Source organism: Muscardinus avellanarius, assembly GCF_963383645.1.
Source record: "Muscardinus avellanarius genome assembly, chromosome: X".
NCBI lineage: Eukaryota > Metazoa > Chordata > Mammalia > Rodentia > Gliridae > Muscardinus > Muscardinus avellanarius.
Window position 1 is genome coordinate 48,693,175 of NC_137792.1, and position 144,179 is coordinate 48,837,353.

Here is a 144,179-nt window from a genome sequence, read left to right on the forward strand (position 1 = left end):
GCAATTAATGAAGTAAAGGCCTCAATTCAAAGCACAAACAACCGATTAGAACACATGGAGAACAGAATCTTGCTCATAGAAGATGAGCAATCCAAAAATGAACGCATAGTTTCTAATCTAGAAAAAAAATCCGACAGCAGGAATCTGATATTGAAGAAATATGGGCCCATTTTAAGAGAGCTAACCTAAGAATAATTGGAATAGAGGAGGGAAAAGAAAGTGAAACCAAAGGGATCAACAATCTCTTCAAGGAAGTAATAGCAGAAAATTTTCCAGACACAGAGCAAGAGGTCGATACACAGGTCCAGGAAACTTATAGAACTCCCTTTAGACAGGATTGGAGAAGAGGATCCCCACGCCACATAATTGTCAAAATGACCAATGTGGAAGCCAAGCAGAGAATCTTAAAGGCAACAAAAGCAAAGGGCCAAGTGACATTCAGGGGCAAACCAATTAGAATCACTCCAGACTTCCCAAACCAAGTCATGAGAGCCAGAAGGGCTTGGAGTAACATATTCCAAACTCTGAAAGAAAACAACTTCCAGCCAAAAATTTCCTACCCAGCAAAACTTTCTATCAAATTAGATGGAGAAATAAGAAGCTTCCATGACAAACAGAAACTGAAGGAATTTATGTCTTCAAAACCAGCACTAGAGAAAATACTCAAAGATATTCACTACAAAGAAGAAATAGGTAACACACACCAGAACTAGAGAAACAAGATTTTCCATCCAACAGACAACTAAGATTGGTTATCTGTGGAGATTCATTATTTATGTTAGTCTTTTACCTATCTCTAAAGGGTATTGTTTACCTTTATTGTTGTTAATTTTTAGGATTTCTAGTTGGAATATTAATATACCTTCAGATATAGCAATTGGAAATATTTTATCCCATTCTATTAGTAACTGTTAACTCTGTTTACATTGTCTTTGGATATACAATATTTTTTTATTTTTTAGGGAGTTTGTATACTCCTCTGTTGCCTGTGCCATTGAAATCATATCCAAGAAATCACTGCCAATTTCAATGTTGTGAGGTTTAATGACCCAGATTTTCTCCTAAAAGTTTATAGTCTTAAGATTTATATTTAGGTCTATTATCTATTTTGAGTTAATATTTGTATATGGGATTAGGTAAGGGTCAAATTTTATTCTTTTCCATGTAATTATTATTTTTTAACAATATTTAGTTAAAAGATTAATATTTCCACCACCAAATGTTCATGGAAAACTTGTCAAAAATAACTTGACAATATAGGGAAGAATTTAGCTCTAGGCTTTTATTTAACTCCAATGGTTTATATATCTGCCTTTAGACTAGTACTACACTGTTTCAATTATTGTAGCTTTATATGGTTTGAAATCAGAAAATATATATCTTCTAGCTTTGTTCTTTTTCAAGATCGTTTTGGGTACCTAGAGTCCATATTCCATATTAGGATAGATTTTTTTCTGAAAAATAAATATATAAATATATGATAGTTTCACCTAAAAAATAGAAAAAAAATATTCTCTGGTAAGAAAGAAAGCAAAAAGAAATATTGAACTGTTATCTCTTAGTCATCAAAAGCTTGGTATCAGACAAATGAAACTGTTATGTGAGATTATCATTTTTAATTTTAGATAAATTGCCATAATACTAGATGTCAACTACTAAGCCAAGCATGGAAGGGAGGGATAGGGAGATAATGGGGTGGGGATTGGGTGGGGGCTGACTGGGCGATGTGTGCATGTATGTCTACAAAAGTATGTATCCTACTATGATGTATTAATACAGTGCACCAATTAAAAAAATAAAATAAAATATTATTTTTGTGTCTAAGGAATATTTACTCTTTTGACTAATTAACTCAACTACTGTGAGAGAGATATGTCAAATTTTCCCAGTATCATTGTATTGGGGTCTCAATCTTAATATCAAGTAGTGGTTTTTTTTATCTAAGTAGATGCACTGATGTGGGGCATGAATATTTACTTCCATTATATCTCTTGTTGTTTTGTTCACTTTAAATATACAAAGGACCCACTTTTTCATTTCTGATAAGTGTTGGCTTGATATTTGATTTATTGGATTTTAAAGTAGATACTCCTGATTGACTTTTGTGTATTTTTAACTTTAATCTTCTTATCCATTATTTTACCTTTAGTCTATGAATATCTTTATAAGGGAAAGCTCTTGTGAATATCATAAATTTGGATCTTGTTTTTTAATCCACTTTACTTTAAGTGTTATTATAAAGAGGCATTTCTTATTTCCTCACATTTTGATTTGTATCTACTGTTTAATTCATTTTAGTTCTCCTTAGAGATTCTTCTAATGGGATTCTTCTCTTCTAGGGCTCTGTAGTTTTATTTTTAAATTTAGTCTGTGTAATATTTCTTGAAATGTTTTCTGTTATTGCTTAGTAGTAATAAATTATTTTAGTTTGTGCTTATCTTAAAATATTTTAATTTCTCCTTCAATGCTTTGCTGGACATTATAATCTTGGTTTGTTGTTGTTTGCTTTCCAAGCCCTCCTTGATTTTAGAGTTCATGCTAATGAATCAAAAGTAATTCTGATTGTTTTATATGTGATCCATTAGGTTTTTTCAGGATTTAAGTACTATCCTTGTTTTGTATATTATGTATTTTAATTATACTCTGTTGTGGATAGGTTCTTTTTTATCTGAATTTTCATCTTATTCCAGAGCTTTGAAGAATTTTCTGTTACTATATTCTGTAAAGTTAACTATACTATTAGTCAGTATCTCAGATGTCTCTTTGATTTAAATGATATTTAAATTTAATCCATGAATTATTTCCCAGAGATTTTGTGTATTCTGATTATAGTTGATAATTTCTTTTTTTAATTAGTGCATTGTGGTGATACATCATGATGAAGTTGAGAATGATAGAAGCATACATGCACATAGCACTTGGTGAGCTTTACTTCATCTACCTCACTCTCTCCTGTTCTCCATATTCGATATTGAAATTGGCATTGATAATTTTGTATATGTATATTGTGTCAATTAAAGTGTTTATTTCATCAATCTCCCTCCTCCATGTACCTCCTATCCCTATACTCCATCACTCCACTGTGTTTTTCCTCCTTTGTCTAGAGTCCTTTTAGTATCCCAATTTCTCATATATATATATATATATATATATATATATATATATATATATATATATATATATATATAATTTTTTTCTGGGTTTGGGAATGGAACCCAGGGGCATTCGACCTCTAAGCTACACTCCCTGCCCTATTTTTTATTCTTTTTTTTTTAAACAAGATCTCGCTAAATTGTGGAGGGCCTCACTAAATAGCTGAGGCTGTCCACGAACTGGGATCCTCTAGTCTCAGCCTCCTGAATGCTGGGATTACAAGCGTGCGCCACCACACCTGGCTCCTAGCTTCCATATATGAGTGAAAACATATGACCCTTTATATTTTGAGATTATGTGATCTCACTTAAAGTAATAATTCCATCCATTTTTCTTCAAGTGACACAATTTTGTTCTTTTTACTGCTGTGTAGAATTTCATTTTAGTTATATCCCATAATTTCATAGCCTATTAATCTGTTGATGGACATCTAATCTGGTTCCAGAATTTGGCTGTTTTGAATTGTGCTGCTATAAACATAGATATGCATGCATCACTATAATATTCTGGCTTCAATCCCTTTAGAAAGATACCCAGGAGCAGCATATTCGAATCATATCATATCTGTAGTATATTCCCAGTTTTCTGAGGAACTTTCACAATGATCTCCAAAGCTTCGCAGTTCTGTTTTTTTGTTTGTTTTTGGTTAGGAGATTTTTATTGCTGTTTCACTCCCTTTGTCAGTTATTAGTCTAGTTCGGTTTTTTAATATTTTCTTTTTTATTGGTGCATTGTAGTCATACATCTTAATGGTGTACAAGATGAGAGAAGGATACATGCACACATCGCTCATTTAACTCTTCCCCAATCCCTATCCCATTCCCTTCCCTCTCCCTTGTTCTCATGTTTGTCTTGGTGATGGACTTTGATATTTTTATGAATGTACATGATGCACATTAGGGAATTTCCCTCTCCTTTAAATTCCCATCAGTTAGGTCGCTTATTTGCTCATATATGATTTCTTCTCTTTCTTCATCTAGAGATTTTCCTCCTATGACCCTTTTTCACCCTAGCTTCCACATACTAGAGAAAACAAACATTTTTTTTTATTTTTGGTGACTGATTAATCTCACTTAGCATGATGTTCTCCAGTTCCATCCATTTTCCCAAAATGACCTAATTTTGTTCTTCTTTATGGCTGAGTAAAATTTCATTGTGCACATATTGCATATTTTTGTAATCCATTTATCTGTTGATAGACATCTTGGCTAGTTTCATAATTTGACAATTATGCAACTATGAACATAAATATGTGTAGAAATTTGTTGATTTCTTCTTGATTTTCTAGGTGTTTTTGAGTGCAGTTTTTAATGTTCCTCTGGACTTCCATGCTGACTTTGATAATATTTCCTTTTTCATATCTTAACAGTTAGAGCTAATTCTCTTTTGGTTAGGTTGTCTAAGGATTTGTATTTTTTTTTCTTCTTTTTTTTAAGGTGGAACAGTTTATTTAATCTTTCCAAATATTTGTGCATAAAAACATGGAATTATGGTAAAGTTTTAAGCTATGAAGCAACAGTGAAACATTTCTAGAAATTTGGCTTCTTAAAGAGTTCAAATTAGATAAATTCTATTTTTCATTCTGAATTGGCTTGCTAATTCCTTTTTTATTTTACATTATTGGCTATATATTTAGTCATAAAGTAAATACACTGCTAATGAACATTTTTAAGTATCTTTAGAATGAAACCTGAACAGTGCTTTAGAATACAAAGTACAACAATATAATTCCACATTGAAGAGATCAGATTAAGTCCCTATTTAAGCCACTTGAGTCTAATCTGGGATCATGGGATTTTTTTCTTAAATTCATATTTTTATGAACTTTATAAAAATTATTTGTACATTATATTCATACATCATAATGAGATAAAAAAACTTGTGTAGACATACATACACACAGTGCCCAGTTAGCCCCTACCCAACCCCCATCCCATTCCCTCCCCATTCCTCCTTCCCATGCTTGGCTTAGTGGTTGACCTCTGTATGTTTAAGCACACCCTGTGCTTTAGAGGATTTCCTTCTTCCCCCCTCCCATCCCCTCAATTAGGTTTCTTTATTTGCTCCTCTATAGGATCTCCTTTTTATCTAGAGTTCCTCCTATGACCCATTTCTCTTTAGCTTTCACATATTAGGGAAATCATCCGACATCTTATATTTTGTGACTGACTAATCTGACTTAGATAATGTCCTCCAATTCCATCCATTTCCTGAGAATGGCTAAGTAAAATTCCATCATGTACATATCCCACAGTTTTGTAATCCATTCATCTGTTGATGGACATCTTGGTTGTTTCCGTAGTTTGGTTATGGTGAATTGTGCAGCTATGAACACAGATGCACATTCATTAGTTTGGTAGATTGGTTTACTTTCTTTTGGGTAGATACCCAAAAGAATTACATGGATTGATTTTCATATGTTGAACCAGCATTGTATCTCTGGGATGAATCCTACATGGTCATGGTGTATATTCTTGCTGTGGTTTGAATGTGTGTTGCTACTATTTTGTTTAGTAGTTTTGCATCCAGGTTCATCAAAGATATAGGCCTGTAGTTTTCCTTCCTTGAAGTGTCTTTATTTGGTTTTTGTATTAGTGTGATGTTGGCTTCATAGAATGTATTTGAGAGAGTCCTGTTTCTTTCTATTTCACTAAATAGATTGAGGAGTATCAGGATTAGCTCTTCTATAAAGGTTTTGTAAAATTCACTTGGGAAGCCATCCAGACCTGGGCTTTTCTTTGGTGGTAAGGTCTTTATTGCTGTTTCAGTCTCTTTGATGGCTATTGGTTGTTTTAAGTTTTCTATGTCTTCTTGAATTAGTTTAGGAAGGTTGTATTTATCTAGAAAGTTGTCAGTTTCCTCCAGTTTTCCATTTTGTTGGAGTATAGGTTTTCAAAGTAGTTTCTGATAATCCTCTGGAATTCTGCACTGTCAGTACTGATATCTACTTTTTCATCTCTTATCTTCATAATGTGGGTCAATTCTTTTTTAGTTAAGTTGGTTAGTGGTTTATTTATCTTGTTAATTTTTTCTAAGAACCAGCTTTTGGTTTTGTTGATTTTTTGTATTTTTTTATTCTCTATTTCATTTATTTCTGCTCTGATTTTAACAACTTCCTGTTTTCTACTCGCATTGGGGTTAGATTGTTTCTGTTTTTCAGGGGCTTTGAGGTGTGTCATTAAGTTATTTATTTGATGATTTTCTGTTTTTCTTATGTGAGCACTCAGTGCTAAAATTTTCCTCTTAATATTGCCTTCAATGTGTCCCAGAGGTTTTGATATGTTGTATCTCTTTTTTTGTTTGTTTCTAGAAATTTCTTGATTTCACCCCTTCTTCTTTGACCCATTCTTCATTTAGAAGTGTGGTGTTCAGTCTCCACATGTTTATGTGGTGTCTCTGGGTCTTCTTATAGTTGATTTCTAATTTCCTTCCATTATGGTCTGAAAAGACACATGGAGGTATGTCACATTTTTTGAATTCATTAGTTCTCACTTTGTGGCCCAGGATGTGATCTATTTTGGAGAATGCTCTTTGTGCAGCTGAGAAAAATGTGAATTCTGCTGTAGTTGGGTGAAATATTCTATATGTGTCTAACACGTCCATTTGATTAATGGTGTTCTTTAGGTCTTAGGTATCTTTACTGACCTTTTGTCTCAAAGATCGATCTAATGGTGTGAGAAGTATATAGAAGTCTCCCAGTATTATTGTATTGGGATTTACATGTGACTTAATGTCACAAAGAGTTTGTTTTATATAAGTAGCTGCACCTAAGTTTGGGGCATAAATGTTGATTATTGTTATTTCCTCATGTTGGATTGTTCCTTTTACCAGTAAAAATGACCTTCTTTGTCTCTTCTAATAAACTTGGGCTTGAAGTCTAACTTATCTGACATCATAGTTCAACTCCTGCTTGTCTTCGAGATCCATTGGAATGGATTGCCTTGTTACAGCCCTTTACCTTAAGTTTGTTGATATCTTTACTTGTAAGGTGTGTTTCTTTAAAGCAGTATATAGATGGGTTCTGATTTTTAATCCATTTTGCCACTTTGTATCTTTTTATTGGGGAGTTGTGACAATTTTCATTCAGTGTGATTATTGAGAGATGATTTTTAATTCCTAACATGTTGAGATTTTACTTCTGTTTGAAATACTGTTTGTTTTTCTTTGCTAGTTTTCAGCTGGATGGAAATTCTTGTTTCTCTGGTTATGGCATGTATTACTTGTTCTTTCCTTGTAAATCTCTTTGAGTGTTTTCTCTAGTGCTGACTTTGAAGACATATACTCCTTCAGCTTCTGTTTGTCATGGAAGATTTTTATTATCCCATCTAATTTGAGGGATAGTTTTGCTGGGTAGGAAATTTTGGGCTGCAAATTGTTTTCTTTCAGAGTTTGGAATATGTTACTCCAGGCCTTTCTGCCTTTCATAAATTGGTTTTGGAAGTCTGAAGTGATTCTAATTGGTTTGCCTCTGATTGTCAGTTTGTCTTTTTTTTGTTGTTGCCTTTAAGATTCTCCCCTTGACTTCTACAATGGTCATTTTGACTATTATGTGGGACGCAGAACCTTTTCTCTGATCTTGTCTAAAGGGGGTTCTATAAGTTTCCTGTACCTGTGTGTGGATCTCTTGCTGTATATTTGAAAATTTTTCTGTTATTACTTCTTTGAAAAGATTGTTGAACCCTTGGTTTCACCTTCTTTTTCCTCCTCAATGCCAGTCATTCTTAGGTTAGCTCTTTTAAGATGGGCCCAAATTTCTTCAATGTCCAATTCCTGCTGTCATTGCTTTTTCTGTTATATGCTATGTGTTCATTTTTGGAACGATCACATTCTAGGAGCAAGATTCTTTTTCCCATGCGGTCTGATTATTTATAGTTTGAATAGATGCCTCTCCTTCAATGATTGCATCTTTTATTTCTTTCAGACTCTAAATTCTTTTCAAAATACCTGTACTATTTCTACAGTTACATTTCTGATTTGACCTTCTGGAGATCTATGCAATTCTGTGTTATCAGGTTCTGTAGTGGTGGAGTTGTGGGAGCTCATTGCTCCCTTGTTGTTCCTCCTTTTCATGATTTCAGAAGTTTACTTCTGTTGCTTTTTGATGCAATAGAGAACAAGTGTTAGCAGGACCCAGGAGTGCTGCTTCCCTTGTTCACCATCTCCCCCTCCTCTGTTTGTCTTCTTGAAAATGATTTTTGTATTATTTATTTGTCATATTTATTTTATATGCTATTTCAATAATTCTGTTCTGTTTTTAATGTATTATTGGTGCATTGTAGTCATACATCATAATGTAGTACAAGATGATGGAGGCATACATGCAACATCACTCAACTAGACCTTATAAAATTCCTGCTCCATTCCCTCCTCCTCCTTCCTTCTCATGTTTGGCTTAGTGATTGACTTTGAAATGTTTGTTAATGTACATCATGAAATTTAGAGAATTTTCCTCTTCCCCCTCCCATTCCCTCAGTTAGATCTTCTTATTTGCTCATCCATTGTATCTCCTTCTTCATCTAGAGTTCCTCCTATGACAAATTTTCTCCCTAGCTTTCACATACTAGGGCGATTATCCAATTTTCAATTTTCTGTGACTGATTAATCTCAGCATAATGTTCTCCAGTTTCATTCATTTCCCTATAAATGATGTAATTTTTTATGGCTTAGTAAAATTCCATTGTGTGCATATCCCATAGTTTTGTAATTTATTCATCTGTTGATGGACATCTGGTGGTTCCACAGTTTGACAATGGTGAATTGTGCAGCTTGAACATAGATATGCATGCATTAGTTGGTAGTTTTGTTGTCATTATTTTAGGTACATACTCAGAAGTGGTATTGCTGGATCATATGGTAAGTTTGTTACAATTCTGGGAGTCCTTCATACTGATTTTTAAAATGGTTGACTAATTTGAAGTCCTACAAACAATGCATTAGAGTTCCTGCTTCTCCACATCCTCACCAGTATTTGTTGTTGTTTTTTGAATGACTGCCATTCTAGTTGGAGTTAGGGGAAATCTCATTGTAGTTTTGATTTTTATCTCTCTGATTGCCAATGATGTTGAGTATTTTTCATGTATTTATTGGCCATTGGAATTTATTCTTTTGTGAAGTGTCTATTTAGTTCACTTGCCCATTTTTGATTGGGTTATTTGTTTTCTTAGTGCTGAGTTTCTTGATTTCTGTATATATTTTAGATATTAGTCCTCTATCAGAGAGGTCTTGTTGAGAAAGTTTTTACCTCTGCCTATATTTTATAGTGCTCGACCTATGCCCTCATCAAGAAGCCTCAGGGTCTCTGGTCTAATTTCTAAATCTTTGATTCCTCTTGAATTGACTCTTTTTCAGCGTGAGAAAGTGGGGTTTATTTTCATTTTTATGCATATGTTTAACCACTTTTGCTGATACAATTTGTTGAACAGACTATCTATTTTGGGTGTATGTTTCTGGCCTTTTTGTCAGAAATCAATTGATGAGTGTGTGTAGATTTGTTTCTGAGACTTCTTTTGTGATCCATTGGTTTACATATCTGTTTTTGTGTCAGTTACATGCTATTTTTATTACTATGGCTTTGTAGTATACTTTAAATTAAGGTATTATGATTCATCCTGCATGGTTTTTGTTGCTGAGAAATACTTTGGCTGTTTGGGGGTTTTGTTGATTGAAATGAATTTAAGGCCTGATTTTTCTTTGTAAGGATTGACGTTGGTAATTTAATGGGTTTTGTGTTTAATCTGTAGATCACTTTTGGAATATGGCCATTTTGATAGTATTTATTTGCCTACTCATGAGTATGGAGGATCTTTCCATCTTCTAAGATCTTCTTTAATTTCTTTTTTCAATGTTTTATCATTTTTTGTAGAGATATTTTACTTCCTTGGTTAAGTTTATTCCTAATTATTTTACTTTTGTGTATGATATCCTGAGTGGAAGTATTTTCTAAATTTAATTTTCAGTGGGTTTATGGTTGCTATACAAAAAAATTTCTGATGTTTAAGATTGATTTTGTATCCAGCCACTATGCTGAATTTTGTTGATCAGTTCTATAAGCCTTTTGGTTGAGTTTGTTGGGTCTTCTAAGTACAGTATCAATGTCATCTGCAAATAGTGAAAGTTTGAGTTCTTCTTTTCCTATTTGTTCTCCTTTGATTTCCTTTTCTTGACTTATTGCTCTGGTTAGAGTCTCAAGTACTCTATTTAAAAGAAATAGTGATAAGGGACGTCTTTGTCTTGTTCCTGTTTTTAGGGGAAATTCTCAAAGTTCTTCCCCATTTAATATGATATTGGCTGTGGGCCTATTGTAGATTGCCTTTATGATGTTGAGGTATGCTCCTTCTATTCTGATTCTCTGAAGTGCTTTTAACACAAATGGATGTTGATTTTTGTCAAATACTTTTTCACCTCCTATTGAAATGATCATGTGATTTTTGTCCTTGGTTCTGTTTGTGTGATGAATTACATGTATTGATTTTTGTATGTTGAACCAGACTTGCATCACTGCAATGAAACCTACTTGGTCATGGTACATGATTTTCTTGGATTTGAATGTGTGTTGCTAGTATTTTGTTTCACAGTTTTTCATCCAAGTTCATTGCCGGGGTCCAGCCCTAGCAAAAGTCAGGGGTCCACGAGCAGTGGGGTGAGGAATTGGTGGAGTATGGCGGAGAAACAGCACACAGACTCAATGGAGAGTGAAGCTTCTCTCTTTACTTTTCATTTTTGCTCTCACTACTTTCAGTTTTGGCAAGCATTTTATACTTTCTCTCTTGGCTACATTCTACTCTTACAATTTTTTCCAGAATTAATTCATCAGTAAATATACAAAGAACTAATACATCAAGCAAGGTGACAGGTGGCCAGTTTCTTTTATAAAGGAACATTTTCTCTTACAAGCAACCATGGAAAAGATCAGAAGTTTATAATTAATTACTAATATAATATCAAAATAATATCCTATACTACACATTATACTCTCTGATTAATATACAGCATTGTTTTTTAATCAGTAGGCACTACTAAGGAGAGGAACATTTCATACTTTCCCATGTCCCAAGGCTTTGCTTGGGTACCCATCTATTCTGCTGCTGTCCAAGTACCCATTGTACAAACAAAAGGGGGTAGGGTTATTGGAGGTCAGTAGCCATTCTACCATAGCCTACCTCTGATTAAATATGCTGGCTTTTTAGAATTCATAACAGTGGGAACAACTTGTCCTGGTTCTGTTTTAGGTGTATTAATATTTGCTTGGGGAAAACCTAGGGAGGATCAGTTGCCTTTAAGGCTTGTTCTGCTTGTTATTATTTGAGTCTTTATAGATTCTTGTTAGATCAGTCATTTGGAAATTTAGGTGCAACTCACACAAAGATGTTATGGTTTCAGGGAGTAGATCTTGAATTATTTTAAACAATTTGAAGCCATTAATAACATAAGTCTCAGGTATCTATTTGGTAACAAGGCCAATTTCAAAAAATCTCCAAATACCCGTGCCTAATACTATTCCCCAGAAGGAGGTGCTGCGGACCTATTCCAGGGAATGTCTGCCATGCAGCATTCCTGCTAAAATGAGCCTTCCTCAGTTTTAGACTGAGAAAAAGGTGTGGCAGTTCATCAACGATATAGGCCTGTAGTGTTCTTTCCTTGAGTTGTCTTTATTTGATTTTTGTATTAGTGTGATGTTGGCTTCATAGAATGTATTTGAGAGAGTCCCATTTCTTTATATTTCATAAAATAAATTGAGAAGTATCAGGATTACCTCTTCTATAAAATTTTATATAATTCACTTGGGAAACCGTCTGGTCCTGGGCTTTTCTTTGATGGTAGGCTTTTTATTGCTATTTCAATGTTTTTTTTAATTGCTATTGGTTGTTTTAACTTTTCTGTATCTTCTTGACTCAGTTTAGGAAGGCTGAATTTATCTAGAAATTTGTCAATTACTTCCATTTTGTTGGAATATAGGTTTTCACCATTCTTTCTGATAATCCTCTGGATTTCTACGCTGTTGGTGGTAATATCTCCTTTTTCATCTCTTATCTTTTTAATTTGGGTTGATTCTCCCTTTTTGTTAAGTTGGCTGTGAATTATCTTTTTAATTTTTTCAAGAAACCAGAATTTGGTTTTGTTTTGTTGATTTTCTGTATTTTTTATTCTCTACTTAATTGATTTCTCTTCTGATTTTAATAATATCCTGTCTTCTACTGAAATTGGAGTTAGACTGTTCCTGTTTTTCAAGGGTTTTGAGGTGTGTCATTAGATTGTTTATCTGGTGATTATGTGTTTTTCTTATGTGGGAATTCAGTGCTGTGAATTTTCCTCTTAATACTGCCTTCAAAGTGTCCCAGAGGTTTTTATATGTTGTATCTTTATTTTCTTTTGTTTCTAGGAATTTCTTGATTTTGTCCCTTCTTCTGTGACCTATTATTTATTCATCAGTGTGGTTTTCAGTCTCCACATGTTTATGTGGTTTCTCTGTGTCTTCTTATAATTGATTCCTAGGTGCATTACTTTTCAGACCTTAATGGTCTAAAAAAGAAACAGGGAAGTATATCACATTTTTTGAATTTGCTAGTGCTCACTTTGTGGCCCAGGATGTGATCTATTTTGGAGAAGGTTCCTTGAGCATCTGAGAAAACATGTGAACTCTGCTGTAGTTGGGTGGAATATTCTATATTTGTTTGATGGTGTTCTTTAGGTCTGAGGCATCTTTACTGACCATTTTTCCAGATGATCAATACATTAGTGCAAGAGGGGTGTTGAAGTCTCCCAGAATTACTGAATTGGGAGTTACATGTGACTTAATGTCGCAAAGAGTTTGTTTTGGAAAAGTAGCTGCACCAAAGTTTGAGGCATAAATGTTGACTATCGTTATTTCCTCTTGTGGAATTGTTTCTTTTACCAGTAAAAAAAAAAAAGACCTCTCCTCTAACAAGCTTGGGCTTGAGTCTAACTTGTCTGATATCATAGTTGCTACTCCTGCTTCTCTTTTAGTTACACTGGTAAGGATTACCTTCTCAATTCCCCTTACCTTTAGTTTCTTACTATCTTTACTTGTAAGGTGTTTTTCTTGCAGACAGCAGATAGATGGATTCTGGTTTTTAATCCATTTTGCCACATAATGTCTTTATATTGGGTATTTGGCACCATTTATGTTCAGTGTAATTACTGAAAGATAATTTTAAATTCCTAGCATAATGATATTTAACTTCTGTTTGAGGTTGTTTGTTCTTTTTTGCTTAGTTGTCTGCTGGGTGAAAATTCTTGTTTCTCTGGTTCTGGTGTGTATTGTTTATTTTTTCTTTGCAGTTAATCTCTTTGGGTATTTTTTTCTCTAGTGATGGTTTGGAAGACATAAATTACTTCAGCTTCTGTTTGTCATGGATGATTTTTATTTCCCCATCTAATTTGAGAGATAGTTTTGCTGGGTAGGAAATTTGGGGCTGCAAGTTGTTTTCTTTCAGAGTTTGGAATATGTTACTACTTGTCCCTCTGGCTTTCATGACTTGGTTTGGGAAGTCTGTATTGATTCTAATTGGTTTGCCTCTGAATATCACTTTTTTTGTTTGTTTGTTTTTGTTGCCTTTAAGATTCTTTCCTTGGCTTCTACATTGGTCAGTTTGACTATTATGTGCCATGGTGAAGCTTTTCTCTGGTCTTATCTAAAGGGGTTTTATAAGTTTCCTGTACCTGTGTATCAACCTCTTGTTCTATGTTTTTAAATTTTTCTACTATTATTTCTTTGAAAAGGTTTTTCCTTCTATTACTTCTTCTATGCTAATTATTCTTATGTTAGCTGTTTTAAAATGGGTCCATATTTCTTCAATGTCTAATTTATGTTGTCAAATTGGTTTTTCTAAGTTATATGCTATGCATTTATTTTTGGAGTGATCATCTTTTAGGAGTGAGATTCTCTTCTCCATTTGATCTAATCAATTGTTTATAGTTTGAATTCATGCCTTCACTTCAATGACTGCATTCTTTATTTTTTCAATTTCTCTCTAAATTCTTTTCAAAAGTCCTTTATTATTCATACAGTTACATTCCTGATTTGACCTTCTGGAGATCCTTGCAATTCTGTGTTATCAGGTTCTATTATTTTGTTGTTGTGTGAGCTCATTAATTCTTTGTTATTCCTCTTTCTCATAATTTCAGAAGTTTGTATCTGTTGCTTTTGATAGAATTCTCCCAGTCTCTAGGTGTCAGCTGGTATATCCAAGGGCAAGTTGTGTTGTATTCACCAGTGAAGTTTGAGTGAGACAGGAAGTAATGTTATAAATTCAAGAATAGAGTAAAGCCACAGATAGGAATGAATAAAATCAGTATTAGTTTGGTTAGGTAGTATATAATGGAGATTAGAAATAATTAATATGAAGTAGTATTCTAGTAACCAATGTAGTGGTTTTAATACATAACAAAGAAGAGAAGAGAGGAAAAAATGGATGGAGAGAAGAGAGTGGGTATTTACAGGGGAAGAAGCTTGTGAGAGTGATTGGGAAGAGAGCAAATGAACAAGCATACACATTCACACAAAAAACAATAACAACAAATTACTGCAACCCTACAAATATGTGAATATTCAGCAGGCTGTGCCTCCGCAGTTTCTCCTTGTGCAGATACTGAATGCCACTGGCATCTTTCCTGCTGCAAGCCTGCTTCTCTGAGTCTTTCTCAGTATATGTAGATGGCTAGATGGATGTAGTGTTAATCATAGGTCACCCATCATGCTTTCAACAGATGTGGAGTCTCAGTCTCTCCCTTCCTCCATACGTGGCAGATCCCTCTGAGACCAAACTCAATGTAATAGTCTCTGTTCTCCACAGCTAGGGTTGGACTGGTCTGATTTCTCTCTGTTTACCATAATTGGGTGGTCTTTGGTGATCCTGGAGATTCTACTAGTTGGATCTAGTATTGAGCGTAGGTCTCTCCCCACACTTTCCACTGATACAGAACTTGAGTCTGTCTGAGCCTCTGCTATGTCCAACAGCAGACTTTATTCCTACCTTCACAAGGTTGGACTGCAGTGTCTCAGACCGAGGAAGTTTATTGCAGTTTTGCATGTCCCCAGAGGTATAGTGTTGAGCGTTCTCCCCCAAGGACAGTGGCTTCACTTACAGTATTGTTGCATGCTGGTCTAGATCTCTGGAGGGTGTGGTGAGCTCTGCCAACACTGCTTCAAGTTGTAGCCTGTGTCTGTGCAGGAGAAACTGATGGCTTACAATCTGCAGCTGCTTACTTCAAGTACTTGGTTGCTTTTCTGTTCATCTCTGGAGTCAGATGCAGTGAGGCAAGATGGTGCGACAATGATGCTCATGGCCACAAGAAGGGTGGATTTCTTTTGTGCTCTCTGATTGATCTTCTAGCTCTTTTACCTGCTATCTTTTACTTATCATGGTTTTTTATAGTTATAATGTTTTCTGGCTTTTTATGATGTTTTGATTTTAAGGCAATGGAGATTGGGTGTCAGCAGGACTGGTATGTGGTGCTTATTACAGTTGCCATCTTCCCAGAAGTCTATTTTTTAATTATTCCTTGCTTTCTACTAACTTTGAATTTGTTTTTTGTGTGTTCATTTTGTTTTTGTGATACTGGGTATTTTCTGATTTTCTAATATGGACATTCAATGCTATACATTTTCCTCTTTTGCCTTCAAAGTGTCCCAGAGATTATAGTAAGTTGTGTTTCTATTTTCACTTGATTCTAGGAATGTTTTAAATCTTCACCTTATTTTTTCTATAATCCATTCCTTATTCAAAAGTGTATCATTTAATTTTAGGTGTTTATTTAATTTCTTTGTATCTTCCTGTTGTTAATTTCTACTTTCAGCCCTTTATGATCTGAAAAGATGCAAGGATGTCCAAGCCCAAAGTCTTTTCTGTTTGTGTTTCCTGAGAGCAAATAGTTTTACATGGGACATGCTTTGTTTCTCTACAGCTGAAGTTCACACAATGATTCTTTCAAGGGCTCCAGTATCTTCCCAGGCCAGGCTTACCCCATCTTTTTTGAGACAAATGTGTTTCCAGACTCCAGGTATGCTGTATCAATTCTGTTTTTCTTTTGTTTTTCTTTTTTGTATGATACTGGGAATTGAACCCAGGGTAATTCTATCTCTGAGCTACATCTTCAGCATGATTTTACTTTTACTTATCTTTTGTGGTACTGGGGCATGAACTCAGAACTCAGGGGCATTCTACTTCCAAACTATACCCACAGACCTTTTTTAAAATTTGAAACAGGGTCTTGCTAGGTTTCTCAGTGTCTTGCAAAGTTGCTAAGTTTAGTTTCAAATGTGTGATTCTCCTGTCCCATCTTCTAAGTATGGTACTACAGGCTTGCACCATCATGCCTGGCTTCTTTATTTTGAAACAGATTTTTCTAAATTGCTGAGCATTCTCACTAAGTTGCTGAGGCTGATCTCAAACCTGAAATTCTCCTGTTTTTCTTAAGCAAAGTGGATAAATGTATTTAGGCTTTTTTTTTTTTGGAGGGGGGAATTTCTCACCCCTCACTGAATCACTGCATAAAGATAGCTGCTCAAATGCCTAATGGTGCTGACGTAGACTATCTCTTTTATTTATTCTCCAGTTACTCTAGAAACAAAATTTATTGTTTTTTGCCTCATTGCTATTGCAAAACTTCCCATCAACTCTTCCCAAAGACTTCCTGCCTGTTTGGTGGTGCAAAACTGCTGGTTTTTGTTGTTGTTGTTGTTGTTGTTGTTGTTGTTGTTGTTGTTACTTTCAGAGAGCCATGTTGCTATGGGCTGTAGCTATACCTGCTTATTTATGATTTTCATTTGCATGGTATGTATGTTTCTCATCCTGCTATTTTTTTGTTGTGCTTCTTTACTAGTGAAGTTAAGTTTCTTGGTGACAACATATTATTTGGTCTAGTTTTTCTTTAATCTATTCCTTTAGCCTATATCTTCTGACCAAGGGATTTAATCCATTTATATACAAGGTTATTACTGATAAGTAAACATATATTGTTTTCTGTTAATTTTTTCTGTTTGCTTTGTATATCCTTTTTCTTTTTCATCTCATTTTTCATTTTTGTGGTTTGGTTATTTACTATACTGATAAAATGTGACTTTTTTCTCTTTTGTGTATCTGCTATGATGATGAGTTTTGTATTTCCTCGTGTTTTTATGATAATTACCATCTTTTTACTTCTAATATAGGACTCTGTGTTAATCAGCTACCCATTACTGTGAGAAAATATCTGAGATAAACAAAATGAAAGGAGTAGAGATGTATTTGGGGTTAATAATTTCAGAGGACTCAAGTCCATGTTTCTTTGAACTTCTTGTTTTAGGGACTATAATGAGGCAGTACATTATGGTGGAAAACATGTGGCAGAGGAAGCTTTTCACCTCATCCCATATGGGAAGCAAAGACACAGATGAAGAGGACAGGTTTCCAACATTCAAAGCCCTAATAATCTAACACCTTTACACTGATACTCCACCTCCTAAAGTTTTCACTAAATACTGATAGCACAGCATCTAGTTGTCCAGCATTTAGCACAACAAAATGTATGGAAGATAAGATCTAAATCTTAACACATCCTCTTAAGCATTATCTTCTAAGGCTTATTATTGACAAGAAACTCTCTCAGTTTTTGTTTGACTTGAAATGTTTCTATTTCTTTTTCATCTCTGAAGGATAGCTTTTCTGGATAAAATGTTTTTAGTTGGCACTTTCTTTCTGAGACTTTGAATATGTCATCCTATTCTCTTTCGGCTTTGAAACACTTAAGCTTTTATGTCTTCTCTTAGTTTGATGAGGATTAGCTTATAAGTGACTTGATATTTTTCTCCTGTTGCTATTAGAAATTTCTTTTTGTCTTGGATTTTTGACACTGTGACTAATGTGCACCAGAGAGGATCTTTTTTAGTCTAATTATGTTAGGAATGCTTTCAGCTTCTTGCATTTGGATGTCCACCTATTTTCAGATATTTAAAAGGTTTTAGTAATTATTATATTGAATTAACTTACTTTGCCTTTTCCCTTACCTTCTCCTTTCAGAGACTATGATGGGATTGTGTGATTTCTTAATGTATTGAAAACATTATTCTATCATTTTTTTTTGTACTGGGTTATTTGAAACACCTGTCTTCTAGCTCAGAAGTTGTACATTCTGCCTGATTAATTCTGCTTTTAAGGATGTCATATGAGTTAAAAATCTTCAGTTTTTACCTCCATGATATCTGATTATTTCTTTTTTCTGATTATATCACTTCAGTGAATTTCTCTTTTACAACTTATTACCCCAATTTTATTTCTTCTGCATTTCCTTGATATGACTAAATTTTTTAACTTATGGCTTTTGTGTTTCTACACTTGTATTTCTGCATCTGGGCCTCCAGTTGCCTCTAGTTATATTATAGAGTGGCTATTACAATAAAATGTTTTCTGCCAGGTGTGGTGGCGCATGACTGTATCCCTGTGCTTGGGAGGCAGAGACAGGAGTGGATCACACAGGTTTGAAGCCGTCTGGCTTAGGAAACCCTGTTTCCAAATTAAATATATATATATATATATATATATATATATATATATATATATATATATATATATATATATAAATAGGTCTGGGAGTGTAGCTTTGAGAATGGTTTCCAGGAACCCCAGTACCACCAAAAAATGTTTTCTGCTGGGGATATGTCCTAGAATGTTGTTTGGATGTGCTGCATTGTTTTTGGTACCAGAAAATACTTTGAAAACTATACCCCAACAAAATGGAAAATCTGGAGGAAACTGACAAATTTCTAGATAAATACAACCTTACTAAACTGAGTCAAGAAGATATAGAACACTTAAACCAACCAATAACAATCAAAGAGATTGAAACAGCAATAAAGAGCCTATCATCAAAGAAAAGCCCAGGACCAGATGGTTTCCCAAGTGAATTCTATAAAACCTTTATAAAAGAGCTAATACCAATACTCCTCAATAGATTTCATGAAATAGAAAAAAAAGTAATTCTCGCAAATACACTCTATGAAGCCAACATCACATTAATTCCAAAACTTAAACAAAGACACTTCAAGGAAGGAGAACTACAGGCCTATATCTTTGATGAATTTAGATGCAAAACTGCTAAACAAAATACTCGCAACATGCATTTAAAACCACATCAAGAAAATCATATATCACAGCCAGGTAGGGTTCATCCCAGGAATGCAAGGCTGGTTCAACATACAAAAATCAATCCATGTAATTCATCATATAAACAGAATCAAAGACAAAAATCATGTGATCATTTCAATAGACACTAAAAAATCATTTGATAAAATCCAACATCCATTTATGATAAAAGCATTTTAGAGAACTGGAACAGAAGGAACATATCTCAACATAATAAAGGCAATCTACAATAAGCCCACAGCCAATATCATACTAAAAGGGGAAAAACTTTAAGAATCACCCCTAAAAACAGGAACGAGACAAGGATGTCCATTATCACCACTTCTCTTCAATATAGTACTAGAGACTCTAGCCAGAGAAATAAGGCAAGAAAATGAAATCAAAGAAGTACAAATAGGGAAAGAACTCAAACTTTCACTATTTGCCAATGACATAATAGTATATTTAGAAAACCCAACAAACTCAACCAAAAGGCTTATAGAACTGATCAACAAATTCAGCAAACTGTCTGGATACAAAATCAGTCTTAAAAAACAGAAGCTTTCCTGTACACCATTCATAAATCCACTGAAAAAGAAATTCAGAAAACACTTCCACTCAAGATCACCCACAAAAAAATAAAATACTTAGGAATAAACTTAACCGAAAGATCTCTACAATGAAAATTAGAAAACACTGAAAAAAGAAATCGAATAAGATCTTAAAAGATGGAAAGATCTTTCATATCCCTGGATAGGCAGAATAAATATTATCAAAATGGCCATACTTCCAAAAGTGTTCTACAGATTCAATGCAATGTCCATTAAACTACCAAGATCAATCCTCACAGACATAGAAAAATCAGTCTTTAAATTTATTTGGAATAACAAATGGCCCAGAATAGCCAAAGTAGTTCTCAGCAACAAAAAACATGCAGGAGAATCACAATACCTGACTTTAAACTATACTACAAAGCCACTGTAATAAAAACAGCATGGTACTGGTACAAAAACAGATCCATAGACCAATGGAGGAGAATAGAAGACCCAGAAACAAGTCCACACACTTTCAACCAATTGATTTTTGATAAAGGGGCCAAAAACATACACTGGCAAAAAGATAGCCTGTTCAACAAATGGTGTTAACAAAACTGGTGAGCAGTATGCAGAAAATTGGAATTCAATCCCACTTTCTCACCCTGCACAAGAGTCAATTCAAGATCGATCAAAGATTCTGAAATTAAACCAGAGCGCTTAAGGCTCCTCGAAGAGGGCAGAGGTCCAACACTGCAACACATAGACACAGATAAACACTTTCTCAACAAGACCCCAAAGGCACAACAAACCAAAAGGCAAATCAATGAGTGGGGTGCATGAAACTGAAGAGCTTCTGTTCAGCAAAGGAAACTGTCAAGAATCTCAATCGAGACCCAACAGAATGGGAGAAGATTTTTGCCACCTACCCCTCCAATAGAGGACTAATATCGTGAATATATAGAGAACTCAAGAAACTCAACACTAAAAAGACAAATAATCCAATCAAAAAATGGGCAAGTGAAATAAACAGACATTTCATGAAAGAAGAAATTCAAATGGCCAATAAATGCATGAAGAAATGCTCAACATCATTGGCATTCCGAGAGATGCAAATCAAAACTACCCTGAGATTTCACCTATCTCCAATAAAATGGCAATCATTCAAAACACAAACAACAACAAATGCTGGCAAAGATATGGAGAATTGGGATCTTTCAAACATTGTTGGTGGAATTGCAAATTAGTGCAACCACTTTGGAAAACAGTATGGATAATCCTCAGAAGAATGGGAATAATTCTACCATTTAATCCAGCAATACCACTTCTGGGTATCTACCCAAAAGAAAGGAAACCAAACTACCAAACTAATGCATGTGTATCTATGTTCATAGCTGCACAATTCACCATAGCCAAACAGTGGAACCAGCCAAGATGTCCCTCAACAGATGAACGGATTACAAACTGTGAGATATGTACACAATGGAATTTTACTCAGCCATCAAAAATACAATTGTGGTATTTTCAGGGAAATGGATGGATCTTGAGGACATTATGCTAAGTAAGATTAGTCAGTCACAAAATGTAAGGAATCAGATGCTTTCCCTAATATGTGAAAGCTAGGGTGAATGGGGTCATAGAAGGTACTCCAGGTGAAAAAAGAGATCCTATAGAGGATCAAATAAGACAACCTAACTGTGTGGATGGGAGGTGGGGAGAAGGAAATGCTTCAAAGAGCATGATGTACTTATTCATACCAAAGTCAACCACTAAATCAAGCATGGGAGGGAGGGATGGGGAGGGAGTGAGGTAGGGACTGGGTGGGGGATGACTGGGTGATATGTGCATTTATGCCTACATAAGTTTTTTAAACCATTATGATGTATAAATACAATGCACCAATACAAAATTAAATTTAAAAAATAAAAAACCAATTTATCTTCCCACTTTTATTTTTTCTGCATTTACTTGATATCACTAAATTTTTTAATGTATGGCTTTTGTTTCTCTACACTTGTATTTCTGCATCTGGCCCTTCAGTTGTCTCTAGTTATATTATAGAGTGTCTATTATAATAAAATGTTTTCTGCTGGTGATAAGTTCTAGAATGTTGTTTGGAAATGCTGCATTGTTTGGTACCAGGTGGGTGTTTTAGTGTAATGTCTTGAAGCTTCTTCAGCTGTAATCAATGTTGATAATCACTACAGCGGCCTAGGTTGTGGGAGTTATGGATTTGTATTATCAGCTGAAAATGCAGCTACATTGTGTAGTGCAGATTTTCTTCTCTGGGCAGTGTTCCCAGCTACACATATGAGATGCTTGTCTTTTTCTGTGGATTTTGTGAGGAAAAGATAATGCCAGTGAACTCATATGGGTGTGATGTAGTGTGCTCAATAATAGGATGGGGTGCCTGTCAATATCTGAGGGCTGCATGAGTAACCTTAAGGGTTTTACAGGGCCTAACCTGCTCAGCTGTCTTTGCCAAAAGACTTACCTTTGCTGCAAGTGGGTGGGGAAGGCTAATCATCTGCTTACAGGGCCTCAGTAGTCCAAGTGTCTGAGAACAGGCTACTCAACTGCTTCTTAAGAAGATACTAGAATGGTTATGACACCCCAGTGTCCTTCTGGTGGCCTTGGTAGACCAAGCTTCTCAGAAAAGTCTCAGCTACTTCCTGGGTTAATGGGTGAATGTTCAGGACTACTCTTCTGCTTCCTTTTGGTTTGGGTGGGCCAAGACACTAAAGAGTATGTTACTTGGCTATGTTCTGGGACCTAGAGCAGGTGAATGGATGAGCAATAGCACACAGTTCTTCCCCAGAAGTTTTCACATGCTGAACTACACAGCTGCTTCCCAGGTCTGAGAGAGCATAACTTGGACCAATCAGGTGTTTCTGGGGAAGTTAATGGTGAGTGGATCTGCATGGAAGCTTCCTGTTGCAGAGAGTATTTGGGAAGAGGCACCTGGATAATTCCATGAAAGAAAAAATGTAGACAGAATATTTCAACTGTTTTCTGGGTACCTCTTCAGGCCAAGTTGCTCAGAGTGGGCCTTGGTAATTTCTGGGGTTGCTGGGAAAATGGATTGTCTTATGTCTAGTTATCAGGGCTGGATAAATGCGAGCTACCAGAGATAGTTGTCCTCCTCTTCACATTTCCCTAGGTAGAAAGTTATTAAGATGAGTCCATGCAGTTAGAGCTTGGTTGGACAGGGTGAGTCTCTTTCTCATGAGTACTCTACCAGTGTGGTAGCCTAGAAGCTCCTCAAACTGGGCTTGGGGTCTATGAGGGTTACAGGGTTTTCCAACAATAAGTACCTTGGATGGCTGTGGTGTGAGTGGGTATTGGGGGTGGGGAAAGGGCTCCTACTTACCCTAACCCCACCATTGAAGGGACTGAGCTCAAGAGAATGTAGGGGAGATGTTGAGTGTTTATTTCCCTTCCTCATAAGCCTATCATATTTCTCCAAAATCAGCAACATCTGTACATCTCTACCACATACCCACTGTTCTCTGATGCTGTGCCTCAAACTTCCAGTGAAATAACCATTTGTTTTCCTTGTTTTTTTTTCCTTCATTGTGGAGAGTAGCACATCAGACATAGCTTGTAAGCCATCTTGTTTAAAATCTCCTGCATTTCATTTTCTTCTTTTCTCTTGCAGTTTGATAGCTTGGAAGATCTGGAATTGCCCTACCACCACCACCTTCCACCAAAAACTAATGTGTTAGGCAATGCAGTAATAATCTTCAAAGGTAAAATGATTATGACATCAGTGGATTAATCTATTTGATAAATGAATAAATACACTTACTGAGAAGTAGGGAAACCATAGGAAAATTGAGCTTGGCTAGAGGAAGTAAGTAGTTAACTGGGGGCATGGCCTTGAGAACCATTCCTGTCCCTGGCCACTACCTGTTGAACTTTTTGTGTGCTTTCCAGCTACCATGAGGCATGAATATTTTGTCTGCCATGCCCTTCTGACATGATAAACCTAAACATGGCATGGCCCTAAACATCAGGGCCAGAGCAATGGAATCAGAAAAAATATATTAAGACTTCTGAAACCAAATAAACTTTGTGTTCTAAGTTCTTCTTGGCCAGTATTTTGGTCACAGTGACAAAAAGCTGACTATCATATTCTGCTTTCAAGGTCATTTTTTTCCTTTTACTCTTAACTGTTTATTATATACCTAGTGATTTCTTAAAGTACAAACGAGTGTTGATCTTTGACCATTTTGTATTTGGATATTTATGTCTTTCTTTGGGGTTGTAGAGTTTTCTACTATTATTTCTTTAAATAAACTTTTTATCTCTTTGCCTTTCTCTACTCCCTCTTGAAAGCTAATAACTTGTACATTGTTCTTTTGATGTTGTACCATAGATCCCAAAAGATTTATTCATTTCTTTTCCTTCTTTTTCTCCTCTGTGTATTTTCAAATAGATTGTCAATTCACTAATGATTCTATTTCTTCTGTTTCTGTCTCTTCCCTAAAACCAGCTTTTTCTTCAATAAGCTTTCGTTCCTTTAATTGAAAATTGTTATTTGTAAACAGATATCTGGATGCTTTGTGTACTTATTTTTACTCAGATGCCAGTTATTCTAGGCCTTATGTGAAGAAAACTATAAAAAATATTTTTTCTTTTAACACTGTAATCACTTTTTCTCTTGAGGTTTCATTGCTTCAATAACCCCCTCCAACTCCAACTAGCCTTACCAACTTACCGATGCAAAAAACACATTATGTAATCTCATGCCCTCCCTTTGTTACTATAGCTCCTTCCAACTAGAATTCCTTACTCCATAGCCTTATTAAGGAACACATATATATTCTTCAATTTAAGCTTAAGCATCACCTTCTTTATAAATTTTTTTAAGATCCTCTAAGTTGAATTATGTATTTCCCCCTTTGATCTCCCAAGACAAAATATACACCATTACAGCATATAGAATTCTTTATTGCAATTATACATTTACATGTCTACCTTATACAGTACGGTGAAAGTGGAAATCAAATATTATCATTATAGTAAGACTAAAAGTTTGTTCAGAAATTGAAAGTGGAAAGAATAAATGAAAATTTATCCATTTTTTAATATATTTTCCTGCTTGTGCTTGATTCATGTTATTACTAGAAACACATACACATACACACACCTTGACCTTGGAGAATATCCTGCTAAAGTGTTCCAGGACATACCCAGCCTCCAAAACTTTTCTCCAAGTACTGGGCCACAGCCAGGGTTAGGTGATCATTAAGGGGTCCAGCTACAACCTGAATGCCTAAGGGAAGTCCTTTGGCATTCAAACCCAGTGGGCACTGAGTCACAGGCAGACCCAGGGCATTGAAGACACCTAAAGAAAACAAACAAGAAAAAAATCTGAGAAAGTAAACTTTATTTCTTCTTAATTTACTCAATAATGAGGATAATAGTTACAAAAATAGAGTTTATTATATACTGATAATTCATCTAGGGATTTTATGTATATTCTATACTATATATTTGAATTACCATAACAAACCCATGATAGGAGTAAATAATTATCAATGTTTCGCTAATGAAATAATTGAACAGGGAAGTGGGATAACATGTCCAAAGTTATTTGGTCAGTAAAAGCTAGAATCAGCATGTGAGCACAAGAAAATGTGATACCAAACTAGTGTATGCATATCAATGTTCATATCAGCACAATTCACAATGGACAAACTATGGAACCAGCCAAGGTGTCTATCAGCAGATAAATGGATTACAAAACTATGGAATATGTACACAATGGAATTCTACTCAGCCATAAAGAAGAACAAAATGATGTCATTTGTGTGGAAATGGATTTATTTTATTATTTATTTATTTATTTATTTATTTATTTATTTTTGTGGTACTGGGGTTCCTGGAAGCCCTTCTACTTCCGGGCTACACTCCCAGAACTATTTTTTTTTACATTTTTATTTGGAAACAGGGTCTTCTAAGCCAGCGCACGTGGCTGGCTTCAAACCTGCGCGATCCTCCTGTCTCTGCCTCCCAAGCGCGGGGATGACAAGCGTGCGCCACCACACCTGGCTATGGAAATGGATTTAATTGGAGGACATTATGCTAAGTGAGATTAGTCAGCATAAAAAGTAAAAAATCAGATGTTCTTCCTAATATGTGGAAGCTAGGGAGAAAATGGGTCATAGGAGGAACTTTAGATGAAGAAGGAGTAACCATAGATGAGCAAATAAGGTGACCTAACTGAGGGGAATGGGAAGGGGGAAGAGGGACATTCTCTAATTTACAAGATATACATGGACAAACATATCAAAGTAAGTCAGTAAGCCAAACATAAGAAGAAGGAAGGGGGGAGGAAATGGGGTGGGAATTAGGGAAGGGCTAAATGAGTGATGTGTGCATATATGCCTCTACCATCTTGTACTCCATTAAAATGTACGACTACAATGCACCAATAAAAAAATGTGAGAGCCTGAGTGTCTTCTAGTATTCTCTTCCTAAATTATTCTTATAGCATTGTCAGAAAAATCAGAGTAAGTTAAGATTAAAAATGTCAGAATAGAGGAAGGCAGTGTCTTTTGGTTACTTCAATACCCTGAATATTTATTATTATTTGTATTCTTGATTATTGCCCCACTAACTGGATTGAGTTTTGATTTGCATTTCTCTGATTACTAAAATATGGAACATTTTTCATATATATATATATATATATATATATATATATATATATATATATTCCATTTCTGTTTTTTCTTTTGAGAAATGTCTAGTTCATTTTACCATTTAATCAGGTTATGTTTTCGGGTGGTACATTTTTTGAAATTTTTATATATTCTGGATATTAATCTCTATTGGAAGAGTAGCTAGTAAACATTTCCTTCCATTCTCTAGGCACTCTCTTCACAATATTGTTCTCTTTTCTGTGAAGAAGCTTATTGATTGGATTCTATCCCATTTATTAATTATTGATATTATTTTCTGAGCTTTAGGAGTCCTATTGAGGAAATTGTTGCCTGCACCTATATGTTGGAGTGTTAACTCTGTTTTCTTCTAGCAGTGACAAAAGTTTTTGTCTAGAAATGTTTAATTTTTAATGAAGTCCAAATTCTAATTTTTTCTTTTATTATCAATGCTTTTGGCTTTACACTAAAGAAATTTTTGACTAACTCAGGGCTACTAAAATTCTCTTCTAAAACTTTTTTTAGCTTTAGCTTTCATAGTTGAGTCCTTGATTCATTTTAAATCAATTTTTGTATATACTATGAGCCAGGAATCTCACTTCATTATTTTATACAAAAATATACGGCTCTTCAAGCATTATTTTCTGAAGAGACTATTATTTCCTCTTCAAATTGTCTTCAAACCTTTGCCAGACATTAATTGTGAGGATATAAAGTTAATGAAAGATGGTGAAATAGGTGTCCTCAAGTTCCAGTACTCCTAACAAAATTCCAAGTAGCAGTTATACATGGATAAGAATGCTTTTTAAATATCACTAAATTTAGGAGAGGTTGCCACACATCGTTATATTACAGAACTGAGAAAAATCACATTTGAACAGTAAGAGGAATGTTTTCATTTTAATTGCACTGAACCTCCTACAAGCTGGCACAGTATAATGTACAGAGTATTCTTCTGGTCCCACATTTCAACAGGGAAAAGGGAGAAAGTTGGAAACAACTATTCAGTTTCCCTATAATTCTGGAACACTTCACAGAAAGGTTAATTATCTTACCCCCTTGGAAGTATTTGAAGTACTGGCAGGATTAGAAAATTTGGGATTAGTAACAATCAAAGAATGGAATTGGGAAATACAGAAGCTACCATGCAAACTTGGCAGTGGCTCTGCATTATAGCTAATGGAGGAGGCACACTAGAGAAAATACCCAATTTCATCAGTCTTCAAGAGTAGTCTACAAGTCTGCTATTATCAAGACCTTAGTTAGATGATCCACCCACCCCATGTCTTGTTAAGTATCAAAAAGGCTGGGGGGCAAATGAAAATTTTCTTTGTGGAGGGGGACATCTGGCCTCATCAAATTTCAGCAGCTAAATTAAGTTCACACCTAGATATGTTCCTCTCCTTTTGCCTTTCAATAGAGGAAGCAAATGTTGGTCCTGGAATTTCTGAGGAGGGGAGCATCTGGCCATGTTTGGCTTCAGTAGCCAAGCAGTAACTTCCCTATGGCCTTATCCATACAGAGGTGTACCTGATACAGGCCAGAACCAATGGCAAAGAAATAAGCCTTGGTGTTCCCCTTAAGCCTTCTTCAGTACAGAAGGCGACTGCAGTCCATAGAATATCTACAGAGAAGAGCATTTAGCCTTTCACAATATTAGTGTCCAAGTGGAGATCCCACTCATCTTTAGTTCTTTATTTTATTTATCTCTTTAAAATTCCCCAGGAGAGTAAGCAAAGGCAGGACAAAGATAATCTATGGAGGAGAGCATTTGAAGTTATCCAACCTTCTCTTGGCTAGGCAGCAACAACACCAAGTCTCAGTTCTCTTATTTAGACTTTCTCAGGCTAGAAGGCAATTAGAAATCTGAAAATACCTAGACTATCCTATCCAACTTAGCTGAGAAACAACATCAGGGACCTTACCCATTTTTTATCCATAGTATTCAAACTTACCCCAATACTTATTTCTTTTTATTATTATTATTATTATTATTATTATTATTTTTATTATTTTTATTTTAAAATTTTTATTGGTGCACTGTATTCATACATCATAGCAGGATACAAAAAAAACTTTTGTAGACATATATGCACACATCGCCCAGTCAGCCCCCACCCAATCCCCACCCCGTTCCCTCCCCATCCCTCCTTCCCATGATTGGCTTAGTGGTTGACATCTAGTATTACAGCAATTTATCCAAAATTAAAAATGATAATCTCACATAACAGTTTTATTTGTCTGATACCAAGCTTTTGATAACTTAAAGATAACATTTCAATATTTCTGTTCGTTTTATTTCTTACCAGAGAATATTTTTTTCTTTTTTTTTAGGTGAAACTATCATATATTTATATATTTATTTTTCAGAAAAAAAATCTATCCTAATATGGAATATGGACTCTGGATACCCAAAACGATCTTGAAAAAGAACAAAGCTAGAAGATATATATTTTCTGATTTCAAACCATATAAAGCTACAATAATTGAAACAGTGTAGTACTATTCTAAAGGCAGATATATAAACCATTGGAGTTAAATAAAAGCCTAGAGATACATTCTTCCATATATTGTCAAGTTATTTTTGACAAGTTTTCCATGAACATTTGGTGGAGGAAATACTAATCTTTTAACTAAATATTGTTGAAAAATAATAATTACATGAAAAAGAATAAAATTGGACCCTTACCTAATCCCATATACAAATATTAACTCAACATAGATAAAAGACCTAAATATAAATCTTAGGACTATAAACTTTTAAAAGAAAATCTGGGTTATTAAACCTCACAACATTGAAATTGGCAGTGATTTCTTGGATATGATTTCAATGGCACAGGCAACAGAAGGGTAAAAGGCATCCTTTAATTTGGCCTGATCAGAAGAAATCACAAAGCCCAGACAATGGCTGTATTGGACCACAGATACCAGCCAGTAGTCTCACTGGAGTATGAAGCACAGCTAACCATTCCGATGAATTGCAGAATGCAAGAAGTGACACAGACCAGCTAGAGTACCTAAAACTACCCCATTCAGAAACTCATACTAGGATAAATACTGAAATATTATCACTGCTAAACAACATCTGCAAAGTTTTGAAGAGATTGTGATTTCCTTAAAATCACAGACACTAAAGAAAAGGCATAAGGTTTATAAAGAATCAAATATATCAAGAAAATAAACTAACCAAATTCCATTTATGCATCTTAAATGATCAGCCAAGTATGGTGGCTCACACTTGTAATCCCTGTGCTTGGAAGGCTGAGACAGGAGGATTGCACAGGTTCAAAGCCAACCTCAGATACTGAGTGAGGCTCTCAGCAACTTAGTGAGACCATGTTTCCAAATAAAGTATAAAGTAGGTCTGGAAGTGTAGCCCAGAGGTACCATCCCAAGTACCACAAAAGAAAAGAAAAGAAAAGAAATGACCAATAATATTGCCAAAAGTATATAGAATAATACTCTCAAAATAATATAAGGAATACAAATACAATTATAGAATGTTGAAGAAAAAACTGAAGAAAAATTAGACAATGGAAAGACATTTCATGTTCTTGAATAGAAACAAAAAGTATTGTCAAATGGCCATAATACCTAAAGATTATATATATATATATATATATATATATATATATATAATAAAATACTAATCTACTAATGTCATTATCAGAGAACTAAAAAAGTCCTAAAATGCCAGGCGTGGTGGCGCACGCTTGTAATCCCTGCACTTGGGAGGCGGAGACAGGAGGATCACGCAGATTTGAAGCCAGCCTCACTGGCTTAAGAGACCCTGTTTCCAAATAAAAATGTAAAAAAAATAGGTCTGGGAGTGTATCCTGGAGGTAGAAGGGTTTCCAGGAACCCCAGTACCACCAAAAAAAGTCCTAAAATGTGTATAAAAGAACAATGCAATTCTCAGCAGTAAAAAAAACATGCTAAAGGAACGATAAAATCTGATTTCAAATTATACTACAGAGCTAGAGTAACAAAAACAGCATAATATTGGCACAAAAAAAGCACAGGATTGGCACAAAAACAAACTCATAGGCCAATAAAATGGAATAGAAGATAAAGATAAAACTAAATAGCTGTAGCAAGCTCACTATTTTTTTTCAAAGACACTAAATACATATGTTAGAGAAAAAGCCTTTTCAAGAAATAGTGCTAGAAAAACTGGCTATCCATGTGCAGAAGAATGAAAGTAGAGCCCTATCTCTCACATACCACAGAAATCAACTCAAAATGTATCTATAAATTGGATCAAACACTTTGCAATTACTTAAAGAAAATATAGGACCAACACTCCAATATATAGGCCTTAGCAGAGATTTTGTCAATATGCCTTTTTGTGGTAAGAAGGATTGAACTCAGGGGCATCTATCTCTGAGCTACATCCCCAACCCTGTTTAAATTTTTACTCTGAAACAGGGTCTCACAAGGTGGCTGAAAATCTTGCTAATTTCTGAGGCTAGTTTTGACCCTGGTATTTATACCCTTTTCTCCTATGCCAATATTTCATAAGCCTTATGCTAATTATTGTACATACATAACCATGATCTATCCACATTTTCCATACTCTTTGAAGCAAATGAATTAGCCAAATAATATAAAAAATAGAATTTAGAGGGAATGACAGCTAAGGCAAATAAAAGTTCCATTTATTGGGGGAACTGTTTTTGTTACTAGATTCTTTTAGGGAAAAAAATGAACTTAACTTTACCAGCGTGATCAACCAAGGCAGCCTTTGATTTGGTAAGATCATATTATGTGACTAAATACCAATCGCTGAAGCTCCCTAAGGCTCACTTCTGTAAAATATGCATACTAATACCCAAGTCTAGGTTTTTCTGTAGAGACCAGACACTAGCAATTTATCTTCCATGTAAGACATTAGCAACTGTTGTTTACAAATTGTTTTCAATTATATAGTATGTGTAAACTTTGTACAACAGCAAAATAATTTTATAATTTTTCTGACATTTCTATTTTTTTAAGATTACATAATGCAAGGAGCACAATTAGGTACCTGTGTAAGCAAAGTTGAAAGGCCTGGTTAGAGGAACATGATGTTTGGGAGCCACTGTGGGATGTGAGGGATATAAGAACACACCATCATCACCAAGCATCTCCACCAGTTCTTTATGCAGGCTTTCTTCCACTGCCTTAAATTTTTTGTATTTCTCATTGTTATATTTGAGTTTTTCCTCCAACAATGCCAATCCTACAGAATGATAAAAATGATCAATTTCCAGATTTCATTTAATTTCTAGTGTTATTAATCTTTTCTTATTCAAATGCTACATATTCATTATAGGATGTTAAGCTATACCACTCCTGGGTATCTTTTCAAAGGGGTTGAAATCAGAGAACCACAGTAACATATGCATGCCCATGTTCATAGCAGCACAATTCATAATAGCCATATCTGCACTTATTCACCTTATACTTGACTGGAACAAAACTGCATGGGGAAAAATATAACAGATAGCATTTTGTTTATTATCTAGTTTTAGTCTCTTGCTTACAATACTAGAGTCAGTTACTAAAAACTTCATGGTTACTTTAATTTTAACTTATTGCTGTAATTTATTATCACAACACCCAATATCTCAGCTATATTTCCAGCTCACAGGGGGCCCTTACTTTATTTACAATGATGGAATATAGTCTGGATTAAGCTAGCAACAGACAACTCAGGAGTCAAAGACTTGTAATCAAGATACTACTTTCATAGAGTTGTCATGGCTAAACACAAAAAGAGGATGTTAGTGACTAGAATAACATCAAGACAATTTTAAATTCAACTCTAACAAATATTTTACACAAAGGTGCTATGAGTGATCTTTGTCGTTAAGGAATTTTTCTATCAGAGTACCATTTTCATCCTAGGCACAATACAGCATTTTGTGATAACAGAGACATAATAAACAGAGTTGTGTGGTAATAACACCAATAACAAACAATAACAAAAATAGCTTTCAATTATTCAGCATTTACAATGTTCTAACATGACTCTAAGTAAATTGATAAATGGGTAAACCCTAGCATATGCAGCCTTGCATTGTATCTCACATGCTTTAGATGGGCAATTTCATTTAACTAGGAAAACAATGCAGTGAAGTACATATTAATCCCCTGGATTGCGTAGGCAGTGCATACTTTTATTCATTTCATTTTATAGATAAGAAAAATAAACCAATAAGGTTATATATAACTGAATGGAAGTTAAGCAAGCAAATAGGAAAAATCACAACTAGAAATCTGAGTGAAGTAATTCAACTAATTTGTATTAGCCTCAGTTTCCCAGTATAAAAGAATAACAGTGTCTATACTATTATCAGCCTCTCTTAAATTTTCAAAAATATGAGAAATATAAGGGTGCCAAAAGTCTCAGTGAGCATTTTTCTACATTAAGAGCAACTGTCAACTGTATAACAAGTGTGCATTAACCACACTAATTTTGTGAGCTGAAGAACAAACTTGCTGTACATTAGCAGTAATTACCATTTAGGTACTGAAATATAATATATGACACATATTTAAAAATCACAGGCTTTTTAGTTTGTAATACCAGTTTCTGAAGTGTGAGCCTTAACTTGGTAGTGAAGGAACCTTGCTGCACTATGACTTCAAAACCTATAAAATGGACATCATAGTCTTACATCATAATGCAAATCATATTGACAATGATATAAATGCACATGTTTTTGGTGCCTCCCCAATTCCTTCCCTTCCAATACAGAGTACCCAGATTGACAGTGGTATATACTCACATGTATACAAATAGTCACTTCTATTAATAAACCTAAAGTCTTCCTCCACCCCTATCCTAATATCTCCCCCTGGCTACCCGAGGTTTCTCCTCATCACCTGGATGGAGTCTCTCTTGTATCCCAGTTACTACATAATGTGCCAATAAAAGCACAAAAAACTAACTGAATAAAAATAGTTTTTAAATGGTCATCATAATAGACTGCAATTGACTGGCATAAAGTGCATAGGACAGTGATTGGTACATAGTGAGAAATAAGCTGTGGTATATGCTGATTCATTTATTCATATGTTGTAGCTTCCCTCACACATGAGGACTGTTTCTCATTAGGATATTTTTGAAAGAATGCATTTCCAAATCCCATATAATATCAAAACAGCTTGGAATAATCTAATTAACATAATGTTCTCGGGGAGGAGGTTTAAGGGAAGGGGAGGAAGAAGACTGATGTTCATTAGCGAAAATACTACATACATAGTCATCAACTATGTGTATATACTATATGAATATATCAATGTCAGTCTCAGTACTCTGTATTGGGAATGGGGGAGATAGAGAGGCAGGGAGGGGTCTACCAAGTGCTGTGTGCATGTATGTCAGTGTCAACATGATTTATATTATGATGGGAGACTATAATTCACCAATAAAAGCACATTAAAAACAAATTAATTTTGAAAAAAGGATTTACATACCAATGGAAGGGATGGTGTACTCTGACAGACCCAAACACCATTTAATCAGTTCCCACAGAGGACTGACAGGCTTTCCATGGTCACCAAGAAGATCTACAAATTTCACAGGTTCCTGAGTTTGAGACAAGAAAGCACAAGAATATATATTTTAAAAGACCTAGAATAGGAAAAATAATTTTGAGCAATAAAAATAATTCTGAATATATCATGATACCTGATTTCAAATTATATTACAGAGCTTGGTAACAACAAAAGCAAGGCTTTGGCATAAAAACAGACATATAGCTAAATGATATGGAATAGAACATATATAGATAAATCCACACAGATAACAGCCAGTGATCCTTAACTGGGCTATCGAAAACCTACATTATAGAAAAGACAGACTTTTCAACAAATGGTGTTGGAAAACTGAATCACCCTCTAAAAAAGTTAACTCAAAGTGAATCAATAACCTAGGAATTAGACCAGAAAGTTTTTAAATATTACAAAAAGTTGCCAGTAAATTAGAAGAAGGAGATTGGGGATGGAGACAGGAGGAGGGAAGAAGGGTGAGAAAGTGAGGAGACTGGGGAATTAAATTGATCAAAGTATATTATGTGCATGAACAAATATAACACATTTATGTATAATTATACTAATAAAGTTTTAAATTAATGAAAATTATGGTTAATGAATAAGTGGCCAATATTATTAGATAATCTCACATACTGTTGGTTTAAATGCTAATTAGCAATCTATTATGAAGATTACTCAAAAATTAAAAATAGATCTACTGTATAAAACAATTGTCCCATTTCTAGATATATTGTCAAAGGAAATGAAAGGAGAAGCCTATATTTCCATGTACTGTGGCAGTATTCTTAGTAGCTCAGATATGGAATCAACCTGGTTTCCACCAGTGGATGAATGCAATATATATATATATATATATATATATATATATATATATATATATATATATATATTAACCTTATCAATTGCAGGAAAATGGATGAAATAGGAGGACATTATGTTAATTAAAATACAGAAAATAGAAAGAGAAGTACTGCATGTTCTCTTTTTTACGTGGTAGTTTAGAAAGGACATGAAAGTAGAGTAGTGATAATTAGAAGTTGGGGAGGGTTTACTAGTGAGGTTTACTAGTCAAAGGAGGTTGAATTTCATCAATATATACTGCATGAATATGTTGAAATATTACAATGAGGTCCATTAATATGGAAAATTAATGCACATTAGTCATAAAGAAAGGATAACTTTAAAGACATAGTTAACATAGGAACAGGTACAGCAATTTTCATAGCAGGATTATTCATGATAGTCAAATGACCTGCAACTGATAAATGGGTAAATAAAATTCTTATCAACACTATAAGAGAGTATTATGCAGACACAAATAAGAATTAAGTATTGATATATGGTACAACATTATGCTAAGTGAAAGAAGCAACTAACAAAACATTACTCAATGTGTAATTCCATTCACATGAAATGTCCATAATAAGCAAATCCATAGAGACAGAAAGTAGATTTCATCAGGTGCTTAATGCTGAAAAATCTGGGACTGGAGCATGGCTGCTCATGAGTGTGGGATTTCTTTTTTTTGGGGGGGTGATGAAAATGTTCTAAAATTATGATGACAGTTGAACAATTCTGTGACTATAATACAAACAACTGAATTATAAGCTGCAAATGGAGAAGATGTATGCTATTTGAATTACAACTCAACAGCCTGCTATTAAGATGCAGCTACATTGCTATAACTAGATTTAATTCATAAAATGTCTACATCTCTTTTCCAGCTATCAACTATATAATCTACCTGTTCTTAGGAGATGAATCATTAGTGAGAGGTTATGACTATTGGCTCTGGGTCAGGCATTATAATTTAAGAGAATAGCTTTTATCGTATTTTTAGGTTTTAAGTTTAAGAACCAAATTTAACCACCAGAGTGTGTGTGTGTGTGTGTGTGTGTGTGTGTGTGTGTGTCTGTGTGAGTGTAATTGGGGAATGAACCCAGGTGCATTCTACCTTTGAGCTATACCCTACTCTTATTTTCTTATTTTGAAACAGGATCTCACTAAGTTGCAGAGGGCCTCACTAAGTAGCTGAGGCTAGCCACAAACCTGCGATCCTCCTATCTCAGCTTTCCAAATACTGGAATTACAAGTGTGTGCCACTATGTCCAGCTTCATTTTTTTTTACTAATCTTTGCTTCATTTTTGAACCAAAACTCTGATTAAGGATCTGAATCTCAGAGCCAAACATCCCCGCTTGTGGGTTTACATGAACTTGGGACATTTTCAATATGTTTATATAAAGGAAAGAAATTATTTCTCAAAATACAGGTTATTACTGATTATTTATTCTCCATAACATAGTAAGGATAATGTGTGTTCTTATTGAAAAGTCACCATATGCCAGGCATTTTACAAGAACTATTCTTTTAAAAATTTTTTATTAGTGCATTGTTGTATCACTATTAAGTTCAGAGTGATAGACATATCTGTGCAAAGCAATTGGTGAGCTTTCCCTGAAACTCACCCCATTCTCTCCCCTTCCCCATACATGATATTGAGACTGATATTGATAATTTCACATACATACATAGTGTCAATTGAAATGTTTCCTTTATCTAGTTTCACTACTTCTTTACTTCCCTCTTCTAAACCCCCTCCATCACTCCACTGGGGTTTCCCTTGCTTGTTTATGGAGTCTCTCTTATTGCAATTATTCCCTAGATTCCTACATATGAGAAAAACCATATGACCCTTACTCTCTGTGACTCACTTAACAGAATGTTCTCCAGGTCCATCCATTTTCCTGAAAATGACATAACTTCTTTTCTTTTTTACTGTGTAGTAGAATTCCATTGTGTGTATATCCCTGAGTTTTGTAATCCACTTATCTGTTGATGGACACCTATCTCGGTTCCATAATTTGGCTATTGTGAATTGTGCTGCTAGAAACATGGCTATGCATGTATCACTATATATATTCTCATTTCAGTCACTTTGGAAAGATATCGAGGAGGGGTATATAGCTGGTCATATGGTAGATCCATCCCAATGTTCTGAGGAGTCTCCACACTGATCTACACAGTAGTTGTACTACTTGCTAATCCTACTAAGAGTGTGTAAGAATTCTATTTTCCCACATCCTACCAAGAGTGTGAAAGAGTTCTATTTTCCCACATCCTCACCAATGTTTATTGTTAGTAATCTTAATGTTTGCCATTCTAATTAGGGTTAGATGGAATCTCAGTGTAGTTTTTTGTTTTATTTTTTATTTTTTGAAGTATGGGGGATGGGCCCCAGGGGCATCCTACCTCCAAGCTACACCCCCATCCCCAGCTCTATTTTTTACTCTTTATTTTGAAATAATGTCTCACTAAGTTGTGGAGGACCCAAGTCTGCAAACCGTGATCCTTCTGTCTCAGCCTCCCAAGTACTGGGATTTAAAAGCATGTGCCACCATGCTCTGCTCTCAATGTATCTCTCTGATTGCTAATGATGTTGAACATTTTTTCATATATATATTAGCCATTTGTATTTCTTTATTGTGAAGTGCCTATTTAGTTCACTTGCCCATTATATTGGGCTATTTATTTTTAGTGTTTAGTTTTTTAAGTTCTTTGTATACCCTAAATATTAATCCTCTATCAGAGGAGTAGCTGGCAAAGATCTCTCATCCTGTTGGCTCTCTTTTAAGACTCTTAAGGGTGTCATTTGCTGCAAAGAAGTGACTTAATTTAATGACATCCCACTTATTCTCATTTAAATTTCTTGTTCTTTGGGGTCTTATGGAGAAAATGTTTAGCAGTGTCCGTATGTTGTAGCATTGGTCCTATGCTCTCCTCTAGGAATTGAAAAGTCTCTGGTCTAATTTTCAGTTCTTTGACCCATCTTGAGTTGACTCTTGGGCAGCTTGAGAGATTTGTGTTTAAATTCGTTTTCCTACAAATGGATAACCAGTTTTCCAATACCATTTGTTGAAAAGTCATTTTTTTCTCCAGTGTATGATTTTGGCATCTCTGTCAAAAATCAACTGGCTCTAAGTGTGTGGATTTATTTCTTAATCCTCTATTCTGTTCAATTGGTCTATGTGTCTGTTTTGGGGTCAATATCATGTTGATTTTGTTACTATGGTTCTGTAGTACAATTTGAAGTCAGGTACTTTGATACCTCCTGCATGGTTCTTATTGCTGAGAATTGCTTTGGCTATTCTAGGTCTTTTTGTTCTCCATATGATGTATTTAACTGATTTTTCTAGTTCTGTGAAGAATGACATTGGTATTTTAATAGGGCTTGCATTAACTCTAGATCACTTTGGTAGAACTGTCATTTTACTCATATTTATTCTGCCTGTCTAAGGGCATAGGAGGTATTTCCATCTTCTCAGATTTTTTTCTTAAGTGTTTTATAGTTTGCATTGCAGAGTTCTTTTACCTATTTAATTAGTTTTATTCCTAGGTATTTCATTGTATTTGAGACCATTGTGAATGGAATTGTTTTTCAGATTTCTATTTTAACAGATTCATTATTCTTATATAGGAAAGATATTGATTTTTATAGCTTTATTTTGTATCCTACTACTTTGCCAGATTTGTTCATCTACTTCATAAGTTTTTGGTTTAGTTTTTAGGATATACTTAGTATAGGATCATGTCATAGTTCTCTTTTGCGTATTTGCATTTCTTATAATTTCTTTTCTTGTCTTATTGTTCTTGCTAGAGTTTCAAGTACTATATTGAAAGGAGTGTTGATAGTGGGTATCCTTGTTTTATTATTGATTTTAAAGAAAGTTCTTGTTTTACCCCACTCAGGGATTTATTGTATGTTGTTTTTATGATGCTGAGGCAAGTTCCTTCCATTCTTTTTTTTTTTTTTTTTTTTTTTTTTTTTTTTGCAGGCCTAGGGATGAAACCCAGAAGCATTCTATCTCCAAGATGCACCTCCTACCCTATTTTTTTATTCTTTATTTTGAACAGAGACTCACTAAGTTACAGAGGGCCTCACTAAGTAGCTGAGGCTGTCTGTGAACTGTGATCTTCTGGTTTCAGCCTCCTGAATACTGGGATTACAAGCATGTGCCACCATGTCCGGCTAAGTTCCTTCTATTCTTATCTGCAGTGTTTTAACCCTTAATGGGTGATGGATTTTGTCAACTGTCTTTCAGCATTTATAACATGATCATGTGATTTTTTTGTTCTTACTTTGATTTATATGGTGAATTAAATTAGTTTATTTGTTTATATTGAACCAGCCTTACATTCTTGGAATGAAATCAACTTGGTCATGGGTTGGTCATGTGAGTCTTGTTAAAAAGTTACTACATGTCAGCCACTTTAGAAAAACTATTTTTATTCCACATAATAATCTTATAAGGTCAATACCTGATTGGTACTTGTTGGGGTATCATACTAAAACTAACAATTGACCTGTGATTTGAATTTGAGTCTGTCATACTCCACATATAAATTTCTATTAGCCAGTATGTGTAATAAAGTTAGAAGATTGAAAATTTTATTCCTTAAAATGTCAATTTTAACTTTTTAAAAATATTCATATTTAAAATTGTCAACAAGCCTAAAGAAAGTGTCTATAAGGAAAGCTTTCTTCACAAATACCTACCTTAGCTTCAAATCTTAGCAAATATAAGCATAAGAGGAAAATCACAAAAGAATGGCAAATAAATACATGTGTGTATCCCTCCCTTCTAGAAAACTTCAGTGGGATTGTAAAGGTGGAGATTGATTATTAGAGTTATCTAATAACTTTATATTATGTTGAAAATGAAACACTGAGTATCCAGAATGTACCATATTGAGATAAACTGTATTCCGCTTATTCTCCTTTCATCCCTGTGTCCATGTCACAATTTGCCCTTTGTCTGGAATATCCTTTATCACTTTTCTGCCTGACTATGGACTCCAACTCTATAAAGACTCAGTGTATATCAATTTCTGTGTAGGAGCCCACCCTCTAATCATATAACCATACATGCTCATACCAGTATAGCACTCCCTGTCCTAAATTCTGCTTTCCTTAATTATTTTGCTTTTCCTTATTTTTCTCATTTCTTTTCTCTATGTCTCTAATGCACAGTTCACAATAGAAGCACAATAATAGAAAAAGGAAGGAAAGAATTGAACATACCTTTCCATCAGGTCCTTTTGCTGACATCATTGCGATCCACAACTGAAAAGAATATTTCATTTGCCTCAGATTAACATGCTGAACCGAAGCTCCTAGCACAGTTTCAAGGTGAGTCACAACCTTATGAGATGAAAATATAAAAATAGACCCATATGATGAGAAAAATTCCACTGGAAAGTGATGACAGCAGACTAGATGTCTCTGAACACTCATTCCCCTTGTAGAAATAAAAAAGGTGAAATTACAACAGATAGGCCCAAATACTTGGGAACTCTAAAATAAGTTAATAAATTATAGCAATCAAGAAAATACCTACTAAAGAAAGACCACACTCAAAGTTTCAGAAAATTTTGCTGGGCCTGGTGGCGCACGATTTTAATCCCCGTACTTGGGAGGTGGAGACAGGAGGATTGCGCAGGTTCGAAGCCAGCCGCACTGGCTTAAGAGACCCTGTTTCAAAAAAAAAAGTATAAAAATTGAGCTGGGAGTGTATCCCAGGGTAGAAGGGTTTCCAGGAACCCCAGTACCACCAAAAAAAAAAAAAATGTTAATTGAGATCAGCCAAGCACAGAAGGAGAAGGTACACATGTTCCCTCTAATATGCCCAAACTAGGGAACACAGAGGATACCAATGGGACTCCATATAATGGAGGGGAAATATCATCAAAGTTGGAATGGAAAGATAGGAGAGGAGGAAGGCTGATCTTGATTAATGAGGGTCTACATCTGAACATGCGTAAAATTATGAACATGACATGGTTAACCTGGTCAACCATTGGTGGGAGAAGGGAAGGGAAAACGGGGGGGGGGGGAAGGGCACCAAATATAGTTTAAATGTATACTATTTATGTTCAATAAAAAATTGTTAAAAAATAAAAATTAAAAAAAAATTTTTTTAAAGTTTCAGAAAATCTTATAGCATTTTTGCTCACCCTAATTTCACACCCTGTCAGACAGAGCAGTCGGGAAGAAGCCAGAGTTATTGGCTTCTGCCTCAAGATGAAAGTAAGAGTCGAACTTGCTTGGAAAATTTAAACTTGTCTGGAAGCAGCTCAAGGAACTGGCTACTGTCTTGTCTGACTTGGAGTACTGATAAGCAATAATTTAGATATAAATGGTGGTACATGTTGAAATACTGTGGATTTTTAAAAGTATTTCAAAATTTGATACCGGTCTTCTTATTTTGTTATTTGGCCAGGCGTGGTGGCACACGCTTGTAATCTCAGCATATGGGAGGCTGAGACCGGAGGATTGCAGTTCAAGGACAGCTTCAGCTACTAAGTGAGGCCCTCCACAAATTAGCGAGTCCCTGTTTCAAAAACAAAGAATAAAAAGTAGGGCAGAAGGTGTAGGTTGGTGGTCAAATGCCCCTGGGTTCCATCCCCAAACCTGAAAAATAATAATAACAACAACAACAACAATAATAATAATAATAATAATAATAATAATATTTTGTTATTTGGAGTAAGCTTTTGCTTATTTAATATTTGGAGTAAGCTTTTGCTTATTTAAAAAGGACAATTTTATTTTATTCTTTTACCTGATTATGAAAGTATTCAAAATAAAAATTAGTACTATAACACACATAATGCTGTTTCAGTCTTATAAATATTCTATCTACATATTGACATAGAAGAACCACTGGATATAAATATGCTAAATGACTAATAATGAATACCTCTGAGCAATTATTTTCTTTGTTTTATCTTACTTTCAAAATACCTTTTGTTAGTACTAAAAACCAAAAAACATTAAATAGCTAAAAAAAATTTACACTGGATTACTTAATACAACTATTCTTATCACCTTAATTCTGTATCCTGACACTGAAGTAACCAACAGGCAACAAAGAAAAGGGGTAAGAATATAAACTCTTACTAAATATTAATTTTATTGAGTAAATTCTATTTACAATTACCTTTTTCTGAGCCAGAATGAGATCTTGGTCTACCTTAGACATTAAAAATGAGCCTCCATCATGTTCCATCCAGTAAAATTTCAAGTGCTTTAAATGTACTTTCGCATCAAGCTTCAATCTGTGGAGAATTATAAAGAAATTAATATCAATAAATCATTTATATATGCTTAATAGTTTAATCTTAACAACTGAGCTTCAGGTATAATGGAGTTTTCCCCTTAGAACTGTGTGATATGCCCTTTGAATGCATATTTGCATGTAAGAATATTATTTTAGCTTTAAGGGAGAGAAGAGTAATGTGTCAAGATTAGAGACAGAGGGAAAACCAGAATTTGGTGGTAGTTGTCTAGATGAGAAATGATTTTGCCTAAACTAGAATGAGAACCATAATGATTGATGAGAAATGTAAAAATGTAAAAAATAATTAGGATGTAATTTTAATAAGATTCAGCACTGACTGTATGTGAGAAGTAATAGAGATAGAAAATCAGGCTTTACTATCTGGATTGTAGTCCAGCAACTGAAATTTGGTAAGAAAATAGATAGCAGATAGAGATTTTAACTTTTGTAGAAAGAATGAGATCAATTTTAGATATGAGGAGTTTCAGGTATCTAAGATGACCATGATGCCAGTGAATACACAGTTCTGTAGATTAGGTAAATAGCATGAGATGGACATGCACATTTGAGAGTCATATGTATAGGAAACAGGTATAGATGGAGTTATCCTGGGAAGATGAATAGAAAGAATAGAGAAGTAAGCCAGGTTTCTCTAGAGTATATAAGGACACATAGAATTATAAGAACCAGAAACGGAGATAAAAATGGAAAACTATATGTATAAAAGCTATATCAGAAAAATGTGAGTCACAAAAGCCAAGAGTAGAGATTGTTTCAAGATGGAATAGTTAATAATGTTACTAGTTACAATGAGGTTATGTAAGATAAAATGTTAACTAATTTACTTAGCAAAGAAGAAAAATCAAAGACTTTGAGAAGGACAGTTTCAATGGTAAAAATCAACATATCAAGTGGATTGAGAAATTAGATGGCAATGTGAAGATTTGATTTAATTAGTATAAGTGATTAAATATGAGGAATTTTGCTAGGAAGGCAAAAGGTGACATAGATGAAGGAGAATGTAAGACTAATAAAAAGTGTTTTCTTGTTTTTAAGATGAAATAAACTAAGGCATATTTAATAATACTGAAGAGGAATGTATGTACACACACACACACACACAAAGTGTATATACAGGTTTGTTTCTTTGTGGTACTGGGGATGGAACTCAGGGGTCTTCTGCCTCCGAGCTACACTCCCAGCCCAATTTTTATTCTTTATTTTAAAACAGGGTCTCAGTAAGTTATGGAAGGCCTCACTTAGTAGCTGAGGTTGTCCATGAACAACCTCCTTCTGTTTCAGCTTCCCAAGTACCAGGATTACAAGTGTGAGCCACCACACCCAGCTGTGCACGTGTTTTTAGAAAGGTTGATGTTTTAGTGATATGAGATAATAATGGAACAAAGATCTGAGAGACTAAGAAAAAAATGAAATTCAGGACAAAGGTGAAAATATTTACATATCAAACCAAAAGAAAAGACGTGTTCACTACCGAAAGTGAAAAAAAGGAATGAATGACTGGAGATCTAGGAAATTTGATAGTAAAAAATTCATATAAATTCCACATAAATGACATTTTCTTGGGGTTTATTTAAATGAGTGTAAAGGTGATGTGGAGATCACAGGTCTGTTGGACATACTTTTAAGTCAGTGCTCTAGAGAATGTCATTAAGATCTGTCCTGGTAGAGAATGTCATTAAGATCTGTCCTGGGAAACAGATTTATAGGCAATGCTGATGGTCCAGATCAGATTGGAATATACATACATGTGACAGATGGAAGAACCAGAAAAGTACAATTTAAAGTGAGTTAAGTCATTATAATCAAATTGCCCAATGGACACAAAGATTCACTGTTTCCATCCCAAATCAAGGCTTCCCTTTGCTTATAGTTTGTTGCTAAGAAATTTTAAGCATTATCTTCCCAAATTGTGAAATATGAAATATGAAGGGGTCTCATTTAAAAATACAGTAATTCTCTGCTTGAAGACTAGAAGTTTGCCTTTCTGTCACTAATAATACAAAGGAAGAAAAATTTCAGAACAGGAAACAGAGGAAATAAGGAAAGAACTAAACATACTTTTTGATCCCAGATCCTGCCATGACTCTCAGCATGGGAATAAGATCTTCAGCATAGCGACACATTGGTCCAGTGCACTGAAAGATATCCTGGGCTTCTGCAGCTGTAGGAAACTGACCCTTGTTGGGAACTACACCTGAAAGGTTAGATACTCAGGTTAGATGCCAAAAAAAATGATCTCTGTACATTGTATTTAATCATAATATTTAATATATCTATCATTCTCCTACTTAAAATGTTTCGGAGCCTAGTTTTTGATAAATTGTTTATAATACATATATAAGACGAAACATGCATATATGTGGAGTACAATGTGGTATTTTGATGCATTTATATATTACGTAGTATTTAAATAATGTTAAACATACCTAGCTTATCAAATATTTATCATTTCTTTGTGGTAAAAGCATTCAAAATCCTTTTTAGTATTTTGCAAACTCCAAAACATTATTGTTATCTATAACAATGCTACTGGCAAGAAAACACCAAAAATTATTTTTCTTACTATAACTTTCTTATGGTTTAGGCTTAAAATGTCATTCCCAAAGATCATGGCTGAAAACATGGTCCCCAATTCAGGAAGGTTCAGAGATGGGATGTGAGTGGAGGAGGTGTGTTGCTGAGGGTGTGGTCTTGAGGACTATACAGGTCCATAGTCCCATCCTCTCATTCTCCCTGCTTCTAGCCACCATAACTTAGTGTAGCTTTTGTCACCATCATTTCTTCCTGGAAGCCAGCCAACCATGGAATAAATCTCTAAATCTGTGAGCCAAATAAACATTTCTTCCTCTAAGTTGAGTTTTTTAAGTACTTTGGTTAAAGCAATGAAAAATATGACTAAAATAAAATTAATACAAATTGATCAAATTTTCACCATCCTCTCCTCCCACCAAATCTCCCAAGAGTCATAAGTACCATGCTGTTCTCAACTTCTGAGAGATTAACATTTCTTGATTGCACAAATGAATGAGATCATGTGATACTTATATTCCTCTTCCAGGTTTATTTCATGTAAAATAATGATGACCATTTCTACCACTGTTTTTGTAAATAGAATTTCATATCTACAACCCACCCCTTAATCCCTTCTTTCTTTCCAATGCATATAATGACATCAATATTGACACCTTCATATATTAGCTTAATATTACTTGGTCTGTTTCCGAATTCTTCAAGCCTCACCTTCTCCCTACCCTGATACCCTCCCACTATTCTACTGATATCATACCATGTGTTCATGAATTCTCTTTTCTTTTCTAGTTTCTCTCTAGCTTCCACATATGAGAAAAACATGACAGTTGACTTTCTGAGAATGATTGATTTCCCTTAGCATGATATTCTCTAGCCCATCCATTTTGCTGCAAATTACATAGTTTTATTTTTCTTTATGGCTGAGTAAAATTTCATTGTGTATATACCACATTTTCTTTAACCATTCATCTGTTGACAGACACCTAGGTTAGTTTCATAATTTGGCTATTATGAATTATGCTGTTATAAGCATGAATATGCATGTATCACTGTTGAATATCAACTTTAATTCTCTTGGAAAGATGCAGAGGAGTGGTATAGCTGGCTCATATGGTGGTTCCATCCTTAGTCTTTTGAGGAATTTCTATACTGATATTTACAGTGGTTGTACTAATTCACAGTTCCACCAGTAGTATATAAGAGTTCCTATTTCCCAAACCCTCACTAGTATTTACTAATGTTTGTATTTTTTTTTGCGGGTCTGGGGATGGAACCCAGGGGCATTCGACCTCTGAGCTATACCCCAGCTCTATTTTTTATTCTTTATTTTTGAAGCAGGGTCTCACTGAGTCGCAAAGGGCCTCACTAAGTAGCTGAGGCTGTCCGCGAACCGTGATCCTCCTGTCTCAGCCTCCCAAATCCTGGGATTACAAGTGTGCGCCACCACATCCAGCTGTTGTTCGTATTCTTAAGGACTGCTATTTTAATAGGAGTTAGACGAAATCTCAGGGAAATTTTGATTTGCATTTTCCTGATTGCTAGTAATATTGAACCTTTTTTTCATATATTTGTTTTTGGATTTCTCATAAAAGCAAGTGTTCTTATATTGTTAAATCTGTGTCTCTGTGAAGAAAGGAAATATTGAGGTTTCCTATTCAGTCATTTTGCTGACCATAAGGTCATTCTTATACAGTTTTGCATATCTATTTATTGTTTTATTTTTAAATAACAACCAGATTCTCTAATATATTTATCCATGTAACATGTTATTTTCATTGAAATATGCAAATAAAATTGACCTTAGGCATTTCTGAACTTGAAGATATATCCTTTCAAATAACAAAGAGGGAACAATGAGAAGAAAAAGTAAAGACACCTGAGAAAACAAACATTCGCATGGTGGAAGTTCCAAAGCAAGAAGAAATGGAAGTGTGGTGGCACATGCTTGTAATCCCAGCATTCAGGAGGCTGAAACCAGAGGATTGCGGTTCGTGCACAGCCTCAGCTACTTAGTGAGGCCCTCTGCAACTCTGTGAGCCTAGTTTCAAAATAAAGCATAAAAAATAGGGCAGGGGCTGTCGAATGCCCCTGGGTTCCATCCCCAGACCCAAAAATAAAAAAATAAAAATAAAATAAAATAGCTGAAGCCAGGTGCAGTGGAGTATGCCAGTAATTCTAGTACTTAGGAGGCTGAGACAGGAGAAACACAGGTTCGTGGCCAGCCTCAGCCATTTAACGAGGCCCTTCATAACTTCTTGAAACCCTGTTTCAAAGTAAAAAAGTAAAATCATGCTGGGAGTGTAGCTTGGAGGTAGAATGCCCCTGGGTTCAATCACCAGTACTACATACACAGATTTAAAAAAAATATGAAAACCTCTCAAGTCTTAGGAAAGATATAGATATTCAAATACATACATTAAAGAACTCCAATAACATTTGACCCAAAAGGTCCTCTTTGAGGCATATTATAATAAAAGAGTGAAAGACAAAGTCAAAGAGAGAAGCCTAAATACAGCAAGACAAAAACATCAAGTCATGTATAAGGGCATGTTAATTAGATAATCAGCAGATTTTTTAGTAGAAAGCTTGCAGCCCAGGGAAGAGTGTGATAATATACTTTAGGTATGAGAAGAAAAAGAGTCAACCTAAAATACTACATCTGTGAAAGCTAACCTTTGGAAATGGAGAAATAAATAAAAGCAAAATCTAAGAAAAATTATTCCTACAAGAGATTTCTAAGGAAGCATTCAAACAAACAAAAGAATATCTAGAATATACAGAAAACTCAATAAACTTACCACAAAAATACAAATAACTCAATCTTAATATGTGGAAGCTAGGGAGAAAATGGGTCATTTCCCCATTTCTAGAGTTTTAGAGGAACTCTAGATGAAGGAGATTCTATACATGAGCAAATAAGGCCACCTAACTGTGGGGAATGGGAAGAGGGAAAAGGGAAACATATCAACGTCAATCACTAAACCAAACATGAGAAGAAGGGAGGTGGGAGAAAATAGGGCTGGAATTGGGTAAGGGCTAACTGGGTGAAGTGTCCATATATGCCTCTATCATCTTGTATTCCATTAAGTTGTACGACTACAATGCACCAATAAAATATTTAAAAATAAAATATTAAAAATGGGCAAGTGAAATAAATAGGCACTTCACAAAAGAAGAAATTCAAATGGCCAATAAATGTATAAAATATTCAATATTATTAAGAATTAGAGAGATGCAAATCAAAACTACCCTGAGATTTCACCTAACTCCAATTAGAATGACAATCTTTCAAAACACAAACAACAAATGGAGCGAGGATGTGGAGAAGTGGGAACTCTAACACATTGTTGGTGGGATTGAAAAATAGTGCAACCACTTTGGAAAATAGTATAGAGGATTCTCAGAAGAATAGGAACAAACCTACCATATGATCTGGCAATACCACTTATGGGCATCTACCCAAAAGAATGGAAACCAAACTACTAAACTAATGCATTTGTATCTATGTTCATAGACACACAATTCACCATTGCCAAACTATGGAACCAGCCAAGATGTCTATCAACAGATGAATGGATTACAATACTATGGGATATGTACACAACAGAATTTTACTCAGCCATAAAGAAGAACAAAATTATGTCATTTGCAGGGAAATAGATGGAACTGGAGAACATTATGCTAAATGAGTTTAGCCAGTCACAAAAAGTAAAAAAGTGGATGTTCTCCCTAATATATGTAAACTAGAGAGACAAGGGGTCAGAAGAGGAACTTTAAATGAGGAAGGAGAAACCATAGATGATATAATAAGACAACTTAACTGAGGGTGATGGGAGAGGGAAAAGGGAAATTCCCTAATGTATATGATGTACAGTCACAAACATATCAATCACTAAGCCAAACATGAGAAGGAGGGAGGGGGAGTGAATGGGGTGGGAACTCGATAAAGGCTAACTGGGTGATGTGTGCATGTATGCCTCCACCATCTTGTACTCCATTAAGATGTATGACTACAAAGCACCAATAAAAAGTTAAAAATATGGATCCTAGGCAGAATTCTACCAATTATTATTTTCATAATTACTACCAGTGCTCCTCAAATTATTCCAAGTAACAGAAATAGAGCAGTAACATACTCAAATTCATTCTATAATGCCAGATACCCTAATACCAAAGCCAGATAAGGACACATAAAGAAAAGAAAACTGTATCAATATCCTTTATGAATATAGACATAAAATTCCTAAAAATATTATCAATTAATATTCAAATACACATTAATATTGTGCATCATTAACAAGTTAGTTTTATTTCAAGGATACAAGGGTGGTTAACATATCCAAGCAATAAAGATAATTCATTACATACATAAAATAAGAAAAAAGCTATATGATCATTTCACTAAATGCAAAAAATGCCTTCAACAAAATCTAGCACCTTTCATGTTTAAAATGCTGCAGAAATTAGGGACAGAATAATTTATCTTCAAAACTACAAAAGTTATATATCATAAACACAAAACCAACACTCTATTAAATGGGAAAAAAAAAGTGAAAGCATTTTCTCTATCAGGCACAAGACGAGGATGTGCGTTCTCACCACTCCTACTTGATATACTACTTGAAATTCTGGCCAGAGAAATTAGGCAACAAAAAGGAAGTAACAATAAATACAAATAGGAAAGGAAGAAGTCAAACTATAACTATTTGCAGATGATATCCTATACTTATAATCCAAAAAAATTCCACCAAAAGATTTCTAGAGCTGATAAACAAATTCAGAAAAGTAGAAGAATAAAAAAATGCAAAAATGGATGGCTTTTTCTTACAAAAATAATAAATGCAATAAAACAGAAATGAGGAAAACAATTTCAATTACAGTAGCCTCAAGAAATAAATATGTATATATAGAGCCAACCAATTATGTAAAAGGCTTATAAAAGAAAAATGATAGGACAATGAAGAAAGAAATTGAAAAAATTACTAGAAGATGAAAATATCTATATTCTTAGATATGCAGAATTAATATTGTTAAAGTAGACATATTATCAAGTGATTTATAGATTCAATGCACTATCCATTAGCATACCAATGACATTCTTCATAGAACAAGGAAGAAAAAGTCCTAAAATTCATATGAAGATAAAAAGACCCAGAATAGCCAAAACAATTCTGAACAATAAAAACTATGTTGGAAGCATTACAATTCCTGATTTCAAATTATATTACAGAGCTGTAGTAACAAAAGCTGCATGGTACTAGCATAAAAACAGGCGTGTAATACATGATTGGTTTTAAGCCAACAAAATAGACTAGAAGTTATAGAGACAAAACCACACAAGTAGTTATCTGCTCCTTGACAAAAGTTCAAAAACTATTCATTGGAGGAAAGGCAGCCTTCTTAACCTATGGTGCTCGAAAAACTGTGTATGTATATGTAGAGAACCAAACTAGTTTTCTATTTCTTTCCCTGTATAAAAGTCAGCTTAAAGTGAATGAAATAATTAGGAATCTCAAGGCAGAAGAAATTAAAATGAGGACTCATAAGTGGGATTGAATGAAAGAGCTTCTGTACAACAAAGGAAACCATCAAGAATCTTAATAGTAAGAAAAAAAAAGAATGGGAGAGGATCTTTGCCAGCTATTCTTCTAATAGAGGACTAATAGCTAAAATACACAAAGAACTTAAGAATCTTACTCCTAAAAACCAATAAAAATGGGAGGCAGAGACAGGAGGATCGCGCAGGTTCGAAGCCAGCCGCGCTGGCTTAAGAGACTCTGTTTCCAAATAAAAAAGTACAAAAATAGGTCTGGGAGTGTAGCCCGGAAGTAGAAGGGCTTCCAGGAACCCCAGTACCACCAAAAAAAAAAAATGAAGTAAGGTATAAGTTGGCTAAAATGCTCCTCCAGTGATCATCTCTATACAGGCAATAAGTTGAATAGCTATTTATACACCAAACTATTCAGGAAACCCAATTAAGCCCTGTGAGAGAAAATACTGCCTAGTTTCAACACAATAAGGAAAGACACATTGGAGAAGGCATAAAAGATTTACCTACATGACTCCTCCCCCAGCTCCAAGCAGTATGGAGAGAGATGCTTCTGACTTGGAGAAAAGAAGAGGAATTGAGTGCTGGCCTTAGAATTGAAATCTGATACCAGGCCTACTAAGGTTAAACTCACTGCCAGGTAGAGAACAGTAACTGTTACCTCAGACCAATAACCACAATCTGAACTACAAAAACTTTGTTAGCAAGATAGACAGAGAACTGTCTCCAACACCTTTCTTCAACTGTAAGAGGCAGGGCTTTGAAATTCAGTGTTTTGCATGTTGTGGTGAGATTGTTATACATTCCATTATGAGACTTTGCACTAAGCAGAATAAAAACTCCATTTACACAGGCCAGAGAGTACAAGATGAAGTCTCTAGACCTGCCCAGGATCAGGTACATACAAAAGGTATATATGAATAACCATATGACCATCTCAATAAATATGGACAAGACATTTTATAAAATTTAACATCACTTAAAAACAACAAAATATTTCTAAATAAATTAGGTATAGTAGAAATGTACCTCAATAAAATAAAGACAACACATAAGAAGCCAGCAGCTAACATCATAGTGAATAAGTGAAAGTTGAAAACTTTCTACCTAAGATCTGAAACAAGACAAGGATCCCCACTTTCACTGTTTTTATTGTATTTAGTATGTATCTTAACCAGAGCAATTAAGCAAAGAAAAGAAATAAAGAATATCCAGAGTGGAAAAAAGGAAATCAGATTATCCCTATTTGAAGACATTATGTTTTATATAGAAAAGACCAGAGTCCACCAAAAACTATTAAAATAATTAAATTCAGCTAAGTTTCAGGATACAAAATTAATATATAAAATCAGTACTGATGTTATACAGCAATAATAAATTATCTGAAATATAAATTGAGAAAGTAATATCACTTAAAATAGTTACAAAAATAAAATATCTAGGAAAAATTTACCAAAGAGGTAGAATATTCCTATAATAAAAGCTATAAAACATTAATAGATGAAATTAGAGAACACAAAGAAATGAAAATATATCCCATGCTCAAAACTGGATAATCAACATTATTAAAAATATCCATAATACTCTTAGAAATTGCAGATTCCATTCAATTTCCATCAAAATTCAAATGACTATTCACAAAATTAGTAAACAAAAGAAAAAAAACACCCTTGACTCTCTAAAGCAAAGCTAAGCAAAATGTACAAAATAGGTGGTATTATAGTACCTGACTTAAAAAATTCTACAAAGCCACAGTAATAAAATCAACATGGTATTGGTGTAAAAACAGAAACCTAGATAATGGAACAGAGATGAAAGCCTAGAAATAAACTCATGCATTTACAGCCAACTCATTTTATACAAAGGTTTTAAGAACACATAGTATATAGATGACAGTCTCAATAAATATTGCTGGAAAAATTAGATATGTAAAAAAATTTTTTGTGGTACCCAGGGGCTTTCTATACTCCCAGACCTATTTTATTTTTTATTTGGAAACAGGGTCTCACTAAGTTGCTAAGAGCCTCACTAAGTAGCTGAGGCTGGCTTCGAACCTGTGCAATCCTCCTGTCTCAGCCTCCCAAGCGCAGGGATTACAATATAAAAGGAAAGAAAAAAACTTCACCATTCTTTACTGACCAGTTACAAAAATCAGCTTAAAAGACAAGTACAGCATAAAGTCAATCATGTGAAATCTAAAAAGGTGACCTTAAAAATAAAATAAAAAATAAAAAAGTTGATTTTGTAGAAGTTGAGAGCAAAATGGTGGTTATCAAAGTCTGAGGAGAATAGGAGTAATGGAGGAAATGTGAATCAATTTAGTACTAAGTTAAGTTAAATAGAAGTAAGAAAATCTGTTCTGCTAATGAACAATGGCGTGACAATAGATAATGGAAATATGGTATGTATTTCAAAAGGCTAGAAGAAAGATTTTTTTTAAAGTTTCCACCATAAAGAAATAATAAATATTTGAGGAGACTGATGTTTAAAAAGGTATACATACTACCCAATAAAAACATGTATTGAAGCCGAACATGCTGGCACACACTCATAATCCCAACATTTGGGAGGCTGAGACAGGAGGATCTCAGTTCTTGGACAGCCTCAGCTACTTAGTGAGGCCCTTTGCAACTCTCAGTGAGACCCTGTTTCAAAATACAGAATAAAAAATTGGGCTGAGGATGTAGCTTGGAGGTAGAATGCCCCTGGGTTCCATTCTCAGTACCGCAAGAAAAAAAAAAAACATGTATTGAAACATGTTACCCACCAATATATGTGTTTTGTACATACAAATACATATGTGCTAAATATATATACATATATACTATATTTTCTTATATATAAGTTAAACACATTTAAATTTAAAAATAAAAGCAATAATATCAAAATCTCCACAAATTTCTGTGATACTCTGATTTGCACAAATAGAACCACCCTTTCCACTATATTAACATTACCTGGAGAAGGCTTGTGTCCAAAGATGCCATTGAAGAAAGCAGGCATCCGAATGCTCCCACCAATATCAGAACCCACACCAATCACTGAGCAGGCAGCTGCCAGGCTGCAACCCTCACCACCTTTATGAAACAAAAAAAATTATTTTCAATTGAAGAATTTAGTTAGGTTACTATTTTCATAGGATACAAATATCCATCCGTTCATTTTTATTATTTGATATTTTCAGATTTAGTAGACAACATATATTTGGATCATGATTTTAATACAGTCTGCCAATCAAACTTTTGGAGAGAGTAAAATTTTTAAAGTAACTTCTTGATATGGAAAAACATGACATTTTGTTATTTAGGTATTTTTAGCTGCACAACTTTTCTGCTTTTTGATTCTAATATTGTAACCTTCCTGTTTATTTAACTAATTTTTAGTAATAGTATTATATTTTTCTCCTCATTTCCTTTTATGTATACTATATAGATATTTTCTTTGCAGGTTAAATAGGATCCATACATTCTAAATTTATAAGAATCTGTTTTAAAATTATAGCAATTTCAGTTGTATACAAAACTGAACTCACATACAGCTTTCTCCTTTGCTTTATGAAATTGATCTTTATATACTTCACACTAACAAATTTACTATACAATGGTTGTTTTTTTAAATTCTGTATAAAATAAAACTGATCTCCCTAACAAAATAACACTAATATCGGTTTTTATGCTTGTTCATGTATTCACCTTTACCAGAGCACTTTATATTTTCATATGTGTTTGTGTTACCCTCTAGCTTCCAAGTTGAAAAACTCGCTTTAACACTTTTTGTAAGGCACATTGAGAGGCAGCAAACTCCCTCTGCTTTTTTTTTTTTTTTGTATGTAAATGTCTTACTTTCTCCATCATTTCTGAAGGGCAATTTTCCCAGATACAAATTTTTCAGTTGGCAGATATTTTCTCTCTGCACATACAATATATCAAGTCACTGCCTTTATTTATTTATTTATTTATTTATTTGCTTATTGGGGATGGAACTCTGAGGCATTCTACCCCCGAGCTACACCCCCAGCCCGATTTTTTTTTATTCTTTATTTTGAAACAGGGTCATACTGAGTTGCAAAGGGCCTCACTAAGTAACTGAGGATGTCCTTAAACTGTGATCCTCCTGTCTCAGTCTGCTGAATGCTGGGATTACAAGCGTGCACCACCATGCCCGGCAACACTATCTTCTTGTCTCCAAGGTTTCTGCTTAGAAATCTCAGGATAATCTTACTGAAAACATAAATAACTTTTCTCATGTTGTAGCTCACTGAGGTTCTTAAATTTGTAGATCCGTGTTTTGCTCCATTATAGGAGTCTTCTGGCCATTATTTGTTCAAATAATTTCCTGTCTCTGTTTTTGTCATTTCTCCTTTTATGACTCCCACAATGCTTCTATTGATCTATTCAATGGTTTCCCTTAGCCTCTGTTTACTTTTCTCATTTTTTATCTTTTTGCTTTTCATGCTCAGTAATTTAAAACGAGCTGTTCTCAAGTTATCAGATTTTTTTCTTTAACTTGTTTGATTCTGCTATTGAACTTTGTGTTAGTTAATGTTCCGTTCAGATAAAACACCTGAGATAATCAACTTTTAAGGAAAACAGGTTTAAGCTCATAGTTTCAGTACACACTTGGTTGGCCCTGTTGCTTTGGGGCATGTAGTGAAGCAATAAAGCAAGATGAAAATATGTGGCAAAGGAGGCTGTGTTCCCTTTATGTTTCCAGAAAGCAAAAATAAAGATAAGAAGAGGACAGGTTCCAAATATCCTCTTCAAGAACATGCTCCCAGTTACCTAATTTTCTCCAACTAGCTCTCACCTCTTAAAGGTTCCACCACAACTCAATAAACCCACAGGCCATGAACCAAACATTTAACACATGGGTTTAGGGGGATTCCAAATCTAAGTCATAGCAAACTCCTCTTAAAATTTTCAGTTAAGTTATTGTATTTTTAAACTCCAGAATTTCAGTTTGTTTTCTTTTCATAATTTCTATTTGTACATATACATAATTTGTTCACATAACATGTTTTTATTTACTTGAGTTTTCTTTTTTGCAGTACTGAGGATGGAACCCAAGGACATTCTACCTCCAAGCTATATCTCCAGCCCGAATTTTTATTCTTTATTTTGAAACAGGGTCTCACTGAGTTGCAAAGGGCCTCACTAAGTAGCTGGGGCTGGCCACAAACTGTGATCCTCCCGTCTCAGACTCCCAAATGCTGGGATTACAAGCGTGCACCACCATGTCCGACTTTACTTAAGTTTTTTAATCAATTTTTTCCTTTAGTTTTGGAGTATACATAAGTCAGATATTTTGAATTTTTGTCATGTAAATAGAATATCTCTTTTATCATTGCTGGTTTTTATCATTTCATTTCATTCCTTTGATTGGGTTATATTTCCCATTTCTTCTTATGCCTTGGATTTTGTTGTTGTTGCTGTTGAAATTTGGACATTGAACAAAACAGCCATTTCTGGTAATCTTTATAGAATGGATCTATACCAGGGAAGATTTTATTAGCAGCACAAGTTCTGAGCTTTGAAATAAGACATGAATGAAGACATAAAGTCTTTCAAAGTCTTTTCTAAGAAGGTCCGCCTAGGCATCTGTGTGTCTGTGTTTTTCAATTCAATATCCCAAATAATCTCACTTAAGCTTTTTCTTTGTTCTTTATATGTTCTATTATATTTCTGTACATATAAACTCTTTCTGCAGAAATTTGTAGGTCTGTAGTATCCCCTTCAACTTTCAAGGTTAGTGCCCACTCATTCATGCAGATTTTACTAATATGAGGTCTGTAAGCCTTCCATTGCTCTTATAATTTGGAGCTTGAATGTCTTTCCAAAAGCTCATGTGTTGAGTGCAATAACCTCAATGCAGGAAGATTCAGAAGTGAAGCATGCCTCAAGACAGGTCACTGTGAAGACAATATTTGTCCCTGGCCATTTCTTTTTCTCTTTCTCCCTTTCTCTTCTCTCTTCTCTCTTCTCTCTCTTCTCTCTCTTCTCTCTCTTCTCTTTCTCTCTTCTCTCTTCTCTCTTCTCTTCTCTCTCTCTCTCTCTCTCTCTCTCTCTCTCTCTCTCTGTCTCTTTCTTCTTCTTCCTTCTCGCTCTTGCTCTCGCTCTCGCTCTCGCTCTCTCTCTCCTTCCTGGATGTCATGAGCTAAAAAGCTTTCCTTCACCATGCCATGGTGCTTGCTGTCTCTGCCTTAAAGGCAGCTAACTGACTGTAGACCAAATCTCTGAAACTATGAGGCAAATAACCTAGCCTTCTCTGAGCTATTCTTTTCAGACATTTTTGGCATACCAATGAAAATCTGACTAACACATTTGATCTAATGGAAATACCTGACAAGGACAACTTAGAGGAGGAAAGGTTTATTTTGCTCATGCTTTCAGAGTTCAGTCCATGAACAATTCATTCCAAGGCATGGTGGAGAAAAGTTTTTCAGCTCATGGCAGCTGGGAATCAGAGATATAAAGACAGGAATAGGCCAGTGATATAGTTCCCAAGGCCATACCTCCATTGACCTACTTCTTCCAGCCACACCGCACCTGCCTATTATTTTCACTATCTTGTAGTAAATAAATACACTCAAATTATTAATCCACCTAATAAATGTATTAATCCACTGATTATATCAGAACCCTGATAATCCAATAACTGTCTAAAAGCCCTACACCTGAACTTTTCTGTATTGATTGGGTACCATGTTTCTAAAACATAAGATTTTGGAGGGACATTCTAGATCCAGCAGGTTCTAAACTATCCTGTGTTTCCCTATCTGAGCTCTGATTAAGACAATATAGAAATCAATCCTTCAGATAGCCCCCAGACAACTTAGAATATTGCAAATAAGCTCTGCTCTGTTCTTTCTGTTTCCAGTGAAGGAATTCGAAATTAGGCTGTTGCTTCTTTCTTACTAGGGCGATCAGTGTGGAGATTCCTCAGAAAACTGGGAATGGATCCACCATATGATCCAGCTATACCACTCCTGGGTATCTTTCCAAAGGGTCTGAAACCAGAATATTACATAGTAATACATGCATACCCATGTTTATAGCAACATAATCCATAATAGCCAAAGTATGGAACCATCCTAGATCTCTACCATCAGATGTATGGATTACAAAATTATGGGATATATACACAATGTAATTCTACTCCGAAATAAAGAACAAAATTATGTCATTTGCAGAAAAATGGATGGACCTGGACAACATTCTGTTGAGTGTAGCTAGTCACAGAAAGTGAAGGGTCATATGTTTTCTCTAATAGGCAGAAGCTAGGGAGTAATTGGGATATCAGAGGGACTTCAGATAATAGAACAGAAACTGCAATGGTGCCAGGGAGGTGATCTAGTGGAAGGGATGGGAGGAAGGATCAATGAAGAAATCACTTCCATAGAAATTATGTTAATGTGTGAGGATATCAATGTCAATCTCAATATCTTGTATGAGGAAGGGAGAGTGGGAAGGGAGCCAGGGGAAAACACATCAAGTGTTCTGTACATGTATGTCACTATTGCAATGAACTTCGTTATTATTTGAGACTATAATACACCAATAAAAGTTTTAAAAATATCATTTTTAAGAAATTTTCCTAGGTCTCTTGGGTTTACATGTTTAAATCTTTGAATAGAATAATCATAACAATTGTAATAAGCACATGAATAACCAAAATAAGTACATTTATGATTTTATTCATAATTATCTTATATAAAGTATAACCATGTCACAAGAGAATCTAAATGTAATGTGCATGGTTATTTTTAGTTAATGTATTCATCAATAAATATTATTGCTAGAGTTTAAAAAATAAAATCTAAATTTTATATGGTATCCTATTTTTGGTCTTCCCTCCTACCTCTTGTTTCTCCAAACACTCCTGAATAATGCCTACAATGCACCGTTATTTCAATTTATTTCTCTGTCCTACAAGATCCCTACTTATGTGACAGTAAGTCACATGTGTGGGGTGGGGAGAAAAATTCTCTGGTCCTATGGTTAAGTATAAGTCATTTACTTGGGATCTTCCCTAGCCTGTGACCCTGACATGAGCTTCTTGTTTTGTTTTTCTGAGAAGAAACCTAGAGGGGCCAGACATCACTATTTCCTTTTCCTGAGTTCCTGTCAATTACTTTTGGCAAAATCTCAGTCAGGCTCTGATAAAACAGTTTTTCTCAGAGCATTATTACTTAGAACAGAATGTTTTAAAAGTGTTTCAAAATGGCTACTTTTCAGCTAGAAGAGGTGGTGCATGTCTGTAGTCCCAGTACTTGGAAGGCTAAGACAGGAGGATCACAGGTTGGAGACTAGCCTCAGCAGCAAAGCAAGACCCTGGTTTAGCACCCCATTAAGATGTATGACTACTATGTACTAATAAAAAGATAAAATAAAAAAAGGTTTGAGGCCAGCATCATTAACTTAGTAAGACCTTAAGCAGCATAGGGGGGCCCTGTTTCAAAATGAAAAATAAACTAAGGCTAGGGGTGTATCTCAGAGATAGAATGCTCCTTGGTTTAATCCTCAATACTAACAAAATATGCCAGGCGTGGTGGCGCACGCTTGTAATCCCCGCGCTTGGGAGGCGGAGACAGGAGGATCGCGCAGGTTCGAAGCCAGCCGCGCTGGCGTAAGAGACCCTGTTTCAAAAATATAAAATAGGTCTGGGAGTGTAGCCCGGAGGTAGAAGGGCTTCCAGGAACCCCAGTACCAAAAAAAAAAAAAATAACAAAATAGCTACATTTCTCCTCCCCTTGCTAGCAGCATGAGATAATTTTTCTCTAATCTTCTTTTCTATCAGAACCTGACAGGGCTTCTAGAAATAAAATTCATGAAACTCTGGGAGCCCTCTAAGACTAGATACCCCTGGAAATTTTACCACTCAAATTGTCCACACTGAACTACCCTCAGGTCATCATTACAGATTATATTTTCCTTTATCTGGGTATCCTTTTCTTTTCAACTTTTAGGCTTCTGCTATGTTTTTTATTTTCTCTATATTCTTGCTTTTATTTTCATTTTGGAGGGCAGTGCTCTGTCCTATGACTCAGTTCTATCATAAATATGATAGTTGATTTTCAGTTTGTTTAGCTTTTTTCTTATTGTGTAGATGAAAATGATTGCTTTTGAGCTTTTTACATGCTGCAATAGAAATCCAAAGTCATGCTTATATTTTTAGTTATCATAATACTCTTACAAAGCAGTTTTCCTTATTATGACCACTTTATAAGCTGAAGGAAACTGATCCACTGAACATCTACTTTATGTGAACAAGGTCACTTAATAAAGAAATTTCAAGAGTCTGTTTGGCTCTAGCACTCACAAAGCTTAAACATCTTATTTTAATAATCTACATACACATCCTTTGATGTTGCAAATTCTAATCTCTACTAAACTCTCTCTATCACTTACAACTCATTATTACTTTCCTTTGATAGATACTTCTGTTTACCTTCAAATTATTGGAGTTGACAAAGGAACAGTCTTGGTCTCTATTTTCTTTCAATCAACATACATACTGAGATGTTACATAAATTGTAGAGGTTACAGATTATATATGCATCATATTTATCATTATTTTTAAATAAAGAATTAGTCCTGATATTTACTTTTATGCACATGTTCAATAAGCTACTTGCTACCTTCACTGGATGTTGAACAAACAACTTAATCATGTTCAAAATGTTATTCCTAAATCATGCTGCCCATCTTTATTTCCCCATTTATCTTTATTAATCCAAATAAATACTCTATACCTCAAGTCAGAAATCCTGGAGTTATTTTTCACTTCTATTTTTACTTCTATTCCCACATACTCAAATTTACTCAATGAACATATAATCCAAAAAGTCTCTTGTATACTACCTACTTTTCTTAATCTTGACAGGCACTAGTTATATCCACTACCATTTGTCTGCTGGATGACTAGACTTCTGAATTATATATTTGCTAATTATTTTACTTCTCTATATAACCTACCTTAACATTGTGACCTTTCTTATTTCACCTCTATCTCTTCTATGTCTTAATTACTACAGGGGTCTTATGGATTTCTTTAAGTTTACTGAGCACACTAAGCATGTTCCTACTTCAGGGTTCTTCTACTTTTTGTTCCCTCTACCAAAACTGCTCTTTTCCCCAAACGACTCCTGTTTATAATGAGTGAGCTAATCTCTGTGATCCTTTGTGTTTCAACATAAATATTATCCCAACAGAGAGGCTTATCATGGCCATATCTGCTATATTTGTACATTACCACAGTTTCTAGCACAAATCTGTCAGAAGTCAATGTTCTTATGCTATTTTATTATCTTTGTCTCCAGAAGGAATAGGCCTTAAGGTCAACCAGCTTCAGTAACTTACATCCTCTTTCCTTCTCTTTTACACACACACACACACACACACACACACACACACACACACACACACATTCTTTTACACACACATACACATACACACACACACCAGGAATATGAATGTTCACTGACACAGTGCTCTTCAATGATCTTTGACACGTTTTACAAATTCCTTTACCATAAACAAATGGCAACTGCTTTCTAGAAGTTTTGTAGAATACTATAGCTACTCCTCACAAGGATTACTTAATATTGCTCAACTCACCAGAACTTCCACCTACAATATGTCGTAAATTATATGGGTTGTTGGATCGGCCATAGATCTTGTTACTGGATTCATACCACATACACAATTCACTACAGTTTGTTATGCCAAGGGGAATGGCACCAGCTTCCTTCAGTAATGCAACCACAGTAGCATCTGTTTTTGAAATGGTATCACGACGGCTCACAAGACCAGAAGAATTGGGCATTCCTATAAGGGTCATAGAAAAAGATGTTAACATGTTATTAAATAAAAACAGTGATTATTTATTGAGTACATATAAAGAACCAACCTGACTATTGCACTAGACAATTTGCTTGGTACTTAAAAGTGGTATGACTTAATGAAAAGTGCATAGGTTTGGGAGTCAGAACAGAGTTCAAATATCAATTCTGTACCAAAGTAACTCTTTATTTTTATTTTTTGGTGGTACTGGGGTTGCTGGAAGCCCTTCTATCTCCAGGCTACACTCCCAGACCTATTTTCTACTTTTTTTTATTTTTGGAAACCGGTTCTCTTAAGCCAGCGCGGCTGCCTTCGAACCTGCACGATCCTCCTGTCTCTGCCTCCCAAGCACAGGGATTACAACTGTGTGCCACCACGCCCAGCTCCCAAACTAACTCTTTCAATGTTGGGCAAGTCATATAACTTTTCTACATCTCAGATTTTATGAGGATTAAATGAGAGAATGAATGTAAAATGTCCAAACATATTTAATAAAACCATCTAGCCAGGCATTGTGGTACATACTTTTAATCCCAGTACTTGGGAGGCGGAGACAGGAGGGTCCAGGTTCTTAGCCAGCCTCAGCTACTTAGTGAGACCCTGTTTCAAAATAAAGAATACAAAATAGGGCTGGCTGTGTAGTTCAAAGGTAGAATGCCCCTAAGTTCAATACCCAGTACCACAAAAAAACAACATCTTACAACTATGAATTTTACAATCTAATAACCCAAACTGGTAAATCATTATAATAGGGAAGAATATGTTTTGAGAAGTAAAAAGATCACATTAAGGACACATAGAAACACAAGAGAGGAACAAAGTATCTACGTAGGAAATATGGTATAAAATGGAAGTGGCACTTAGATCAGTAAGGAAAGTTATGACCTTTCAATGGCACAAAGAAACTGATATTTAACATTAAATATACACATATATAGGAATATATATTCCTACATTGTATCATAAACAAAAACTGATATGGAAATAATAAACATTTAAATGTGGAAAATAAAGCTTAAATTTTTATAGTATGTAAATTATATAACAAAAAAGAATTGTTCTTCTCACCCATGAAAAGTATAATATAAATCTAATAATGAAGAAAACTGGAGAAACTCAAACCATGATTATCCTACAAGGTAACTTTCTAGAAATCTTCCAGTACTCAAAAATCTCAATACCATAAAACACAGAGAAAACATAAAAGGCTCCTTTAAATTAAAAAAAAGAATAAAGAGATTTAGCATGTAAATTCAATGAGTGATAAGATCATACAGAAAAAAAAATCCATGAAGAACAAGAGTTACAGCAGCTGTTAGTGAATTTAAAATGTAGATAATGGAGGAAAAACTTCCGTGAAGCCAGGAAGGAAGGATAGAGGAAGAAGAAGGCTGAGGTTCATTAATGGAAAAGCCACATGTGACTATGTGATGTGAATAAAGCATTGTTAACCTGGACACTCAGTATCGGGAGAGAGGGAAATGGGGAATGGGGGAGGGCAACAAGTACTGTGTGAATATATGCCACTGTCTACATGATCCACAGATCTACATTTTAATGTGAGACTATAGTACACCAATAAAAACATAAATAATTAAAAACTAAAGAGCAAAAAGGAGCCAGGTGTGGTGGTGCATGCCTGTAATTCCAGTATTTGGATGGCTGAGACAGGAGAATTGCAGATTCAAGGATAGTCTCAGCTACATAGTGAGGCTCTCTGCAACTTAGTGATACTCTGTTTTAAAATATAGAATAAAAATAGGGCTGGGGGTATAGCTTGGAGGTAGAAAGCCCCTGGGTTCAATCCCCAGTACTGCAATACATAAATAAACAAACAAACAAATAAATAAATAAATAAGAAAGAACAAATGGTTCCCATAACTCTATGGCACTAATAACTTTAAAAAAAAAACTAATCCACATGTGATTTTAAAAATTAATAAAGAAAAGCCCCCAAAATTCTAAGAAATGTTGACTGAAAATTTGACCTAAGCCCTATGTTTTAGTCTTTTTATATTTTTGAAACAGGGTCTCACTGAGTTACAAAGGGCTTCGCTAAGTAGCCGAGGCTGTCCGCAAACTGTGATCCTCTTGTCTCAGCTTCCTGAATGCTGGGATTGTAAGCATGTGCCACTAGGCCTGGCTAAAAATCAATTTTGAAGTGCTTGCACCTTGTGTCCTTGCTGAACTTGTCAATTAGTTCTAGTACTTCTTCTGTAACTAAACCAATCTTGAATTCCTTGGATAAATTCAACTTGGTTTTAATATGTAACCCTTTTTAGATGTTGGTAGCTTCATTTTGTTATTATTTTGTTGATGATTTTTGTATCTGCATTCAGGAGAAGTATTAGTCTACAATTGTCTTTTATTATCCTATCTATATTTAGGTTTAGTATCAGGTTGATACTGACCCCAAAGAATAAGTTGGAAAGTATTTCTTCTTCCTCCTTTTCCTATACTTCCTCTATATTCTAGAACAGTTTTTGAAGGATTGATAGTATTCTTAATTAAATATATGATAGAATTCAATTGTGAAGTCGTCTAAGTTTGGGTTATTCTTTATGTAGATATTTTAAGTAATAATTCAATTTCTTTGCTGGCTGTAAATTAATTATATTTTGCTTTATTTTGAATCAAGTCATTTTTTATTTTTATCTGTCTAGAAATCTTTGTATTTCATTTAAGTTGTCTAATTTGTTGGAGTGAAGTTTTTCATCACATTGTCTTGCCATTTCCTTAATAACTTTAGAAGCTATAATCATGCCCCTCTTTCTTTCATGGTTTTATTAATATATTTTTCTCCCACCCTTTTCTTAAACACTTACATGAAAATTTGTCAGGATTGTTGGTGTTAATCATTCCAAAAAACGAATTTTTACTTCACTGATTTTAACTACTGATCTAGTGCTTTCTGTCTCATTTGTTTACATTTTTTATGGTACTAGTGATAAAACTCAGGGGCATTCTAACTTAGAACTACATCCCCAGCCCTATTTTTTATTCTTTATTTTTGAAACAGGGTCTCACTGAGTTGCAAAGAGCCTCACTAATTAGCTGACGCTGTCCGCAAACCATGATCTTCAGGTCTCAGCCTCCCAAATGCTGGGATTACAAGCATGCACTACCACGAACGGTTGATTTACATTTTAATATTATTTCTTTCCTTTTTGCTCTAGGTTTAGTTTAATTTCCATCTTATAGTTTGCTAAGTTGGAAGCTTAAGTTATTGATTTGAAATTTTTTCTTTTTAAAAAAATCACTCAAATCCATACATTTCCAAGTATTGATTTAGAACATCCCATAAGTTCTGTTATTTGGGGTTTTTCAGTACAAAAGTTTGCATATGATTTATTTATTTGACACATGCATTATTTTAAAATATGTTGTTTAATTTCCCAATAACTGAGATTTTAATTTACTTTCATGGCAAGGAGGAAGTTACAAAACTTGAGTTGTATTGTAGAAAAAGGAGACTTTGATCAGAATCCCAGCATGGCTTTAGGCAAATTACTTGAAGCTTCATGACTCTTAACTTATTTTCCCCCAAAATAGATGATATTTTTAATGCAATAATAGTGGAAGGCTTTACTATGAATCCTAATGAGTATTAAACTTAGTGGCCTTACATGCAATAACACTGAATGACCATTATCATTTTCCTTGATGAATGAAATTTGATGAATATTTTTTCTCATTTCAAACCTGAAAAGAAAGCTTAGAATTGTCTTCCACTTTGATAATGTCTTTTTATCTTATATCTTCAGAAAATGGAAATCATTTGTGAATTCAACCAATGTAGCTAAAAAAAAAACTACAAAAAATGATACCTTGTAGTTGAAAAGCTTCCTTTACTGTCAAAGGAACTCCAAGGAAAGGCCATTTCTTTTCCAGGGTGGCTTCATCTTCCTGTTTCTCTGCAAGCCTTTGATCTACAGCATGTGCCTCCTTCTTAGCTTCCTCAAACCTAGAAAGAAATTAAATAGTGCAAATGGTAAAGTAACCAACTACCCAACTTTATTACAAGGAGAATGATTAACATATTTCAGTTAATGTTCTTGCTGTGACCATTTGGAGATATGCCTCCTGAGCCTTCCATTTTTGTCTGTTGGATCTGCCTGCAGTGTGAGGGACCCTCTCTCCATGCTGCTGCTGCTGCTGCTGTCTGGCCCATAGAGTTCCTGACCCACTGGTTCACAGAGCTCTTGCCCAGTCTTTGGCTGGTTGGGGGATCCAGGCACTGCCCCCACATCAGCTCCACAGGACATGCCTACTGGTCCACAGCCAGAGCCCCAGATGGACAGCCTCATGAGAAGCCAGCCATAATTCTGCCTGGGCCAAGTGGTGCAGAGCTTCCACTGTGGCTCCAAGCAGCTGGGCAACCCCACAGCTAACTTTCCTGAACAAGTAGCTGATAATCTTTCAGCTGATTTTATCCACTGGCATTTATTATGGATTGACCAGTGTTGGAAGTAGAGATGTCCATAAGATGGTGGTGAGCATAGGATGGAACCCATACTACAAGAACATGAAAAAGTCTATGGAAACTCATACCATGCATCATTTCAAAAAGGACTTCTATGAGGAGATCCTTAGTATGGACACTGTTGGCTACCTCAAACCAGAAAATAACTTCAGTTCTTTAGAGTCACTTATTTCAGCAATTCAAGAAGATACTGGAGAAACTAAAAAACAATTAGATTTACCAAAACATTTGAAACTCAAAGATGACAATTTCATCTAGGTTCTCAAAAGTAAGATAATGAATGAAGACTGAAAAATTACCTTATTTACTCATTTCACTGTTCATGACTATGGAATCTCATCTTGCTTATACTTTTAGAAATCAAACATTTTCCCACAGTTGTAAATTAGTTTAAGCCATACAATGTAATCATACTATTATGCTTAACAGTTAAAGTCATCATGCTATAGTACTAAAAAGATTCATTTTAAAATCAAGAATTTTAGGCTGGGCGTGGTGGAGCACGCTTGTAATCCCCACGCTTGGGAGGTGGAGACAGGAGGATCACGCTGGTTCGAAGCCAGCCTTGCTGGTTTAAGAGACTCTGTTTCCAAATAAAAAAAAAATACAAAATAGGTCTGGGAGTGTAGTTCCGAGGCAGAAGGGCTTCCAGGAACCCCAGTGCCACCAAAAAATCAAGAATTTTTACAGTATGTTGAATAAAATGAATCACTCAGAAGATATTAAGTGTCTTATAATGGAAATAAAATGTATACAAGTACGGGTAAAAGCAAGTTACTAATTTGAGTGAGAATTACTATTTTCATAGTGAAGCACCAGCATGTATATACCTGTATAGAAGCTTTCCTATATGCCAACCATAAATCCACTTAAAAAGAAATCCAGAAAACATTCCCACCCAAGATACTCCACAAAAAATATTTAGGAGTAAACCTAACCAAGGAGGTAAAATACCCCTACAAAGAAAATTATAAAACATTGAAAAATAGAAATGAAGAACTTAGAGGATGGAAATATTTTCCATGTTTTTGGGTAGGCAGAATAAATATCATCAAATTGGCCATTCTTCCAAAAGTGATCTACAGATTCAATGTAATACCCATTATATTACCAAGGTCATTCCTCACAAACATAGAAAAATCAGTCCTTCAATTCATTTAGAACAACAAAAACCCAGAATAGCCAAAGTAGTTCTCAGCAACAAAAAAATATACAAGAGGCATCAAAATACCTGATTTCAAACTATACTACAAAGCTTTAGTAGTAAAAACAGCATGGTACTGGCACACAAGCAGATATATAGACCAATGGAGTAGAAGACTCAGAAAAAAAATTTGCACTTATAGTCTATTGATTTTTGACAAAGGGGCCAAAATCATACACTGGAAAAAGTAGCCTCTTCAACAAATGGTGTTGGAAAAACTGATTAACCATAAGCAGAAAAATGAAAGTAAATCCCATTTTCTCACCCTGCACAAGAGTCAATTCAAGGTGACTCAAAGACTTGAAAATCAGACTAGAGACCTTGAAGAGGACATAGGACCAACACTTCAACACATAGGCACAGGTAAAAACTTTCTCAACAACACCCCAAAGTCACAAGAAACTAAAAGGAGGATCAATATGTGGGATTGCATTAAACTGAAGAGCTTCAGTACAGCAAAGGAAACTATCAAGAACCTCAAGAGAGAGCTGGCTAAAAAAATGGGAGAAAAATTTGCCATCTACTCCTAGGATAGAAGACTAATATCTAGAAAATACAGAGAATTCAAAAAACTTGCAGCCAATAAATAACTCAATCAAAAAAATGAGCAAGCAAACTAAATAAATACTTCACAAAAGATGAAATTCATACGGCCAGTAAATGTATGAAAAATAGCTCAACATCATTAGCAATCAGAGAGATGTAAATCAAAACTATCCTGAGATTTCACCTAACTCCAACTAGAATGGCAATTTTTCAAAACATAAAGAACACATGCTGGTGAGAATGTGAAGAAGTGGGAACTCTAACACACTGTTGGTGGGATTCCAAATTAGTGCAAACAATTTGGAAAATAGTGTGAAGTGAGGTGAGGGAGAAGAGGAAAACTCTCTAATGTACATTATGTACATTCTCAAACATCAAAGTCAATCACTAAGCCAAACATGGGAAGGATGGAGAGGTTAGGGAATGAGGTGGGAATTGGGTAAGGGCTAGAGTGATGTGTACACGCCGGGCGTGGTGGCGCATGCTTATAATCACAGCATTCGGAAGGCTGAGACCGGAGGATAGCGGTTCGCGGACAGCCTCAGCTTCTTAGTGAGGCCCTCTGCAATTCAGTGAGACCCTGCATCAAAATAAAGAATAAAAAATAGGGTTGGGGGTATAGTTCAGAGGTAGAATGCCCGTGGATTCTGGGTCAGAACATAAGCCTGTCCCAGGATGTCACCTATGCAATGTATCAGCCTAGAAGGAACCAGCCTGACAGAGGAAAGAGATGGTTTAAAATATTACCCTGGAAGCCGGGTGTGGTGGCCCACGCTTGTAATCTTAGCATTCGGGAGGCTGAGACTGGAGAATCGCGGTTCTTGGACAGCCTCAGCTACTTAGTGAGGCCCTCTGCAACTTAATGAGACCTGGTTTCAAAATAACGAATAAAAAATAGGGCAGGAGGTGTAGCTCTGAGGTCGAATATCCCTGGGTTCCATCCCCAAACCCACAAAAAATAAAAAAATAAAGTGATGTGTACATGTATGCCTCTAACATTTTGTACTCTATTCTTGTACAGTACGTATTAATGCACCACCACCAACAACAACAACAAAAGAATTTATGTGAAAATATAATCTGGAAAAAAATCAGTAAAAAAATGATATTATCGTGTCTCAACATTACTAGTCTATTTTTTCCATTTGAACATCCTATAACTGTAGACTTAAGAGATTGCATGAATAGTGATTAAGTGTATAACTGTTCCACAGTTTTAGAAAAAAAAAGTTTAGGATTCCTTAGGATTTAAATGAACACATAGCCATTCATGTACATGTATCAACTTCTTAAATACAAAAGATACTTCTTTTTCCCCCTAGAGAAACTATTTAAGGGCCAATTAAACTATGGAATAGAAGGTTATTTCTATTTAATGTGATTATATGTTTCAGAGCAAATTTAAACTGTTGTAGCCATGTATACACAATATAATTTAATGGTAGCCCAAAGAGTACTTATAACTTGAGGGAAAGGTATAAGTAAAGATTTAGCTAAATAATCTTCATAGTTTGAATTTTTCTTGCACCTATTATAACTTTTGACTATTTTATTTATATTAGCAGGAAGTTGAAATCTTTGGATATGTGGTAAATTAAGATACAGATAGCTTTGTACCCTCTCAGATAGTATACTATATCATTATTGCTTTAGCAACAGATTTGAGATGAAGTGGAGGTAGGGTGGGAGGGTAAATAAGGGTTAAAGTATGTAGAAGGTAATAAAGTATATAGAAAAACATCAGCCGGGTGTGGTGGCTCACACTTGTATTCCCCACGCTAGGGAGGCAGAGACAGGAGGATCGTGCAGGTTCGAAGCCAGCCGCACTGGCTTAAGTGACCTTGTTTCCAAATAAAAAATATAAAATAGGTCTGGGAGGTAAAAGGGCTTCCAGGAACCCCAGTACCACCAAAAAAAAAAAAAAAGACAAAAGAAAGAAAAACATCTAAACCTGTTGGAGAAGAGGGGATAAGGATACATGGGTAGATTCAGTTGGATTATATTCTTCTTTTTGATGTATGATTTTATGACATAAAATGCAATTTGTGGCTTTTTTATCCCTCATAAAAATATTTAAGAAAAACCTACATATTTGTGATGCTGGATATGGAACCCAGGACCTTATGCTAGGCAAGTGCTCTACTATACCCCCAACTCTGAAACACAATTTTTAATATCAAAAACCCCATACTTGAAAGAAGACTCAATTATTAGTGGCATTATGAAAAAATTTAAAAACATGAAAAATGTAAGAACAGACTTGTATTTATTTAGTCTGAATAGCGTATTGCTAATTATGTTCTCATTCACTGTGTGGAAATTATTTGATGTTTTATTTTTTGATGAATACCATCGCTTTTGAAAATTGTATAATGTATTGTTTTGGGATTAGTTAAGTGTGTCTACCTTTTTTTTTAAATTTTTTATTGGTGCACTGTATTCATACATCATAGTGGGATACAAACTTTTGTAGACATACATGCACACATCGCCCAGTCAGCCCCCACCCGATCCCCACCCCATTCACTCCCCATCCCTCCCTCCCATGCTTGGCTTAGTGGTTGACATCTAGTATTATAGCAATTTATCCAAAATTAAAAATGATAATCTCACATAACAGTTTCATTTATCTGATACCAAGCTTTTGATGTCTTAAAGATAACATTTCAATATTTCTTTTTACTTTCTTTCTTACCAGAGAATATTTTTTTTCTATTTTTAGGTGAAACTATCATATATTTATATATTTATTTTTCAGGAAAAAAAATCTATCCTAATATGGAATATGGACTCTAGATACCCAAAACGATCTTGAAAAAGAACAAAGCTAGAAGATATATATTTTCTGATTTCAAACCATATAAAGCTACAATAATTGAAACAGTGTAGTACTATTCTAAAGGCAGATATATAAACCCTTGGAGTTAAATAAAAGCCTAGAGCTAAATTCTTCCCTATATTGTCAAGTTATTTTTGACAAGGTTTCCATGAACATTTGGTGGTGGAAATAATAATCTTTTAACTAAATATTGTTGAAACATAATAATTACATGGAAAAGAATAAAGTTGGACCCTTACTTAATCCCATATACAAATATTAACTCAAAATAGATAAAAGACCTAAATATAAATCTTAAAATAGATAAAAGACCTAAATATAAATCTTAAGACTATAAACTTTTAGGAGAAAATCTGGGTCATTAAACCTCACAACATTGAAATTGGCAGTGATTTCTTGGATATGATTTCAATGGCACAGGCAACAGAAGAGTATACAAGCTCCCTAAAAAATAAAAAAGATATTGTATATCCAAAGACAATGTAAACAAAGTTAACAGTTACTAATAGAATGGGATAAAATATTTCCAAATGCTATATCTGAAAGTATATTAATATTCCAACTAGAAATCCTAAAAATTAACAACAATAAAGGCAAACAGTACCCTTTAGAGATAGGTAAAAGACTAACATAAGTAATGAATCTCCACAGATAACCAATCTTAGTTGTCTGTTGGATGGAAAATCTTGTTTCTCTGGTTCTGGTGTGTGTTACCTATTTCTTCTTTGTAGTTAATCTCTTTGAGTATTTTCTCTAGTGCTGGTTTTGAAGACATAAATTCCTTCAGTTTCTGTTTGTCATGGAAGCTTCTTATTTCTCCATCTAATTTGATAGAAAGTTTTGCTGGGTAGGAAATTTTTGGCTGGAAGTTGTTTTCTTTCAGAGTTTGGAATATGTTACTCCAAGCCCTTCTGGCTCTCATGACTTGGCTTGGGAAGTCTGGAGTGATTCTAATTGGTATGCCTCTGAATGTCACTTGGCCCTTTGCTTTTGTTGCCTTTAAGATTCTCTGCTTGGCTTCCACATTGGTCATTTTGACAATTATGTGGCGTGGGGATACTCTTCTCCGATCCTGTCTAAAGGGAGTTCTATAAGTTTCCTGGACCTGTGTATCGACCTCTTGCTCTATGTTTGGAAAATTTTCTGCTATTACTTCCTTGAAGAGATTGTTGATCCCTTTGGTTTCACTTTCTTTTCCCTCCTCTATTCCAATTATTCTTAAGTTAGCTCTCTTAAAATGGGCCCATATTTCTTCAATATCAGATTCCTGCTATCGGTTATTTTTTTCTAGTTTAGAAACTATGCGTTCATTTTTGGAATGATCATCTTCTAAGAGCGAGATTCTGTTCTCCATGTGGTCTAATCGGTTGTTTGTGCTTTGAATTGAGGCCTTTACTTCATTAATTGCATCCTTTATCTCTTTTTGGCTCTCTCTGAGTTCTTTTCGAAGCACCTCTATTATTTCTACAGTTATTTTCCTGATTTGATCTTCTAGAAATCTCTGATTTTCTGTTTTATCGGGTTCTGATGTTGTGGGGTTGTGGGCATTCATTGCTCCAGTATTATTCCTCCTTCCCATGATTTTGGAAGTTTGTGCCTTCTCTGGGTTCTTCCCTTGGGTCACTATGACTTCACTTAAGGTGCTCTGGATCTCGAGTCAGTAGTATCTCAGACCCCACTACTCCTTTACTGGGTTGTATCACAGAGTCTCCAACCCAGAGAGTCGATAGAGGCTGCTTTAGACTGTGGGGGGTGCCGGATTGCACGTTCTCCTTTGGTGTGATATCTCTGCCACCACCCCTCCCCCACTGGGTCAAGTCCCAGGGAGTACAGTACTGGGATTTCTCCTCTGTGGTCCGCAATTTGACTCACTGTTTTTGAGTACGCAGATGTAGCTGTACTGGATTCGGTGAATTCTCTGCTGCTGCCGCCGGTGGCAATATGGCACCGCTGCTACGCCCTCGGCTGTGAGGCTGGTGTATTTATTCTTGGTTTTGATTTCCACTCTGAATCCCTGCAGCGTGTGCTGAGCTCAGCCACTGGGAGCTTTAGATTTTACCTGCGGCGAGAAATCCCGCCTGGCTGTTCTGCAGTGGCTCACCTCGGCTTGCCGTAGCCATCTGGGAAGTCGCCACTGCCGCCGGCAGTATGGCGCTGCTGCCGCGTCCTCGGGCGTGAGGCCCGTGTATCTCCTCTGTGGCTCTGTTCTCAGTCCGCTTTCTCTCTGGAGCCTGGTGATTTTTTTGTTTCTCTGGTGTTTTCTGGCTATGAAAGGCGCTGATTTTGTGGTAATGGAGATTGGTTGTTAGCGGGGCTCTTAAGCCCCGCTTTTCTCGGTCGCCATCTTCCCGGAAGTCCCTGTCTACCTTTTAAAAACATTATATATTAAGTTTTATGTGTTATAAGAAATTACAATAGTTTCATTTTGATTAATCCAAATGCTGAAATGCTGTCAGGCCTTGAAATAAATCTTAACTAAGTGAAAAATAAATACATAAATAAATAAATAAATATTACCATTTGATCCAGCTATTCTCCTTTTAAGAATCCATCCTAAGAGCCAGGTGTGATGGCACATGCTTGTAATTCCAGTACTTAGGAGGCTGAGACAGGTGGTTCACAGGTTCAAGGACAGCCTCAGCAACAGAATGACATTCTTAGCACCTTAGTGAAACCCTGTATCAAAATAAAAATTTAAATAGGGCTTAGAGTATAGATTGGAGGTAGAATACCTCTGGATTCAATCCCCAATACCAGAAAAGGGATAAAAATCTACCACAAGGAAAATGATCTATCATACTAACAGGGATCCAATGAAAATCTGATTGGTGTATCACTACTTATATTTATAACATAATGAAGCAACCTATGATGAAATAAATGATAGAAATCTACATATACAGCCAATAAAAGTACTATTGCCTAAAAGGTCCAAGGTTCTTTGAAAATTCCTATTTTGCAATATTCTGTAATATTATTCAATTTAACAAAAAGGTTACAACATGATAGTTATAGCATAATCTCAACCATGTGAGAAATGTACATGAATGTGGAGGAAAACCAAAACATTAGCAGTGAATACCCAACCACTTCTTTGGTGCTAATATCGTGTACATTTTTGTTATTTTTTGAAATTTTCAAATGTTCTGTAATACACAGAATACATAATAATAGTCAGAAAGAAACACAATTAAATCAATTTGCCCCCAAACACAATTTGAATATGTATTATTATAAGCATTGAAGCAACTACAATGTAGTTCTCAATATCTCAATTACTAATTTTCAAAATAAAAATTTTAAGTTCTCTAAATAACCTATAATATTATTTTATGATTTAAATAAACAATATTTATGGCTGACCTTCAAGAAATACTTAAAGGATAACTACTGCCATGAAAACACATAAATATTCAAAATCTACTAGAAAAATAGATACATGAAAAAGAATATCAAACTTTAGCATGACACAAAGATACATAATAAATCACAAAAATAAATAAGTAAAATTCAATTATGTGTTGGAGAACAGCAAAAAGTTAAAACTGGGAAACTAAGAATGGTCAGATCATGAAAGGATATGAGTTAGGGGGTTGGGATGCTTAAAAGAGAATTGTGATATATAGATATCCTGTGGTTACCACAGTGTAAAAATCTATGAAATGGATGTAAAACTAGAAACAAGGAAATGACAGCAACAGGTAAAGTTGATAGTTGGGACTAATGCAACAGCAGGTAGAATGAAGAAAAGTAGACAACTATTTGGATAGTAGATTTTGAGAGAAAAATTAGAAGGTAGAATTGAGAATGTTAAAAGGTTAGAATATGTGAAATTAAGTTGCTATTGACTTTTGTTTTCTGGCTTAAAGGGCTTAGTCTATGGTGGTATCATTCATTGAGAACAAAATTACAAAATCATAAAAAGAGGAAAGCTGCCAGGCATGGTGGCGCAGGCTTGTAATCCCCACACTTGGGAGGCAGAGACAGGAAGATCGTGTAGGTTCAAAGCCAGCCATGCTGGCTTAAGAGACCCTGTTTCCAAATTTTAAAAAAGTATAAAATAGGTCTGGGAGTGTAGCCCGAAGGTAGTAGGGTTTCCAGGAACCCCATTACCACTAATAATAATAATAATAATAATAATAATAATAATAATAAATATAATAATAATAATAAATATAAAATAAAAAAAGGAAAGCTGGTGAGTTCAAATTTAATTATTTTGACTTTGTTGTTCCATGGAATAGGCAGGTAGAGGTATCAAAATAGGTAGATATATACATTTAGGAATAAAAGTTAGATGAAAGGCCTGAGTTACAGATAAAGTTTGAGGAGTTATGCCTACCAGTGTCCAAATGGTATATGAAGCCATGGAATAAAACCGGCTACACATACACACACACACACACACACACACACACACACACACACACACACACACACACAAATTTAGATGTATGCATGTATGTGTGTGCAGATAGATAAAAATGTAGATATGAAGTTTCAGACTCAACCTCTAAGGAAGAATAAAATTAAATAATTAATTTATTGCAAGGCTGGTTGTTACGGTTAAGACTGTTATGGTTGGGGAAACTGTCCCCGGGGACCTTTGTTAGACCCCGGAGAATAATTCCCCCCCCCAAAAAAAACAGAAAAAAAAATGCCTGTTCTTGTCCTGAGCTAAGGATAGATATGCATTAGCCTGAACTCTTCCTGAAGATTTAAAGAAGTTTATTAAAAGATAGAAATACAGAAGATAGGGCTGGGATGTAGATCAGTTGCAAAGTGCTTGCCTGGCAAGTACACGGCCCTGGGTTTGATCCCCAATCCAAAAAGACAAAAAGAAAAAGAAAAGAGAAATACAGAAGATATTTACACCCTCAAGTTACCCAGGGGTAACAAGGAGGGGGTGCTTCGAACGAAATCACTGAAGTACAAAACACGGAACAGACTTTTTATACACGACATCTTCCATCTTGTAATTCACGTAATCCTCCATCACGTAATTCTGACTTAGTAAAAGTCCCTATAAGGTCCCTCCCCTTACTTTCCTGCCAAGGTGTCTCCTTTCAGGAAGGTAGACCCCCTCCTCCCATCCTAGCTAATTATTCAATTATGTAAACCTGTCTTTAGAATGAGGATGAGGAAGTCCTAGTTCCCCTCTCCTATTGACTTGCTAATTACCTTTAGCTAGGCTAATTTACATTTGAATAGTTGCCTGCTTCTTGGCAGAAACCAAGTCCTTTCACAGATCTGCCCCTCACCCAATTTTTAAAATATATTTATTAAAAATCAGAGCTTTCTCAAATCTTCCTAAGACATTCCCAATACTGGTACACTGGTGAAAGAATTCAGGCCCTTTTGAATTTTAGGCAAGCACTCTACCAGTGACCTACACTTCCAACCTCTAAAATGTATTTTTACATGATAGAATAATAATAGAATAAAGCTCTTCTGAACCAAATATAGCAATAATTTCAAGAATGGGGCACTTAAAATTTTGATAATAATAGAAATATGTGCCATTTATTTATTGAATTTTATTCCAATCATTGTATTTGATATTCATCAACCCAACCTTCACAACAACAATCTATTAAATACATTATACTCACACCATTATACTAATGAGGAAAACAGAGTTAAAGACAGGTTAAGAACTCATCTCAAGTCATAATATCAAATGTTGCATACGTTGTAGGATGCCTACCCCAGGACACACTTTACTCTCTATTAACAAAACCTCATTTCTGTCAGGCAATTGCCTTTATTTTACTGCTATTTGCCTTAGAAAAAATGGCCCAAATCCTAGCCTTAAGGATTTCTCCTTTGTTTAACATTGCAAGCACAGTACTGCTATTGACCTATTTAGAAACTGCTTGACCTCTAGCCAGGTGTGGTGTTGCATGCCTGTCATTCCAGTACACAGCAGCCTGAGACAGGAGAATTGCAGATTCAAGAACAACCTCAGCTAGTAGTGAAACTATCTTCAATCTAAGGAGACCCTGTTGCAAAACAAGAATATAAAAAATAGGACTTGGGGTATAGCTCAGAGATAAAATGTTCCTGGATTCAGTTTTTAGTACAAAAAGTTGGTAGCAAGGGAAGGAAGGAAGGGAGAGAAAGAGGGAGTGGTTAGCCTCTGATCACAATTTCAGTTGTTGAAACATGAGGCATGGCAGACATTATACAACAATGAGATGATCTAGCCTAAGAATAAGGCTGACAAACTAGAATGCCCTAGGCTATTGATTACAGCTTTCATCTGGTAAATCAAGCAATTGTTAACTTGCCAAAAGGTTTTCTGTTTTGTAGGCTAATATATTTTCTTTACTATTTCCAGTCATTTTGAGCTGGTGTTGTTGTTGTTGTCGTCATTGTTGTTATTGTAGTGAAAAATCAAGTGATGCAGTTAACAGGGCATTTTTGTCTGTGATACTGGGATGGAACCTGTACCAGTATTGGGAAAGGCTTAGGAAGATTTGAGAAAGCTCTGAATATTAATAGATATATTTCAGAAATAATTGTGTCAAAATGGCAGACCTGGGGAGAGAAAGGCTTGGCTTTGGTCAGGAAGCAAACTGCTATTGAAACTTAGATTGACTTAGCTAAAAGTAATTAGCAAGTCAATAGGAGAGGGGAACTAGGCCTTTCTCTAAAGACAGATCTACATGATTAGATAAGCTAGCTAGGATGGGAGGAGGGGTCGACCTTCCGTGAAAGGAGACACCTTGCCACACCTTGCTGGGGGAGGCACCTTATAGGGATGTTTAGTATGTCAGAATTATGTAAACAAGATGGAGGTCATGGGTATAAAAATTCTGGTCCACATGCTGTATCATTGGGTGATGAATTGGCTCGGATCACCCCCCCCCATGCCATTCTGGAATGGGGCTGTAACTATCTTCTGTATTCCTATCTTTTTAATAAACTTCTTTAAATCATCAGCAAGTGACCGAGCTATGTATACTTATCCTTAGCTCAGGACAAGAACCCACGGTTTTTCTGTTTTTACTTGTTTTGGGTTTTGTGGTTTGAGGGAAATTGTGTCCGGGGTTCTAACAGGGGTTCTCGGGGACAGTTACCCAAAACTGTAACATTTCCAATTGTAACATATGCCACCGTAACATATTTGGCACCCACGTGGGGCTGACTTTGTTTCAGGTAATCCCACTATGTCACTCTGTGGCATGGTGCTTTACTCTAAGCTCTAGCTTTCCCTCTTTCTAAGGGCACCAAAACTATAACAGAACCCAGGGTCATTCTACCTCCGAGCTATAACCCCAACCCTATTTTTTTAGCCTTTTTATTTTTTGGAACAGGATCTCGCTGAGTTGCGAAGGGCCTCAAAGTAGCTCAGACGAACCTTGATTTTCCAGTCTCTGCCTTTAATTGTGGGAACAAAAGCTAGATTTCAGTGGATGTAAGTGTAAATAGAAATTGAGGATTCAGAGAAACAAGTGCTGACTAAACTTTTCAGATTCTCACCTATGTCAGATAAAAACAGAGAGCTAAGATAACCAGTTAGATGCAGAAAGTTATTAATCTTAAAAATATGCTGGGTGTGGTGGCGCACACTTGTAAACCCTGCGCTTGGGAGATGGGAGGCAGAAAAAGGAAGATTGCGCAGGTTCCAAGTCAGCCTTGCTGGCTTAAGAGACCCTGTTTCCAAATAAAAATATAAAATAGCTCTGGGAGTATATCCCAGAGGTAGAAGGGTTCCATCCCCAGTAAAACATATATATATATATCAATCCCTTTGAAGAATCTAGACACTTGAAATGCTGTATAGTTACATGGTCAAATTCCAGGGTTTGGATAAAAACATAGCTAAGATTGTTATATGACTTTGCAAATGGCAACTATTTAAACCTCAGTTTCCAAACTGTAACATTTGGATACCAATGGAACCTATATGCTGCTATAAAGTGAAATGAAGCTTGAAACATAGTAATTAACAAGAGAAACTATTCAATAATTGGTGACTATTACCATCATCACTACTAATATTATTAAGTTCTCTTGACAGGAGAATAAAATGATTAGCATTAGATCAGATTACACCAAGGCCCAATTATCCAAATTACAGAACTCAGGGAGACAGTAACATGAAATTTAGGAAGTAGGCTACAAGCCTCTGTAGCAGAAAAACAATGAGACGAACTAAAGCAGCTACCTCTCCAACATATCTTGTGAATATTGGCATTATCATCACCATTTATAGACAGCTTACACAAGGCCACCAGGAGTTTCCAAACCAGGTCGGTGTGGGACAGTTAGGCTCCCCATTTGTGTCCTTCGCAAGAATGGACGGAAATTGTCTTAACTATGTATACTTTTCTTTTTTTTTTGTTTACACTATTAGAGATTGAACCCAGGAGCATTCTACCTCTGAGCTACAACTCCAGACCCATTTTTTATTATTTATTTTGAAACAGGGTCTCACTAAGTTGCAGAGTACTTCGCTAAGTAGCTGAGGCTGTCCACGAAAAGAGATGCTCCTGTCTCAGCTTCCCAAGTACTAGGATTATAAGCATGAACCACCATGACCAGCTCTATGTGTACTTTTCTAAGTCTTCAATGTCCTTTCTTTAACAATGCCCACATTTAAGCCACATATAATCTACAAATCTACCTTCTCTAGAGAGAAGGTTGATATAGATGGAAATGGAACTATATACTTTATATATGGACTCAGTACCACAAGGCAGCTCTTGACACTTGACCTCTGACACCAAGGAAACATAAAAAATTCCTTACTTATGCCTCTGTGGATACAGATGATGAGACCTAGTGGTGCTGTTACACCGGAATGAAACATAGGTTAAAAATGTGAGACAAATGGCAGGATTTACTGAGGTTTTAGGACCTTTTTTAAAAATAATATGTCCTGAAATTCTGCCCTCAACTAGTACTCTAAGGAGAGCAAGAGTTAGGGAGCAAAATCCAAGGAGGATTCCACCATCATATTTTGGTGGAATCTATATATAGTAGGTATTCAATAATATTTGTGGGGTAAATGAGTAAAGGTATTGGGTATTTTCTAAGCTATTGGTTTTGTAAAACTATAAACCTCAGTGCCCATATTATTTTTCTACTATAAAAATAAGATAAAGACGTAGGGGAAAGGGGGAGAGGCATTCCAAGCAGAAGAAAATACGTATACAAGTTATGGAAATAAGAGAGAGTGCAATGTTTCTGGGGAAGTGGAATATAGCTAGATGGATAGTACACTAAAGTACAAAGAAGGCTGATGGATGTGGTGATGCATGCCTATAATCCCAGTATGTCAGAGGCTGGAATAGAAGATCAAGGATCACAGATTTAAGGCCATCCTCAGCAACTTAAAAAAAAACTGTTTCAAATTTATAGGGCTGGGGTGTATCTCATAAAGAAAATGCCACCCCCACCCCAGTTTAATCCTCAGTACCAAAATTTTAAAAAAATCAAGAGATGGTTAGCATGATAGGAAGTAATGAAGAAGGGCCAGTAAAACTTGACTAATTACAGTTAGAATATACATTAGGTAAAGAAAAAAGAAAGTGAATTCTAGGGGTACACATAGATATCTTGCTATGTGACTTAGTGAAAAAAACAGGTTTTGAAAAAAAGGCAATAAAATGGTCGATATTTTCTCTTTAGTTAACTAAAAGTAGAGGGGTGGAGTTGGGGGTATATCTCAGCGGTAGAGTACTTGCTTAGCATATGAGGCTATGGGTTCAATCTCTAGTAGAAAAAGAGAACTAGGAGTCAACTTTCTTTCTACTATTTCTTATCTCTATGATTCTAATCACTGAACTACCCTGAGAGTCATTTTTAGTGCCAAATAAGTAAGTATACCAATACAGTAGAACTGTAGATAATCTCAAGATTAGCCCCATTTATTAAGCTCCTGTTGTAATAACAATTTTAACAATAAAAAGATAACAATGAGTGATAGTAAAGTTTTCTACTAGGTTCTTTACACATATTTTTCATTTTAAGAGCAACATTTAAATTTTGAAACAATAAAACATTGTCATTGGCACAATAATGCTATTTGGAGTCACAATATGGGAAAGAGGAAAAAAAGCATGGATGCCATTCATAGCATGAATGAGCTTTACAAAATCATTTTGGGGCATCTCTGTATTTTATGTAAGGTCTCTGAGAAGCAACTATATCTTCTATCCAAATATTTGACCCCTGATAGCTATTGCCCTGCTCTACTCCCCCATTCTCCCACAAGCAATATCTCCTAATTGTATAATTTTCAAAATAACAATTTAACATTGTCTCTAATTTTTATTTGTATCCACACACAAAAATACTTTCTACAGTTGAAGATATACTTCCTCAAGATTCACATTCCATTATAAAAGCAGGAGAAAACTATGAATATTTCCCTACCTCTCAAATGTTTAAAGATATATTTTGCTCTTTAAGCACCCCAAAATTATATTCCAGATAAAATTTGGTCTATAAAAAAAAGGGAACCTCCCGTGATTATGCACAATTCTAATCTCAGTACTTGGAAGGCTGAGACAGGAGGATCACAGTTTTGAGGCCGCTACATGGTAACTGAGTGCAGCCTTGTTTCCAAATAAATAATAAAGTAGGGCTAGGGGTATAGTTCAAAAGTAGAAAGCCCCTGGGTTCAACCCTCAGTATCACAAAATGAGGTAAAATATTTGATAGGAGAAACAAGCTTTAGTGATCTACTGTACAGAATAGTAGCTATGATAAATAATAATTCATTGTATATTTCAAACTCTCTAAAAGTATATTTTAAATGTTTTCACTGTAATCCCAGTACTTGGGAGACTGAGACAGGAGGAACACATGTTTGAGGCTAGCACATCGTAACTTAGTGCGATCATGTTTACAAATAAAAAAATTTAAAAAAGCTGGGCTTGGTGGCACACGCTTGTAATCTTAGCATTCAGGAGACGAGACAGGAGGATGGCGGTTCGTGACCAACCTCAGCTACTTAGTGAGGCCCTTTGCAACTCAGTGAGACCCTGTTTTGAAATAAAGAATAAAAAGTAAGGCTGGGGATTTAGCTCAGAGGTTGAATTACCCTGGGTTCCATCCCTACTATCCCTAGTACCACAATAAATAAATAAATTAATTAATTAATTTAATTAAATAAGGCTGGGGGTGTAGCTCAGAGGTAGAAAGCCCCTAGCATCAATCCTAAGTATCATAAAAAGAAAAAAAGAAACGATAAAGGGGCAGGAGAGGAAACTGTGGAACATAAATACATAAGGCATAGTTAGTTTTAGCATTATAGATATCTGTATAATTGAATCATAGGTCTATCATAGGCAAATAAGATAACTTCTCTGCTGAGATAGTGAGAAAGATATACAAAGTAATTAGTATAACACAAATGCATTTGATGTAGTATTCACATTTCATAAAAAGGTATAAAGTGCTTATAATTTCATAATATAATGGTTACTGTTAATAAACATATTTTAACAACATATTTGATGCTCAGACAGTACAAAAATCCTAAAAGTGATATATAAATGACCAAGATTTGCAAATGTCAGTCAGTCTTATTGTGTACAAAGAACTATGTTAGTTATTGGATGAAGAACAGAAAAAACTAATCCATGATCTGGCCCTCTAATAACTTTCAGCAGCCTACACAGGTCCCAGTAACAAACTCAAAAGCCACACATATGATATTTATATAAAATAAGTTTTACTATACTAAATTGGTATTTATAATGGAGAGGTGTCTTAGAGTCACTAGCAATTGTTATTTCAATAAACATTTAATGATGCCGAACAAGTTCCAGGTCTTGTTCTGAATGATGCATATGAAAAAAAAAAACAATGAAATTTAATCCTTGTCATCAAGAATCTTAGGGATGAGAGAGGGGCAGACATATGAATATAAAAGTTTAAGGTCAGAAAGTGCTGAATTAGAAGTCATGGTAGGTACTAGTGAGAAATCAAAGAACACAAAGAAAGAGGAGTCCAGAAAAAAAAATTCCGAGTTGGTGTGCCCACAGAAGTAATACAAAACCCAACATAAATAACTCCTTGAGAGAGAGTAAAAATTCTTACCTGTACTTTACAATTCCATTAATCATTGGATTTACATCCTTGATTCTGTTGATATAAGCCTGAACAACATCTATACATTTCACCTGCAAAATACAATAATTTAGGTAAAATTTATCTATTCAATAAGTATTTACTGAAAGCCTCCTATGTAGATTAATCATTTTTTCTTTAAGACACCTTCAGTGAATTATCCAGTGAAGTCCCCATGAGGCAATATATGAAGTTGACAAGGTAAAGAATATTGATTCTGATGCTAAGAAGTTAAGAATATATCAGCATAAGATTTCAAATAATGAAATGAATAAAAGGCATAAATCCTCTCAAAATAAACAGGAGTTAGAATTCAGAAATATTATGAGTATATACTCTAAAATCAAGTATTTTGTTCCAGTAAATAACCAATATAAAATATATATATATATATATATATATATATATATATATATATATATTTTTTTTTTTTTTTTTTTTTTTGGTGGTGGTACTGGGGTTCCTGGAAGCCCTGCTACCTCTGGGCTACACTCCCAGACCTATTTTTACATTTTTTTTATTTGGAAACAGGGTCTCTTAAGCCAGTGCGCGCAGCTGGCTTCGAACCTGCGCGATCCTCCTGTCTCTGCCTCCCAAGCGCGGGGATTACAAGCATGCGCCACCACGCCCGGCTCAATATAAAATATTTTAATACTCAATATTTATAAAATATAGTAATACTCAAACTTAATCATCTCTGCAAAACTCAAGACTTACTAGTAGAGACATAACAGCATATTAAGATAGAATTTCCAGATAAAATATAGAACACTAAGTTAAATTTAAATTTAAGATGAATAGCAAATAACTTTTTGTTTTGTTTTGTTTTAATTTTTATTGGTACATTGTAGTCATACATCTTAAAAGAATTCCTTAAAAAGAATTAAAACTAAAAAAATAAATGACCCAATCAAGAAATGGACAATTGAAGTAAATAGTTGACAAAACAAGAAATATAAATGGGCAATACATATATGGAAAATGTGGAAAAAATTTTCAAAATTATTAGCAATCAGGAAGATGCAAATCAAAACTAAACTGAGATTCCATCTAACTCCATTCAGAATTATAATCATTAAGCAGCCAAACAACAATAAATGCTGGCAAGGATGTGAGGAAATAGGAACTCCTTTACGCTGTTGGTGGAATTGCAAATTAACATAGCCCTGATGGAGATCAGTGTGGAGATTCCTCAAAAAATTTAGAATGGACCCACTATGTGATCTAGATATACCTCTCCTGAATATCTTTCCAAAGAGACTGAAATCAGAATATTATAGTAATACATGCACATCCATGCTTCTAGCAGAATAATTCTCAATAACTAAATTGTGGAGCCAACTTGTGGAATTCATTGCCAGATGAATGGATTACAAAATTATGGAATATTTACACAATGGAATGCTACTCACTCATAAAGAACAAAATTATGTCATTTGCAAAAAAATAGATGGACCTGGAGTACATTCTTTTAAGATTAGCCAGTCATAGAGAGTGAAGGGTCATATATTTTCTCTTAAATGCAGAAATTAGGTAGTAATCAGGATACAAGAGGGAACTTAGAAAATGGAGGAAAAAACCCAGTGGAATAGAGGGGCTATCTAAGGGAGGACAGGATGAAAAATTAATAAAGGAAACGCTTCCACTGATATATGCACTTATATGAGAATACCAATGCCAACCATCAATATCTTAAATGAGGAATAAAAGGGAGTGGAGAGGGAGGTAGGGGAAAGCTCACCAAGTGCTGTGTGCAAGTATGTCACTATTTCTCTGAACTACATTATGATGTGAGACTACACTGCAGCAATAAAAGTATAAAAATAATTTAGACAACTCTAAATAAAACTATATTCTTTCAGGAAAAATTAAGAGCATTAGCTGGGCACAGTGGCACTGGCCTGTAATCCCAGTACTTGGGAGGCAGATGAAGAAGGATCATAGGTTCAAGGCCAATCAGCAGCAACATAATGATACTCTATATCAGAATAAAAAATAGAAAAGGCTGTATGTGTAGAATGCCACAGAATTCACTCTTCACTACCATAAAAAGGAGAGACTATTGATATTGTTATTAATTATATAAAAAGTGAATAGTAATTTTCTAAATTTCTTAAGTAATAATTTCATTTATTATAAATAGCATGAGCACACATGGTTCAAAAATGTAAAAATAAAAATTCATTCAATATATTTTAATTTGCTATAGTCATTCTTTTATAAAATAAAATACCAGCACTTATTCTCCTTAACTGTAGCTTTGTACCTATTGAAAAACTTCTCCCTATTCCACCCTCTACTCTTATACTGTGCCTCATAAATGCATACAAGTATTGAATTAATTATAAATAAAAATTTAAAAAACATACAATGAATATTTTATTTCTACCTCTGAATCCTAACACTTTCCAGAATCAACTACTGTTATTAGTTTTTGTGTATCTTTCTAGAGACATATAGATGAATACATAATATATACCAAGAAAATAGAGACAGAAACAACAATGTTTTTTATACAAGTGATAGTATATCAAAATTATTTGGCTCTTTATTTTTCCATTCAAAATACTTCTGGGAGCCAGGTGTGGTGGCAAATGCCTATAATCCAGTACTTGGGAGGGTGAGACAGGAGGATCACAAGTTCACACAGCTAATCTTAGCAATTTAGCAAGGCCCTTCACAACGTAGTGATACTGTTTCAAAATAAAAAATAAAATAGGGTAGCTCAGAGGTAGAATGCCCGTGGGTTCAAACCCCAGCACCACACACACACACACACACACACACACACACACACACACATATCCATACATATCTGGGAACTCATTTCATTTCTTGTACATAAAAGCCATCTTATTATTTTATTTGCTGTATAATATTAAATATGTAGGCATTCTATAACTTATTTAATTGGGAACATTATTTGCTCTTATAAACATTCACTTTTACGACATATAAATCTCTCTCTCTCTCACTCTCTCTCTCTCTCTCTCTCTCTCTATATATATATATATATATATATCCATTAGGTAATATGAAAATCATAAAAACCTCATCAACATCAACTTTGGAATCATCAACAAAATCAAAATTTCAAATGTGCAAAGACAATGACCAGGCTATGGATGATGGTCATCATGTTAAATTAACATGCTTTCATAGAGCCTACTCTTGGAAACCACCTGAGGTTTTGGAGGCTCAGATAAAATAGTGGCAGTCTGAATTCTGAGTAATGAAAAAAGTGATTTATTGAGATCCAAAAACAAGCATAAAGACAATTGTCACTGACTTACAGGGAACTGACTGTTCAGAGCTAGTCATCAGAAAACAGTACTCTTTTATGAAGTGACAAAGGAATCAGATTAACCTAGTTCTATCACTTCCTAACTACTTGGCATAAGTTACTGGATATTTTTAATTTTACTTTTACTTTCCTCATCTATAAGGTGATGATAATGATACCTATTTCAAAATATTGTTATGAGGATTTAATTTACAAAATCTAAGTAAAAAATTTCTTTATTGAGTAGGACACAGTAGGTGCTTAATAAAATTTTATTGTTTTCCAATAAGAACATTTCTATGTAGAAGGGACCAATGGAGAATAAAACAAATATGACTTTTATCATTTTTTACTTCTCCCACTCAGAATATTTTTATATATCTAAAGTATATGTACATAATCTACTTTCATGAGCACACGTGATAATAAATAAGTTGCTGTCTATATAGAGCTATTGTACCAGCCATTACTTTAGGTGTTTTACAAACATGAACTTATTTTTTCCTCATACCAATCCTATAAAATAGATAACTAGGACATTTACTCATGAGATAAAGTAAGTATGCCTCATGGGGAGATTCAAGAGCTACTTATTGTCTACAATCAATACATTTTAAGGTCCTAATATGTGAAAATATATTTCTCATGCTGCAAAAATAGTTAATTCAAAATGTATCAAAGACATTGAATTTAGAAACTTTGCAATTTCTAGAAAACACAGAGCCAACACTCCAACATATAAGCACTGGCAGAGATTTTCCCAATAATACCCCTAAAGCTCAGAAAATACAATCAATAATCAATAAATAGGATAGCACCAAGTTAAAAATCTGCGCAGCAAAGGAAACCATCAAAAACATGAAGAATGAAGAAGAACAAAATTAGATAAGGCAACCTAACTGAGGAGGGTGGGAGAGGGGAAGAGGGAAATTCCTTAAAGTACATGATGTACCTTCACAGATATCAAAGCCAATCACTTAGCCAAACTTAAGAAGGAGAGAAGGGGGAGGGAATGGGGTGGGAACTGGGGAAGGGCTGAGTGATGTGTGCATGTTTGCCTCTACCATCTTGTACCCCATAAAGATTTATGACTACAATGCACCAATTTAAAAAATTTAAAAACATGAAAAATGAACCTACAGAATGGGAGAAAATCTTTGCCAGCTACTCCTCTGACAGAGGACTAATATCCAGATTATATAAAGAAGTAAAACACTTATCACCAAAAGAAAAATCTCACAAATAATCTATTCAATAAACAGGCAGTGTAACTAACTAGATATTTCTCAAAAGAAAAAATACAAATGGCCAAAAATTTATGAAAAATGCTCAAGATCCTTAACAGTCAGGAAAATGCAAATCAAAATACACTGAGATTCTTTTGATCTCATTATAATGAGATAGTGGGGACAGAGTATGGGATATGGGATAAAGCATAATATATCATTGAAAGGTAATTAGGAGTATAAAAACATTTTTTCATAGTTTGGGAGTAAATACTCTTAATACTCAGAAGGTATTTACTGCCTACCTAGACTTTGTTCGTATTCTAGGTACTGGCAATAAAACAAATGAATCAATAGAGTGACGAAAACAAGAGGTGAATAAATAAAGAATATTACACTGTGGCCCAAGATCTCTAGGGAATGCACCATTCATATGACAAAGAGATGGATAGTCCCGTCAGCACAACTTTAGAGAGAATAGCTGCCTGAGTGGTTTCAATCTTTGATTTAAAAATCTCCACCAAATTTGTGTATTTGTTTAAATAATTTTACCCAAATTTCTTTGTGTAGATATTACCCTTGTAACCGTATCTGTGAGACAGACTATGTTTAACGTTTCAACTCGATATTTGACACGTATTATGCATAAATAAATGGTAGTCACAGCAATTGCTGTTTTAGATCAGGTACCACTGTTCTTTTAAATTGAAAGAAAATCCCTTGGACAGAAAGGAGCAAATAGATCTGCAGGGAGAGGGGGGAGGAGTTCCATAGCTAAGAAAAATCGGTCCTGGTTATACTACAACAATTATTACACACAAACAAAGAAAATGGGCAAAAAGATCTCAAAGAATGCGCCCCCCAAAAAAATCTAAGCAGTTCCTATGACAAATGCCCTAGGTATAAATATACATACTACAACTCCCAGAAGTCTCCTTTTATCCCCCATTGAAAGCCTCTCCTATGTCACCCTGGTAGAGGGTAGAAAGGAAATTGATTTCCAAAAAACAGATCACATTACCATTACCACTACCACTGCTAAACTTCCTGGAGTCACCAACTAAAGTATCTAAACCCTCCACCCTTTCCCGATCCAGTTCACAGCGCATCTCTCACCTTCCTCTGTCTAATTAGCTTGGCCAGCTGTACCCCCGAAAGCAGCAGCAATGGTTCAGTCACCGGCTGGGTGGTCGTTGAGTTAAATTTGGGGCCACCAAAGGCTCGAGCAGCTCTGCCAACAAGGTCGATGAGAAAACCCGCCGCTTGCAAGAGCAGCAACTGGACTCGGGCGGCGAATGGAAGTGCCATGAGGCCTGGATTCCTCAGGGTCCTAGTGCTTCAGGTTTCCTGTGCTCCGCACAGAGGAAGAAGAAAAAAAGTAAGCAAAGAGGTGTTTCCGAATCCTTTGGTTTGCTAGTCCCGTACCCACAATTCCTCAGGAGCTTGTTTGCCATCACCTGTTGGGCTCCTGGCCAGAGATAGGGGTGGAGCTGAAGCCTCTCGAGCAGTTGTCTGAGAATGCAACTTGTGGTTAGTGCTGGCTGGCTTAACCCAACCCAGCAAGTAAGTTGTAAAAAAGATCACTGGCTTTGGAGTTCCCCAACTCTGTAACTGTGGGGCTCTGGCCAATTTATACTATATCTTGTATTCACCTTGTATTCAGTTTGCTTATATGAAACATGGGAATAGTTACTTTAATATCAAAGAGTTATGATAAACACTAGTAAATAAATCACAACACTTAACCACATATCAAAGCAAAGGTATAAGTGGCTGTCATAACTTATTTCATCTGTATCTGTGAAAAAGTGTTGTAAGTTTATATTTATATATAAATATTCAGTATGCTCATAAAGGAACTAAATTACAAACATATATATGCATATTACTTAATCCTTGTAAGATCATCACTAGATAGTCCAGATGAATATCAACTCTCCAGTCCATATATTTCTTCTAAACTCCATGTACTTGAAATTCAGTATCTCTTTGATATCTTCAGGTGAAGATCTCATAGATTCTTCAAACTCCAAATATGCAAAACTTATCTATTTTCTCCCCAAATTTGTTACTCCTCCAGGTTCACATTTTCATCTACCCAGTCAGACATGTAAAAAGTCTGAGAATCTAGCCGGGTATCATGCCCCATGTCTGTAATCCTAGTATTTGAGGCTGAGACAGGAAGGTCCTATTCAAGGACAGCCTCAGCAACTTCGTGAGACTCTGTTTCAAAATAAAAAATAAAACAAGGCTGGAGTATAGCTTAGTGCTAGAATTCATCTGGCTTCAATCCCCCATACCACAAAAGAAAAAAAAAATCCAGGCAACGCCCTTCCCTTCTAACTCAGCTTTGTTCTTACTGACATTTACATGAACTTCTACAAATAATCTGATCAATCTGCCTTTATGATAATATACAAATTCCACCCTGTTACTCCCTTGCCAAAGACTCTGCAATGGTTCCTCATTGTCTTCAGTTCAAGTCACATTTATTTTGGCATTCAAAGGTCTCATGATTTGTGTCTAAAAACTCTATACCTTATCTTTAATCCTTTACATCCTTCACAAGCTATGCTCCTGCCAAACTCAACTGACAGGCCTTTTTCCCTTCCCTGTCTTTCCATATGCTTTCCCAACTTCTGGTTCAGAAAAAATGCCTCTTCCTCCAACAAGTTTTCTCTGAACTCTCAACTGGGTTGCCCTACACTCCACAGACTGACAATATACTAATACTTATAACCGTCTATTTATATGTTAAGGTTTGTATCTATTTGCCATCTAAATGTGAACTACTTGAAGATTATCATCATTTTAATTTCTCATTGTATTGCCAGGACCCAACATAGGCCTTGGCATGCAGTTAACATTACTTTGTAGTTTAAAGGTATAAGCTTATGAAAGAATGAGTGTTAAAGAGAAGGCTTGAGCTTGACAGTTAAGGCCTTGGGCAGGTGAAATGAAAAAGTCATGCTAGCTATTGGCTTTTTGCCTGCAAAATTCAGGTGGACACAGAAGGTGTCATCACAGTGTTTCTATTCTAATTCAGAGCACCTGATAGAATATAGGTTAATCATGATAGACACATCTGGCAGATCCAGTGAAATAGGTGATGAAGTAAGGTGTCATAAAGTAGACTGCACTAGTCTCAAGAAGAGTCTCTAGCTGAATGAATTTTCTATAGAATAAAGAACTGTCAAAGAGAAAGTCTTTCCTTTGCCTAGCTTGTTACTGTATCTTAATTACAAATGACCAGTATATGATTCTACAGTACAAAGAATGTTCACTGATTAAGCACTGAACAAACAGATTTGAATTAAAATCCTAGTCCTACCACTTGTATTTTGACATTGTACAAATCACTTAATATCTCTGAGTGTGTTTACTTATCTCTAAAGTACAATTAAGTTACCTCATGGTATTAAGAAGACTAAATCAGATCATTTATTTTTTTCTAATAATATCCTAGAACATGGTGCTTTATAATCACAAGTAGTGAGCAAAGAAATACACACACTCTGAGTAAAAGGGGAAACAATTTGAAAGAAATTATGTTTTGCCTTGAAAGAAAGAGAAAGAAAAATTCTATGTAATACTACATATGTGAGTGATCTCTCCCTATTAAAGTCAAGGTGGATTTACATAATTTCACTTTCCAATTAGCAATCAATGATAGAGACTTAGGAGCTATTCTTGAGTCATTTCTAAACCTTACTTATCATCAGAGATCTATTTCTAGTGTACCTGCAATCTGTTCTTCATTCGCATTCCTATGACTACTATCTGAATTACATATTGGGATTCCTAACCAATGTCATGTTTCTGTCTATCCTCTATCAAAATCATTCATTACGTTCAAATTCTATTTTTCCAGTAATTTATGCTACTACTTATACTATTCATATATACTTGTCTTTTTTCAGGCCCTTATAAAACTGGGTATTACATTCTCTACCAATTTCATAGATAAAATATTGATTTTCCATATTGTTTAAATTTATATTTAGTTTATTTACTGTGATAAAGAACACATTTTTATATGATTACAGGTCATTACTATATGTTTTATTTTGAATTGCCTGTTCTTACCCACTGCTCATTTTTCTACTTGATTTTCATAATTTTTAAAACCAATTTGTAAGACTTATTAACATATAAGTTGATAACATTGTCCCTAGTTGTTTTAAGTATCACCAAAATTTATGTTTAAAAATAAGGAGGTAGTGAGGAAGCTCACCAAGTGCTGAACTACACTCTGAACTACATTATGTGAGACTACAGTGCATCAATAAAGAATATAAAAAACAAATCAAAACAGAATCGTCCCTCCCAAGCTGCAGAAAAGCATTCCATCTTTTTGGAGATAAAAAAGTAATAAAAGTCTGGAAAGCTTGTCATTTCTCCAAGTCTATTTATGTTCCTAACTTCTTCGTGTATTTTAATTGTTGATGTATGTCTCTATCACTCCAAACTTCATTATTATTATATATGTGTATAATGTAATAATAAAAAAGAAAAAATCATTATTACTGGAAATATTTTTGTACTTGTCAATTTAAGTGTGGATTTTGCTGATTATCTCCTTGCTCAAAGTTACAAATATACATATGAAAAAATGACAACTACATTAAAAGCAAATTTGAGAGAAATTATAATTAAATTGACTTTGCCTGAAAAAAGTAGCAGAAAAAAGATGGGTTAGGAAAGATCAGTCAACAGGCACTAATTTAAAGTTATCAGATAGGAGTAAGAAGTTCTTGTGTACTATTGTACAGTAGGGTAAGTATAAATAACAATAATATACTATGTATTTCAAAAAGCTAGAATACAGGATTTTACATGTTTACACCATAAAGAAATTATAAATATCTGTGTAGAGAACTACACTATACTATACTAAACTATACTAAAATATAGTTTAACCTAACTTAAATATTACACAAGGTATATATGTATTAAGACATTACCATGGTACCCCATTTATATGTACAATTTTATGTTTGTATGTATCAGTTAAAAGTAATTAATAAAAAAGTAAAAATAAGAGCGGAACATGGTGGCACATGCTTGTAATCCCAGCATTTGAGAGGCTGAGACAGGAGGGTCACGGTTCACAGACAGCATCAGCTATTACTTAGTGAGGCCCTTTGCAACTCAGTGAGACCCTGTTTCAAAATAAATAATAAAAAATAGGGCTGGAGATGTAGTTCAGAGGTAGAATGCCCCTGGGTTCCATCCTCAGTACCGTAAAAAAACAGCATTTAAATTGTTTATTTAAATAACGCTGGGCGTGGTGGCGAACGCTTGTAATCCCCGTGCTTGGGAGGCAGAGAGAGGAGGATCATGCAGGTTCCAAGCCAGCCTCGCTGGCTTAAAAGACCCTGTTTCCACGAGAACTAACGACAGAGTATATGCCCTCTTGCACATATTCACAGATCACTTAACCCACTACCACCCACAAAAATACACCTTAGATTAATAAGAAAATATATTTCCATAATCAATAAACCTATATTCATAATAAAAATATTAACATTTACCCATAGAGGCACATGTACACATTCACAAATATTGAAAACAAATTTTTCTTGCTTTCCCTTTCCAAATATTACCTAATAGAGAAACAAACATATATGTCACTAAGCATAAACATGTGGATGAGTTAGGCAAATAGGTGTGTGGCTCAATAAGTAGTAACTAAGCAAACAAATATAAAATGATAGATTTTTTTTACTAAACATTCCCTACCAAGAAAGCTTCTTATTTTTCATATTATTTTATTAACTTTTTATTTTGACATAATTACAGATTCACATGTAGTTGTAAGGTCAGTGTGCTGTAAGTTCCCTCCTTAGCTGGCCGCTCCACTGCATCTGGGATATGGAATGGAGTTCTTACCTATTCAGGAGCAAGTTGTTTCCAGATTTGTAATTGCTGTAATCACCAAAATTATATCCCTCGCCCCCCCCCCCCAGGAGTCCCCAACAGTGTGCTGTGGTGAGGTGTTCAGGGTTTGTCAGTTCATTTCCCTGCCCTCACTGGGCTTGGGATAAGTGAAAAAGATGTTACTGCTTTCCATCAGGCCTGAATCCCAAACAGCTCCCAATCACTATCTGCTTTTCTTTTTATTCCAAAAGTCAGATTGTCATTTTTAAATGTGTGCTTGCTTTGTTGCAAAAAGAGGAAGGCACGAAGAAGAAAATAAAAAAGGGAAAAAAGAGAAAAAAAGAACTCTCAAAGGATTCCTTGTTTGCTTCTGGCTGTAGGCATTTCTTCATGATGGGTGCTGTTTCCCTCTGGATGAAACTCCCTCTATAGCTCCAGTACACTCTCTGGCCAGGCCTGATATGTCTTTTTTTGATAAAGATCTCTATTCAGATTGCAAGTATGTTGAACAGCTTCTTTTTTCTAAGCTTGTTGGCTTGTTATCTTTTGTCCTTCCCCTCCCCCCACTGAGCCACTGCAAACCTGCTGCTCCCTCATATATGCTGCTACAGATTGTTCTTTTATTGATTATTTTATTATCCTAGAAATCAGCATTTTTGGTTTTCAACTGGTTGCTATTACCAAACTTTTCACTAGCTTTCCCAAAGATCTTCCTACTGCAGTTTGGTAGTACAGGAATGTTGTTTTATTTCTATCTCAGAAAGTTACTACATTGCTATGGGTTTCTTTAATCCACCAACCCAGAGTATAGCTTAATGAGTTTCTGGAAGGTGGTGGAAATTCTAGGAGGTGGAGCCAAGATGAAAGAATTAGGTCATCAGGGGCATGACCTAAAGGGTATATTTTGTCATTGCTCCCCCCTTGCTATTTTTCTATTTGCTTCCTAGCCAACCATGAAGTGGGCAACTTTGCTCTACTACACCCTTCCTTCCATGATGCTCTGAATTACCACAGACTAAGATGACCATGGCCTGAAATGTTTGAAACTGTGAGCTAGAATGAACCTTTCACCCTTTAAGTTGATTTTCTCAATTGCCATAGTGATATGAAGCTGAATAACAAATTATTCTAATAGACAATATCAAAAAACTTCCCAAACATAGAGAAGGATATAAATATCCAAGCACAGAAAGATCAAAAGCCACCGGTCAAATATGATTTAGCCAAGTCTACTAGCTGGCATCTTATAATCAAGCTCTCGTGTGTGAAATAGAAAAAATTCTCAAGGCTGTAAAATATAAGAAAAAATAAATGTAGGCTCCAATTTGCCTGATCGCTGACTTCTTATCCGTAATTGTACAGACAAAGAAAGAATGGCATGAAAAATTTACAATAGTGAAGAAAAAAACCTGTAAATTGAGAATACTTTATACACTCTTAAAGGTATTCTTTAGAAATGAAGGAAGGATAAAGACTTTCTCAGATAAAAAAAAAAAACTGAGAGAACATATCTTCCCCTGACTTTTTTCACAAAACATGCTAAATGAAGAACACATATGAAGGTTTAAAACTTACTACAAAGAGTAATTATACAAACAAATTCAGAATCCTCTAATATTGTAAATATGGAACATAAATCATTCCTTTATTTAGTATGAAAAAATATAAACTTATTAAATAATAACATTAATGAATTGAGATTAGCAAGTGATTTAAAAATTTTAAATGTGAGGAGAAATGGAGTACAAGTGGATGCTTTTCTTATTTGTATATAGTCAGTTGTTATTTTTGTATGCTTAGTTTTTTTATCATCAAGGTGTAGTTTCTATGTACACAACAAAGGACAAGTATCTTTATATAAAACTTTTAAAACTCAATAGTTGAAGAAAATCTAAATGAAAAATGAATGAAAGACAAAACTTTTATGAAAAGGAATATACAAATTAGATTTATGTATTTGAAACATTAGTTATTAAATAAAAAGCAAATTTAAACAATAATATGTAATTCTACAACTATCAGAATTTTTTTTTCAGTACTGGAGATGGAATCCAGGGGCATCCTATCTCCGAACTACACCCCTAGCCCTATTTGTTATTCTTTATTTTGAAACATGGTCTCACTGAGTTGCAAAGGGCCTCACTAAATACCTGAGGCTGTCCTCGAACTGCAATCCTCCTGTCTCAGCCTCCCAAATGGTGGGATAACAAGCGTATATCACCACGTCCAGCCAGAATTTAGGAAAAATACCAAGTTTTTGTGAACATGTGGAGAAATTGAATCATTCATATATTGCTGTCAGAATATAAAAAGACAGAGTTATTGTGAAAAACTGTTTAGAAGTTTCATAAAAGAATCCATGGTTGCTATTTGGCACTATAGAAAATACTTAAAGAAATAACACAGAAAAAAAAAAGAACAAACTTCGGGAACCAGAGAAGGGACACGCTTCATTAAAAGAGCAACTAAGAAAAAAAAAGACCTACAATGGAATTAAATAGAAGATATAATTTAAAAAGCCTGGAAATAACAAATAACTCTAATAACATTTAATGTAAATGGTGTCAACTCCCCAATTAAAAGACATAAGTTTGCAAAATAGATTAAAAACTATAATCAACTATATGTTCTTTACAGTAAACTCACCTGTTGGCAAATATATTACAGGCTAAAAGTGAAAGGATGGAAAAAGATATTCCAAGCAAATGAAGCATAAATATCTACTTTCATACTGGCGAAAGAGATTTCAAGCCAAAATTGATGAAAATAAACAAAGTGGGTCACTTCATATTGGTAAAAGGAATAAGGTCCAACAGAAAACCTAATCATAGTTTAATGCCACTGACAATAGCTCATCTACTTACATAAAACAAACACATTTTGACATTAGACTCAGACTCCAATAAAATGATACTGGGAGATTTTAATATACCTATCTCAGCAGTAGACAGGTCATCCAGGCAAATGATTAGTGAAGACTCTTCAGATATAAATAATACTATAAATCAAAGGGATCTAACAGACATCTACAAATTATTTCCTCCAATAACAGCTGAGTTCACATTCTTCTCTGCAAAGAAAATTATAGAACATTGAAGAAAGAAATTGAAAAAGCAATTAGAAGATGGAAAGAAATCCCATGTTCTTGAATAGGTAGAAATAAGAATGGTCAACATGACCATATTACCAAAAGCAAGATGTAGATTCAATGCAATACCCACCAAAATAAGAATGACAATTTTCACAGAAGTAATTAAAACAATCCTAAAAGTCATGGGGAAAAAGAAAAGACCCAGAATAGCCAGAGCAATATTGAAAAATAATAGCAATGATAGAAACATCACACTTTCAGACTTCAATTAAATTACTGTCATAGTAACAAAATCAACATAGTATTGGCCTAAAAACAAATTTATAGACCAATAAAATAGAACAAAATGTAGAGACAAATTCACACAGAGATAGCCAGTTTAATAGAGGTGCCAAAAACTTAGCTTGGATAAAAGACAGCCTTTCATCAGTTGGTTCTGGGAAAACTGTGTACCTACATATAGAAGAATGAAATGAGATTCTTATCTATCACTCTGCATAATAGTTAACTCCAAGTGTATCAAAGATCACAATATTCGACTAGAAAGTTTGTAACTAACAGAACAAACCATAGTGCCAACTCTCCAACATAAAAGTACAGGCAGATAATTCTCTGTTAAGACCCCTAAAGCTCAGAAAATAAAATGAAGACCTGAATAATGGAGAAAGATCCCTATAAAATTGGCTTGGCAACAGAGACTTTTTTATTAAAGTGAAAACGGTGTCTACAGGATTGAGTTATGCCTGGCCCTATTGGAGTGTCTCTACTCTGAGGAAGGAGCCACACGGGGTGGCATTGAGTTAAAAATGTTCTTAACTGCAAAGCAAATAATGAAGACTATAGAGAGAATCTACAGAATGGGAGAGAATTTTTTCCACTTCTCTGAAAGAAAATTTGCTACTTCTCTGAAAGAGAATTAATACCCACAATATATAAAAGACTCAAACAACTTAATGTCAAAAATCATTAAATGATCAATTGAACTAAATGAGCATTTCTCAAAAGAAGAAATACGAATAGTCAATAAATAAATGAAAAAAAATGTTCAAACATCACTCAGGGAAATGTAAATTAAAACCACACTGAAAAGTTATCTCATTCTAATCAGAATGGCAATAACCAAGAATCCAAAAAATAATATATTCTGTTGAAATCTGGGGAAAAAAGAAAACATATACATTGTTAAGCGATTGTAGATTACTACAACAACTACAGAGATCATGGTGGAGGTTCCTCAGAAGACTACAAATAAAATTTCTTATGATCAAATTATAATACACCTTGGTATTTTTCCAAAAAGTATTAAAATCAGAATACTATAGCAAAGTCAGATGCAGTGGCACACACCTGAAATCGTAGTACTTGGGAAGCTTAGACAGGAGGATTGCAGGTTCAAGGCCAACCTCAGGAACTTGGAGAGACCCTATTGGAGAATAAAACTAAAATAAAAAGAGCTTGGGTGTAGCTCAGAGATAGAACACCTTTGGGTATAATTTTCACAGCAAGTAAAGCTGAAAGAAATTAAAAAAATACTACAGTGATACATGCATACCCATGTTAATAGCATCATGATCCAAAATAGCCAAGTTATGGGACCAACCTAGTTATACATAACTGTTTTGCTTTTCATTAATGCTTATATTTCTATCAGTAGTTCATTACTTTTGTTGTTGTATTGTTTTTCATTGTATAGTTGATTTGATTCTGTTTTTTATTATTACAAATAAATCTGCTATGGATATGCTTGTACACAATTTTATGTGAATGTATGCCTTTATCTATCTTAAATAAAAGCTCAAAAGCTGTAGTATGATTATGTAGTATGCATAATATTTTGTGATCAGTTTAACGCTGCACATTGGTAACAGTTTGCTGAGTAGAGTCCTAAATAGATTTGATCTCATACCCTGTCAGACAGATTAATCAGAGTGGTTGAATAAGTGACGTATCGTTGTATCAGGGGGTTTAAAATGTTCTGTATATATTGGCCCTTATTCTATTTATACAGCAAGCTAGCAAGATTAGCTTAAAGCTTATCAGCAACACACTCAAAATTTTACACACTCAATGGCTTTAAATATAATCCAAGTAAACATTATTTGTAGGCATACAGAACTTACCTGCTTCCTATTATGACCTGGATAATGGAGAAAGATCCCTATAAAATTGGCTTGGCAACAGAGACTTTTTTATTAAAGTGAAAACAGTGTCTACAGGATTGAGTTATGCCTGGCCCTATTGGAGTGTCTCTACTCTGAGGAAGGAGCCACACCTGGTCAGAAAGATTAACCCACCAATCCCCCTAGAAGTACCTCTGACACAACTGGATGAAGGATGGTCAGCACTCTCAAACCAAGAAAAATAGTGATTTTTTTTCCCACAGGCAACACAGCCCTTCTTCCATTCTCACTTGTAGGAGTTGTCTATGCCTCTTTTCCTTCTGGACGATGCCCCCTAATGCTGTTTCTGGTAAGTCTTCTGAAAAACTTCTCCAACAACCTGGCAGTGTTGCCCGAATAAAATTTGTTATTGTCTACTGCCATCTTGTGGTCATGTCTTTCTACTTGGTCAACTCTCAAATTTTGGAACTCACCAAGTGGTGAGAATGAATTGTAAACCATAAGCCAGAAAAGAGCATACAGTTCACTCAGGAAGTAGGAAAGTCAACTGGCAAAACAATCCTTGAAAGCTATAGTGTTTCAACCCCACATTTGAAATGTCTCTGTTGCACAATATACATTTTGCACTCTCCCCCTTGCTTCACGAACCTGGCTGAGCAGCAGCACCAGTATTTGACTGAATTCACATAATTAGAACTGACTTTTGGAGGTAGAGGTCCCAAGACACCTGGGTCTCCAAGGAGGTATACACTGGGCTTGTAAGACCTATGCACCTGAGTAGTAAAATGGGTCTCCAAAGAGGTACACATTGGGCTTGTAAGACCTATGCACCTGAGTAGTAAAATGGGGAGGGTGTTGCCTCTGTAATAATGGGCCATTCCTGAATCCATAATAGGCAATATAGTAGGAGGTGTTCCTGCAGCTGGATTGAGGATTTGGGGTATTCTAAGATGCAAGGATTTTCTCATCCTTGAAGAATGCTAGGCTAATAAATGAGCCACAAATACAGAGACATAAGGCCATGACTGGAATCATAAATTCAGTTAAGAGAGAGGCCTTTGCAACAACCATATGTTTGATGCTTTTCTGCAAGATACAAGTTATGATGTTGGAGATATCATTATTCCTTCCCTTCCCCAGAAGGATATCAACATCCTGACCAGAGCCATATAAATTGTTATTAAAACTTAAAAGTGGGGCCGGGCGTGGTGGCGCACACTTGTAATCCCCACGCTTGGGAGGCAGAGACAGGAGGATCGCGCAGGTTCGAAGCCAGCCTCACTGGCTTAAGAGACCTTGTTTCCAAATAAAAAATATAAAAAATAGGTCTGGGAGTATAGCCCAGAGGTAGAAGGGTTCCATCCCCAGTACAACCAAAAAAAAAAAAATACCACAAAACTTAAAAGTGGATAAAATCAAGAAAGCCTAAATATCTGCCTAAGCCACTCTCTGAGAGTGATTGCTGTCTTATTGACTAGGTGTTACAAACAATGAGACGTGTGCTACCCTTACTGCAAACAACTTCTCACCCATATGTCTCCTTGAGAAGAGGTAGAAACCCAAATTTTTAGGAGAAACCCAAATTCTTAGGAGAGTGGAGGAGATCACTCTGGAGAAGAGGATTGGTACTCTCCAGAAGAAATACATCACTGTTTTACTCTTATAGGGACTAGGATAATTTAACCTCTGATTTACCACAATAAAAGAAGAATCAGTCCTGGATAGAAGGAGTAGGCCCAATCTATCCATGTCATGTTTCCTATCAACATGATAAACAATACCCTCCCTGACCTACATCCAAGTTACATTAACAGTGAGACAACCATCTCTTAAGCCAAACAAAGCATCCTCCAACATGACCCTGCATAACAATCAACACTGAGATGAAGAAAGGTTATAACAGACCATCCGGTGATTCATTGGAACAATTACAACCCTTACTAGGTTTACTGGCAGGCACTTCCTGTGAAAACTAATTAACCTTTTTCTACTGGTTCTACTGGGAGATACATCACAATAGCAGCTAAAACAAGGCACTGAAAAATTATGTCCTATCATAGGAGTTTTATATAAAGAAAGAATATTAATTACTACCATCTCTTTCAATTAGCATGTATGGTCTGTGATGAAAGGCAACACTAATAAGTAGAGATTAACTATAGCCCACAGAGAATTAAACAAAGCCATTTGCTTTATTAGAGCATGCCTCACAGTTATTATTGCCTTAATGGATATCATATATAATAATAAATAAGTTACTATTAAATCCATGCATATATTGTCCCACCTGGATTTCAATCTGGAGTTAGAGACCTGGCTAACATATTAAGTAAAAACTTCGTATCTGAGTCAACCACATTTTGTCTTCACATTAGATAATCAGTACTACACCTTTACTCAGTTGCTGTCTGTTTACTTAAACAGCCCTCCAATTAAGAATTCTTTGTCATAGGTCATTATACACCTGCTCCACATTTTCATCAGAAACAAAGATTTGCAATTAAATCTGTGACATCCTTCTTGCTAGCCATGGCCAAAACTCTGATTCATAGATCATTCCAATCTTTAGTAAACAAACTCTTACTGAGGGTGAATAGATAACCCACAAAAAGTACAAGTTTTAAGTTTGAAAATCATATTTGGAACTCATAAGGTTGAACTATTTCTAATCTGATAGAAGACAAGCTCTTAGTAGGAAAATCTACTACATTGGTAAAAAGGACACAAAGTTTGATAGGAATTATTGGGTTCTAATGCAACATATTTTAAATATCCTATATTTGCTGGCCATTAACAAGGTGACTATTGATATAACTGCAAATCTTTCATTTTCCACTGGAGACCTGATCAACATATGGCATTAGATGAGATACAGGAGACAATTACTTTGGTTTTCCCACTAGTGCCCCTTGGACAGGACTTACTGTCGGCCACCATAAATACGTTATCTAGAGCCCCTGGATGAAATGGACAGGAAAACACCTACCCATGGGCTTTTGTAGCTCTCAGACTCTGCCCAAGGTACTTGCCACTTGTCAAGTCCATAGGCAAGTTGTGTCAGAGCAGTGTAACAGGTTGCAGAAAGTTCTCAGAGACAGCATGGGACATATGTGATTTATTGGGGAAGGATTACTGGAGATCAGTGACTGCTCCACGAAGGCTTCAATGGCAGCAGGCTGAGAGCACTTCAGTTCCTCTCAGTGCTTTGCCAGGCAGCAGTTACTCTCTCCATCATGAAGTTTTGTCGAGTGACAGCTGGAGGGACAAGTAACACATCCTTTTTACAGTGCCCTCAGTTCTGTGCCTATCCCCACTCAGAGAAGGGTTTCATGTTAGGCTGCAGAAGAGGTCACATTATCAGTATCCATTTGCTTGTGTGGCCAAAATTAAAAGGAGCAAATTGCTCTGGTGAACATATAAGAATGCAGCTTTCTACAGATAATACCAACTTTCTCTAATTCCCAGTGTACTTATCCAGTGTCAATCAAAATGATGTGTCTGAACTTTCTTGCTCAGACTTGCTTCTTTGTTCCTTTAACTTGGCTAGGTTTGTGGGAACAGAAAAAGACATTCAGGAACAGGGTGTTTTACTATTCCCCTTTTTTTGTAAGAATGGTTCACCATTAGAAAGTCACATCCTGGTAACAAACAGAGCACCTATAGAAACGAAAGTCTTAATATATTAAGTTAGGACCAATTACCATGTGAACTGAGATTCCTATTATTCCTTGGATAATGGAGAAAGATGTCCATAAATTCAAATTTATAACAAATATCTTCTCATTAAAATGAAAAATAAATCTACAAAATTGAACTACACCTCACCCTACTTGAATGTCACTTCTATATGAGGAAAGAACCACATAGTGTCAATGAAATTAACTTGCTATAACGCCCTCAGAAGTTATTCTGACTCTTACTCAATGGAGACTGGATGGAGAGTGGTCCAAACTCTCAAAACAGAAAATCAACAGTTTTCTTTTCTTTTCTTTTCTTTTTGTGGTACTGGGGATGGAACCCAGGGGCATTCTACCTCCAGGCTACACTCCCAGACCTATTTTATATTTTATTTGAAAACAAGGTCTCTTAAGCCAGCTGAGGGTGGCTTTGAACCTGCACAATCCTCCTGTCTCAGCCTCCCAAACGTGGGGATTACAAGTGTGTGCCACCACGCACGGCAACAGTTTTCTTTAATAATGATGTGACTACACAGAATAAAAGAGCCAGTCAATGGAGAGCCACAGCCTACCATTCTTATTAAAACACACCAATTTTCATGTGTGGATTAAACCAAGGTGCCCAATAGGCCAGGCTGCATGCAAAATAGAGAACATCTTTGGAAAATAACTTTTCTGTGATTTATATTTTTCATCAACTCCTAGTCAGTGGCTAATGGGATGGCTACTTAATCAGAACAAGGACAAGTTCAAGACTGGAAAATACAAAAGCAAGACAATTGGAGTAAGAAGGTTTGGAGAAAATGTCAATTCATTGGTCTCTGATGTGCCCATCTCTGAATCAGAGCAAACGAGAATTGAAGTAGTTTGACACAATATTGGAACACAAAAATTAACACAATTACCAAATTAAGCTGGGAGTGGGGGTGCATGGTTATAATCCCTGTGCTTGGGAGGCAGAGACAGGAGGATCACACAGGTTCAAAGCCAGCCTCAGCTACTGAGTGAGGTTCTCAGCAAATTAGTGAGACCGTTTCCAAATAAAGTATAAAATAGGTCTGGGAGTATATCCCAGAGGTAGAAAAGACCCTGGGTGCCACCCCCAGTACCACACACAAAAAATTACCAAAGTAGTTAAGCCTCTTGAAAGATGGTGAGTCCCTGAAACTTTTTTTTTAATTTTTTTTTATTGGTGCACTGTATTCATACATAATAATGGGATAAAAACTTATGTAGACATACATGCACATGTGACGGACCGGCTCGGTCAGAGCACTTAGGGTCTCTGCCAGAGTGCTGGATACCGCTGGGACTGATTTCTTGAAAGATGGGCAAAGGGCTCGGCTTAGTTCTGCAGAGGCTTTTCTGCAGCGGTTCCTCCCGCTTACCAACTAGACTTCTTTAAGTCGTTGATCAAGGCCCAAACTGTAGAGATCAGTCTCCAGGACTTGGAAGGGAGAAATCTGAAATAATTTGACATGGACAATTGCCTCCTTTCGTGCAATTGACAGACTTTATTTCCCAAAACCAAGATTTTTATATCCTTCCCCAATGATATTCCTAGTAAAAAAAGGTGTAAACAACCAAAGAACAATAGTGAAGGACATGTAAAAAAGGCAAAAGGATGATCTGTGACATTATTGGTTTTGTGATTAAGATTGGCCCCGGATCTTGAGATTGAGGCCAGCCCCTTGGCCTTGCAGATGGGCAAATTTCAGAAAGGACAAGAGTCACAGCCGGAGTCTTTTGGAGAATTCTGCCTTTAGAATCTCCTTTAACCCTTTCGGAACCTTCCGTTTCTTAGGCTTTGTCCATGTAGGTGGCATGGGGAAATCAGATGGGTCTGAGCCGTGTACATATATGACAATCCAAAGGACTGCGATGGATGTCTGTCAGGTCCTGTCTATAACACCATCTGAAGTCTGAAAGCTTCAATCCTATGAAACAACACTCACAATACATTTTAGCAGACAGGGCCCAAAAAGCATCATGAAGTTTTTAGATTTAATTATCAGATGTACTCCTCTAGCCTCTACCTACTGCTGAGCACTTCTTGGGAATGCACAAATGGTAGGCTTATTAGAAACCTATTCCTCTTTTGATAATCTATCTTCATCACATACCACAAACCTTTCTGCAACTTGCTTTTTTAACCTTCTGATTTTTATCCTGGTCCTTTCTTTCCCATTTGGGACAATCTTAGGATAAACTTTACTTCATACAAAATGCTTTCTTATGCTCACAAGATTTCCTTTCTTTATCTCCATCAAAACTTCATACCTGCACATTTATTATATCTGTCTTTTGTTCTGACATACTTATCCCTTAGCCAGGTGGTGCCTCTTTGTCTCAGGACAGTGCACGTACTAAGTGCAAGAGTGAAGAATCTACCTGGCCCTCAGCTCTATTGTATTGGGCAGTATTGGTTGCTCATCAATGAGAGTGCTTTGAAGCTGCACACAAAGTTTATCTTTCCTATATCCAGGCCGGATCACAAGGAGAGGAGGTAAACAGAGGCACTGGTTGCCTTTCTTGTAGTTTTAGGGCTAATGGCCTCAGTTGACTCTTAAGGTTTTTTACTATAGGTTAATGATTAGAATGAAGGTCAAAGATAGAAAGGAACTCTGCAGCCCCTTCCCTGCCTAAATGCACCTAAGCTCTGACTAGATTTTATTATAGCTTGGAGCAAGGCAGGGGGAGTCTAAGGGCCACGGACTCAGTGTCTCCCATAGTCCTGATTTTTGGGACCCCATTTACATCACTGGAGCCATTAGTATAGAATCATTACCAAAAGTACAATAGCTTATAAAAGAATATCTAAGAGCAAGGAGTAGTTCGACCAGGGACAACGCTCCCTCAGGGCTTTTCCTCCTTGAGGTTTGCCATGTCATGCTTTCAGGGTCACGCACACAGACTCCAAGGGAGGCAGGCCGTGGCATACATACATCACCCTGTCAGCCCCCACCGAATCCCCACCCCGTTCCCTCCCCATCCCTCCTTTCCATGCTTGGATTATTGGTTGACATCTAATATTATAGCAATTTATCCAAAATTAACAATGATCATCTCAAATAACAGGTTCATTTGTCTGATATCAAACTTTTGATCACTTAGAGGTAACATTTCAGTATTTCCTTTTGCTTTCTTTCTTACCGGAGGATATATTTTTTCTTTTCTTGTAAGGTAAAACTATCATACTTTTTTTTTTCAGAAAAAAATTTATCCTAACATGAAATATAAACTCTAAATACGCAAAACAATCTCGAAAAAGAACAGAGATAGAAGATGTATATTTTCTGATTTCAAACCTTTTAGAACTACAATAATTGAAACAGTGTAGTACTGCTATAAAGGCAGATATATAAACCAGTGGAGTAAAATAAAAAGCCTAGAAATAAATTCTTCCATATATGGTCAAGTTATTTTTGACAAAGTTTCCAAGAACATTTGGTGAAAGAAATAATAATCTTTTCACTAAATATTGTTGAAAAATAATAATTACATAAAAAGAATAAAATTGGACCCTTACCAAACACCATATACAAATATTAATTCAAAAGAGATAAAAGAAGAAATATGGCGACGGAGAAAAGCGGGACTTATGAGCCCCACTAGCAACCAATCTCTATTACCACAAAATCAGCGCCTTTCATAGCCAGAAAACATCATCAGCAGATAAACAAAAAATGTAATTACAAGGGACAGATAAAAAGAGGGCTGGAAAAATGAGACACCAGAAAGAAACCAGACTGCAGTGCTGCGGCCAGAGCCGTGGTGCGGAGTGTCAGGAGCCATCTTCCCTCACAGCACCAGGCTCCAGAGAGGAGGGGGACTCAGAACAAAGCTCAGAGCCACAGAGGAGATATGCCAGCCTCACGCCCGAGGACTCGGCAGCAGTGCCTTACTGCCGGTGGCAGCGGTGAGTTCACTGGACGGCTCCAGACCAACACACTCAACAGCCCACCAGGCTCCAGAGAGGAGCAGTGGGCAGCAAGCCAAGATGAGCCGCTGCGGAATAGCCGGGCGGAATTCGGCAGATTTTTCGGTGCAGGGAGCATCTAAAGCTCCCAGTGGCTGGGCTCAGCACACCCTTCAGGGTCTCAGAGCGGAGCTCAAAAACAGAGAAGAAATACGCCAGCCTCATGGCCGAGGGTGTAGCAGCGGCGCCATATTGCCACCGGTGGCAGCAGCAGCGAATTCATTGAGTTCACTACAGCTCCATCAGCGCACTCAACAACACTGAGTCAAATTGCGGCCCCTAGAGAAGAAATTCCAGTCCTGCACTCCCAGGGACTTGACCCAGTGTGGGAGTGGCGGTGGCAAAGATATCACACCATAGGAGAACGCCCAACCTGGCACCACCCATGGTCTAAAACAGCCTCAATTAACTCCCTGGGTCTGAGACTCTGCGATACAACCTAGTAAAGGAGTAGTGGGGACTGAGATACCACAGACTCGAGATCCAGAGCACCTTAAGTGAAGTCGTAGTGACCAAAGGGAAGAACCCAGAGAAGGCACAAACTTCTGAAATCATGGGAAAGAGGAATAACAATGGAGCAATGAATACCCACAACCCCATAATATCAGAACCTGATAACAAAGAAATTCAGAGATTTCCAGAAGATCAAATCAGGAATATAACTGTAGAAATAATATAGGACCTTTGAAAAGAATTTAGAGAGTCTATAAGAAAAAAAGGATGCAGTCATTGAGGTAAAGGCCTCAATTCAAAGTATAAAAAAACGATTAGACCACATGGAGAATAGAATCTCGCTCCTAGAACATGATTACTCCAAAAATGAACATATAATTTATAACTTAGAAAAACAATCAGACAGCAGGAATCTGACATTGAAAAAATATGGGCCCAAATAAAGAGAGTTAACCTAAGAATAATCAGAATAGAGAAGGGAAAAGAAGGTGAAACCAAAGGGATCAATAATATCTTCAAAGAAATAATAGCAGAAAATTTTCCCAACATAGAGCAATAGGTCGATACACAGGTCCAGAAAACTTACAGAACCCCCTTTAGACAGGATCACAGAAGAGGATTCCCCACGCCATATAATTGTCAAAATGACCAATGTGGAAGCCAAGCAGAGAATCTTTAAGGCAACAAAAACAAAGGGCCAAGTGACATTCAGAGTCAAACCAATTAGAATCACTCCAGACTTCCCAAACCAAGTCATGAGAGCCAGAAGGGCTTGGAGTAACATATTCCAAACTCTGAAAGAAAACAACTTCCAGCCAAAACTTTCCTACCCAGCAAAACTTTCTATCAAATTAGATGGAGAAATAAGAAGCTTCCATGACAAACAGAAACTGAAGGAATTTATGTCTTCAAAACCATCACTAGAGAAAATACTCAAAGAGATTAACTACAAAGAAGAAATAGGTAACACACACCAGAACCAGAGAAACAAGAGTTTCCATCCAACAGACAATTAAGATTGGTTATCTGTGGAGATTCATTACTTATGTTAGTCTTTTACCTATCTCTAAATTGTATTGTTTGCTTTTATTGTTGCTAATTTTTAGGATTTCTATTTGGAATATTAATATACCTTCAGATATAGCATTTGGAAATATTTTATCCCATTCTATCAGTAACTTTTAACTCTGTTTACATTGTCTTTGGATATACAATATTTTTTTTATTTTTTAGGGAGTTTGTTTACCCTTCTGTTGCCTGTGCCACTGAAATCATATCCAAGAAATCACTGCCAATTTCAATGTTGTGAGGTTTAATGACCCAGATTTTCTTCTAAAAGTTTATAGTCTTAAAATTTATATTTATGTCTTTTATCTATTTTGAGTTAATATTTGTATATGGTGTTAGGCATGGGTCCAATTTTATTCTTTTTCATGTAATTATTATTTTTCAACAATATTTAGTTAAAAGATTAGTATTTCCTCCACCAAATGTTTGTGGAAACCTTGTCAAAAATAACTTGACAATATATGGAAGAATTTATTTCTAGGCTTTTATCTAACACCAATGGTTTATATATCTGCCTTTAGAACAGTACTACACTGTTTCAATTATTGTAGCTTTATATGGTTTGAAATCAGAAAATATACATCTTCTAGCTTTGTTCTTTTTCGAGATCATTTTGGGTATCTAGAGTCCATATTCCATATTAGGATAGTTTTTTTTCTGAAAAATAAATAAATAAATGTATGATAGTTTCACCTAAAAAAAAAGAAAAAAATGTTCTCTGGTAAGAAAGAAAGCAAAAAGAAATATTGAAATGTTATCTTTAAGTCATCAAAAGCTTGTTATCAGACAAATGAAACTGTTATGTAAGATTATCATTAATTTTGGATAAATTGCTATAATACTAGATGTCAACCACTAAGCCAAGCATGGAAGGAGGGATGGGGAGGGAATGGGGTGGGGATCGGGTGGGGGCTGACTGGGCGATGTGTGCATGTATGTCTACAAAAGTTTTTTTTTTTTTATCCCATTATGATGTATGAATACAGTGCACCAATAAAAAATAAAAAATAAATAAAAAATAAATAAATAAAATAGATAAAATACCTAAATGTAAATCTTAAGATTATAAACTTTTAGAAGAAAACCTGGGTCATAATACTTCACAACATTGAAATTGGCAGTGATTTCTTGGATATGATTTCAAAGGTACAGGCAAGAAAAGAATAAACAAACTTCCTAAAAAATAAAAAAAAATATTGTCCATTCAAAAACAATGTAAACAGAGTTAAAAGTTACTGATAGAATGGGATAAAATATTTCCAAAAGCTCTATCTGAAGGTAATATTCCAAATAGAAATCCTAAAAATTAGCAACAATAAAAGCAAACAATATAATTTAGAAATACAATTTAGAAATAGGTAAAAGACTGAAATAAATAATGAATCTCCAAAGATTTTTACCTATAAACACATGAATATATTCTTCTTTGCTTGGTTGTCTGCTGGATGGAAAAATCTTGTTTCTCTGGTTCTGGTGTGTATTACCTTTTTCTTCTTTGTAGTTAATCTCTTTATGTATTTTCTCTAGTGCTGGTTTTGAAGACAAAGTCCTTCAGTTTCTGTTTGTCATGGAAGCTTCTTATTTCCCCATCTAGTTGGATAGATAGTTTTGCTAGGGAGGAAATTTTTGGTTGGAAGTTGTTTTCTTTCAGAGTTTGGAATATGTTACTCCAAGCCCTTCTGGCTCTCATGACTTGGTTTGGGAAGTCTGGAGTGATTCTAATTGGTTTGCCTCTGAATGTCACTTGGCATTTTGTTTTTGTTGCCTTTAAGATTTTCTGCTTGGGTTCCACATAGGTCATTTTGACCATCATGTGGTGTGGGGATCCTCTTCTCCGATCCTATCTAAAGGTAGTTCTATAAGTTTCCTGGACCTGTGTATCGACCTCTTGCTCTATGTTGGGAAAATTTTCTGCTATTATTTCTTTGAAGATATTATTGATCCCTTTGATTTCACCTTCTTTTCCTTCTTCTATTCTGATTATTCTTATGTTAGCTATCTTAAAATGGGCCCTTATTTCTTCAATGTCAGATTCCTGCTGTCTGATTTTTTTTCTAAGTTAGAAATTATGCATTAGTTTTTGGAGTGATCGTCTTCTAGGAGTGAGATTCTGTTCTCCATGTGGTCTAATCAATTGTTTATACTTTGAATTGAGGCCTTTACCTCAGTGATTGCTTCCTTTATTTCTTTTAGACTATCTCTAAATTCTTTTCAAAAGTTCTGTATTATTTCTAGTTGTTTTCCTGATTTGATCTTCTGGAGATCTCTGAATTTCTGTGTTATCAGGTTCTGATAATATGGGGTTGTGGGCATTCTTTGCTCTATTGTTGTTCCTCTTTCCCATGATTTCGAATTTTGTGCCTTCCCTGGGTCACTACAACTTCACTTAGGGTGCTCTGTATTTCGAGTCTGTTGTAATCTCAGCCGCCACTACTCCTTTTTTGGGTTGTATCACAAAGTCTCATACCCAGGAAGTTAATCGAGGCTGCACAAGACCGTGGGGGTGCCAGGCTGGGTGTTTTCCCATGAGGAGCTGCGGCTAGGTTGTGGCATCTCTGCCACTGTTACTCCTTCACTGGGTTGGACTGCAAAATATCCAACCCAAGGAGATTATCAAAGCTACGCAAGTCCCTGGGAGTGGAGTACAGGGATTTCTCCTTTAGGGGCCGCAATTATACTCATTCTTATTGTGTGCACAGATCTGGAGTTGTAGCGGGGTGCGGTGAACTCGCTGTAGCTGCTGGTAATATGGCGCCCCTGCCATGCCCTTGGCCATGAGGATGGCGTATTTCTTTTCTGGTTTTGAGCTCCATTCTGAGTCCCTGGAAGCTGCGATGAGCTTGGCCACTGGGAGTTTTAGACGTTCATTGCGCTGAAAGAACTGCTGAATTAAACCTGAATGATTTGCAGCTGCTCACTTCAGCTTCTTGTTTACCTTTCCTCTCTGGAGCCTTGTGCTGTGAGGAAAGATGGCGCCGGCATGGCTCCGCTGCCACATTGCGGGCTTGATTTCTGGTCTCTGGTTGTTTTTCTAGTCTTTTTATTCTCTGTTCCTTGTGTTTACATTTTTTATTTCTCTGCTGATGGTGTTTTCTGGCTATGAAAAGTGCTGGTTTTGTGGCAACAGAGATCAATATTTAGCAGGACTCATAAATGCTGCTTTTCTTGGCCGCCATCTTCCCGGAAGTTCCCTGATACTTTGAGAAGAGCCATCTTATACTTTCTGTTTTGGGCTTACACGTTATCAGGACATTTGGGCTTCCTGAGTTTATGAAAGTCAACTGTTAAATAGAAATTAACCCATCAGAGAGACATTTACTCAAAGCCATTATGGACTTAACTGTGTGTCAGAAATATTAAGACTTGTATCTATTGATTGGAAAGAGGAATTTACAGAAAAGGGGAACATCAGAACTGCAACATCAAGTCCCTTTTATTGGACCTCTCTTTTTTTTCCCTTTATTAGTGCATTATAGTCTCACATCATAATGTAAATCGTGTTGCCAATGGCATACATGCACACAGTACTTGGTGTTCCTCACCTTCCCATTTCCCTTCCTCCCAATACCAAGTACCCAGATCGACAATGGTATATTTACATGCCAATGGTATTATTTTCATTAATGGACTTCAGTCTTCCTCCTCCCCTCCCCTTCCTCCCTTGCTCCACTGAGGTTCTCCTCAATTATCTGGAGTTCCTCTGGTATCCCAAATACAATGAATATTGGGCCTCTCTTTGAAGCAACAGGTATTTCTACAGTCTTTTGCCTTAACTATGAAGGAACTGACTACTGTTAATACTAATGAGTTAATAAAATACCTCTTATAACATTGGGAATAACCAGAATTTTCCAGTAAGATTAAGGCTACAATTTATTCAAAGCATCTGCAGTAAAGGGCATTACAAAACAACATTGCTTGGATTTTTATCTTTTCAATGATCTGTCAATAGCAAGCTTATCAATGATATTGGTCTGTAACCTTTTCTTGAGATATTCTTATTTGGTTTGGTATTAATGTGATACTGACCTCAGAGAAGTAGTTTTGAAGAATTATATCTCTTTCAATTTCATGGAATACCTTGTGAAGTATTGGGTTTAGTTCTTTTCTAAGAGTTTTGCAGATTTCAGCTGGAAACTCATCTGAACCAGGGCTTTTCTTTGATTGCAGAAGTTTTATTTCTATTTCTTTGCATACTACTGGTTAGTTTAGCTTTTCTACATCCTCTCAGTTCATTTTAGATAGGTAGCATATGTTTAGAAATTTGTTGATTTCTTTCATATTTTCCAGTTTATTGGAATATATATTTTTAAATAGTTTCTGATTATCCTCTAAATTTTCCCACTGTCTGTGGGGATGTGTCCTTTTTCATTTCTGATTTTAATAATTTGGGTTAATTCTCTCTTAATTTTTGTTAGGTTAGCTAGGGGCTTGTCAATCTTGTTAATCTTTTCCAAAAAACCAGATTTTGGTTTTGTTGATTTTTCTGTACTTTTTTATTCTCTACCTCATTTCTTTTTGCTCTAATTTTAATAAATTCCTGCTTTTTGCTGGCTTTGGGATTAGACTGTTCCTGTTTTCTAGGTTATTGAGATGTGTCATTGGGTAGTTTATTTGGCGACTTTCTGTTTTTCTTATGTGGGCACTCAGTGTTATAAATTTTCTTCCTTACACCACCTCCAAAACATCCCATAAATTTTGGTGTTTTGTTTTCTTTTAATTCCAGAATTTTAAAAATTTCTCCTCTTTTTTCTTTTTAAAAAAAATTTTATGGTGCATTGTAGCCATGCATCTTAAAGGATTAGATGATGGTAGAGGCATACATGCACACATCACTCATTTAGCCTTTCCCCAATTCCCACCCCACTTCCTCCCCATCTCTTCTTATATTTCCTTAGTGATTTAATTTGATATGTTTGTAAATGTACATCCTGTACATTACAGAATTTCCCTCTCCCCCTCCCATCCCCCTCATATCACATTATTTGCTCATCTAGTTCCTCCTATGAGCAATTTTCTCCTTAACTTCTCCATATTAGGAAGAACATCTTATTTTTTACTTTTTGTGACTGACTAATCTCACTTATCATAATGTTCTCAAGTTCCATCCATTTCCCCTCAAATGATGTAATTTTGTTCCTCTTTATGGCTGAGTAAAATTTCACTGTGTAGATATCCCATAGTTTTATAATCCATTTACTCACTGATGGACATCTTGGCTGATACTATAGTTTCATAATTGTGAATTGTGTGGCTATGAACATAGATAGACATGCATTAGTTTGGTAGATTGGTTTTCATTTTTTGTGTAGATACCCAGAAATGGTATTTCTGGATCATATGGTAGGTTTATTCCTATTCTTTCAGGGTCCTCCATACTGTTTTCCAAAGTAGTTGCACTAATTTGCAGCCCTATCAACAATGTATAGAGCTCCCACTTCTCCACATACTTGCCAGCATGGGTTGTTTGCGTTTTTAATGATTGCCATTCTAATTGGAGTTAGGTGAAATCTCAGGGTAGTTCTTATTTGCATATTTCTGATTGCTAATGATGTTAAAATTTTTTCTACATTTATTGGCTACTTAAATGTCTTCTTTTGTGAAGTGTCTATTTAGTTCATTTGCACATTTTTTGATGGGGTTATTTGTTTTCCTAGCAGTGAGTTTATTGAGCTCTCTGTATATTCTAGATATTAGTCTTCTATCAGAGGAATACTTAGCAAAAATTTTCTCCCATTTTGTTGGCTCTCTGTTGAGGTTCTTGATAGTTTCCTTTGCTTTACAGGAGCTCTTCAGTTTAATGCAATCCCGCATATTGATCCTCCTTTTAATTTTTTGTGATTTGGGAGTCATGATGAGAAAGTTTTTAACTGTGTTATGCATTAAAGTGTTAGACCTATTTCTTCTTCAAGGAGCTGCAGATCTCTGGTCTGATTTCCAAGTCTTTGATGCATCTTGAATTGACTCTTGTATAGACTGAGAAAGTGGGGTTTGTTTTCATGCATATGGCTTTTAATTTTTAATTTTTTTAAGTTTTTATTGGTGAATTGTAGTCATACATCTTAATGTAGTACAAGATAGTGGAGGTATACATACACACATCACCCAATTAGGCCTTAACCAATTCCTGCCCCATTCCCTCTCCCTCCCTCCTTCTCATGTTTGGCTTAATAATTGACTTTAATATGTTTGTGAATGTACATCATGAACATAAAAGAATTTCTCTATTCCCCCTCCCATCTCCTCAGATAGCCTTATTTGCTCATCTATAGTATCTTTCTTCATCTAGTGTTCCTCCTGTGACCCATTTTCTCCCTAGCCTTCACATATTAGGGAGAGCATCCAATTTCTTATTTTTTGTTTCTGACTAATCTAACTTAGTATAATGTTTTCCAGTTCCATTAATTTCCCTGTAAATTATGTAATTGTGTTTTTCTTTATGGCCGAGTAAAATTCCAAAATGGGCAAGTGAACTAAATATATGCTTCACAAAAGAAGAAAATCAAATGGCTAATAAATGCATGAAAAAATGCTCAACATCATTATCAATCAGATAGATGCAAATCAAAACTACCCTGAGATTTCACCTATCTCCAAACAGAATGGCAATCATTCAAAACACAAGCAACAACAAATTCTGGCAAGGATGTGGAGAAGTGAGAACTATTACTACATTGTTGGTGGGACTGCAAATAAGTGCAACTACTTTAGAAAACTATGTGGAGGATCCTCAGAAGAATGGGAATGAACTTACCATATGATCCAGTGATACCACTTCTTGGTATATAACCAAAAGAATGAAAACCAAACTATCAAACTAATGCATGTGTATCTATGTTCATAGCTCCACAATTCACCATTGCCAAACGATTGAACTAGCCAAGATGTCCATCAAAAGATGAATGGAGCTGGGCGCGGTGGCACACACTTGTAATTCCAGCTCTTGGGAGGCTAAGACAGAAGGATTGCGCAGGTTCAAAGCCAGCCTCAACTACATAGTGAGGCTGTCAGCAACTTAGTGAGACCCTGTTTCCAAATAAAATATAAAATAGGTCTGGGAGTATAGCCTAAAGGTAGAAGGCCCCTGGATTTCATCCCCAGCACCATCAAAAAAAAAAAAAAAAAAGAAGAAGAAGAAGAAGAAGAAGAAGAAGAAGAAGAAGAAGAAGAATGGATTACAAAACTATGGTTTACCAGTTTTGCCAACACATTTGTTGAAAAGGCTATCTTTTTTCCAATGTATGGTTTTAGCCTCATTGTCAAAAGTTAATTGGCTGTACGTGTGCAGATTTCTTCTGAGTCTTCTACTTTACTCCATTGATCTATATGTCTGTTTTTGTGCCAGTACCATGTTATTTTATTACTGTATCTTTGTAGTATAGTTTGAAGTCAGGTATTGTGATGCCTCTTGCATGGTTTTTGTTGACTATTATGGGGTTCTTGTTCTAAATGAATAGAAAGACTGATTTTTTTTTGTCTGTGAGGAATTACCATGGTAATTTAATGGGTATTGTGTTGAATCTGTAGATCACTTTTGGAAGAATGGCCATTTTGATGATATTTATTCTGCCTACCCAAGAACATGGAAGATCTTTTTATCTTCTAAGTCTTCGATTTCTTTTCTTTCAATGTTTTATAATTTTCTTTGTAGAGGTATTTTACCTCCTTGGTTAGGTTTACTCTTAAATATTTTATTTTTTGGAGTATCTTGAGTGGAAATGTTTTCTGGATTTCTGTATTGTGAATTTATGGTTGGCATATAGGAAAGCTTCTAGTTTTTTTTTTTTTGTTTGTGTGTGTGTGTGTGTGTGTGTGTGTGTGTGTGTGTGTGTGTTTGGTACTGTGGATTGAAACCAGGAGCATTCTATGTCCTAGTTACACTCCCGTTCTTATTTTTTCATTTTTTTGAAACAAAATCTCACTAAGTTTCAGAGGCCCTAAGTACCTGAAGCTGGCCACAAACCTGTGATCCTCCTGTATCAGCCTACTGGGATTACAAGTATGCACCAGAGGCTCAGCTCAATTTTTTAAGATTGATTTTGAATTCAGACATTTTTCTGGGTTTATTGATCAGTTATATAAGCTTATTTAATGAGTTTGTTGGGTCTTCTAAGTATACTATGTCATCTGCAAATAGGGATAGTTTTATATTCTTTTCCTATTTGTATTCCTTTGATTTCCTTCTCTTGTTTTAGTGCTCTGACTAGAGTCTCAAGTACTATATTAAAAAGAAGTTGTGATAATATATATCCTTGTCTTGTTCCTGTTTTAAGGAGTAATACTTGCAATTTTTTCTGTTGAATATGATGTTGGAGATGAGTCTATTTTATACTGCCTTTATGATCTTGCAGTATGTTCCTTCTTTTCCAATTCTCTGTAGTCCTTTAAGTATAAAGGGGTGTTGCATTTTCTTTTTTTGTATATATATTTTATTGAAAATAAATGGTATACATTTAACCTTTACTTGGTGACTTTACCTCCCCCACCCCTGTTTTCCCTTCCCCCTCCCAACAATGAATGTCCAGGGTAACCATGCTATATTCATACTTTTTACACATATTCAGATGTAGCTTCTCATTAATCAAGTTCAGCCTTCTTCCTCTCCTATCCTTCCATTCAGACTTGGCTGAGATTTTCCTTCCATTATCTGGGGTCCCTCTGGTATCCCCAGTGCTACCTAGTTTGGCATATTAGAAGAAAGATATGTCCCTTCTCTTTCTGTGCTTAACATAATGCTCTCCAAGACTTTCCACCTTCTTGCAAATGACATGATTTTGTTCTTCTTTATAGCTGAATAGATTTCCATTGTGTGCATTTCCCATAATTTCGCAACCATTCATCTGTTAATGGGGACCTGGATTGGTTCCATATTTTGGTTACTACAAATTGTGCTGCTATGAACACAGGTAGGCATATGTTGCTGTAGTTCTCTGGTTTCAAACCCTTTAGAAAAATACCCAGGAGTGGTAGAGCTGGATCATATGGTGGATCTATTGCCAATTTTCTAAGGAATCTCCATACAGATCTCCATAGTGGCTGAACTAGTTTGCATTCCCACCAACAGTATAAAAGAGTTTCTCTTTCCCCACATCCTCATCATCATTTGTTGTTATTTGATTTCTTTATGCTTGCCACTCTGACTGGGGTTAGATGGAATCTAAAGTGTACTTTTGGTTTGCATCTCCCTGATGGCTAATGATGTTAAACATCTTTTCATGTATCTATTGGCCCTTTATATCTCCTCTTTTGTAAAGTGTCTATTCAATTCAATTGCCCATTTCTTGATTGGGTTGTTTGTTTTGCTAGTGTAGAGTCTTCTGAGCTCTTTGTATATTCTGGATATTAGCCCCCTATCAGAGTGGTGGCTGGTAAAATATTCTCCCATTCTGTAGGCTTCCTCTTTAGGTTCCTGGTGGTTTCCTTTGACGAGAAGAAACTTTTTAGTTTGACGCCATCCTACTTGTTAATTCTTGCTTTAATTTCCTGAGCTTTGGAGGTTTTGTTGAGAAAGTTACTGCCTATGCCTAGATGTTGTAGTGTTGAGCCTATGCCCTCCTCTAATAACTTCACAATCTCTGTTCTAATTTCTAAGTCTTTGATCCATCTTGAGTTGATTCCTGTGCATGGTGAGAGGTAAAGATTTAGTTCCATCTTTCTACAAATGGATAGCCAGTTCTTCCAGCACCATTTGTTGAAAAGGCTATCTTTTCTCCAGCGTATGAGTTTGGCCCCTTTGTCAAAGATTAATTGATTATAGGTGTATGGATTTGTTTCTGTGTTCTTCTCTTCTTTTCCACTGCTCAGTATACCTGTTATTGTGCCAGTACCATGCTCTTTTTACTACTATTGCTCTATAGTATAATTTGAAGTCTGGGATTGTGATGCCACCTGCGTGATTCTTATTGCTGAGAATTGTTTTGGCTACTCTGGGTCTTTTTGAGAAAGGGTTATGTTAACAGAGTCTTAACTTTTTTTCTTTCTTTTTTTTTTTTTTTTTTGCAGTACTGGAATTGGAACCCAGAGGCACTATACTACTCCAAGCTACATCCCCAGCCCATTTTTTTATTCTTTATTTTGAAACATGGTCTCACTAGGTTGCAGAGGGCCTCACTAAGTAGCTGAGGCTGGCTGCGAACCTGTGATCCTCCTGTCTCAGCCTCCGAAATACTGGGAATACAAGCATGCGCCAACATACCCAGCTGACAGAAGACTTCTTAAAGTGTCACCTTTCTTAAAGGTAAAAAATATACATTTTTTTTTCTCCTGTTAGTACTGGAGATTGAACCCAAGAGCACTCTACATCCCATCCCTGTTGTTTGTTTGTTTGTTTGTTTGTTTGTTTGTTTATTGTTGTGGTACTGGGGTTCCTGGAAGCCCTTCTACCTCCAGGGTATGCTCCCAGACCTATTTTTTATATTTTTATTTGGAAACAGGATCTCTTAAGCCAGGGCTGCTGGCTTCGAGCCTGCTCAATCCTCCTATCTCTGGCTCCCAAGGGCGGGGATTACAAGCGTGCACCACTATGCCTGGCTCTGTTTATTTATTTATTTGTGTAGAGGGACAGGGTTTCACTCTATTGCCCATGCTAGCCTTGAACATGTGATTCTCTTGCCTCAGCCTCCTGGGTAGCTGTGATTGCAAGTGCTTGCCACTGCTCCAAAATTTATACATATATATTTCCTATTACCCCTTTCCTCCCTAGCTTCTGCATATTAGGGAAAGCATCCAATATTTTACTTTTTGTGACTGGCTAATCTCACTTAGCATAAGTTTTTCAGTTCCATCCATTTTCCTGCAAATGGCATAATTTTGTTCTTTTTTTTATGACTGAGTAATGTTTTGTTAGAAAACGTTATGGGGGATCTTCAAAAGAATGGAATGAACTAACATATGAACCAGCAATACAACTTCTAAGTATCTACCCAAAAGAATGGAAACCAAACTACCAAAGTAATGCATGCATATCTTTGCTCATAGCTACATAATTTATAATTGCCGAACTATGGAACCAGCCAAGATGTCCATCAAGAGATGAATGGATTTCAAAACAATGGGATATGTAAATTCTGTCTTTTATTTTTTTATTTTTATTTAGTTTTTTTCTTTATTGAACATAAGTGGTATCCATTTAAATTATACTTGGTGCCCTCTCCCCCCCACCCCTGTTTGCCCTCCCCCTCCCACCAATGATTGTCCAGGGTAAACATGCCATATTCATAATTTTACACATATTCAGATGTAGACCTTCATTAATCAAGTTCAGTCTTCCTCCTCCCCTATCTTTCCATTCAAGCTTTGCTGGTATTTCCCCTCCATTACCTGGAGTACCACTGGTATCCTCTACATTCCCTGGTTTGGCCATCTTAAAGGGAACATATGTACCTTCTCCTGTGCTTGGCTGATCTCATTTAACATAATGCTCTCCAGGACTTTCCATCTTCTTTCAGATGATATGATTTTGTTCTTTTTTATGGCTGAGTAGAATTCCATAGTGTGGGTATTTCCCATAGTTTTGCAATCCATTCATCTGTTGATGGAGACCTGGGTTGGTTCCATATTTTGGCTATTACAAATTGTGCTGCTATGAACATAGGTATGCATATGTTGCTATAGTTCTCTGAATTCAACCCTTTTGGAAAAATATTCAGGAGTGGTAGGGCTGGATCATATGGTGGATCTATTCCTAGCTTTCTTAGGAATCTCCACACAGATCTCCATAGTGGCTGAACTAGTTTGCATTCCCACCAATAGTGTAAAAGAGTTCTTCTTTCCCCCACATCCTCGCCAGCATTTGTTGTTTTTTGATTTCTTTATGCTTGCCACTATGACTGGGGTTAGATGGAATCTCAGGGTAGTTGTGATTTGCATCTCCCTGATGGCCAGTGATGTAGAACATTTTTTCATGTATCTATTGGCCCTTTGTATCTCTTATTTTGTGAAGTATCTATTTAGTTCATTTGCCCACTTCTTGATTGGGTTGTTTGTTTTGCTAGTGTAGAGTCTTTTGAGCTCTTTGTATATTCTGGATATTAGCCCCCTATCAGAGTGGTGGCTGGTAAAATATTCTCCCATTCTGTAGGCTTCCTCTTTAGGTTCCTGATGGCTTCCTTTGACGAGAAGAAACTTTTTAGTTTGATGCCATCCCACTTGTTAATTCTTGCTTTAATTTCCTGAGCTTTGGAGGTTTTGTTGAGAAAGTTACTGCCTGTGCCAATATGTTGTAGTGCTGAGCCTATGCCCACCTCTAATAACTTCACAGTCTCTGTTCTAATTTCTAAGTCTTTGATCCATCTCAAGTTGATTCCTCTTCATGGTGAGAGGTAAGGATTTAGTTCCATCTTTCTACAAATGAATAGGCAGTTCTCCCAGCACCATTTGTTGAAAAGGCTGTCTTTTCTCCAACATATGAGTTTGGCCCCTTTATCAAAGATTAGTTGACTGTAGGTGTGTGAATTTGTTTCTGTATCTTCTATTCTGTTCCACTGGTCAGTATACCTGTTATTGTGACAGTACCATGCTGTTTTCACTACTATTGCTCTATAGTGTCTGGGATTTGAAGTCTGGGATTGTGATGCCTCCTGCATGATTCTTCTTGCTGAGAAATGCTTTGGGTATTGTGGGTCTTTTCTTTCTCCATATAAAGTTCATGATTGATTTTTCTAGGTCTATGATGAATGTCATTGGTATTTTAATGGGAATTGCATTGAATCTATAGATCACCTTTGGCAGAATGGTCATTTTGATATTTATTCTGCCTATCCATGAGCTCAGATCTTTCCATCTTCCAAGATCTTCAATTTCTTTCTTTAATGTTTTATAGTTTTGTTATAGAGGTCTTTTACATCAGTGGTTAGGTTTATTCCTAGGTATTTTATTGGTTTTGAGGTTATAGTGAATGGAATTGTTTTCTTTATTTCTTTCGTTGTGGATTCATTGTTGGCTTAAAGAAAAGCCACTGATTTCTTTAGGTTGATTTTGTATCCTGCAACTATGTTGAATTGGTTAATCAGCTCCAGAAGTCTTTTGGTTGAGTTCTTTGCGTCTTCTAGATATAGGATCATGTCATCTGCAAATAAGAATAATTTTATTTCCTCTCTTCCTATTGGAATTCCTTTGATTTCCTTCTCTTGTCTTATTTCTGTGCCAAGAGTCTCAAGGACTATATTGAAAAGGAGTGGTGATGCCAGGCCCTGGTGCACCCTTGTAATCCCTGCATATGGGAGGCAGAGACAGGAGGATTGCACAGGTTCGTTGCCAGCCTCGCTGGCTTACGAGACCCTGTTTCCAAAAAATATATATAAAAATGTGTCTGGGAGTGTAGGCCGCAGGTAGAAGGGTTTCCAGGAACCCCAGTAACACCAAAAGAAGAAAAAGAAGAAAGAAGAAAGAAGAAGAAGAAGAAGAAGAAGAAGAAGAAGAAGAAGAAGAAGAAGAAGAAGAAGAAGAAGAAGAAGAGGAGGAGGAGGAGGAGTGGTGATAGTGTGATAGTGGGCATCCTTGCCTTGTTTCTGATTTTAAAGGAAATTCTTGCAGATTTTCCCCATTCAATATAATGTTGGCTTTGGGTTTGTTGTATATTGCTTTAATGATGTTGAAATACATTCCTTCTATTCCAATTTTCTGCAGTTTTTTTTTAACATAAATGGGTGTTGGATTTTCTCGAATGCTTTTTCAGCATCTATTGCTATGATCATGTGTTTTTGTTCTTGGTTCTATTTATGTGGTGAATAACATGTATTGATTTGTGTATGTTGAACCAGCCTTTTTTTTTCTGTGATGAAACCAACTTTGTCGTGGTGTATTACTCTCTTGATATGGTTTTGAAAGTGTATAGCTAGTATTTTGTTTAGAATTTTTGCATCTATGTTCATTAAGGGTATTGGTCTGTAATTTTCCTTTCTGGAGGTACTTTATTTGGTTTGGAGATTAATGTGATACTGGCCTTGTAGAAGGAATTTGGGAGAGTTACATCTCTTTCAATTTCCCAGAACAAGTTGTGAAGTATTGGTATTAATTCTTCACTGAAGGTTTTGTAGAATTCACCTGGAAACCCATCTGGGCCTGTGCTTTCATTTGATGGAAGAATTTTTATCACCATTTCTATTTCTTTGTTTGCTACTGGTTGGTTTAGGCTTGCTATGTCTTCTTGGTTCAGTTTGGGTAAGTTATATGTTCATAGAAATCTATCAATTTCTTCCATGTTTTCTAGTCTATTGGAGTATAAATTTTCAAAATAGTTTCTAATAATCCTTTGAATTTCTCCAGTATCTGTGGTGATGTCTCCTTTTTCATTTCTGATTTTAATAATTTAACTTGATTCTCTCTTTCTCTTGGTTAGGTTGGTCAGGGGTTTATCAATTCTATTAATCTTTTAAAAAAAACTAGCTTTTTGTTTTGTTGATTCTTTGAATTTTTTTGTTCTCTATTTAATTTGTTTCTGCTCTGATTTTAATAATTTCATGCCTTCCGCTGGCTTTGGGATTAGACTGTTGCAGTCTTTCTAGATCCTTGAGTTTTGTCATTAGGTTCTTTACTTGGTCATTCTCTGTCCTTCTTATGTGGGCGTAATGCTATAAACTTTCCTCTTAATACTGCCTTCATAGTGTCCCATAGATTTTGGTAAGTTGTATGTCTGTTTTCATTTATTTCCATAAATTTCTTTATTTCTCCTCTAATTTCTGCTCTTACCCATTCATCATTCAATAGTGTATCATTCAACCTCCATGTATTTAAATAGTTTCATTTGAGTTTCCTGTTTTTGATTTCTACTTTCATTCCATTATGGTCTGAAAAGATGCAAGGAATTATATTACATCTTTTGAATTTGCTGGTGCTTTCTTTGTGTCTCAGGATGTGATCTATTTTGGAGAAGGTTCCATGGGCTGCTGAGAAGAATGTGTATTTTGTAGTTCCTGGTTGAAATATTCTGTATATGTCTATTAGGTACATATGGTTTATAGTTCTCTTTAGTTCTAAAGAGTCTTTATTCATCTCTTGCCTTGAAGATTGATCCAGTGTTGTGAGAGGTGTGTTAATGTCTCCCAGAATTATTGTATTTGGGTCTATTTGAGATGTGATGTCCAGAAGGTTTTTGTTTTTTTTTTTTTTAACAAATGTGGTTTCGCCCACATTTGGGGCATAAACATTTACTGTCAGTATATCTTCTTCCTGGATTGTTCCTTTTAATAAAAGGAAGTGCCCTGTTAGGTCTCTTCTAATGTCTTTTAGTTTAAAGTCTGTTTTGTTGAATATCAGGATTGCTACCTCTGCCCTTTTTTGTTCTCCAATAGCATGGTATATCTTTTTCCACCATTTCACTTTCAATCTGTGAATGTCTTTGGCTGTAAGGTGAGTTTCTTGCAGGCAGCATATATTTGGATTCTGTTTTTTAATCCACATTGACAGTCTATGTCTTTTGATTGGTGAATTAAGTCCTTTGACATTAAGGGGTATGATTGAAATATGATTTTTATTTTCTGTTATTTTGTGTTCTGTCTTCTGTTTGTTCTTACTTCTTTACATAGACGATCCACTGATCAACTTCCTCTCTTCTCTGGTTCTGAAGTCTGATTCTTTTAACTTCTCTATGGTTTACTTCTTTAAGTATTTTCTCTAATGTTGACTTTATATTCGTGAATTTTTTGAGATTCTGTTTATCTCAAAACCTTTTGTTTCTCCATCAATTTTGAATAGTAGTTTTCCTGGATATGTAGTTTTGGTTAGAAGTTGTTTTCTTATAGGGCCTGAATCACATCGTACCAGTCTCTCCTAGCATTCATGACCTGGGTTGTATAGTCTGGGGTGGTTCTTATTGTTTTGCCTTTGTATGTCACCCATCCTTTTGTTCTCACTGCTTTTAAGGTTCTTTTCCTTATCTTCTATGTTGTTCATTTGACTATTATGTGGCATAGGGAAGTCTTTCTTTGATCTTGTCTTAATGGTGTTTTGTATGTCTCCTGGACATGAGGATCCAAATTTCTTTCCATGTTTGGAAAATTCTCTGAAATTATTTCTTGGAAGAGATTACTGATGCCCTTGGTTGGTACCTCTATCCCTTTGTCAATGCCTTTTATCCATAAGTTAGGGTGCTTCATGTTGTTCCATAGTTGTTGGACGTTTAAATTTTGTTGCTGTAATGACTTCTGTATACTGTGGACTGTGTTTCAGTTTTGGATGAACTGTCTTCTAATAGTGATATTCTACTTTTCATTTCATCTAATCTTCCAGAATTTCTTTCTGTTGCTGTCTTCATTTCATTTATTGATTCTTTCATTTCATTCTAGACCTCTTTCTGAATCTTTCTTAGTATTTCTAATTCATCTTTCATCTCCTCTAGACTTGTTTTAAATCCTTTCATCATATCATCAAGATATTGTTTTAATTCCTTTCATCATGTCATCAAGATTCAGAACTCCCCTTCTTGCATTTCTGGTAGGTCAGTATTTGTGACTTCTTTACTATTTCTGGTTCTCATATTTTCAAAGTTCTCAGGCCTGTTTTTCTGATATCTTCCCATCATTTGTGGGTATTATGTTTAGTCCAGTTGTATTAGTAGGAATTTAGAAGAGTCAACAGGTAAGCAGTGCCTTTTCGAATGGTGAGGGTTGTGTGATGGTGGAGCAGCTAGGGTGGTGGGTGCAGGAGTCAGGTAAGGTAGAGGATATAATTAGGTTGTGAAAGAATTGAAGTATAATAAGGTTGAATCAGGTTGAGAATGGGAGAAGTTTAGATAGAAGGACTCTTGTATTTATCAGAATACTTAAGTATGGATATGTGAGAAAATTTGTGTATTAAACAAAGAGATACAGTTAGGTGACAAAGAGAAAGTTTTGAGGGAAGATAGTCGAGAGTCTAAGTTGAAGACTTTTGTAGAAGGAGCAAACAGAAATGAGAAAAGTGAGAAAATAAGGTCTACAAAGGCTATTATATATCAAATATAAACAACAACATCGACAAAAACAAAAATGGACCAGCCAAGAAAGAATGTAAATGGTTAAGAGAATAAATAGGATAAAAATAAAATAAAATGAACTAGCAACCGTGTGAGATGAAGTGAAAAGGCTGAAATAGATACCCAAATAAAAGTAAAAAACAAAGAAAAATACCCCCTCAAAAAAAAACCCCAAAACAAAAACAAAACAGAAAAAAAGGAAAAACAAACAAGCAAACAAAAAACAGTCCTACAACTTTACAAATTAACTTCTGGAGTATATTCCAATGTCTTGTATTTGCTTGAAGCAACCCCTTGCAGCCCTGTGCAGGTACTGCACCTTAAGCACCCTTCCTGTGTCACTGGAGTTGAACTAGCTCCCTCGGTGCACACTGGCACCCACAGTTATTGCCGTATCTGGTGGCACTCACTGTGTGCCTGCTGGATCCCGTGGCTCATCTGAGCTCACACTGTTACCTGGCAGCCCAGTGTGGGGCTCTGAAGAGCTGGCAGCTCTTCCATATCCCACTGATTTTCTGCATGCACAGTAGGTCTAGTTCCGTGTTGCTGAAGGTCTCCCTGTGCCTCTGCAGGTACCAACTCTGGTAAGCAAATGGTGCCTCTCAGGTACTCGGGTGAGCTCTCAGTTTAAGATGTTGAATCTATAGGGCCACTTTCAGACTCTTGGGTTTTTATCCATGCAATTCTTGGGCTGTTTTGGACTATTTGGGCTGGTGGCTTGTTTTGGCTCCAGCGGCAGCCCACATCTGCAGCTCGCTTGTGCTTTTTTTGTGTGTTGTGGTGAATCTCGCAGGTCAGTGTTACTGGATTTCTCCCACCGTAGTCCCCAAGTATGTTTTGGGTTGTAAACTGAATTTAATTTTGTTTATTAAGATGCAGTTTCTTCCTGGAGATCTCTGGAAGCTGCAGTGCTGGAAGCCACCAGCTCCTCCAGCATGGTCTGACTCAGATGGGACTATTGCCAGTCTCCAGTCTCTGTTTCCACAGTTGACATCTAATTTTAAAATAATTGCATCCACCTATGAACATCTCATCTATAAATAATGCATAATTCAGGATCTAATTTGGTGTGTGGCCATACTAACAAGTTTTTATCTTGGACTTCAGAGGGCCTGTGTATAACCTTTCCAATGTCCATGGGACTGCTATCTATTATCCTACTATCAGCAATTATCAGGAAACTTAAGCACAAGGTTTACCAATATGAGTAAAGGGGAACATACAGCTGGGTCTTGAAGATGCTTAATTGTTGGCTTCCAACTCAGATATTATGATTAACATACAATTTACATTATAAAGTAACATGGATCCAAGCTATGGATTGTTAAATAAACTGATTAAAATTGGCTACCATATATTGTCTGCTACATTGCTTACATCTTCACAAAAGGTTAGGAACCATTAGCTCAAATTTCATTAGAGCCAAAATCAAATGTTTACACATCCAAATGATTTAAACAGACCCCAAATAAGGATAATTTTGGCTACTTGGAGTCTGTTGGCTTTACATCCCTTTTGAAACTGTGCCTAACTTCTACTAGCCATAAAACATGACATAAACTCAGGCTTTAAATAATTTTAAAACTGGGCCTGGTGACACACACCTGCAATTTCAGTACTTGGGAAGCTGAGACTGGAGGGTTATCAACTCAAGTCCAGTCATAGCAATTTAGTGAGACCCTCAAAAACTTAGAGAAACCTTGTTTTAAAATAAAAAATAAAAAGCGCTTAGAATGTAGCTTAGAGACAGAATATCCTCAGGTTTAATTCCCAGTTAGAGAGAGAGAGAGAGAGAGTCCAAGCCTTTGATGCCCATGAGAGATCTCTGACCCAGAAACTCAACCATGAAATCACCACACACACTTATGGAAAAATCTTCCAGAGACTAAAGTGGTATAGAAGCAAAGGGTTTCTATATTGCTGGGATGAGTTTCCATTGCTTTTCTCCATTTTTTTTCAGCAGCTTTTGTCTCCAAGTATCATTTGAAGATAATGACCACATCGATATTTGCATGAGTGTTCCTCATTTCTCTTGTGGGACTTGAGGCAAGTGGCAAAGGGAAACTAATGCAAATATGAACCTAAACTAATGCAAATATGAGCCACAACAAACTGTGAACCAAGAGTCTTATATCTTGTGTTAACATCCATGTATGCTAGTTTGTGAGTTTTAAAATAGATTAAAATTTCAAATTATTCACAATACTTGTCCTAAGAGTGAGGCAGTGATTTCTGAAAATAAAGAAAATAAATAGGAGTATTTCATAGGCTTATTTAGTAAGATACAAGAAAAGACTCCTTGGGATTGAATAGGAAATGCTCTTGTTCAAGTGGATTGAAATTGAGTATGGTAAGGATTCCTTCATTCTCTGGCCCATGAATGAAGCTAGGGTCAGGATACCAAGTTTGAACAAGGTACTTGAATAGTAATTTATGTTTATACTCCTCTGTGTAGGTCATGCTGATGAGTCACTGATTCACCAAATCTGAAATAGTTTCAGTAGTGAGAATATGGAGTTTTCAGTGGATCAAAAACTATCAGACATTTTGTAGAATCACATTGCTGGCCACTTGAAACTGAATACATTTGTATTTATTTATTTATTTATTTATTTATTTATTTATTTATTTAACATGCAGTATTGGGGGTTGAACTCAGGGGTATTCTATCTCAAAGCTACATCCCCAGCCAAATTTCTTATTCTTTATTTTGAAACAGGGTCTCATTAAGTTGCAGAGGGCCTCACTAAGCAGCTGAGGCTGGCGGCAAAACCTGTGATCCTCCTGTGCCAGCCTCCCAAGTATTGGGATTACAATCATGTGTCACACCAAGCTTCAAAACGAATCATTTTAAATGTGCCTTGCTTACTGGCATATTTTCTCACATTCCCTGACTATTGGCTGTTTCTCTTCCTCTGCCCCCTAATACTTGTCTTTATTTCTTCTCTTATTCCTGCTGTTCTAAGGAGAAAGATAATCATTGGTGAGTCTGAAGTCTCTCTGACCCCAAGAAGAACAAACATGCATGTACATGTGGGAAAACTGAGGAAGAGAAGGGCTTCAAATTTTTATTGGGCTGTTGGATATAAACCTGCAAGACACTAACTTACATGCTTTCCTGTGAAAGAGGAGTACTAAATGTGATGGTTCAGCAAAAGTTCTGGGTGATTTAGGAACTAAATAAAAGGATCCCTCAGCACTCACAACTCACAATTTTGAACAAATGTAAGTATACCAACATACAACTTGAAGCAGAGCCAAAGGGAAAAAAAGAATGTTAACATTTGCCCCTATTCTCCTCTTCTGAATTCCATTCATTCTTCCCAGGAGGAATAATGTGGTAGGTCTTGCTTTAACCTCTGATATACCTGTGGTAAACTCTTGGCCTTTATTCCTTAAGGATAAAAATATCCCACAAATCAACTTTGGGGTTTTGAACAGGGCTCACAGTAGGATTTGGAAACCAATGTGACCTTGTGCATAGTAGTAGGACAGGGCTTTGGGATAGTTCATTGAACTATCTTTGTCACTTCTTCATATGAATGATAGTTATTTATGGGTCAAATGTTTGTACTTATTTTCTCATTCCAAGGGTGCCAAACAGAGTCCTCTCCATCAGGGAGAGATAGAGGAAGAGAGAAGTTTCAGTGAGATAAATTCCAAAGACATTTGCTGCCAGTGGCTGACTCAGAATTTATCAGGAATGCCTCTTCTTTTCAGTGCTCAACATTTTAATTCTACAGATGCTTTACTATCAATGGCTCAGCTGGCAGCCTCAGTCTCAAGTGTCCTCAATCCAGAGTTATCACATTTCTGCAAGCAAGGTTGGGTGACTTATGCCCCCAAATGCAGGGTCCTGTTTGCCAAGAAATTCCTTGGGAGTATTTGTGTATATTCAAAACATTTTATCTATTTCACAGACAAGAAAAGACTGATTCCTCTTAAGATACCCGCCTTCTAAAAAAGAGGCAGAGAACCTTATTCAGCTTCTTGGATATTAGATACAGTACAAATCTCCGTGACAGATGATTTTGCTCATTGGAGTGGCTAGCAAAAAGAAGTCAACACCCAGAGGCATTCCTGGTGTAGCTGGACTTGTTTTCTCTCTGATTTGGTTAAGAGTAGATTCATTTTTGTGAAGCAACTAATATTTCCATCTTGAAGTTAATCACTTGAGACTCAATAACTAACAATGTAGGATATGCCTAGTAAGCTTACTTATTAAATGAAAATGGTAAACAACAACAGTCTTCTAGCCAGGCATGGTGGTACATACCTATAATCCCAGTACTTGGGGTACTGAAACAGGAGGGTCACACTTCTGCAGCCAGCCTCAGCAACTTGTAGTAAGATCCTCTGCAACTTAGACCTTATTTCAAAATAAAAAGTATAATAGGGCTGAGGATATAGTTTAGAGGTAGAATTCTCCTTAGTTCTATCTACAATATAAAAACATACATAAAATGAAAATAAAAAGAGCTGAGAATGTGTCTTGGAGGTAGAATGCCCCTGGGTTCAATTCTCAATACCACACAAAACAAACAAAAATAGTCTTCTAGTTCTGCACCCATCTCTTCTTCATATGCAAGCATGACAGCAGTCTGTTTGGGTAAAATTTAACCTTACATGTATTGCTTAAAGCACACCACACACCACTAGCTCAATTGGGCCCTCAATTCACAGAGTTTTCTGGAAATATTTGTGCATGGCTCAGTGAGGGATTGGCTAAATCAACAAAGGATGCTGTTACTGGCTTCTGTGGTGATTCAGCCTTGAAACTAGCTATGCAGAAATGAATGAGTGCATGGTTGCTCTGCTCAATAAGCAGAACTCAATTCTTGTGATATAGCAAATGATCCAGCCTTTTAGTATGATACTTTGAAAACTATCTTGTGGTAGATTAAAGACATCCTTCATTGAGGCCACAAAATTAGGAAACAAATCTGGGACTCTATTTAAACTGCTTTGATCCTTTATATAGATATACATGGTAAAGATCTACGAGACTAAATATAACTGAGGAGTGGATTACTGAGCCTGTGTTAGTTTTGTTACTATTTTGTTACTGTGCCAAAAATACCTGACAAAAATAACTTAGAGAAGTTTATATGGTTTATGGTCTCAGAGATTCAGTCAATAGCCTGTTCCAAGGCAGAAGCAACATGGCAGCAGAGCATGGTAGAGAAAAGGTGCTCATCTCATGGCAGCCAGGAAGCATAGAGAGATAAAGGGACCATAGATATAGTCCCCAAGAATATGCTCCCAGTTACCTACTTAATCCAGCTAAAGCCCATTTGCCTACAATTACCACCATAAATGGATTAATTCACTGATGTTGTTAGAGCCCTCATGATTCAATTATTTCACCTCTGAATATTGCTGCATTGAGTAACACATGAGATTTTGGGTAATATTAAGATTCAAAACACAAGAGAGCCTGAATCTATATATCTAATGATGTCATATTCACATCTCAGTTGTGTCAGGCCAGTCAGATAGGTTTTGGGGAGGTAAAAATGTCTGGAGACAGAATGCAAGAGAGATGATTTATTGGGTAAAGCTTATAGGAGATCACTGACTCCTCTTAGAAGAGTTGAGTGATGATAGGCCAGAGTGCATCTTCATTCCTCAAGATAATTTGCCAAGCAGTGCTGCTCCTTTACGGTGTTTTTTTCTAATGTTAGCCACCTGGAGGAGTGACATGTATCTTTCCACAGTGCCCTCAGTTCTGTGCCTATCCCCACTCAGGGAGGGGTTCTTTGTGTTAGACTGCAGAAGCAGTTAGTATCATCAGCATTAGCTTAATGATATGAGAATCATCCTTGATAGCTAATGTCCTGATGTACATGCAAAAAAGTAGCTTTCTACAGATAACAGTGATTGTCCCTAGTTCCCAGTATGCAAAAGAAAAAGCCAGTGTCCTTCAAGATAATATGTATCCAGAATTTCCAGCCAAGGCTTATTCTCATTGTTCCCTCAACTTGACTGTGTTTTAGTAACTAAAAAGGGGCATTCAAGGACATGTTTTACTCTCTTCCTTTTCTTTAGGGATGATATAAATGAAGAACCAAGTGTTACATACCAGATTTCTTTCTTTTTCTTTTTGGTTCTTTTTTTTTTTTTTTGGTGGTACTGGGGTTCCTGGAAATGCTTCTACCTCCGGGTTACACTCTCAGACCTATTTTATATTTTTATTTAGAAACAGGGTCTCTTAAGCCAGCGAGGCTGTGCAAACCTGTGCGATCCTCTTGTCTTGCCTCCCAAGCACGGGGATTACAAATGTGCACCACCACGCCTGGCTTTACATACCAGATTTCTGATTCCTCACAAAAATTGATATACTTGTCTTATGGAGAGGAGATCTCATTGCATAAGTTGTGTAACTTCTCAATATTGATGGATTGAGAATATATTATCTTTGAGTTCCCTCCTAGGTTTTCTGGATGCATGTCACCACCTTTGAGTTTTTTAAGGGTAAAATGTTACTATTAGAATCTGATCGGCTGATTCCAAGCACATCGCAAAATAACCTATTTCATGTTTTTGGCTTTCTGGAATAATTTTCTTCCAGTTGTGTGTCTTTTATTGAAAAAACACTTGACAACAGCCTGATAACAAAAACAAAAGGGACACTTGATGGGCCTCCTATGAGTTCTACTATCCACAGACATCTAAAATTATTGAGCAATAGCATGATGGCTATCTCAAAAATTGACTAAAAAATATTTCTGATTCTATCCCTCTTGCCATGTCGTCATCCATATCCCTTAGGAAAGCAGCTCAGTTATTGGTTGCAACTGTTCTGAGAAAAGGATCATCTCATCTGATTCCTGAGTGGTAGTCAGGATAAAAAAAAAAGTGGAGAGTTATGTAGACTTATTTGAAAATTTTAGGATCTTTTTCTGATCATTCCTAGGCATAATGTTTCTTTCCCCTAACAGTAACCCCTAGCCAGCTTGGTTAGCACCCACTACAAGTCTAAGCTAAAGTGGGGTTTAGGGAACTTAAACTTGCTGGTTAAGTTTTCTAATGATGCCCATGCTCCTCTTCTACATGGCCTGACTGATGAAAGTTCTGGGTGTATGTGAACATAGTGCTTGGGAAAAAGTTGAAGTTTTAATTACTGGAAAGGGCTAGCCAAATTTTATGGAGGTGAAAGGAAACTAGTCACCTATCATCTGGGATGAAAACATTTTAGAACTTAGGAGATATGGGTGGGAAAGAGTTATTATGGATACTTTGTCTTTCCAACCTACCCTTGGAGTTTTCCTCACTAAGAAAAGACCCTGTGCAGCTCTCAAAATGTGTGAACTGCTCTAAACTTAACTGGCTGTGGGTTTGCTATTCCCTCCCAGTTAAGCTGTTAACAAAATTTGAACACCATTCTCTCTAACCTTATTGTGAACTTAGGAGCAGGAAAAAAGCATTGCAATTCCTAAATCTCCCATATAAAACACCTTCATAGGTCTTTCTCACTCCAACTATCATTTATTTTATGTGGAAAATAAACATAATCCATGTCATGGAGTACACAAAGTAGACTGGATTGACTGCCCTCATGTAGATCTTCCAGAAAAAGGTCCCTCCAAAATATTTGGAAGCAGGTATTCAACAAAAGGGGGGGTTTAAGTTATCTACACTGTAGTAGGCAACTCTTTTTCTCAGCCTATGTACTTCTCTATAGGAGTGCATCAACAATTGCAAACACCTTTTTTCCCAGGAACACCATGTATACACTAGGGATGTCATTATATTTACTTATATGATGCATATGTGCCTCCCTCCCCAAAACACTTTTATATTTTTTGAAAGATCACTTAAAAAGACATTCAAGGATTGAAGAAACCACTTTTAAATCATCAGAGAGCATTCATGTCACTCTCATCTCACTGACCTTGGTCATTCTGCATGATAGATTTTCACTGAAATTCCTACTTGTGAACCAAGTCATAGAATGGAAAATTGCAATAATATCCTGTTACACCTGAGTTAATTCCTTGGCCAACATGTATACTTAATAAAAATATTACCTGGATTTCTAAGTTATATGATATTTGTTCAGTTGAGACATAGGGGTAAATGGTTGCAGATAATATTGCATGTAGGCTTCATCCTACTATTGGGATTGTATTTCTATTAGCCTTAAGTGAAGCAGGAGACAAAACAATATTAAGAATAAAAATATTTTATTACTTGAATTTTTTCATTTAAATGTGTCTTATTTTTAGCTCCAGAATATATATATATATATATATATATATATATATATATATATATTATATATATATATATATATAGTGTTAATGTGAACTTGTAACATATACCCAGCTTGCTTTCACCATATGTAATGTTTTTATAATTTTCAACTGCATCAACTTGGATTATACTGTGAGTCAACAGAATGGTTTTGAAGGATTTAGTGCTAATATTTATTTGTTTTTCCTTTCAGTTCTACCAAGTATTGTTTAATGAATGTTGAAGCACCCTTATTAGATTAACTTTCAGGAATTTTATGAACTCTAGGTAAATTGAATACTTTACTACTTTGCATTAATTTAACTATATTATATATGTATTCTTTAGCTGTAAAATGTTTCCTTGACATAATAAACACATTTTAGTACTTTTTGGTTAGTGACATATCCAAAACACTCACACACATACACATACCTATACACACATATACACACACTTTCACAAACACATTATTTTTGCTATATAAATATATGATTTTAGACGGGCGTGGTAGCGCACGCTTGTAATCCCAGCATTCGGGAGGCTGAGACCAGAGAATCTCGGTTCGCAGACAGCCTCAGCTATTTAGTGAGGCCCTCTGCAACTTAGTGAGACCCTGTTTCAAAATAAAGAATTTAAAAATGGGGCAAAGGGCCGGGTGTGGTGGCGCACGCTTGTAATCCCCACGCTTGGGAGGCAGAGACAGGAGGATTGCGCAGGTTCGAAGCCAGCCACGCTGGCTTAGGAGACCCTGTTTCCAAAAATAAAATAGGTCTGGGAGTGTAGCCCGGAGAAAGACGGGCTTCCAGGAACCCCGGTACCACCAAAAAAAAAAAAATGGGGCAAGGGGTATAGGTCAAAGGTCGAATGCCCCTGGGTTCCATCCCCAGACCCACACACACAAAAATATTTAAGGTGCAAAACCCAGTGGCTTTTAACATATTTAATACGTTTGTTTTTAAATTTTTATTGGTATAGTGACTCATGCCTATAATTCTAGTACTTGGGAGGCTGAGACAGGAGGATTGACAGAGCCAGCCTGCAAGAGTTCGGGTTCCGAAGAGAGGAGTGAGGATGAAAAAATTCAAACAGAATTCAACTTAAGCATGGGAGGTTCACCAGCCTACTCCTGGGTAGATATCTCTACTGGCTGACAACTGGGCTTTTTCTCTTGTGGTTATTTATACGGTTTCTAGCTTCAGGTTACCCTGGAATACAAGAAAGTCAAGTCCAAAGTACATATAACACGGGGCAGGTCAAACAATAGCCTGGTGCAACACAAACAGCACAAACCTAATCTTAGCTCATACAGAACAATAGCATCATTAGTTCTGAGATAGTCTTAATTACTTTGAAACCTCCATGACCCCAAACCTTGTTGACTCTGGGAGGAAGGACAGTCAGAAATATTCTTTTAGTAAAGATAAGGGGTAGACCTTAATGGCTCCCCACAGAGGATCACAGGTTCATGACCAGCCTCAGCTATTCAGTGACGCCCTCTGCAACTTGGTGAGACCCTGTATCAAAATATAGAATAAAATAGGGCTGGAGGTATAGCTTGGAGGTAGAAAGCACTTGGATTCCATCTCTAGTACCACCAAAAATATTTTTAATTAGTGCATTATAGTTATACATCATAGTGACATTTAGGGTGATAATCCATACATGCAACATCTCAGTTTATTTCACTCTTCACTACACTGCTTCCAACCACTTCCTTCTTTGTGCATGATAGTGAGAGTAGTAGTGATACCTTCATATAAGTACATAGAATTATTTGATCTGTTTCCTTCCTCAATCCTTATTTTCCCACTGTCATTCTCCCTCCTCTGATCCCTTCCCACTATTCTACTGGTCTCTTCACTTTTCTTTCTTATTTTCTCTCTAGCTTCCACATATGAGAGAAAACATGTACCCATGGTTTTCTGAGTCTGGCTGAAATCAGCATGATTTTCTCCGGTTTCTACCATTTTCCTGAAAATGATAATTTTGTTCTTCATGGCTGACAAAAACCCCATTGTGTGTTCATACCACATTGTCTTTATCAGTTCATCTGCTGAATGATACCCAAGTTGGTTCCATAGCCTAGTTATTGTGAATTGTGCTTCTATAAACATGAGTATGCATGGATAATTATGGTATTGTAACTTTAACTCTTTTGGAAAGAACAAGGACTGTATAGCTGAAGTACTTCTATATAGAGCCCCACAGAGGTCTTAGTAATTTACAACCCCACCAACATTGTATAAGGGTTCATTTCCCCCAACATCCTCACCAGTATTTACAATTGTTTGTATTCTTGATAGACATTCTAAGTAGAGTGAAATGGAATCTTATTGTTACTTGGCTTGCATTTCCTGATGGCTAAAGATGTTGAACATTTTTTTTAACGGAATTATTGCTACTTTTACTTCTTTGAAAAGCATCTTTTCATTTACTATTTACTGATTGCTTTATTTGAGAGGGTTTGGGGTTGTTTTAATTTTCTTTTATATTCTAAATAATCCCTTGCTGGAGGACTAGTTATCAAATTTCCTCTTCCATTAGAAACTGTCTGCTGAAATTTTGCTGAGTATGCATTATATGTCTTTAGCTTAAATATTTTCTCCTTCATATATACCTATGATTCTCTAGACTGATATTTAAATAATGTCCCATAGCTTGTATGTTAAGTACTTTTTATTCTTTATCGTTATTACCACCTGAATGTGATAATTCATCAACCTTGTCATCAAGTCACAGTATTATTTCTTCCAAGATTTCCTTTGGTTCTCTTTTAGAATCTTTCAGTCTATATTTCTTTCTCATCTGTTGATTTGTTTTTATAGTTAACATCTTACTTAGCGCAACAGTTTATTTATATCACCTTTAAATTATCTGATTTTTACATATGTCAATGTCAATATCACATATGGGGAAAAAAATAGGAGTAGAGAGGAAGCCAGGCGAAGCTCATTAAATACTATGTGCATGTATGTTACTCTGAACTACATTACATGAGACTGCAAAGCAACAAAAACATATATAAAACACACAAAATAAATTATCTGGTTATGAAAGTCATTATTTTTAATACATTTTTTGCAGTAACAGATATGGAACCTAGGGGCATTGTACCTCTGAGCTACACCCTCAGCCCTATTTTTTTAGTCTTTTTATTGTTGAAACAAGGTCTCACTGAGTTGTGAAGGGCCTCACTAAGTAGCTAAGGCTGTCTCAGAACTGCAATCCTCCAGTTTCCGTCTCCCAAATGCTAGGATTACAAGCCTGAACCACCACGCCCGGCCAATTCTTTAGTATTTCATCCACTTTACTGTATTTGAAATCAGTTACTAAAGAGTTATGAGCTTTACAAGGAGCCATGTTGACTTGTTTTCTCACATTTCTTTTATTTCTATGTTGACATTTATGTGTATAATGGGATATATAGGTCTTCCCCTTTTATATAAAGGCCTATTCCTTCTCTTCACACTGTGCACCAAACAATCGATTTGTTGTAGAGGGTTGAACTTAATTCCAAATGGTCTTAGTAGTGCAGTTTCCCTTTGGCTTCCCTGTATATGCCTAAGATTTTACACAGTGCATATAGTATCACTAGCCTGAGGTACTCATTTCCACTGTAGGTCTCACAAAAACGGGGATGCCTGTGGTAATTCAAGCAGGTATGTTATAGATGTTAGAGTACATGAGATTAATCTTCTGCGGTTACTACTCCTACCTTGTCAATAATGCACTATATACAAGGGTATAGGTATATTCTATGCTGAGTTTGCTCATAGATGTTGTGTCTACAGAAGTTGTACTACCTTTCTGCTGTTGCTCTGAGGATATATATATACACACACATACATACATACAGGACTAAGATATTGCCAAACCTCCGTTTTGCCTAACGAACACCAGACCGTTGCTGGGAGGATTTTATTTCTGCTGTTAAGGAACGTGCTTGGCGGGCGTAGTGGTGCACGCTTGTAAACTCAGCATTCCTTCCGGAGGATGAGACCTGAGGATGGCGGTTCACAGACAGCCGCAGCTACTTAGCGAGGCCCTTCCCAACTCAGGGAGACCCTGTTCCAAAGTAAAGAATAAAAAAATAGGGCTGGGGGTGTAGCTTGGAAGTAGACTGTCCTAGGTTCCATCCCTAGTACTACAAATATTAAAAAAAAAAGGAAAGAAGAAAGCAAGAAAATGAATAGCCTTCTCTTTACATTGCGCACCAGGCAATCAGTTTGTAGTGTAGTGTTGAATTTAATTTCAAATGGACATAGTTGTGGGATTTCCCTTTGGCTTTTCTGACCTTTAGTGGTAAATGTGGACGTGGTGCATATGGCGTCTCAGCCTGAGGCACTCATTTCTGCTCGAGGTCTCACAAAAACGGGGCGCCTGTTGTCAGTGTCAGTATCACGTATAGGGAAAGTACAGTCTTGTCAACAACGTAGTATGTGTAAGGGTATGGGTGTAGTTTCCTCATAGGTCCGATGTGTACAACGGTAGTGCAATTGCTCTTTGCTGTTGCTTTGAGAGCGAGGGTACGGGACTGAGACACAGCCAAGACTCTGCTGGGCGTCACTGGCACAAGGTCACTGGCTGGGGCTTTTATTTCGCCTGTCCTGAATGCTACAATATCTGCCAAGTTTCAAGTAGGAAAAGATCTAGCTCGAGTAAGGCGTAATTTTGTACAATGTTCCGATGGGCTTATCAGCTCAGCCGAAAAGCACCCAGACAATATGCTTCCGGTGCCAGGCTTGATCCACAGCTGCACCGAGAAAGAAGAAAACAAACAAAATTAGCAACCCAAACTGAAAACAGATAGAGAAATACAGAAAGACACAGTTAAAAATCATAACAATCACAAGGGAAAAGGGCAAAATGAGCTAAAACGGTAAAATGTAAGATAGCTAAAATCAGTAAACAAAGAGAAAAAGGGAGACAATACAACAGAGAGTAAGATCCCTTTAAATAATAATAAATATGAGAGAAAAAATAAGGAATAACAAAATAAAGGTAATGATGGATAGAACGAGCAGAAGGCATGGGAAAGGAAAAAGAAAAAAAACATAATAGAGTCAAACATTCCTCATAAGGAGCCAGGCATGGTGGTACACACCTGTAATTGGGAGAATGAGGTAGGAGAACCAAAGGTTCAAGGAAAGCCTTATCAAATAGTGGCACTCTCATCAACTTAGCAAGATCCTGCTTCAAAAAAAAAAAAAAGTAGGGCTCGGAGGAAGAATGCTCCTGGGTTAAATCCTTAGTAGCACACAAACACACACACACACACACACACACACACACACACACACACACACGTCCTCATAGCTGAGATGCATGAATTGGAGTGACATGTTTCCTGAGATGTTACACACTTGCAACAGAGGCCTTTGTGCCTGGTGGCCTGGTCAATGTCTGAACTGCAGGGAGAATTTTCTCAGTGACATAGGTTTGGCATCCTATGGGCCAGGCTGTATGAACATATATTCAGACCAGCTGACTACAGTCTGCGTGCATGGGGCATGGCACAGGTCCAAGCTGCAGTTCACAGCTAGGATGCCTCAGGATGTGAGTGGGGAGCAGAAAACAACAGTGAGTTCTGAGCCGGCTGGGTAAGCCCAGTAGCTGAGAGCATTGCTAAGCCGAGCCCAAGTTGTCAACCTGGAACTCAGCCTCACCCCTGGCTCCGGCTTGGCACCACACATCACAGGTGACGCTTAGTGCCACAGAGGGCCTCGCCCGTTTCTGATCTCACTTTTTTGTCCGTGCCAGTCTGCACTCAAAGCAGCAGGTGTCCAGGGCCCCTGAATTGTAAGCGGTCTGAGTCTCCTGCTCCACAGAGTAAACTGGTCCCTAACATTAAGACTCCTCTCAAGATGGCTTCTGGTTTGACCATGCTGAGAGTCTGCTGAGCATCTATCTGGTGGACTTTTTCCTCTAAAGCTGCCACACTGTGCAGGAAGAGATCATGTCAGGCCATCTCCCTGACTCGCGATGAAAGTCTGTATGGGCTGTGGCGTGGTTTTGGAGTTGGAACTGCCAGTCTGAAGTCGTTGTCATTGTCGGGGTTTCAAGGCACCCTCGGGCTGACTTGATGCCCGTGTTGCCTTGTTCCCTTTACTCTGACGGGGAGCTGAGCTGTTGCAACTAGCATTATGCTTTCCTCTGCATTGCCTTTCTGGTTTTCAGGGCTGTTTAGATTTTCCCTTCACTTCTGTACTGGCTGTGGGAGGTTTCCCTCGCTTGGCTTTGTGTCCTTGGAATCCTTTTGCCTTTGTGGCTCTCTGGCTCTGATTCTTCTCAGGCTCCGATTCACACAGAGGGAACTTGTGTACTGCCACTCTCGTGCCTCCTTGCCCCCGGATTGCCTGCATTTTCCGGAGCTACAAACTCTTGTCTCTAGCTCTGCATCTGAGCCGTCAGCAACAGGGGAGGCTGGTGCGAGGGACAGGGTGAGCAAAACTGCACCCCTGTGCTGTCCGCCACGCCTTTCCTCTTCTGCTCTCGCGTTGGCCCGCGAGGTACTGGGCCGAGGTCACGCACGTTGTCAGTGGGGGGATGGGAAGCCTAACTGTTCCCTGGCACCCCGTGGCACGTGCGGTTCTCTCGAATTGCCCGTTCCCCCGCACGAAGAGACATCATAGCCAGGCAGTCCTCTTTTGGAAAACGCAGGTTGGAGGGGGGGTGTTTCCACGGGACCCGGTTCTAAGTGATGTCTAGCGAGGGAGAATGGCTGATTGGATGCGGAGTGGTGATAGCTGTGCCAGGGCGGGCATGGAAGGGTGCCGCTCCTGGTAGTGGAAGAATGTCAGATTTGCCGTTTGTGTGTTCCAAGTCTTGAAATGACCAGGAGTATGGCTTTCATGATTGGTTTGCAGAGACACAACAGGGCGGTGGGTAGATCACCTCCTTCCTGTGAGTTGCCAGGCGCCCCAGGGTGCCTACGATTTAGTATTCTCACCGGCTACAAAGAGAAGTGCCTCCCCTGACCCGATTAAGGCTGTGCAGTCAGTTATCCACATATTGCCTCTCAGCGTGATATGGATCAGTGTATGCTGTTAAAGAAGAAATTCTGAAAGCATTTCTACTTCAAATTAACGTCAAGCAGCCACTATATATATATATATATATATATATATATATATATATATACACACACACACATACATACATAGGTGTGGGGGTGGGGGGCTTGGTGCTCTGTCACAGGCATGAGCCCACATGTAACCCTAACTTGACCAACTACTTGTGGCCCTCTTGATAGGAACATCGCTTGCGTACTACCCAAGTCACCAGGCCACAGTTTCCTACTGCTCACTTGTCCCCCACTCCCACCCCGCCCCCCACGGACACATCCACACACTGCTGGTTTCACACAGTCCTTACAACACCACAGGACTCCCAACACAGAGACCGCCCACATCTTATGCCCAGTGCCTTGCTTATTCCAAGCTTCCTCCAGAACGCAGTCTCCTCACTCCTACTATACCCCTGCATCCTGGTGACCAGCTCCGGATTATCCACACTAGCATGCTCTTCGGAGCTGCTTCCTGCTTCCTCTGTGGCTGCAGGCCATCTGTGAAGGCTCCTTAGACCTGTGTCTCTGGCACTGGCAAACCAGAGGAACATCCCTGCCACCCGGTGAGAATTCCAGCCTTGGGGATGGGCCCCTGCCCCCATTGTAAACATGTCTTTCCTTGGGACCTCTCTCCCTGCATATCTTACATGCCCACTTTTTTTTTTTTTAATAGGCTCCCTTTGTAACTGTCCTTTTGTGCTTTGGTAGTGGGGATTGAACCCTGGGGTCATTCACCCTCCCAGGAGGAGCTTCAACCCCGAGCCCTTTCCACTGTTTATTTTTGGAACAGGGTCTTGTTAAGATGTGGAGGCTGGCCCGGAACCTGCGCCCCTTCTCTATCAGAGAATCTGGGATTATAGGCGTGCACCACCATGGCCGGCTTTTATGACTCTTTATATTAGCTTTCCTTTGTCTAGATCACTGTGTAATTTCTCTCCCCTGATTAGATCCAGATTGCTACGGAACACGGCTTCTCTCGCAAACATCCTCCCCAGCAGAAAGCTACTGGCAACTTTCTCTTTGAAGAATGGTATTGCAACTAAGGGCCATGCATAGCCGAGACACATTTGGAGAGAACCAGGTAGAACTGCCTTCCCTATCCAAATATGAGGATTTTGACTCTGTGTGGTAATTAAGACAGTGTGGTGTTTTGAATAGGTGGGGAGGTGCATGGCCACACATGTGCACGTGTACACATACACACACACACACACACACACACACACACAGAGAGAGAGAGAGAGAGAGAGAGAGAGAGAGAGAGAGAGAAAACAGGAGAGTAAATGGAGCCAAACGTGGATTAAAAGAGTCAAACTGGACCAGGCCTCGGACAGAAGAGAACAGTCCAGAAGGCGCATAGACGTGAAAATGTGCTAAAGCTTAGTAGTCATCTTGGGTACTGCACACTTCTAAAGTGGCAAAAGTTAAATTGTGGCAGTACCTGGTGTAGGTGGCTATGTGGGGGTGGCAGGATCTGGGGAGCTGGTGGAATTGAAAGCTTGCCGGAGGACCTGCACAGAAAAACTACCTGGCATCAATTTGTAAAGTTGAAGATAGGCATACCCTGGGGACCAGTGATTCTATTCTCGAATGTATACCCTGGAGAGGCTTTATCTGCTGTCAGAAATGGACAAGAGCTCTCAAGGTACTCTCCAAGACCCAGAGAAAACCCTCGTATCCTCCTTTTTCCTCCCCCGTAAGAATGGAACGGTATAATCGTGCCATAATCACTCCGCTACAAGCCTAGGCCGATGTTCCAGTCAACGACAGAGACAAAGGGCTTCCTCACAGCTAGCCACTCTGCACCCCACGGGGATGAATCCTCTCATGTAGGAGACAGACAGAAGGAGGCAGGCGTAAACGGAAGGATGCAGGCGGATCCTTCCGTTTATACAACTGCATATAAACCGCCGCGTTCAGGGGTGTGTAGGAAAGCGGCAAAGCCATACAAAAGGCCCTGGGATGGCTCGGGCTACAACCCGAGGATAATGACCCGCATCCATCTGGGAAGGTGTGGGTTGTGACTGGGAGGAAGATGGTGAGGTGGCCATTTTGGAAGGTTCTCGAGGAGGACGACGACGAGGAGGAGGAGGGCGACGACCATGATGATGATGACGATGATGACGAGGAGGAGGAGGAGGAGGACGAGGAGGACGAGGAGGAGGAGGAAGAGGGCGGTCTGTTCCTTGACCTTGGTCTTAACATGGGTGTTTGCTTTTTAGAAATTTGTCTTAAACCCGACAGGCATGTTTTCTAACGCGCTTACGCGTCTCTGATTTGAAAAAGTGCTTCCTCCGGGACAACTGGAACGGAAAAGTTCGTGGCGGCGCAGACATTTCGAGGAAATTGTTAGGGAGGACGTTTGGCCCTGCGTGCGGGGATCAGCAAGCGTCCACGACCACTAAAAGGGAGTGGGGGGCTTATCTGAAGGAATTGGTAAGTAACCCATAATCTAGTAGTCTTCAGCCTACGCCGCCACTCTCTGGCCAGACATTTCACCCTATACTTATGTCAATCGCTGACTCACCTAGGACAAACGAGTTGGAGGCTCATCACCAGTAATCAGCTCACACCAGGCACTGCAGGCCACATCCGTCCTGGCGGCCACACTAAGGCTAGGCCACCACACTGAAATGAGAGCAGGTACACCGTGGGGCTCTGGGGGACAAGGTCACCTGGAAAGAGTCCATTGCAGCTACTTAGGGTTTAGCCTTTGCCCGGGTAAGTGCAACTCCTGTCACAACTCCAGAGACCTCCAGCTCCACATCCGTCATGGCGGCCACACTAAGGCTAGGCTACCACACTGAAATGAGAGCAGGTACACCGTGGGGCTCTGGGGGACAAGGCCACATGTGTCCTTTCCTGGAAGGAGTCCATTGCAGCTATTTAGGGTTTAGCCTTTTCCCAGGTAAGTGCGACTCCTGTCACAACTCCAGAGACCTCCAAGAGCTGGAGAATCGATGGGACATGGGATTTATCGTGGTGGAACTGAAGGTGGAAGGAAGGGTTTAGCTGGAGCCCTGTACTGGGAAGCTGGAAGATGGTTTAGCTAGCACTGTATTGGGGGGGGGGGTAGGTTAGATTTCAGCCCAAGTCATTTCCTCCTCTTGGCTCTGCTTTTCTAGGAGGAACGGTGCTGCAATGATGTAGTCTGTTGGCCCCAACTCTTATTCTAGTATGTGCGTCAGGAGGGCAAATTCTAACTCTGTGGAAAAATTTCCCCTGGGCCTTGCTGGAGATAATCCCGAGGAGCATAGAAGCTACTGGTGGGGCAGGGGGTGGGGGTGGGGTCACTTCCAGCAGGAATCCTAGCAATATGGTAATTTAATGGTGATCTATTATTCTCTTGGACATTTTCTCTCATTCACCCATCAATCCAGCCCACTGCCGCCAGCCAGCCAGCCAGCCAGCCAGTCAGTCGGACAGCCTGTAACACTCTGGAACACGCAACATGTCTAAGCAACAGGCTTAGCACCCGCAGAGGCTGGGGTGTTTATTTTGGTATACACAGTGAGGCAGGGATTTAAGTTGTTTTTCTGGGGTAGGCACTCTAGACCCTTACTGCCTGAACTGTCATTTCCCCCCTTTACCTCAGAAGACTTTCTTGGTTCCTTACTAACAGAAGCCCTGGGACTTGTTTATGCACATCAGGTTCTGCCTCTGGGCTTTCTGTTGGATCCAGGGACCCAGGACCAGAATATTTAAATCACTGTGGCGTTAAATACGTTTTAATATCTGATAGGGCCAGTTTCTGCGCATTGCACTTTTTTTTTTCCTCTCAGGAACGTGTTTGGGCCCGCGGCAGGGGGCGGGGTCGCGCCTCCGCCGCGGCTCTGGTTCCAGCCAAGCCTCAGCGACGCAGAGATGGAAATCCCCAGGCTGCTGCCGGCTCGCGGGACGCGACAGGGCGGCGGCGGCGGCTGCTGCCCGGCGGGCGGCGGCGAGGTCCAGCGAGGCCCTGACCCGCCGGCTGGTCAGGCCCCGGCGCGCCGCCTTCTCCTGCTCCGGGGGGCCCAAGATGGCGGGCCCGGGCCGCGGAGCGAGGAGGCCCGCAGGGCCTCACGGGGCCCGGGCCCGAGCCCGTTGGCGCCGAGGCCGGATCTCCCCAGCGGCGGAGGCGACGACTTCTTCCTGGTGCTGCTCGACCCGGTGGGTGGCGACGTGGAGACCTCGGGCGCCGCCGACCAGGCTGAAGGGCCCGTGTGGAGGGAGGAGGCCGAGGCGGGCCTGGGGCCCCGGGGGAGCGAGAGCCGCAGCGGCGGCGGCGCGAACCCAGCGGGCCGCCCAGCACAGGGCCCCCGCTGCCTGTCCGCGGTCCCCGTCCCGGTCCCGGTCCCGGTCCCGGTCCCCGCCCCGGCCCCGGCCCCGGCCCCGGTCCCCGTCCCGCTCCCCGTCCCCGCCCCAGGCCTGGGCCCCGGGGCGGCCTTCGCCGGCACCATCACCATCCACAACCAGGACCTGCTGTTGCGATTCGAGAACGGCGTCCTCACCCTGACCACGCCCCCGCTGCCGGCCTGGGAGCCGGGGGTCGCGCCTTTCCCGCAGCCAGGGGGTCTAGTCGCCCCGCCGCCCGGGTTCCCGCACGCCGCCGCCGCCGCCGCTGCCGCCGCGCAGCTGGGCGACTGCCCGGAGCTGCCGCCCGAGCTCCTGCTGGCGGAGCCGGCGGAACCCGCGCCGGCTCCGGCTGCGGCGCCGCCGGAGGAGGAGGCTGAAGGCAGGGCCGCCGCCCAGAGTCCCCGCGGGCCGCTGGGCCAGCCCGGCCCAGGCGTGGTGCTGTACCTGTGCCCCGAGGCGCAGTGCGGGCAAACCTTCCCCAAGAAGCACCAGCTGAAGGTGCACCTGCTGACACACAGCAGCAGCCAGGGCCAGAGGCCCTTCAAGTGCCCCCTGGGCGGCTGCGGCTGGACCTTCAC

At 36.8% G+C, this 144,179-nt stretch overlaps 2 protein-coding genes and 1 pseudogene across 3 annotated transcripts in view; 2 read left to right on the forward strand and 1 right to left on the reverse strand.

The window, feature by feature from the left end:
* Positions 1-24,978: 24,978 nt before the first annotated feature.
* FAAH2 (fatty acid amide hydrolase 2) lies at positions 24,979-88,048 on the reverse strand (the record flags this gene model as incomplete). Its single annotated transcript, XM_080719121.1, has 11 exons — positions 24,979-25,154; positions 31,499-31,693; positions 33,937-34,048; positions 40,096-40,215; positions 42,014-42,131; positions 44,213-44,348; positions 53,189-53,308; positions 60,848-61,057; positions 64,900-65,036; positions 82,202-82,284; positions 87,857-88,048. 11 exons carry the CDS (start codon positions 88,046-88,048, stop codon positions 24,979-24,981), a joined length of 1,599 nt encoding a protein of 532 aa, XP_080575247.1.
* Positions 65,378-65,846, forward strand: LOC308279408 (riboflavin kinase-like; annotated as a pseudogene). Its single transcript has one exon. The product of its transcript is annotated as a riboflavin kinase-like (transcript).
* Positions 88,049-142,911: 54,863 nt separating the features above from the next.
* Positions 142,912-144,179, forward strand: part of LOC308279462 (zinc finger X-linked protein ZXDA-like) — a gene marked incomplete at its 3' end in the record, with an annotated part of 2,733 nt that continues 1,465 nt past the window's right edge. Inside the window, exon 1 of the mRNA XM_080719570.1 lies at positions 142,912-144,179. This exon is cut by the window's right edge and continues 1,465 nt beyond it. Within this exon, the coding sequence (XP_080575696.1) occupies positions 143,131-144,179 (1,049 nt within the window). The 5' untranslated portion in view covers positions 142,912-143,130.